This window comes from Pristiophorus japonicus, chromosome 14 (assembly GCF_044704955.1).
Source record: "Pristiophorus japonicus isolate sPriJap1 chromosome 14, sPriJap1.hap1, whole genome shotgun sequence".
NCBI classification, from domain to species: Eukaryota; Metazoa; Chordata; class Chondrichthyes; family Pristiophoridae; genus Pristiophorus; species Pristiophorus japonicus.
The window spans coordinates 21,776,704-21,920,882 of record NC_091990.1 but is presented as its reverse complement, the minus strand read 5'-3'; the positions used below and the strand labels follow the sequence as shown (position 1 = coordinate 21,920,882).

Here is a 144,179-nt window from a genome sequence, read left to right as displayed (position 1 = left end):
ATAAGATCACCCCTCATCTTTCTGAACTCCAACGAGTAAAGACCCAGTCTACTCAATCTATCATCATAAGGTAACCCCCTCATCTCCGGAATCAGCCTAGTGAATCGTCTCTGTACCTCCTCCAAAGCTAGTATATCCTTCCTTAAGTAAGGTGACCAAAACTGCACGCAGTACTCCAAGTGCGGCCTCACCAATACCCTGTACAGTTGCAGCAGGACCTCCCTGCTTTTGTACTCCATCCCTCTCACAATGAAGGCCAACATTCCATTCGCCTTCCTGATTACCTGCTGCACCTGCAAACCAACTTTTTGGGATTCATGCACAAGGACCCCCAGGTCCCTCTGCACTGCAGCATGTTGTAATTTCTCCCCATTCAAATAATATTCCCTTTTACTGGTTTTTCTTCCAAGGTGGATGACCTCACATTTTCCGACATTGTATTCCATCTGCCAAACCTTAGCCCATTCGCTTAACCTATCTAAATCTCTTTGCAGCCTCTCTGTGCCCTCTACACTACCTGCTTTCCCATTAATCTTTGTGTCATCTGCAAATTTTGTTACACTGCACTCTGTCCCCTCTTCCAGGTCATCTATGTATATTGTAAACAGTTGTGGTCCCAGCACCGATCCCTGTGGCACACCACTAACCACCGATTTCCAACCCGAAAAGGACCCATTTATCCCGACTCTCTGCTTTCTGTTAGCCAGCCAATTCTCGATCCATGCTAATACATTTCCTCTGACTCCGCGTACCTTTATCTTCTGCAGTAACCTTTTTTTGTGTGGCACCTTATCGAATGCCTTTTGGAAATCTAAATATACCACATCCATCGGTACACCTCTATCCACCATGCTCGTTATATCCTCAAAGAATTCCAGTAAATTAGTTAAACATGATTTCCCCTTCATGAATCCATGTTGCGTCTGCTTGATTGCACTATTCCTATCTAGATGTCCCGCTATTTCTTCCTTAATGATAGCTTCAAGCATTTTCCCCACTACAAATGTTAAACTAACCAGCCTATAGTTACCTGCCATTTGTCTGCCCCCTTTTTTAAACAGAGGCGTTACATTAGCTGCTTTCCAATCCGATGGTATCTTCCCAGAGTCCAGAGAATTTTGGTAGATTATAATGAATGCATCTGCATTTCATCAGGACCAGGGGACTTGTCTACCTTGAGATCCATTAGTCTGTCCAGCACTACCCCCCCAGTGATAGTGATTGTCTCAAGGTCCTCCCTTCCCACATTCCCGTGACCAGCAATTTTTGGCATGGTTTTTGTGTCTTCCACTGTGAAGACCGAAGCAAAATAATTGTTTAAGGTCTCAGCCATTTTCACATTTCCCATTATTAAATCCCCCTTCTCATCTTCTAAGGGACCAACATTTACTTTAGTCACTCTTTTCCGTTTTATATATCGGTGAAAGCTTTTACTATCTTTTTATGTTTTGCGCAAGTTTACTTTCGTAATCTATCTTTCCTTTCTTTATCGCTTTCTTAGTCATTCTTTGCTGTCGTTTAAAATTCTCCCAATCTTCTAGTTTCCCACTAACCTTGGCCACCTTATACGCATTGGTTTTTAATTTGATACTCTCCTTTATTTCCTTGGTTATCCACGGCTGGTTATCCCTTCTCTTACCGCCCTTCTTTTTCACTGGAATATATTTTTGTTGAGCACTATGAAAGAGCTCCTTTAAAAGTCCTCCACTGTTCCTCAACTGTGCCACCGTTTAGTCTGTGTTCCCAGTCTACTTTAGCCAACTCTGCCCTCATCCCACTGTAGTCACCTTTGTTTAAGCATAGTACGCTCGTTTGAGACACTACTTCCTCACACTCAATCTGTATTACAAATTCAACCATACTGTGATCACTCATTCCGAGAGGAGCTTTTACTAGGAGATCGTTTATTATTCCTGTCTCATTACACAGGACCAGATCTAAGATAGCTTGCTCCCTTTTAGGTTCTGTAACCTACTGTTCTAAGAAACAATCCCGTATGCATTCTATGAATTCCTCCTCAAGGCTACCCCGTGCGATTTAATTTGACCAATCGATATGTAGGTTAAAATCCCCCATGATTACTGCCATTCCTTTTTCACATGCCTCCATTATTCCCTTGATTATTGCCCGCCCCACCGTGAAGTTATTATTTGGGGGCCTATAAACTACGCCCACCAGTGACTTTTTCCTCTTACTATCTCTAATCTCCACTCACAATGATTCAACATTTTGTTCATTCGAGCCAATATCGTCTCTCACAACTGCCCTGATATCATCCTTTATTAACAGAGTTACCCCACCTCCTTTCCCTTCTTGTCTATCTTTCCGAATTGTCAGATACCCCTGTATGTTTAATTCCCAGTCTTGGCCACCCTGCAACCACGTTTCTGTAATGGCCACCAAATCATACCCATTTGTAATGATTTGTGCCGTCAACTCATTTACTTTATTTCGAATGCTGCGTGCGTTTAGGTAAAGTGTTTTAATACTAGTTTTTAAACCATGATTTTTAGTTTTGACCCCTCCTGCAGCCCCTTTATATTCATATATATTGTCCCTTCCTATCACCTTGTGGTTTACACTTACCCCAGTCCTACTCTGCTCTGTTGCCTCCTGCCTTTTGCATTCTTTCTTGGGGTCTTGTTCATCTGAGTTCTCACCCACTCTAACTAGCTCAAAGCCCTCTCCTGGGTTCCCATCCCCCTGCCAAGCTAGTTTAAAGCCCTCCCAACCGCACTATCAAAACCACCGGCGAGAACATTGGCCCCGTCTCTGTTGAGGTGTAACCTGTCCGACTTGTACAGGTCCCACCTACCCCAGAAGCGGTCCCAATTGTTCAGGAAACGAAAGCCCTCCCTCCTACACCAATGTCCCAGCCACGTATTTATCTGACTAGCCTTCCTATTTCTACCCTCACAAGTACGTGGCACTGGCAGTAATCCCGAGATTACCACCTTTGAGGTCCTGGCTTTCAATCTTACTCCTAGCTCCCTAAACTCAGCTTTCAGGACCTCACCCCTCTTTCTATCTATGTCATTGGTACCAATGTGGACCACAACCACTGGCTGTTCCCCTTCCCTCTCCAGAATGCCCTGCAGTCGCTCAGTGACATCATTGACCCTTGCACCAGGGAGACAACACACTATCCTGATGTCACTTTTGCTGCCGCAGAAGCGCCTATCTGCTCCCCTAGCTATTGAATCTCCTATCACTATAGCCCTTCCTGTCTTCTTCCTCCCACCTTGTGCAGCTGAGCCACCCACGGTGCTGTGGACTTGGCCCTGGCTGCACTCCCCAGAGGCATCATCGCCCTCGCCAGTAGTCAGAATAGAGTACCGGTTGGAGAGCGGGATCGCCTCAGGGGACTCCTGCACTACCTGCCTTGCCATACTCATGTGTGCGATGGTCACCCATTCCCTATCCTCCTGTACCCTTTTAATCTGTGGCGTGACCAACACCTGAACCGAGCTATCCACGTACCTCTTGTTCTCTCGGATGCTCCTCATTGCCTCCAGTCCTCGCTCAAGCTCCGAGACTCGGCGCTCGAGTTGGAGGAGCTGGAGACACTTCCTGCACATGTGGTCATCCCCGTTGCGGGAAGCATCCAGGAATTCCCACATGGCACAGGTGTTGCATTCTGTTTGAACGAGCTGCCCTGCCATCCCACTAGTTACCCTTAAATTACCCAGCAAAAACACTGACTTCCACTACACACACTAAACAGCTGTTTAGTAATTTATCCTCTTATCTATTAGAACACAAAATCAAAGAGATATACTCACCAGCCGATCAGTCAACCACTTACCAGCTTGGCTATGACGTCACTTTTTGATTTCTTGTCTCTCCTCCCCGCACTGCTCGCTCACCGACTGCCGCTGGGCCTTTGTAGGCCGCTGACCCCGGACTGCCGCTGGGCCTTTGTAAGCCGATGACCCCGGACTGCCGCTGGGCCTTTGTAGGCCGCTGACCCCGGACTGCCGCTGGGCCTTTGTAAGCCGCTGACCCCGGACTGCCGCTGGGCCTTTGTAAGCCGCTGACCCCGGACTGCCGCTGGGCCTTTGTAGGCCGCTGACCCCGGACTGCCACTAACGCTGTTCCTCCCCGCACTCTGACGTCACCTCTCGATTTCTCACCTCTCCATCTTTGTCTGCAGCTGGTTGGGCTGGTCTCTGGATCTCCATCTCCTACTCTCGCACTCCTTATCAGCTGCTCTAGTGTCAGCACTGGTAGGAAAAACAAGACAAAACAGCACCTGCCACCCCCGCTTGCCCGAACTCACCCACTTACCAAACTCACAAATACCACTCTATGCTGCTGCACTCTGTGCTCTGCACGAGCTGCCTCTTTTTAAACTGTATCTGTCAGATGACTCACTGCTGGTCAGTTGTTTACAGAACTGGTTTTAATTAGCTGCTAATTGTCTCCTACTGGAGAGTTACCTTGTTTTTCTCTGCAAGAATCCCAACTATTTAACTTTTCCCCTTTAAATTAAACTACTACTTACTTAGAAGCTACTGGCAATTGTCACTAACAATTTACTCCAGCCTCCAAATGGTTTAAAGAGAATAACCCTTAAAACTCACTCACTTACCAAACTCATAAATGCCACTCTATGCTGCTTGGTTTCAAGCAGCGTCTTGAAGGAGGAGAGAGAGGTACAGTAGTGGAGAGGTTGATGCAGGAAATTCTGGAGATTAGAGCCTAGGTAGCTGAAGGTACGACCGCTAATGGTGGAGCGATGAAAATCAAGGATGCGCAAGAGGCCAGAATTGGAGGAATGCCGAGATCTCGGAGGATTGTGGGCAATGTTCCCTTTAATCTATAACGTGCAACTGACAAACGCAAAATGCAAAACTGTGCATACACAGTGTAATGTCATCATCATAAGCAGTCCCTAGAAATCGAGGAAGACTTGCTTCCACTCTAAACGTTCTCAAGTGGCTGCACAGTCCAATGCAGGAATTGCAGTCTCTGTCACAGGTGGGACAATCGTTGGAGGAAAGGGTGGGTGGGGAGCCTGGTTTGCCGCACGCTCCTTCCGCTGTCTGCGCTTGGTTTCTGCATGCTGTCGGCGACAAAATTCGAGGTGCTCATCGCCCTCCCGGATGCTTTTCCTCCACTTTGGGCGGTCTTGTGCCAGGGATTCCCAGGTGTCGGTGGGGATGTTACACTTTATCAAGGAGGCTTTGAGGGTGTCCTTGAAGCATTTCCTCTGCCCACCTGGGGCTCGCTTGCCGTGTAGGAGTTCCAAGTAGAGCGCTTGCTTAGGAAGTCTCGTATTGGGCATGCGGACGATGTGGCCCGCCCAACGGAGCTGGTCGAGTGTGGTCAGTGCTTCGATGCTGGGGATGTTGGCCTGAGCGAGAACACTGATGTTGGTGTGTCTATCCTCCCAGTGAATTTGCAGGATCTTGCGGAGGCAGCGCTGGTGGTACTTCTCCAGCGCTTTGAGCTCTATAATGTATGCACCCATGAGTATGCTCACAGGTTTGTAGAGCTATCGCATTGTGAGTGGGTTAGCCAGTCATGTGATCACAAGACTTAATAAAACCCCAGTCAGTTGGGTCTCTGTCAGCCACAATGAAGTATGCAGTTGTAAGTACAGTGGATAAACTGGAAATGTGTAGTTTGATTGGTAATAAGACAACTAGTTCTTAATAGCAATGTGTTGCGTTGAATTCTTAAGCAAAGAACCCGTGAAACAAATACATTACACGCGGTATTTTGAATGGGTCGAGCAGCCCCTGCAGCACCCCAAAAAATGACAGGGAACATTGGTTGTAGGGCTGGAGGAGGTTACAGAGATAGGGAGGGAGGAGGCCATGGAGGGATTTGAACACAAGGATGAGAATTTTAAGATAGAGGCGCTGCTGGGCCGGGATCCAGTGTAGGTCCGTGAGCACAGTGATGGGTGAACAAGACTCAGTGCGAGTTAGGGCACATTGCAATTAATGTAAAAGGGAGGAACGGCTAGGGCTGCTGACTGACGATTCTGATTTTGCAATAATCATCCTCAATTTTAGAACTGTATTGAGCAGATCTGAAGCAATATATGCCTGGCACAAACAAAAACACATTCTAGCAATCAACAACTTCCTGCTCTGGCTTATTAGACCAGCAGGGAAGGCCTTGAGTTAAATTGCTGCTGCATTATTGAAAGGGAACGCACAGCATTAACATTCATTATTAGTTTAAAAGATGAATTCACATAAACATTTCAATCCCAACCAGATGGCTGTGGGTTAAAGTCCCGGGACTGTCCGTTACTCCAGGGTTGCCAACCCTCCAGGATTGCCCGGGAGTCTCCAGGAATTAAAGAATAAACTCCTGGATATGACTGTGAGTAGCCCAAGGAAGACACAGCATTTGGTCATTGAAATAATGGTGTGGTTTGTTTCAATTTCTTTGAACATTTTCATTTATTCATTATAAATAATATTGGAGACGGGGTGGGGGGGGCTATTTTACTGGGCGGGGCTTGTGGAAGCGGGAGGTCATGTGATGAAACCTCCAGGAATGTCCAACCAAAGGCGGCAATCCGCAAGGGAGCGGGTGGTGAAATATTGGCATCAGCCCCTCCTCGATGATCAAAGAACAGAAATGGCATCTTTGATGGACTGGGCCATCGCAAATTGCTCGCTGTGCTGGCTGACGGAGGCCAGGGGAAAGCGTTACGGAAAAAATAAACCAGTACGCACTGGTCTTGGTAAATGTCAATCATTTGTGCCTCAGGCGTGAATAAACACCATTTCTGGTAGAATTCCGTGAATTAACGTTTGTCTATGAATCGATTTATTGCTGATTTCATCCAGAGTTGTGTTTCACACACTCGACAACAATTTGCATTTATAGAGTGCTTTTAACGTCGTAAAACGTCCCAAGGGGCGTTATCAAACAAAATTTGACACCGAGCCACTTAAGGAGATATTAGGACAAGTGACCAAAGCTTTGGTCACAGAGGTAGGTTTTAAGGAGCGACTGAAGTGGGGAGAGTGAGGAAGAGAGGTGGAGAGGTTTCGGGAGGGAATTGAAGAACACTCTGTTCTCATCATTCACTTCTGGTTAACCGCCAACCTGGTAAGTAGGCCTCTACTATACAGTCCCATCCTGAAATTCAAAATCAATTTTTTGGAACTAAAAAGATTTGAATTATCCAATAAATTGAATGAAAACAATTTAAATAGCACATCAAAGTGATAACTTAGTGCAAAACATTTGGAATTAATAAATAATTTGAGGTAAGCAACTCTGAATTAAGAGAAGTGTGTCGTATGTTATTGTTTTCGCATTTTGGTGATTTTTGTGCAAATCGAGGTGAGGGATATAATCGGCCCCCTGACAGCTCAGAAGTCAAGCCCTTGCCACTCAGTCAAGCAGGCCAGACAGACCCCAGGTGTGGCCCCTAACCTGTGTTGTGTTTCCTGAGATCAACTGGTGTGGCAGTGGGGGCCATAGTGCTTACAGCATGGGTTAGATACAGAGGAAGCTCCCTCTACACTGTCCCATCAAACACTCCCAGGGCACGTACAGCACAGGTTAGATACAGAGTAAAGCTCCCTCCACACTGTCCCATCAAATACTCCCAATTCAGGTACAGCACGGGTTAGATACAGGATAAAGCTCCCTCTACACTGTCCCATCAAACACTCCCAGGGCAGGTACAGCATGGGTTAGATTCAGAGTAAAGCTCCCTCTACACTGTCCCATCAAACACTCCCAGGGCACTTATAGCACAGGTTAGATACAGAGTAAAGCTCCCTCCACACTGTCCCATCAAACACTCCCAATTCAGGTACAGCACGGGTTAGATACAGAGTAAAGCTCCCTCTACACTGTCCCATCAAACACTCCCAGTTCAGGTACAGTACGGTTAGACACAGAGTAAAACTCCCTCTACACTGCCCCATCAAGCATTTCCTGACCAGGTACAGTAGAACTCCCTCTATACTGTCAAATCAAACACTTCCAGGGAAAGTATAGCACATATTAGAACATAAGAATTAGGAGCAGGGATAGGCCATACAGCCTCTCAAGTCTGCTCCACCATTAAATAAGATCATGGCTGATCTTCAAATTCAACTCTCCATATCCCTTGATTCCCTTAGTGTCCAAAAATCTAGCGATCTCACTCAACGACTGAGCATCCACAGCCTTCTGAAGTCCATAAGATTCACAACTCTCTGAGTGAAGACATTTCTCCTCATCGCAGTCCTAAATGGCCGACCCCTTATCCTGAGATTATGAACCCTAGTTCTAGCCTCTTCAGCCAGTGGAATCACTCTCTCAGCATCTTCCCTGTCAAGAATGTTATATGTTTCAGTGACATCACCTCTCATTCTTCTAAACTCGAGAGAATACTACTCAATCTCTCCTCATAGGACAACCCTCCTCATAGGACCTGGTACAGTAGAACCCTCCCTACATTGCCTCACTAATTTACCTCAGTTTGGAGCTCAGACAAGCATCCTGGCTGTTTCCATCACCCACACCAGCCATCCTGTGGCCACTCTCTGAGTCAGATTTCCAACTTAGTGCTAAATTGCTGTGCCTTGTCCCAGAGGAAAGCTACATCATTGTTATTCATTCAGTCTCAGCCTGTCGAACACTACCCCATGAACCAGTGTGTGTGTGGAGAGGAACGTTGTAGTTTTAATGTGTGCAGGCTGCACATTCTTGATTTTCAATTTTTCAGCTCTGGTTTGTATAACTAGTCCATCAGTGGTGCCGCAGGTTAGATTTTAACCTTTCACCTCTGGGGACTTGGAGTCAAATGCAGTCTAGAATGATGGGACAAAAAACGTTCCACATTTGAAAATCCCCAACATGAACTAAATGTGGATCCTCGCAACCCAATTCCTGCTGGCCAGTAGGCACACAGTGCACAACTGCTTCTAAAAAGCACTAAATTGGACAACATACTCAAACAGGGAAAAATTCACACAAGAAAATAAGGGGGAGAAATTGCGCCTCCTGTAAGCGCCCCCGGGGGAGTTTAGCAGCGGCAGTAACCCCCGCTCCAACCGTTAGCGCCCCGCTCCGGTGCGCCGATGATGACAACATCATCACTGTGCGCAGCGACCCGCTTTTGCCCCGGAGCGAAAATTTGGTAACGACCCCTGAAGCAACCACTGGCGATGCCCACGACAACTTCAGGGGGTGCATACCAGGCTGGGGGCCACTCGCAGGTGAAAATTAAAGGGGAGGTGGGAATGTAAAACAAAATGGCCGACTTACCAGTCACGGCCTTTTTCCTCCTCGATCGCGGGGTTCATGCCATGACCTTGCAGCCCGACACTCCACTTGTGTGCCAGGCAGCTGTCACGGCACCTCGCTTCCCGGTGGTTCAGGGATGGACCCGTTTCCTGCCTGCAGAGTTGGCAGCTTGGCCCTCCCCTTTAATGCGCCCCATTGAGGAAGTGGAACGCAATATTTTGCGCTCCACTTGCTCTCGGGGGCAGTAAGCTGAATATAGATCGCGAGGTGGGACTCACGTGCCTGGCGCAGGAACTCCCGCCTCACGGCTGGTACCGACCCCAGGGCGCTAGGCAATTTCAGCCCCTAGGTATTAAGAAATGAACAGACCCACCAGCTGGCTGAGTAATCTGTTAGGATGGTGATTAATGCTCTGAGAAAGAAGACTTTCAATTCCCCAGAATCATGGCACTGAGTTAATTAGCACCAATTCCCGAGCAGAAAAATGATATCATGGTTTGATTGTGGAGCTGAGGACTATGAGAGCTTAGACCAAAGCAGGGTGATGTCATTCAGCTGCTGTAACTATATTCCATCAAATTGTTTGACAACTTTGGGTTAATCAATAATCCAGCAATATACACTTTCCAGCAGGGCTCACCGTACAGCTCAGAAAGCTGTGGAAGCTGGATCATTGAATACATTTAAGACAGAGATAGACAATTTCTTAACCGATAAGGGAATAAGGGGTTATGGGGAGCGGGCAGGGTAGTGAACCTGAGTCCATTATCGGATCAGTCATGATCGTATTAAATGGCGGAGCAGGCTCGAGGGGCCGTTTGGCCTACTCCTGCTCCTATTTCTTATGTAAAGTTGCTGTATAAATGCAAGTTGTTGAGTGAAATTGGTCTTTGGGCAAAGTGGCCTATCATGAATTGGCCGCCTGTTTTACACCCCATTGACTTCAATGGAAAAGAAATTGAGCTGGGTTTAAAAAGTGCTGCTGATTCGTTATTGTCTGTTTTCCTCTATTGCCGGAGCCCAATTTCACTCCCACTTATCTTGGTTAAGGTTAGCATGGGCAATGCAACCTTGTGGCAGGTTGACAATCGTAACTTACTAATGTCCTGAATGGTGTTTTACAAGCCCAGCTAGGATCCCTTTAACTGCGTTTAATCAATAAATGTTGAAATTTACTTGTGCGTCAGTCATTCCTTCTATTCTCGTTTTACCTCATGTTCTAAGACAAGAGTAAGGAAGCCCACTGGAAATGCTGTAGGGCCCCACAAAAGAGCATTGGCAGGAAGTCGTGATGCAAGCCCTTCCAGTTAATGTAGGAGACACAGAATGAGATCAATCAGCCATTGATAATTCATGATTACTCATCCCATGTTCAATTTGAGATGCCAAAGTTTCAGCTCCCATAGCCTTACGGCATAGACTGACATGGCAAAATGTTGGTCAGGTGGGTAGATCAATAATCACAGTAACCATGGAAAAAAAGAATTCAACAAGCGATGGAATGATTTTTTAATTACCGTATATACTCGCGTATCATGCGACTTTTGAAGACCTAAATTGTAACCTAAATTTGGGGGGTAGCATGATACGCGAGATACAAAATTTGCGGGTGTGAAGTGCTGGCCAAGATTAGGCTGTTAGGCTGTTAAGCAGACCGTATCCATTTACGGTAAGTCAAATAGTACATATGTATATCAAATAAAGATGATTTTGATAAAACTGCTGTTTTACTTGTTGATACACACGTAATGTTTACGCTTTCCAAATCAGCTGAGAGGCTAACTACCAAAGGAAAACAGAAACGATTCTTAATGAAACTATTACCGGTATATTTATTTTTTTAAATGCTTTAACAATCAAATCTCCATCTATCTCAGCCCATGCTTCTTTTACCCACAAACACAGTAGAGGCAAATCCGGAGCCTTCATATTCCCTCCCTTCGTAAATGATTTCTCTCCTTCCATCATCCAGTCATTCCATTTCTTTCTTATATTGTCTTTAAATGGCTTATTAATGGATATGTCAAGTGGCTGAACGCCGCTAGTCAAGCCAGCTGGAATGATTGCTATATCGGTGTTCGATTCGCGAACAGCTTTCACAACCGAATCCACTCGATGTGACCTAAACATATCCCACACAAGTAAACATTTTTGGCGTCGTAAACCACCTACTCTTGATTCCCAAACTCTCTTCATCCAAATCTTGCAGCCATTATCGTTCATCCATCCTTTTTCGTTTCATGATTCGGTTGTTAAGGTCTGTATTCGATCGTTGTTATGTGTTAGGGTACTTGTTATGTGTTGGGTACTTGTTAAACTTGTTTGAAAGCCTAGCCTAGTGTCATCTGGTATCTCAAAAAAGTGACTCGCATGATACATGAGATATATGATAAAATCATGTTTTGGGGACGAAAATTTAGGGGTCGCATGATACGTGAGATCGTAGGATACGCGAGTATATACGGTAGGTCAAAAGTGTCGCAAATACTTGAAGGGTATAAATACTGTATTAGTAATCGTATTGCTTTAATGTTTTTTTGATATTCATTTCGGGATGTGGGCGTCACTGACAAGGCCGGCGTTTACTGCCCTTGAGAAGGTGGTGGTGCTGATGAAGGATCAGTGATTTATGTAGCGATGGTGTGTAACTTGGAGGGGAACTTGGACCTACTGCCCTCATCCTTCTAGGCAGTGAAGGTCATGGGTTTGGGCGGTGCTGTCGAAGAAGCCTCGGCTTGTTGGAAATTCCTAATTAGAGCAAAACTTTACTCGTAACTGAATTCAAAAACGTACTATCCTCTATCACTGTGGAAAAATACCCAACCAAACTTCTCCCTGGGAGATGTTGACTTGGTGCTTGATTATGTAGCTGGTGTGTGATCTTCCGTGTCTCATCCAAGCTGCTGCTCTGCGCGTGTGAGTTTATTGGAAGGCTATTGAACCGGGGTTGGGGGGGGGGGGGGGCGAGCAGCGAGCAGCAGCAAGACAACCAAGTCTGATTCTGTCTTCATCTGTCTTTCACATAAAGGAGTCACTGGATAGTGATCTGGGGTGAAGACCCTGGCTGATGTTCCCATGCCAACCAACCCCCACAGCCCAGAGATCCCATTTGTAATACTGCTACCATCGCCCTGTCTCAAATGAACAAACCCAGCCCAAACCAGGCATTGAACCTGGGATCCTCCTGATCTATATGAATCAGTGCCACACAGTGGAACTTGTAGAACTTAAAAAGCCGCTCCTATTCCTGAAGGAACCCAGAGAATCATCATGCTAAAAGTAATATATGAATTAATAAAGGTTCATAAATGCAAATTCAAATATTTATGAAATCAGATTGATAAATTCAAAAAATATAATTCCTAAATTCAAGTAATTTGAAGGTGGAAGTTATCCTTATTGGATTTATTAGTGACTATCTTATATTTATGGACCCTAGTTTTGATCTTCCCCACAAGGGGAAACTGCTGTGTTCCTAACACAGATGAGACTGCACACAGGGAGGTTAAAGTAACAGTGACCTCAGTCTTTACTAAGACACTCCAGAATGAGGAACAGGCCTTAGGGGCCGGCTTATATACAGTGCTCCCAAGGGATGCTGGGATCCCTTGGGACTTCAGGGGATGCACTCCCTCGTGGCGGAACATGGGAGTGCATGCTTTGCAGATACACAACATCACTCCCCCCCCCCCAAATTCAAAGTGAAAACTATTTGCAAGGTGAGGCAGTCGGAAGCCTTTCTTTCCCTGGTGGACCGCCTCGGTACAAAGGTCTGTTCTGGTGTGTTGGCTGTGCCCTCGCTGGGCTGGCGTGTTGTTGGCCCTGCAGGGCTGCTGGGTGAGCCTGGCCTTGCTGGTCTGTTGGGCTAGATGGGTTCGATTTCCTGGTCCGGGGTGTCATTGATCCTTTGGGTGTGTGTTGTGGGCCCGAAAAAGGTGGTGTCTGCTGTGGGTTGTTCAGGGCACTCTGTGAACTGCAGCCTCGTTTGGTCCAGGTGCTTTCTGCAAATGTGTCCATTGTCTAGTTTGACTACAAACACCCTACTCCCTTCTTTAGCTATCACCGTGCCCGCGATCCACTTGGGACCATGTCCATAGTTTAGCACATACACAGGGTCATTCAGATCAATTTCCCATGACACAGTGGCGACCATCGTTTACATTTTGTTGCCACCGCCTGCTCTCTACCTGATCATGCAGGTTGGGGTGAACCAGCGAGAGTCTGGTTTTAAGTGTTCTTTTCATGAGTAGCTCAGCCAGGGGCACCCCTGTGAGCGAGTGGGGTCTTCGTGCGGTAGCTGAGCAGTACTCGGGACAGGCAGGTTTGCAGTGAGCCTTCTGTGACTCGTTTAAGGCTCTGTTTGATTGTTTGTACTGCCCGCTCTGCCTGCCCATTGGAGGCTGGTTTAAACGGAGCCGAGGTGACATGTTTGATCCCATTGCGGGTCATGAATTCTTTAAATTCGGCACTGGTGAAACATGGCCCGTTGTCACTGACCAGTATGTCAGGCAGGCCGTGGGTGGCAAACATGGCCCTCAGGCTTTCAATGTGGCGGTGGCGGTGCTTCCCAACATTATTTCACATTCAATCCATTTTGAAAAAGCATCCACCACCACCAGGAACATTTTACCGAGAAACAGGCCCGCATAGTCGACATGGGTCCTCGACCATGGTCTGGAGGGCCAGGACCACAAACTTAGTGGTGCCTCTCTGGGCGCGTTGTTCAACTGAGCACACACGCTGCATTGCCGTACACAGGACTCTAATTCAGAGTCGATACCGGGCCACCACACGTGGGATCTGGCTATCGGTATCATCATTACTAAACCCGGGTGTGTGCTACGGAGATCCGAGATGAACGTCTCCCTGCCCTTTTTGGGTAGCACTCCACGGTTACCCCACAACAGGCAGTCTGCCTGAATGGACAGCTCGTCCTTTCGCGCTGAAACGGCTTGATTAGCTCTTGCATTTCAATGAGGATGCTGGCCCAGCTCCCATGCAGTACACAGTTTTTTCCTTGGGACAGCAGAGGATCTTGGCTGGTCCAAGTCCTAATCTGGTGGGCCGTGACAGGTGATTTATCATTTTCAAACGCTTCCATGACCATCAACAAGTCTGCGGGCTGCGCCACCATCAACAAGTTTGCAGGCTGCGCCATTTCCACCCCCGTGGTGGGCAATGGTAGCCGACTGAGAGCATCCGCTCAGATTTTGGTGCCTGGCCTGTGGCGGATGGTATAGTTATACGCTGATAGCATGAGTGCCCACCTTTGTATGCGGGATGAGGCATTAGTATTTAGCCCCTTGTTTTCAGAGAACAGGGATATGAGGGGCTTGTGATCAGTTTCCAGCTCAAATTTTAGGCCAAACAGGTACTGATGCATTTTCTTTACCCCGAACACACACACTAATGCCTCTTTATCAATCATGCTGTAGGCCCTCTCGGCCTTAGACAAGTTGCAACTTCTCCGCAACGTTAGCTTGTTGTAATACACACCCGACTCTGTACGATGACGCATCACATACTACCACAAGTCTTTTACACGGGTTATACAATACAAGCAGCTTGTTGGAGCATAAAATGTTTCTGGCTTTCTCAAAAGCAATTACTTGTTTTTTTTCCCCATATCCAGTTCTCACCTTTACGCAATAACACATGTAGGGGCTCTAAGAGGGTGCTTAACCCCGGTAGGAAGTTACCAAAATAGTTGAGGAGTCCCAGGAACGAGCACAGCTCCGTGATGTTCTGTGGCCAGGGCGCATTCCTGATAGCCTCTGTCTTGGCGTCTGTGGGCCGAATGCCGTCCGCCACGATCTTTCTCCCCAAAAGCTCCACTTCTGTTGCCATGAAGACGCATTTCGACTTCTTCAGCCACAGCCCTACGCGATACAGTCGCTGGAGGACCTCCTCCAGGTTTTGTAGGTGTTCGATGGTGTCCCGACCCGTGACCAATATGTCGTCTTGAAAAACCACTGTGCGTGGTAGGCTCTCCTTGTTTCTCTGGAAGATCGCTGCAGCCGACCGAATTCCAAATGGGCATCTGTTCTAGATGAACAGTTCCTTGTGCGTGTTGATGCAGGGAGGCCCTTCGAAGACTCCTCCAGCTCCTGCGTCATGTAGGCCAAAGTCAGGTCGAGCTTGGTGAACGACTTGCCTCCTGCCAGCGTCGCAAATAGTTCATCTGCCTTAGGTAGCGGGTATTGGTCCTGTAGCGAGAAACGATTAATAGTTACTTTATAATCGCCGCAAATCCTGACCGTGCCATCACTTTTGAGTACTGGAACAATCGGGCTGGCCCACACGCTGAATTCCACTGGGGAGATGATGCCCTTGCGTTGCAGCCTGTCCAGCTCGATTTCCGCTCTCTCCCTCATCATGTGAGGTACCGCTCGCGTCTTGTGGTGAATTGGTCGTGCCTCTGGGACCAAGTGGATCCGCACCTTTGCCCCGGAAAAGTTTCCAATGCCTGGCTCAAAGAGGGAAGGAAATTTGTTAAGAACCTGGGTATCTGTGGCCTCATCGACGTGATAGCGCTCGGATGTCATCCCAGTTCCAGTGAATTTTGCCCAGCCAGCTCCTTCCAAGCAGTGTGGGGCCATCGCCCGGGACAATCCAGAGTGGCAATTCGTGCACCATGCCCTCGTCAGTGACTTTGACCATGGCGCTACCCAGGACAGTGATGAGCTCTTTGGTGTACGTTCTCAGTTTCATGTGGATGGGGCTCAGGGCTGGTCTGAGTGCCTTGCTGCACCACAGTCTCTCAAACATCTTTTTACTCATGATGGATTGGCTAGCGCCAGTGTCCAGTTCCATGGCTACGGGTAAGCCATTCAATTTTACGTTTAGCATTATAGGTGGACATTTCGTCGAAAATGTGTGCACCCTGTGTACTTCAGCATCTGCCTCCTCTCTCTGAGGCTCGAAATTGCTCTGACCCACCATGGACCGATCTTCCTCTGCCATGTGGTGGTTAGCAGGTTTTGCAGAGCTTGCAGCTTGTCTGCAAGCTCGTTGGAGGTGCCCCATTGTTCCACTGCTCTTGCAAACATACCCTTTGAAGCGGCATGAATAGGCTGAATGGAAGCCTCCACAACGCCAACAAGGTGTGAATTACCTTGCATTCATCATTTGTTGTGGACTCTGAGTCATGTGGGTCACCTGAGGGCTGCTGGCAGTTGTAGACTCGTGGTTTCTGCTCGCAAACACAGTTCCAGTTAATTTATGAACATTGCTAACACTCGTGTGCTGAGAGATTTGTTTGGTGTTATCACTGCTGGACATAAACGCCTGTGCTATCGCAATGGCCTTACTGAGGGACGGTGTCACTACAGTCAAAAGTTTTCGTAGGATGGTCTCGTGGCCAATGCCTAGTACAAAAAAGTCTCTGAGCATCTGCTCCAGGTAGCCATCAAACTCACATTGTCCTGCAAGTTGCCTTAGCTCGGTGACGTAGCTCGCCACTTCCTTACCTTCAGATCGCTGGCACGTATAGAACCGATACCTCGCCATAAGCACGCTCTCCCTCGGATTAAGATGCTCCCGAACCAGTGTACACAGCTCCTCATACGACTTATCTGTGGGTTTCACCGGAGCCAGAAGATTCTTCATGTGGCTGTAGGTTGGGGCCCTGCAGACCGTGAGGAGGACCACTCTCCTTTTTGCAGCGCTTCCTTCTCCATCCAGCTCGTTGGCTACAAAGTACTGGTCTAGCCATTCGACCTAGGCTTCCCAGTCCTCACCCTCCAAGAACTTCTCCAGGATCCCCACAGTTTGCTGCATCTTTGCGTTGGATTCATATACTCGTCGCCAGTTGTTGTGTTCCTAACACAGATGAGACTGCACACAGGGAGGTTAAAGTAACAGTGACCTCAGTCTTTATTAAGACACTCCAGAATGAGGAACAGGCCTTAGGGGCTGGCTTATGTACAGTGCTCCCAAGGGATGCTGGGAACCCTTGGGACTTCAGGGGATACGCTCCCTGGTGGCGGAACATGGGAGTGCATGCTTTACAGATATACAACAGAAACATCTTCTCTACGTCTACCTTATCCAACCTCTCAGCCTTCTCTTTTCTAGAGCAAAGAGCCCCAGCCTGTTCAGTCTTTCCTGATAGGTATAACCTCTCCGTTCTGGTATCATTTTTGTCAATCATTTTTGCACCTTCTCCTGTGCCTCTATATCCTTTTTATAACTTATGAAAATTCCGACATCCTGGGCCCATACGAAGTTTCTACAGACCCGGGAAGGCATCGGAGTCGGTTTTCAGCCTACATTGCACATGCACTGAAAACCGGCTTTTCCGAGGAGCTTGACAGATCGTAGCCAGATTGGGAGCGAGAACATTCGTATGGGCAAGATTGGGCTATTTACCCATATCTTGCCCAGCAAATGTCCTCAAAAATCTTGCGCCTGAAAAAGCTGGCGCATGGCCTACTGTTACAGGTGTAAGAGTTTTAAAACATACAAAAACAATTGTAAAATAAAATTATAAACACATAGCTTATAGTCTAAAAACCCTCCCCACTACGGTAAGTTTATTTTTAACCATAATTTTTAAAACTTTTTTTAAAATTGGAAAAATATTTTATTTTTATAAGACGTAGGGCTAGAACCTCCACTTTTGTGCTTATCGCCCAAAAATGGGCGTTATTTCCGGCGTGGGTGGTAAAAAAGGGTTTTCAGATCGCCGGCTTCTCGCCCATTCTCAAAACACCTCGTTTACATTTTTGAAAATGGGCGTTACCACAAGCGGTATCAAATGGGCGGTAGCGTTAAATTTTTTTGACCTTCTGCCGTAAAGTGTGGCCGTCCTTAGCAACAGCATGGCAATGCTCGATTCCCGCAATTCAGGAGGTCAAGGGTCATCATGACATGCACAGAAGAGGAGACAGAGAGAGAGGGAGCTCAGAGGCACTGAAAGCGTGTGTGGCTGTGGTGTATGTGCTTGTCTGGCTGGTGTGGGAGGAACGACGGAGATTCACCAGGAGCAAAAAGCCTACTAAGCACCCAGAACATATTTGGCACCGAGTTTTTATCCAACAAATAAGATATAACATGGAAGGGATGGAGGAGGCCCTGGAGCTGGTAGGCAGGAACAGTGGTGGCAGAGGGCTCCCAGTGGTCCCCGAGCACGGCACTCCACCCCTAGGTTCCGCACCACCACTGAATGACAGATGAGAGCAAGAACCAAGATCCTGCTTCTGCATCAGAGAATGTTGCCCCCTCGGCAACCCCCGCTCCCGTGCAACGACCGCATCTGCCTTCATCCCCCCCAATGAGGCACCGCCTGAGGAGCTCCTTGGCCAGGTGCCGTGGAGCGAGGAGGGGAAGGGGTAGAGGTGGGGAGAAAAAAGCGAGGGGGGAAGGAAAGTGAGGTGCATGTGCACAGGTAATGGCTGTGTTATATCTCCATTTGGGTGTATGCAATTTGTTGCAATGTATGGGGGCTGGGGACCACGCTCCTGCTTTGCCTTTGTATTCTTTGTTGCTGGACATGTTGACCGTGTGATTTATGTCAATAGTGGAAAAAGTGGGATGTGGGCGGGGGTTGGGTGTTATTGGCTGTGTTACTTATAATTTCAGACCAATGTTGGTATTAAACTTTTGTTATTGAACATAATCTTGTTGGGCATTGTCTCAGATAGCTAGACTGTTACACACTGGTGATTCCTTACCGTGAAAGGGTTAAATACAACTTTACATCAATCAACATAAACTTTAACTGGCACCAAGCTGATGGGCACCATTGATGTCTGAGCTGCACACACACAGCAGTGTGTCAACGTTGTCACTCACATCAGCGCTCTTTCAGGCAAATTTTTCCGATATCAGCTCCTCACGTAAGAGTGGGATTTAACAAATGTCAGCCATACCGCTGGCGTCCGTCCCGGTTAGTTCCACTTTTTGTGAGCGGTTTTTTGAGTGGGCGATATTCTGGGCGATATGTGTGCGAGGTGGTGAAATTAACGGTGAGCGATCTCCATGGTCACTAGTTTGGGTAAATATGCTCTTTACAACAAAAAACAGTCGTCAGGCGTTATTATTGAATCTCAGCGTTAAGTCCATGAGGAAAGTAACGCTGGGCGATAATATGGGCGTTGAAATCGCCCATTCTGCTGATTCCGCCCCAAAAAAGTGGGCGGGCAGTAATATTTTTTCTCGGCACTGAAAACTCGTACATACGCGAGTCTCAGTGCTATTAATGGGAACCTGTGAACTACCTACCTGATTGTCTGAGCAGTCACATATGACTGCATCTTGTGTGTCGGGACCCTCTGGGCGGGAGCGCGCTTCGCAGCGCGGGAGGAGAAAACCTCCCCATCGGAAATCAGGGCGCCTCCTAGACCACCAGGTAAATTCGTAAAAAATCTCCAGCGAGGAGGCAACTGCCCGCGGGAAGACCCCCAGAGGAATTTCTGGGCCAATATGTAGACCAGAACTGTGCACAGTACTCTTCATTCCGAAAATGTTCATTTTTTTTGTATTTACACCGGGTAGAGATCAGAATATATGAAAGTGGGAAGTGAATTATACCTAATTTGTTGTTCGTTAACCAGATCAATATTTTTTGGGATGAAAATCTTACATTTGGAAAATAATACCTATTATTGTGTAGTTAACAGAAGACTCTGATTGAATAATTTAAAAATTGTGGTTTTTAAATAAATCTGAACGGTTAATACCCACTTATTAAGTATATTGACTGAACTGATTTCATGTTAGATACATCAACCCCAATTTAAGTCTGTACTGCAGACTGCTCAGATACCATGGGGCAGATTTTCGGATCGTTGCCGCCCCTGTTCGTGTCCCGGAGAAGCGGTCATGGCCGTGGACATTTGATGTCGGTTTTGTGGGGGCGCTGAGCAGTACCGCCCGGGAGTGACTCACGGGTCTGCAACGCCCCCAGTTGTGACACCATTGTGAAATTTGTTTGGAACGGCACCGGTAGCGCACCCTAGTGGGACCGCCTGGGAAAGCGGGCGGGCTGAGCTGCTCTGATGGTGGTGAGGGAAGGAATGACTACCTAAGTGTGATTATTTTATTTTGTTTTATTTTTGCATTTTATCTTTATGTGAAGTGAGCAAGGTATTGGGAATGTTTTTTGAGTTTTTTTGCCGATTTTTTTTTGCAGGGAAGCCTCTCTTAGGGCGCTCCGAGCCGGCTCTTTAGCAACGGGTTTTCTGTTGCTCAGCTGGCTTAGCACCCTAAGAGAGATGTGGAACGCCTCCCTTAGCACTCCGCTCCACACTCCGAGTCCAGCTGATAAATTTTGTGGCTACAGACACAAACCATTTCCCAGCACAAAATTTACTGCCCCATCGCCATTATCGCCCGAAAAAGCTTCCAACTGAAAATGCAGCCTTAGGTGTTCAGAGCAGTCTTTTACATTCTGTATAGTAAGCTTATTGTTCTACCTCCACCTGTCCTGTAATTTGTGAAATAAAGCAGTACGAACAATTCCCACGGCCCAGGCGAGACAGCTGAAAGGTAATTCTGCCATCAAATACTGTCAAAAAAGAAAAGAATAAAATAACTTACATTTCTATAGCGCCTTTCACAACCTCACGACCGTTGAGTAGATTCAAGGCTGAGATAAATAGATTTTTTGAGTCTAGGGGAATCAAGGACTATGGAGATCAGGTGGGAAAGTGGAGTTGAGGTCAATGATCAGCCAGGATCTTATTGAATGGCGGAACAAGTTCGAGGGGCCATATGGCCTACTCCTGCTCCAATTCTTACATTCTTATGTTCTTACATTAGGATGTCCCAACGCACTTCACAGTCAATGAAGTACTCTTTGAAGTGTAGTCACTGTTGTAATGTCGGAAACGTGGCAGCCAATATGCGCATAGCAAGCTCTCACAAACAGCAATGAGAAAATTACCCGATAATCTGTTTTATTGGTGATGTTGATTGAGGGATAAATATTGGCCAAGACATCGGGGGAGAACTCCTGTCAAGGGTAGGTATAGTCAATGGTAAATATCGGCAATGATTAATGTTTTCAATATAAATGTTACTAATTATTAGTACTGCCAATGGTACATGCTATCAATGTCAACAATGTATGCTGTTCATGTTTAGTAAGTCAGCAGTACATACTGTTGAAGGTAAGTATTGTTAATGGTAAATGCTATCACTGGGTACGTTAAACAGTAAATGCTATCAATGATAATTTATTGCAAACAGCAAATGTTATCAACCATAAGTACTCTCAATGATAAATGCAGTTACTGATAAGTACTGCCACATGTAAATTACATTAATAAGTACCGCTAACTGCAAACAAAACCCGTGCTAAGTAGTGGCAATGGTAAATGCTATCAATTATGAGAATTGTTAATGGTAAGTATTAGCAAAGATAGGTACTTACACCAGCAAATTCTATCATTGAGAACAAAAGCAAAATACTGCAGATGCTGGAATCTGAAATAAAAACAGAAAATGCTGGAAACACTCAGCAGGTCAGGCAGCATCTGTGGAGAGAGAAACAGAGTTAATGTTTCAGGTCTGTGACCCTTCGTCAGAACTGGAAAAAGTTAGAGATGTAACAGGCTTTTAAGGAAGTGTAGGGGCAGGGAGGAAAGAACTAAAGGGAAGGATGGAAGGCAGGAGAGATTAAGAGACAAATGGGTTGATGGTGCAAGGAAAAAGGAGATGGTAATGGGACAAATGTTTCTGTTTTTTTCTCTCTTTCTCACAGCAGCTGGTGATGATTCTGCTATTCACACCCTATCTAGACTCATGTTCTGTTTCTTAACTTTAGCTTAATGACGGCTGAAAGTTTGAGTAACAATTACTGCAACCGGTAACAACATTTTGGAGCTTTTTATTTTAGGTATTCATCCTGGACCATTGTGGGTTCAAGTGCCACTCGGGGACTTGAGCACAAAAAAAATTTAGGCTGACACTCCAGTGCAGGGCTTAGGGAGTTGCTGCAGTGTCGGAGGTGCTGTCTTTCGGATGAGACGTTAAACTGAGGCCCCGTTTGCTCTCTCTGAAGTGGACGTAAAAGATCCCATGGTACTATTTCAAAGAACAGCAGGGGTTATCCCTGGTGTCCTGGCCAAAATCTATCACTCTATCAACATAACAAGCACAGAATATCTGGTCATTATCACATTGTTGTTTGTGGGAGCTTGCTTGTGTGCAAATTGGCTGGCACGCTTCCTACATTACAACAGCGACTACACTCCAAAAGTACTTCATTGGTTGTGAGGTGCTTTGAGACATCCGGTGGTCATGAAAGGCGCCATGTAAATCCAAGTCTTTCTTTCTTTCTAGACAGTCTTAGACATGCTTCCAGACGAGCGTAAGACCACCGGGAAATTCTGACGCGGTGAAAGCTTCTCAGGAGCAGCTTCGGCGTTCCCTAATTGCATACGTTTGCTTGGCATTATATTGGAGGAAGGGAAGGGGCAAGAGGGAACAGAGGAAAGAAGAATGAGGCAGCATTTCAGGAGGATGTACCCCATCATACATTGCACCCCTCCCCCACAAAAAAAATATACAGACAACACAGGGCCTGTGGCAATCTTAGTGAGGTGCTGCCTATGAGCAAAGTGCGCTAACTCGGTTTAAAAGGACATATTTACAATTCTGGTGGAAATATCAAGCAGGGGAAATCCTCCTGCTATGTTTATGGTATCATTAACACACAGTAACTGGAGGAAATCATTCCCCCAAGGTTTTCTTTTTGAGAGGGAGGACGGAGGGACAAGGAGAGAGTCAGCTAGTTGAGGTATGATCTGCATCCCCACTTCAAAATGTTGACGTAGAATTCCTTGCAGGCCAGGATTAGTAATAGACAGAGTGATAATCTCATCCTGCATCAGATTGTAAGTATTGATCAGAGTCTATTGAGCGAGCTGATGTCTAATTAGCTTGTAATTGCCCAGTGAGAAACATTCAGTCTGTAAAGGCACTACACTGTTAAAGCAAAGCGGGCAGACAGTGCCTGAGAGGATGCAGTCAGATTATCATTAGTGCAGGGTTCCTGCTCAATTCACTGACTCAAGAGTAATAAGGCGACAGCTCCTGCTTTCAATCACATCTGATCATTCTGGAGCCATGCTGAGAAAACCTTGCTTCGCTTTTTTTTTAGACCCCACTTAAAATAGACTGTGTTTCTCAAGAAGTGCAAGTTGATGTTTCGAATTCACGTCTGTTCCAGATACCTTCCCGGGTTTAATGGTAACAGTCATTTTCTGTGATTGACTTATCCATTGGCCCAGATTTTGTTGTCATAGTAACGGTGAGGCTAATGCCACTTTCCATTATTTATGCGCAAACGGTACAACAACTTCAGGTGAGGGGCAGATGCGCAGTTAAACTCAAATATCCCAAAGTTACTGTCCAAATTGCGCTGCTTTGCCGTTACATTCGCGAAAATGGCATCTCGATGTCTGCCTCATCATTGAATTGCATTGAATGACATGAAGTTGCTGTATTTGCCTGGTAGACATGAACTAAACTTGTTCCAGAAAGCTGTCTTGTTCATTCTAGTCTAAGTACTCTTAATGGCATGATAAGTGTTAATTACTGCCAAATAATCTCTCTGACACTGCAAATTTATTATTACAAGTATGGATCTCATTCCATCAGGTTGTAATTGTTGTTGGAGATTTAAAAAATATCAAATTTATGATTAAAAATGTTACTTTTCCTTTGTCTCTTTTTCTCACTCACTTAATCCAATCTTTCCCTCTCTTTATTTCTCTTTCTGTAATTGATTTGGCATTGAATTCACCCACTCTAATTGAAATTTCCTTCTCAGTCCCTGCACTGTAATTACACAATCTTTCAATCTGATTGGCTAAGGAGAGACCTAGTTGCTTTCCCTGTTCACTCAGGTCCCAAATGCTCTATTTCCCTCGCTGCGGCGTTATCAATTCAAATTTAAAAATCTAAACGTGCACGGGTAAGTCTAACTAACGACAGATGTTGTTAGATATCCTGCGCCAGCAGAAGTTGACCAAAAATTGCTGGTCACGGGAATGTGGGAAGGGAGGACCTTGAGACAATCACTATCACTAGGGGGGTAGTGCTGGACAGGCTAATGGGACTCAAGGTAGACAAGTCCCCTGGTCCTGATGAAATGCATCCCAGGGTATTAAAAGAGATGGCAGAAGTTATAGCAGATGCATTCGTTATAATCTACCAACATTCTCTGGACTCTGGGGAGGTACCATCAGATTGGAAAGCAGTAATGTAACGCCTCTGTTTAAAAAAGGGGGCAAACAAAAGGCAGGTAACTATAGGCCGGTTAGTTTAACATCTGTCGTGGGGAAAATGCTTGAAGCTATCATTAAGGAAGAAATAGCGGGACATTTAGATAGGAATAGTGCAATCATGCAGACGCAACATGGATTCATGAAGGGGAAATCATGTGTAACTAATTTACTGAAATTCTTTGAGGATATAACGAGCATGGTGGATAGAGGTGTACCGATGGATGTGGTGTATTTAGATTTCCAAAAGGCATTCAATAAGGTGCCACACAAAAGGTTACTGCAGAAGATAAAGGTACGCGGAGTCAGAGGAAATGTATTAGCATGGATAGAGAATTGGCTGGCTAACAGAAAGCAGAGAGTCGGGATAAATGGGTCCTTTTCAGGTTGGAAATCAGTGGTTAGTGGTGTGCCACAGGGATCGGTGCTGGGACCACAACTGTTTACAATATACATAGATGACCTGGAAGAGGGGACAGAGTGGAGTGTAACAAAATTTGCAGATGACACAAAGATTAGTGGGAAAGCGGGTTGTGTAGAGGACACAGAGAGGTTGCAAAGAGATTTAGATAGGTTAAGCGAATGGGCTAAGGTTTGGCAGATGGAATACAATGTCGGAAAATGTGAAGTCATCCACCTTGGAAAAAAAAACATTAAAAGGGAATATTATTTGAATGGGGAGAAATTACAACATGTTGCGGTGCAGAGGGACCTGGGGGTCCTTGTGCATGAAACTCTTTTTGGAGTTCATCTGCAAAACAAAAAAACATTAAACGGTGCCACCCGACCTGGGTGACACTCCAGACATTTACAAGGCCCTTTTTTTTTGGTTTTTTTTTTTGTGTTTTTCTTTTTTTGGTTTTTTTTTTGGGCACTAAAATCACAATTTTCCCCAGTGCCCCCTATAAAAGGGAAGGGGGACACTAAAAGCACCGGCAATTAAAACAAATTAAACTTAAAAACGTAAAATCAAATTAAAATTTGGTTGCCGGGCGTGATGATGCACTCCAGTCCCTCCGGTGCCCACCTCTCGCGGAAGGCCGCGAGCGTACCGGTGGACACCGCGTGCTCCATCTCCAAGGACACCCTGGACCGGATGTAAGAGCGGAAGAGAGGCAGGCAGTCAGGTTGAACGACCCCCTCGACCGCCCGCTGCCTGGACCGGCTGATGGCGCCCTTGGCCGTGCCCAGGAGCAGTCCTACGAGGAGGCCTTCGGACCTACCCGCTCCCCTCCGCACAGGGTGCCCAAAGATCAGGAGAGTGGGACTGAAGTGCAGCCAGAATTTCAGGAGCTGCCCCTTCAAATAATGGAACAGGGGCTGCAACCTTGTGCATTCAATAAAAACATGGAACACGGATTCCTCCAGACCGCAGAAATTGCATGCGGCCTGGGAGTCCGTGAACCGGCTTAAAAATTTATTGCACGGCACTGCTCCGTGCACCACCCTCCAGGCCAAGTCCCCGATGAATAGTGGGAGGACCCCTGCGTAGAGTGCCCTCCATCGGGGACCCCCGCCTCCTCCGGACGGCAAGATGGTACGCCATGGCGTGTCCGGACGGCCGGCGAGGATGGCAAAGTTGAGAGTGTGCAGGAGCAGCCCGTACAGGAAACCCCTCCGCGCGGAACTGAAAGGCACGGAGGGGATTTCCCCGAGGCGGCTCAAGTTGTGAGGCGCCGGCCCCCGAGGGAGGTTCCGGGGTTTGGCGCCGATGAGGAATTCCGTTCGGACGGGGGTCAGTTCGGACGGGATCTCCCCACGTGCCTGAGCCTCCTCGATGCACCTAACGGAGTCAGGGCCCAGAGCTGTTTTTAGCGACTCGATGGCATCGGCCGTGTGGCGGACGTTGGCAGAGTTTCGGCGCCGCGCCAGCGTGTCTGGCGCCATCCAGCCCGCTCCTCCGCCATCGAGCAGGTCCCTGACCCTGGTCACCTCACCAGCCACAGCCCTCTCTTCCGACCGCCACATAAAACCTCGGTTGTGGAGGTACGGATTCCCGAGCAGCGGTTCCTGCAGGACGGCCGCCACTCCAGCCGGCGGAGAGCTGCGCTTGGTGGAGACTTTGTTCCAGACCCTGATGGGTTCCCTGTAAAAGACAGGCAGCTCCCGGAGGGCGGTCCTGGCACCCCCCAAGTTCACAAACAGGAGCTGCGTGTCATAATTGAGGTCGCGCTTCTGGCGGAAGAAATACCTCGCCAGAGCGCACCACCTAGGAGGGGGCTCGACGTAAAGGTATCTCTGCAGGGTCTGAAGACGGAAAGTCGCGAGCTGGGCGCTGACGCACACCAACGACTGACCGCCCTCCTCAAGCGGGAGACTCAGGACCGCGGCAGAGACCCAGTGCTTCCTGTTGTTCCAGAAGAAGTCCACCAGCTTCTTCTGTATCTTGGCGACAAACGCAGGGGGAGGGGTCAAAGTGACCAGCCGGTACCACAACATTGCGGCCTCCAGCTGGTTTATGACTAGCGCTCGACCCCTGTAGGACAGCACTCGGAGCAGTCCTGTCCAGCGCCCTAGGCGAGCGGCGACCTTGGCCTCCAGCCCCTGCCAGTTCGCCGGCCAGGCTCCCTCGTCGGGGCTAAGGTAGACTCCCAGATAGAGGAGATGGGTCGTGCTCCAGGCAAAAGGCCTGAGCTCCCCGGCAGGGAGACCACCCGCCACAGACCCACCAGGAGTCCGGAACATTTCTCCCAGTTGATCCTGGCGGAGGACGCGGCCGAGTAAATCTCCTGGCACTCACGCATCCTCCGCAGGTCAGCGGGATCCTCTACCGCGAGGAGCACGTCATCGGCGTAAGCCGAGAGGACGACCTCCACGCCCGGCCCTTGCAGAGCCAGTCCCGTCAACCTCGTCCGCAAGAGGCGCAGGAAAGGCTCCACGCAAACGGCGTATAACTGGCCGGACATGGGGCATCCCTGGTGCACCCCTCTCCTAAAGCAAAGGGGCGCCGTCAAGGACCCGTTAATCTTAATCAGACACTCCGCGGCGGCGTACAAAAGTCGGATCCGGGCGACGAAATGCGTCCCGAACCCGAAAGCGCGCAGAGTTCCGAGCAGATAGTCGTGATCCACCCTGTCGAACGCCTTCTCTTGGTCGAGGGATAGGAAGGCGACCGACAGACCAGCCTCCTGGGAACAATGGATGAGGTCCCGGACCAGATGGATGTTATCGTGGATTGTCCGGCCCGGGGCCGTGTAGGACTGGTCGGGGTGGATCATGTGGTCCAGCACGGCACCAAGGCGAGCAGACATTGCCCTGGCGAAGATTTTGTAGTCCGTGCTGAGGAGGGAGACCGGGCGCCAGTTCTTAAGGAGGCGGAGATCGCCCTTCTTAGGCAGCAGGACGATGACTGCCCTGCGCCAAGAGAGGGGCATCTCCCTGGTCGCCAGACTTTCCCCCAGGACCCGCGCGTAGTCGCTCCCCAGGACGTCCCAGAACGCCCTGTGGAACTCCACGGTCAGCCCGTCCAGCCCCGGGGATTTTCCCCTCGAGAGCCGGGCGAGGGCACCGGTCAGCTCCGCCAGGCTTAGCGGAGCTTCCAGATTTTCGGCGCCCTCCGGGCTGACCTTCGGCAGGTCCTCCCACAAAACTCTACGCGCTTCCTCGCTGGACGGATCCGGAGAGAACAGAGCCACGTAATATTCACGGGCCCTGTTGTTGACTTCCTCCGGATCCGAGACGAGAGAGCCGTCGTCGGCCAGCAGCGTCAAGCGCTGCTTACGGACACTCTGCCTTTTTTCCAGCGAGTAGAAGAAGGGGGAGCCGCGGTCCAGATCCCGCAGGAACCGGATCCGCGACCTCACGAACGCGCCTCGGGACCCGACGAGCTGCAGGTCCTTCAGCGCGGCCTTCTTCGCTTCGTACACCGTCCGCAGGGCCGGGTCCTGGACGACTTGACCGAGACGGGCTTCCAGGTCGAGCACCTCTTTTTCTAGGCGCCCGACTCTGGCCGCCCGCCTCTTGGTCGACCCCCTTGCGTACTCTTGACAGAAGACGCGGACGTGAGCCTTGCCCACGTCCCACCATAGCCTCAAGGAGGGGAAGCCCCCCTGCTTCCTTCTCCAGTCGGACCAGAATCGACGGAACGAGTCCTGGAACCGCACGTCCTCCAGCAGCCGGTTGTTAAAGTGCCAGTACGCGGACCCCGTCCTCGCGCGGAGCGAAGCGAGCTCCGCCCACACCAGGTGGTGGTCCGAACACGGCACCGGCCGCATGGAGGCCGCCGGGACGCAGGAAACGTACGCCCGAGACACGTAAAGGCGGTCGACTCTGGACCATCCTACTCCAGGCCTCACCCAAGTAAAGGCGCTGGAGTCGGGGTGGAGATTTCGCCAGACGTCCACCAAGTCGAAGGACCCGACCAGGTCCCTCAACTTCTCCATCGCCGTAATGCACTGCAGGGCACCGGAGCGGTCCCTCGCCTCGAGGGTGCAGTTAAAATCCCCCCCGAGGACAATGCAGTCGCCGACGTCGACGGAGCCAAGAAGAGCGGACACCTCTTCAAAGAAGCGCGTTTGCTGTGGGCTGGGCTGAGGGGCGTACACGTTCACGAGATGGAGCGGCACGTCCCCCAGGCGAACTGTTACGTGCAGCAAGCGGCCTGGCACGGGCTCCTCGACCCCCAAGATCTCCGGCTGAAAATGCGGGCCCAGCAAGATGGCCACCCCACTAGAAATGGCGGTGAGGTGGCTCATGCGGACCTCTCCTTGCCATTCCAGGAGCCACGTGGCTTCGTCTCCCGGAACGGTGTGGGTTTCTTGCAGGAAGCACACCGCATATTTCCCCTCCCGCAGGAGCGAAAAATTGTCAAATCTACGGCGTGCCCCTCTGCCGCCGTTGATGTTGAGGCTGGCTATGGTTATCTTCATGACTAGAGCATAGTACAACCTCTACCTAACCTATTGTGGGGGGGGAGTGGAGTCGTTTGTTGACCTCCACTCCTTCAGCAGCCCAGCGAGGAACTTTTTGAGCCGGCGCAGCTCAAGGCCTTGAGCCTTTGATAAGGGCCCGCCCGCGGCCATGGTTTTAGCGGCGGCGCGAACGGACGCGACGAGCAGCCCCGGCTCGGACCATCTTTCCAGGGCCAGACGGGCTTGGTCGCGGCGACCCCGGCACTGGACCAAAAAGTCCCGGAGTTCCTCTGCGGGAATGAGGAGGGTCTCAGTGGCGGCCGCGAGCAGATCCACCGCCTCACTGGCGATGGACTCGAGATCTTCACCCGCGTCCTCCACCGAGTCCCCGTCCCCCTCCGGGAGGTCGCCGCTAGCAGCCGGCCCGTCGACCGCACGAGGTACGGCAAACGACCCGGCCGCTCCATCTGGCCCTGGCTCTGCCCCGATCCCACCCCCAGGATCGTCGGCAGAGGAGTCCCCACTGGGCTCTTTTAAAATTGGTGCTGGGTCGGGAAGCGACAGCGGAAGGGGTTCCTCCTCCGCCCCAGGAGCCGGGGAACACGGAGAGACCTGGTTTAGAAAATTCTCCAGGTCCACCAAGTCCCTCAGCTCCAAAGTAGGGGGCGAGGGTTGTTGTTCTTCCCCCTCCCCGCCGCCTCCTCCCAGCCCAGCGTGTACCGGATTCATTAAACTTGTTCATATTTTCAGTTTCTACCGAGTCGAGCAAATCCTGGGGGAAGTTGGGTATTTGCTGGGCGGGTTCAGGTTCGGCCTTTTCGGCCCCGCCCGCCTCGGTCCCCGGGACGCTCGACCCGGCGGCTACGCATTCTTCCACTGGCCCCACGACAGGCAGATCTTCCACGCCCTCCCCAGGAGGCAGCGGCTGGGCAGCCTCGACGGCCTCACCCTCCCCGGGGAAAGACTCCTCGCGCCTGCAGCGCAATTTGGGGGCGCTGGTGGGGGACGCGGGACACGCGGCGGGCACCGCCTCCTCCGCGGAGGGATGTTGTTCCCCCTCTGCCTCATTGGGGCGGTGCCTCTTTTTGTTCCTGGGGGTGCGCGAAGGCAGGGAGACCTCCATGTCTGCCGAGGCCTCCCGCTCCGCCCCCCCCTTTTCCTTTTCTTGCCCGCGCCCCTCTGCGGTATTGGTCAAGGGCTCAGGCACGGGCTCAGGGCACCCCGCGCTCGCCGGTGACGGGGTTGGGCTGAGCGCGGTGGTCATATTTTCTGGCGCACTGAGGGGATCCGCCTCTGGATGATTTGCCTTCTTCCGCGCCTTCTTTCCGGTCGGACGCAATCCCTCCCCCCTGCCAGAGGCCGTGAAAGCATCGGCCCCCGGCGATGCTCGCGCACCTACGGCTCCCGGCACGCGGACGCATCTAGGGGGAGGGGTGGCGGCGGCGCCAGCCTTGGCCGCCTTCGGTGGTTTGGCGGCCTTGGAGGCGGAGCAGTTCTTGCGAACGTGCCCCACCTCCCTGCAGGCATGGCACCGCACGCCGTCCGACGTCCAAAAGACGCGGTAGGCAGTCCCCTCGTGCACCACATTAAAAGACCCCTCCATCGTCTCCTCCCGCGCCAGCCGGACAAAGAGCTGGCGGCGGAAGGAGAACACGTGGCGCAGGCTGTTCTCCCGGAGGCCAAGCGGTATGGGGTGGATCCCCGACCTTACCTCCCCCATTTGGTGTAGGTGAGGGAGGAGGAGCTCAGCGGGAACAAAGGGCGGGACGTTCGATATGATGACCCTCTGCGCGGTGGCCTCGAGAGGGTCCACCGGCAGGAACGTCCCGCCCACCGTGAGCCCCTTTTCGAGGGCCAGGGACACCGCCCGCTCCGTCCCCAGGAAGAACACAGCCTTCCCAGACATCTTGGAGGCTGCGACAATGGCCGAGGGGCCGACTACCCCAGCCATCGCCCGCACGCACTCCTCGATGGTCATTGTGGGGTGAGTGTAGCTCTTGACCCCGTGTTTTTTAGTAATAAGTCGAAAGGATGGCAGGGCAGCAGGTGGCGCAGGAGGTGCCGTGGAAGCGGTTGCCACCTGCGCATATGTTCTTGCTGGCCCTGCCACCGGCGTGCATGGGGTCGCCATCACGGGGTCCCTTTAAGGGCTACACCCACCCCAAAGTCACAGGCCTTAATGGTCTTGATTGGCCTCGTTTGATTTGACTGAGCAGAGGAGCTCTTAACGAGGCACCTCTCCCCTAGTTGGCAATTGGGGAGGGGCCTTGCTCCCTCTGCTCAGTTGTCTTAATTGTTTTATCTTTTTTTTTAATTTAGGAGGAAGGGGTCTCAGAGAGAGAGGGGAGAAACAGAGAATAACAGAGAAAGAGAGAGGGGGGTGGGGGGAACTGCGAGGTCAGGTCTCCCCTCGCAGCTGTGGGTGGGTGCAATCCCCAGATGGCAAAAACACAAACACAGTCTTTGGGATGGTCTTCAGGTGAGGGGAGAAGATGTCTTCACCTGGGGCAGCTCGAGCCAACCAAGCACACACTCCCAACGATGTTTAATTAGGTGATGAAATTCTTGAGCCTGGTAGCTCCAGCTATCCCAGGCTAGGCAATTGGGGGGGGGGGTTCAATTGTGTGTGGGGCCTAGTTGTAGCAAGGCCCCCACACACACACACACCCCCCGCGATGTTCCGGCCCTCAGTGGTCTTCTTTCCTCCCCCCACCGATATAACAAAGTCTTTTGGGAAATGCACCCACACCCACCTGTAGAAATGGTAGAGTCTCCCTCCTTCCACACTGGATGTTTGTTGTTGGTTTTTCCCCCTCTCTCCAACTCCTTGCAGAACTGGTAAAAAGTTGTTTAAAAGTTTTCTTTTTCCTCCTCTCCCTCTGGGTGAAAGTTGGTGGTGAAGCCCCTTCCTTCCTTCTCTTCCTGGGCTGGTCTCAGGGCTCACTCCAGGCCTTCCAAACAGGAGCTAAGGTTGATAGCTGCTCCTCTCACTGCAGCTCAGCTCCAACTGAGCAGGACACGCCTCCACTGCTCCACAATTGGTCCTTGTGCATGAAAAAAAATTCTTTTAGAGTCTACCTGCAAAACATAAACATTAAACTGTGCCACCCAACCTGGGTGACACACCAGACATTTACAAGGCCCTTTTTTCCTTTTTTTTTTGTGTTTTTCTTTTTTTTTGGGCACTAAAATCACAATTTTTCCGGTGCCCCCTATAAAAGGGAAGGGGACACTAAAAACACCGGCAATTAAAACAAATTAAACTTTATCCTTGTGCATGAATCCCAAAAAGTTAGTTTGCAGGTGCAGCAGGTAATCAGGAAGGCGAATGGAATGTTGGCCTTCATTGCGAGAGGGATGGAGTACAAAAGCAGGGAGGTCCTGCTGCAACTGTACAGGGTATTGGTGAGGCTGCACCTGGGGTACTGCGTGCAGTTTTGGTCACCTTACTTAAGGAAGGATATACTAGCTTTGGAGGGGTTACAGAGACGACTCACTAGGCTGATTCCGGAGATGAGGGGGTTACCTTATGATGATAGATTGAGTAGACTGGGTCTTTACTCGTTGGAGTTCAGAAAGATGAGGGGTGATCTTATAGAAACATTTAAAATAATGAAAGGGAAAGACAAGATAGAGGCAGAGAGGTTGTTTCCACTAATCGGGGAGACTAGAACTAGGGGGCACAGCCTCAAAATACAGGGGAGCCAATTTAAAACCGAGTTGAGAAGAAATTTCTTCTCCCAGAGGGTTGTGAATCTGTGGAATTCTCTGCCCAAGGAAGCAGATGAGGCTAGCTCATTGAATGTATTCAAATCACAGATGGATAGATTTTTAACCAATAAGGGAATTAAGGATTATGGGGAGCGGGCGGGTAAGTGGAACTGAGTCCACGGCCAGATCCGATATTGTTGAATGGTGGAGCAGGCTCGAGGGGCTCGATGGCCTACTCCTGTTCCTAATTCTTATGTTCTTATTGTTTCTCTCCCCTTCCTTGTTTAGCAACTGTATTAAGTGGCTTGGCAAAGAGTTGTACCCAAAATATGAGCCTGTCTTTTCTTTTAACAGATGCCAACTGTGTAATGCCAGCACTCAAAGTTCTTTGTATTTTATCCCTCTCCCTGTCAGTCTCTCTCTTTCTGTCACTTCCCTTCTCTCGCTCTCTCTCTTACAACATTGACTACACTCCAAAGCAACTTCATTGGCTGTAAAGCGCTTTGAGACGCCTGGTGGTCATGAAAGGCGCTATATAAATGCAAGCCTTTTTCTTTCTCTCTCTGTCTCTCACTTAGTGTCCCTGTTTTATCTTTCAAACTCTTTCCCTCTGCCTCTCGCTGACTCTTTCTCTAGCTGGCACTGTCTCTTTCTCTCTTTCTACATCTCTCTTTTTTCTCTTTGGGAGCACCTAACCTATTCTGCATTCTGTTGGCGCAGTTAAGACAGGGAAGTAACTGCACAGGGAGTTGTAGCCATGGATTTGTGTGCTTGTGTTGTGCCACATTGCAGCAGCTGCATTAGTACTGCTCTATTTGATTTTCAGCCTCTAGAACCTTATGTAAAACAACATCAGAAAGTCTACACATTTCAGAAAGACTGAAGGAGCTGAGAGCCAGGCTGCTTTATCCTGTTGCTGGCATTGCCTCTCATGGACAGATGTCCTCATTTTGTTTTTCACTCACACATATGCAGTAGCTGAACTAACCCGGCATACTGTGACATCACACGCCACTATTACTGAAAGGAGAACAAAGAAAGGAAGGAAGCAAGCAAGCAAGAAAGAAATAAATTGCATTTATATAGTGTCTCAGCATGTCCCAAAGTGCTTTACAGCCAATGAAGTACTTTTGAACTGTAGTTACTGTTGTAATGTAGGAAACATGGCAGCCAATTTGCACACAGCAAGATCCCTCAAACAGCAATGAAATAAATGACCAGATAATTTGTTTAAGTGTGTTTTCAACTGTAAAACATTTGGCTGGGGGTGGGGGGGGGGGGGCGCGGTGTGGAATTGAGGTCCGGAAACCTGGAAGACTGGGTTTTCCCCGGCCCGACTGAATTTAACAGCAGGACCTGATTAACATTTCCTGATCGTGGCTGTAGCCAGCCGGATTGGGTGGCTGGCTCGCTCATGAGCGATTCGGCCTTCGTCGACAGGCCGCAGCTGGGGAGCGGAGAGAAGGGAGCGAGGAATCGGAGGTGGGTGGGGCTGGAGATCGGAGGCTTGGGGGATCAGAGGCTGGAGGGGGATGTGAGATCGGAGGCCAGTGGGTGTGAGAACCGAGACCAAGGGGTGGGAGATCGGAAGCCTCGGAGGTGAGATCGGAGGCCTTGTGGGGGAGGTCGGGGGGAGATCGGAAGGGTTGTGGGGTGTCCGATCACGGGGTGGGGAGGTTGTTGGTGAGGCAGGAACTCTAGATCCTGCAGGTAAGTGAGAAGGCACTTACCTCCTGAATCGAGCAGTCCTCACCTCCCTTTATCCGCCGGGTTTCCTGAGGCCCAGGAAACCAGGCTGACCAGAGTTAAATTTGAAATTGTGGATAAATATGAGGCGCACAGCCTCATTATAATATTTAAATTGCCAACACATCTCCTGGGAGCGGGTTGATTGCCTACCCCTTGTCCCGCCTCCATTAAAACTGGAAATAGCGGGTTGGAGTTGGGATTCAGATTTTTAACTCTTTAACTTCACACTCAACCCAAATCCCCCCCTTTGTGTCAGATCTTAGCCGAAGGCAGGGAAGGAACATAACTGCAGATCTCCCAACTCACCCTTGCTCCTGATGACCATTTACTAATACACATACACTAGTTAAAGCTGCTTTTACATTGTGTAAGACCTGTTCTCGCTGTGCCGACCTCTGTTACACAACTAGGGTGACCCAGAGTCGCTGCTGGCCTCGGTGAACCCTGGCTGATTTACATTCCGACACAAGTCAGCTGTGCAAACCTTGCACATCAAAGGCCAATGCACCGGCACAGATCTTAGTGCAATGTAAAAGCCCCTCAAGTAATAAACAGGATAAATTAACGGCTTTGTGACAGCCCAAAGGCTGCGGAGCCTAAATCATCCCCTGAGCCCCAGGCCAATTTGCCTACCCTTGCATGTCTAAGTCTTTGCCTGTTGAAATCCTCCTCCAATACCGTTGCACCAAAAGGGGCATTTTGCTGCAAGTCAGAGAGTTCAGTCTGCTGGCTAGGTCTCCGTACTCTCGGGTCTTTACTTGGAACATTGAAGCTGTTCTGACTGTATTCAGCAGCCAGGCTCCATTGTCTCACTGAGAGAAGGCCTGAGCAGAGAGCAGCAGGTGCAGGGGACGACACGGAGGGGAAGGGGGCGGGGGGAGATTCTGAGTAATTACGCTGACAGTTTGCGAGCAGTTATTCCCCCCAGGGCAGGTCAGACCTTGTACATTGTGCACCAACGCTGGAATTAATAAGGCCTCACAGACATGTTACACTCAACAGTACTTCCTGTTGTATTTCTGGGCAATTCACAACAATGGAGAAATTCTTGTATGATTGAGGGGATAAAGGTTACTCCATCGATCTCTAGTTAAATTGTGATATTATAGCTTGTGTTTGCGAACACCATGGCCTGAGGTGAACGGGTTTGAATGGATTTCCTTTCTTTCTGGACAGTTATAAGGCCTGCAACCTGCAGCCAAGGCCTGGATTTATTGGTTCATTTGAGACTCAGGTGAGAATCATTGCATTTTTAAAATTCAGTCCGTCTTTCTTCCTTTCAATCCTCCTTCCACATCCAACAGTCGCTCATCTGGAAGTTTCTGGAAATTGAAAAGGGTATGTTTGATTTGCATCTGTATGAGAAAGGCCCGCAGTCGTACAACAGCAACAACTTGCATTTATATAGCGCCTTTAACACAAAAAGATACCCCAAGGTGCTTCACAGGAGCGTTATCAAACAGAATGTGACACTGAGCCACGTAAGGCGATATTAGGACAGGTGAGCAAAAGCTTGGTCAAAGAGGTAGGTTTTAGGGAGCATCTTAAAGGAGGAGAGAAAGGTAGAGAGGCAGAGAGGTTTAGGGAGGGAATTCCGGAGCTTCGGGCCTTGGCGGCTGAAGGCACGGTCGCCAATGGTGATGCAATGAAAATTAGGGACGCAAAGAGGCCAGCATTAAAGGAGTGTAGAAGGTTGTAGAGCTGGACGAGGTTACAGCGAATGGGAGGAGGTGAGACCATGGAGGAATTTGAACACAAGAATGAGAATTTTAAAATAGAGGTGTTGCGAGCCCGGAGCCAATGTAGTTCAGTGAGCACAGGGGTGATGGGTGAATGGGATTTTGGTGCGAATTAGGGACACTGGCAGCCGAGGTTTGGATGAGCACACGTTTACGGAGGGGTGCAAAGTGAGAGGCCAGCCAGGAGAGTCAAGTCTAGAGTTAACAAACGTCATGGATGAGGGGTTCAGCAGCAGATGAGTTGAGACAGGGGTAAAGATGGACGATGTTACAGAGGGGAGAGCCAGGCCTGTCAGGAGTGAAGTTAGGAAACGCTTCTGCATGCAAAGGGTGGTAGAAGTTTGGAACTCTGTTCCGCAAAAGACAGTCGATGCTGGGTCAGACAGTAACTTTAAATCTGAGATTGATAGATTTCTGTTAACCAAAGGTATTGAAGGGATATGGGGAAAAGGCCCATATGGAGTTAGGTCACAGATCAGCCATGATCTCATTGAATGGCGAATAAGGCTCAAGGGGTTAAATGGCCTACTCCTGTTCCTATGCTGCAAGGTAGAAGTAGGTGATCTTGGTAATGGATGTGGGGTCAGAAGCTCAGCTCAGGGTCAAATACCCTTGCCTAAGAAAAATCTCTCAATCTCAGTTTTAAAATTATCAATTGACCCCCAACCTCAACAGCTTTTTGAGGGAGAGAGTTTCCAGATTTCCACTACCCTTTGGGTGAAGAAGTGCTTGCCGACATCACCTCTTCATGGCCTAGCTCTAATTTTAAGGTTCTGTTGGGACGAGACTACAGGGAGCTCGGCTGCAGGCAAGGTGGTGAGAAGACTGGTTCTGATTAAATCAATGTCATTTATTGATGGCTAAATTATTCATGCCTGAGGTTGAATAACATGGGAATGAGATAATCAGGAGGCTGACTGAAGGCCTGAACCCTTTCCCTGCCACTAACCCCCCCCCCCCCTCCCCCGCCACATTATTATATATTTACACCGTACCGGGTTAGTATCACTGAATATGTTGCAGTTGAATGGAAGTGTTCATTAGCAAAGCCTGACAGGATGCAGTCTCAGCTTGCACAAATGCATAAAATGGAGCAAAATAAATTGTTTAAAAATAATAACATCATAAGAGCAATAAAAAGAAATCAGTCTATAAATTATTGTTTGCGATGTTAGCATGTGAATACATTAAAATCTCAATGTGAAATTCCTTGGTCTGCCGTTTTAATGACGGTTTCAGCCCATCTAAAATAAAAAGGTTAACTGCTTTCTTGAACTAACAGATACAATGGGGTGCAAGTTATGCAACAGTTATATAAAGCTCTGATTAGACCCCATTTAGTGTAATACGTTCAGTTCTGGGCACTACGCCCCAGGAAGGTTACAGTGGCCTTGGAGGGGGTGCAGTGCAGACTCACCGGAATAAAACCAGGGGTAAAAGGGTTAAATTATGAGAACATGTTGGATAGACTAGGTTTGTATTCCTTTGGGCATAGAAGTTTAAGAGGTGATCTAATTCAGGTGTTTAAGATGATTAAAGGAGTTGATAGGGTAGGTAGAGAGAAACTATTTCTCCCCATCACCTTGCCCACAGCCAAGTTCCCAGTAGTCCCATCCCAGCATTAGGACATAACCTTAACATTAGAGCCAGGGGTGATGTCAGGAAGCACTTCTTCACACAAAGGGTAGTGGTTATCTGGAACTCTCTCCCCCAAAAAGCTGTTGAGGCTGGGACTCAATTGAAAATGTTTTTTGTTAGGCAAGAGTATTAAGGATTACAGGACCAAAGCACGTAGATGGAGTTAGGATACAGATCAGCCATGATCTAATTGAATAGTGGATCAGGTACAAAGGGCTCATCAGCCTCCTCATGTTTTTATGTTCCTGTGAAATAATTTCACATGGCATGTTAATATTAATATTCCACAACAAAGTTTCAGCCCAATAATATTCAGAATTCTTGAATTGAGTAATAGAGTGTTCAATGTTCTCCCCTCCTGCAGACACTCATTCACGTTGGGATATGGTTCCACGGGAATCAGTCACACTCAGTTGCCTTGCTCAATTGGCTATTGCTCGTATATGAGTGTAGTCAGTCAGCAGCCACTTCTCCATGAGAGCATCACCACGGAGCCTGATCGACAGCACCTCCCAAACCTGCGACCTCCACCACATAGAACGGCAAGGGCAGTAGGTGACTAGGAACATCATCACCTCCAGGTTCCCCTCCAAGTCAGTGGGCAAGAAGGCGGCAGATGGAATATAATGTGGGCAATGTGAGGTTAGTCACTTTGGTAAGAAGAAGAGTAAAACAGAATATATTTTACATGGTGAGACACAATTAAATGTTGGTGTTCAGAGGGATTTGGGTGTCCTTGTACACTAAACACAGAAAGTTAACGCAGTTACAACAAGCAATTAGGAAGGCAAATGGTATGTTAGCCTTTATGCAAGGGGGTCGGAGTACAAGACTAAGGAAGTCTCCTGCAAGTGTAGAGGGCTTTAGTGAGACCACACCTGGAGTATTGTGCTCAGTTTTGGTCTCCGTATGTGAGGAAGGATATCCTTGCCATAGAAGGGTCACTAGATTCATTCCTGGGATGAGAGGGTTGTCCTATGAGGAGAGATTGAGTAGAATGGGTCTATACTCTCTAGAGTTAGCAAAGCCTGAGAGGTGATCTCATTGAAACATATAAGTTTCTTAGAGGGCTTGACAGGGTAGATGCTGAGAGGCTGCTTCTCCTGGCTGGAGAGTCTAGAACTAAGGGTCATAGGGCCCGAACTTGGTGAAAGCCAAGTCCCGCCCAAAGGACCGCCGAGAGACCAGGCGGTATTTTGCCAGGAAGATTCCCCTAAAAGATATGCCAGTACCGCCCAGCAGCAAAATAACGACGTACGCATGAATGTGGACGCAGCGGGCGGGAGCTCCCAACCTCGGCAGCAAATGCAATCCTCGCCAAAGTGCCACCAAGGACTGAGTCAGGCCCAGGGAGGGGGGAGAGCATAAAAATAAACATTTTCACCAAAAACCTCTGGAACATCTCCAGGGAACCCCATACACATAAGTCGCTGAAAAAAAAAAAGTGGACTAACCTTTTTTTTGCAGGTCTTCATACTTACTGTTGAGGTTAGACCTGCCTTCACGCAGTGGTCCTTCCCCCTGCTGCCTTCGTCTCCCGCCCGTGCCAATATGGCAGCTCAGCGGGCGGGAGGTCACTTGCGCGCGGGCAGCCGTCAGCGGGCAGTTCCCAGTGGTCCTCCCCTCCCGCCGGCGGGAGACCTAGTGGAAATTGGCACCGAGGGGAGACCGCCCAAAAAACTCAGCGGCAGCCAGCGGCAGTGGGCGGTAAAGCCACAAAGTTCGGGCCCATAGTCTCAAAATAAGGGGTCAACCATTTAGGACTGAGATGAGGAGACATTTCTTCACTCAAAAGGTTGTGAATCTTTGGAATTCTGCACCCCAGAGGGCTGTGGATGCTCAGTCGTTGAGTATATTCAAGACTGAGATCGATAGATTCTTGGGAATTAAGGGATGTGGGGATAATGCGGGAAGGTGGAGTTGAGGTACAAGATCAACCATGATCTTATTGAATGGCGGAGCAGGCTCGAAGGGCCGAGTGACCCCTCGAGCCTGCATTTCTTATGTTCTTATGTTAAAAATGACAGGCAACACCTGGCTTGTGGTTTACAAGCCTGTAAGTTGTGGCCTACACCTGCTCCTATTTCTTATGTTCTTATGGTCTTATTAAATCACACACCATCCTGACTAAGCCATATATTGCAGTTCATTCATTGTCGCTGGGTCAAAATTCTGGAACTCCCTACCTAACAGCACGATGGAGGGGTGCCTTCACCACATGAACTGCAGCGGGTCAAGAAAAAGGCCGACCACCACCTTCTCAGGGCAACTAAGGTTGGGCAATAAATGCCAGCTTTGCCAGCGACACCCACATCCCCAAAAATGTCACATCCAATGGCCAAAACCTGCACTTTGCAGCAGAGATCAGTGGATAGTGGTTAAGAGTGGGAAGTCATAGAAACATAGAAACATAGAAAATAGGTGCAGGAGTAGGCCATTCGGCCCTTCTAGCCTGCACCGCCATTCAATGAGTTCATGGCTGAACATGCAACTTCAGTACCCCATTCCTCTTTTCGCGCCATACCCCTTGATCCCCCTAGAAGTAAGGACTTCATCAAACTCCTTTTTGAATATATTTAGTGAATTGGCCTCAACAACTTTCTGTGGTAGAGAATTCCACAGGTTCACCACTCTCTGGGTGAAGAAGTTCCTCCTCATCTCGGTCCTAAATGGCTTACCCCTTATCCTTAGACTGTGACCCCTGGTTCTGGACTTCCCCAACATTGTGAACATTCTTCCTGCATCTAACCTGTCTAAACCCATCAGAATTTTAAACGTTTCTATGAGGTCCCCTCTCATTCTTCTGAACTCCAGTGAATACAAGCCCAGTTGATCCAGTCTTTCTTGATAGGTCAGTCCCGCCATCCCGGGAATCAGTCTGGTGAACCTTCGCTGCACTCCCTCAATAGCAAGAATGTCCTTCCTCAGGTTAGGAGACCAAAACTGTACACAATACTCCAGGTGTGGCCTCACCAAGGCCCTGTACATCTGTAGCAACACCTCCCTGCCCCTGTACTCAAATCCCCTCGCTATGAAGGCCAACATGCCATTTACTTTCTTAACCGCTTGCTGTACCTGCATGCCAACCTTCAATGACTGATGTACCATGACACCCAGGTCTCGTTGTACCTCCCCTTTTCCTAATCTGTCACCATTCAGATAATAGTCTGTCTCTCTGTTTTTACCACCAAAGTGGATAACCTCACATTTATCCACATTATACTTCATCTGCCATGCATTTGCCCACTCACCTAACCTATCCAAGTCGCTCTGCAGCCTCATAGAATCCTCTTCACAGCTCACACTGCCACCCAACTTAGTGTCATCCGTAAATTTGGAGATACTACATTTAATCCCCTCGTCTAAATCATTAATGTACAGTGTAAACAGCTGGGGCCCCAGCACAGAACCTTGTGGTACCCCACTAGTCACTGCCTGCCATTCTGAAAAGTCCCCATTTACTCCTATTCTTTGCTTCCTGTCTGACAACCAGTTCTCAATCCATGTCAGCACACTACCCCCAATCCCATGTGCTTTAACTTTGCACATTAATCTCTTGTGTGGGACCTTGTCGAAAGCCTTCTGAAAGTCCAAATATACCACATCAACTGGTTCTCCCTTGTCCACTCTACTGGAAACATCCTCAAAAAATTCCAGAAGATTTGTCAAGCATGATTTCCCTTTCACAAATCCATGCTGACTTGGACCTATCATGTCACCTCTTTCCAAATGTGCTGCTATGACATCCTTAATAATTGATTCCATCATTTTACCCACTACCAATGTCAGGCTGACCGGTCTATAATTCCCTGTTTTCTCTCTCCCTCCTTTTTTAAAAAGTGCGGTTACATTGGGTACCCTCCACTCCATAGGAACTGATCCAGAGTCAATGGAATGTTGGAAAATGACTGTCAATGCATCTGCTATTTCCAAGGCCACCTCCTTAAGTACTCTGGGATGCAGTCCATCAGGCCCTGGGGATTTATCGGCCTTCAATCCCATCAATTTCCCCAACACAATTTCCCGACTAATAAGGGTTTCCCTCAGTTCCTCCTCCTTGCTAGACCCTCTGACCCCTTTTATATCCGGAAGGTTGTTTGTGTCCTCCTTAGTGAATACCGAACCAAAGTACTTGTTCAATTGGACCGCCATTTCTTTGTTCCCCGTTATGACTTCCCCTGATTCTGACTACAGGGGACCTACGTTTGTCTTTACTAACCTTTTTCTTTTTACATATCTGTAGAAACTTTTGCAATCCGTCTTAATGTTCCCTGCAAGCTTCTTCTCGTACTCCATTTTCCCTGCCCTAATCAAACCCTTTGTCCTCCTCTGCTGAGTTCTAAATTTCTCCCAGTCCCCGGGTTCGCTGCTATTTCTGGCCAATTTGTATGCCACTTCCTTGGCTTTAATACTATCCCTGATTTCCCTTGATAGCCACAGTTGAGCCACCTTCCCTTTTTTATTTTTACGCCAGACAGGAATGTACAATTGTTGTAGTTCATCCATGCGGTCTCTAAATGTCTGCCATTGCCCATCCACAGTCAACCCCTTAAGTATCATTCGCCAATCTATCCTAGCCAATTCACGCCTCATACCTTCAAAGTTAGCCTTCTTTAAGTTCTGGCCCATGGTCTCTGAATTAACTGTTTCATTCTCCATCCTAATGCAGAATTCCACCATATTATGGTCACTCTTCCCCAAGGCGCCTTGCACAACGAGATTGCTAATTAATCCTCTCTCATTACACAACACCCAGTCTAAGATGGCCTCCCCCCTAGTTGGTTCCTTGACATATTGGTCTAGAAAACCATCCCTTATGCACTCCAGGAAATCCTCCTCCACCGTATTGCTTCCAGTTTGGTTAGCCCAATCTATGTGCATATTAAAGTCACCCATTATAACTGCTGCACCTTTATTGCATGCACCCCTAATGTCCTGTTTGATGCCCTCCCCAACATCACTACTACTGTTTGGAGGTCTGTACACAACTCCCACTAATGTTTTTTGCCCTTTGGTGTTCTGCAGCTCTAGCCATATAGATTCCACATCATCCAAGCTAATGTCCTTCCTAACTATTGCATTAATCTCCTCCTTAACCAGCAATGCTACCCCACCTCCTTTTCCTTTTATTCTATCCTTCCTGAATGTTGAATACCCATGGATGTTGAGTTCCCAGCCCTGATCATCCTGGAGCCACGTCTCTGTAATCCCAATCACATCATATTTGTTAACATCTATTTGCACAGTTAATTCATCCACCTTATTACGGATACTCCTTGCATTAAGACACAAAGCCTTCAGGCTTGTTTTTTTAACACCCTTTGTTCTTTTAGAATTTTGCTGTACAGTGGCCCTTTTTGTTCTTTGCCTTGGGTTTCTCTGCCCTCCACTTTTCCTCATCTCTTTTCTGTCTTTTGCTTTTGTCTCCTTTCTGTTTCCCTCTGTCTCCCTCCATTGGTTCCCATCCTCCTGCCATATTAGTTTAACTCCTCCCCAACAGCACTAGCAAACACTCCCCCTAGGACATTGGTTCCGGTCCTGCCCAGGTGCAGACCGTCCGGTTTATACTGGTCCCACCTCCCCCAGAACCGGTTCCAATGCCCCAGGAATTTGAATCCCTCCTGCTGCACCACTGCTCAAGCCACGTATTCATCTGCGCTATCCTGTGATTCCTACTCTGACTAGCACGTGGCACTGATAGCAATCCCGAGATTACTACTTTTGAGGTCCTACTTTTTAATTTAGCTCCTAGCTCCTTAAATTCGTTTCGTAGGACCTCATCCCTTTTTTTACCTATGTCGTTGGTACCAATGTGCACCACGACAACTGGCTGTTCTCCCTCCCTTTTCAGAATGTCCCGCACCCGCTCCGAGACATCCTTGACCCTTGCACCAGGGAGGCAACATACCATCCTGGAGTCTCGGTTGCGGCCGCAGAAACACCTATCTATTCCCCTTACAATTGAATCCCCTATCACTATCGCTCTCCCACTCTTTTTCCTGCCCTTCTGTGCAGCAGAGCCAGCCACGGTGCCATGAACTTGGCTGCTGCTGCCCTCCCCTGATGAGTCATCCCCCCCCAACAGTACCAAAAGCAGTGTATCTGTTTTGCAGGGGGATGACCACAGGGGACCCCTGCACTACCTTCCTTGCACTGCTCTTCCTGCTGGTCTTCCATTCCCTATCTGGCTGTGGACCCTTCACCTGCGATAAGACCAACTTGCTACACGTGCTACTCACGTCATTCTCAGCATCGTGGATGCTCCAGAGTGAATCCACCCTCAGCTCCAACTCCGCAACTTTTATTGAGTCCGTCAGGAGCTGGAGGCGGATACACTTCCCGCACACGTAGTCGTCAGGGACACTGGTGTCGTCCCTGAGTTCCCACTTGGTACAGGAGGAGCATAACACGTGACCGAGCTGTCCTGCCATGACTTAACCCTTTGATAAGCAACAACAATGCTAAAGTTTACTCACTGTTATAGAAGAGAAAAAAGAAAAACTACTCACCAATCACCAGCCAATCACTTACCCCCTTGGCTGTGACGTCACCTTTCTGTTTCTTTCTACTTCTTTTTTGCCTTCTCCCTGTAGCTGCACCGGCTCGCCTTTTATAGGCCTCTCCACGCACCTCCGACGCTGCTCCCGACTCAGCGACGCACCTCCACACGCTGCTCCCGACTGCCGACGTTAATCCTTCCTAGCCCAGGAGAGCTGAGGCCAAGTGCTGCACCCTTTCAGTGCCTGGTCAAGACCAGCTAACTGAACACAGACCGAAACATTCCTTGTCCATACAGCTCAGTGCCACACCAGGCAATCAATGAGTCATTGCGTTAGCTAGTGGGGTATAATTGCAAGAGTCAGGCCAAGGTTTTCCAATTGTAGCCCATTAATTGCTAGTAATGCAGGTGGAAAGTCAAGGCCGCCATGTGTGGATGTGAGAACATTTGGGGGACCATTGCTTGTGTGCGGACTGGGAAAGTCGCACATCATTTTTGGTCAGGACATTTTCAAGTGAAAGGTTGTTAGAATATGGACCGGTTTACCACAGGGGGCTATTGAAGTTAAGTCAAATACAGTACTTAAGGAGAATTAAATAAAGTATGAAAAGAAAAATGTTAAAAAGTATGGGGATGTAATGTATTTGCTTCATGGGTTCTTTGCTTAAGCATTCATAGCAACACATTGCTATTAAGATCTAGTCGGTTTATTAACAAAAGTTTAACAGTCACACTACACATTATCAGTTCATCCACGAGGCTCACAATCGCATGCCTCATCGTGGATCCCCTAAACCCAACTGACTGGGGTTTTATTGAGTCTCACATGACTGAACATCACATGACTGGCTAAGCCACTCATAATTCAACAGCTCTACAACTATTTTAGATAGAACTTTAAATCAAGTACGCCCTTTTGGTAAGGGCACTAGAACCCACAAATTTCCAAATCAACTGGGAACCTTGCCAACTCAAATTATAACTTTGTTCCCGGGGGTGATGATGCACTCAAGTCCCTCCGGTGCCCACCTCTCGAGGAAGGCCCGTGAGCGTACCAGTGGACACCGCGTGCTCGATCTCTCAGGACACCCTGGATCGAACATAACCGCGGAAGAGAGGCAGGCAGTCGGGCTGAACGACCCTCTCGACTGCCCGCTGCCTGGACCGGTTAATGGCCACCTTGGCCATGCCCAGGAGCAGTCCTATGAGGCCTTCCGACCTGCCCGCTCCCTCGCAACAGCTTTACAAACCTGTGAGCATACATTGCAGGGGGAAAAGAGAAGGGGAGTAGGATTAGAGTAGAGAGATCTAGTGGGGGACCTAGCACCAGCATTGGGCCGGTTGGGTCAGAAGGGTTCCTTTTGCACAGAAGTTTCTTATCGTCCTGATTTTAGCTCTCAGCAGAAGTGGTGCGGGCAGGGCCGAGGCGGACAGGAAATCCTCCAGCCCTCCGCAGACTGAGGCCCGGGAGACTTGGACAACTTTATCCTAACTTACCTGGCAGGAAACTGACAGGGTCGGGTACAACGCTGATTTTGCAGCCCACCCAATTTTACCCTCCATTGAAGTCGGTGGAGATTAATATCGGGCAGGGTGTAAAACCAGCGTTCCACCCGATCCCGTGGCCAGACGACTCTGGTTAAAATTACCCCCGACTCCTAGGCCTTATCTACATGTCATCAGTCTTCTATCCGAACCCAGGGTGGCGTAGGCCTCGGGTTAAAATTGCAGTCGGCATGTTTAAAGCTGCCTTCTGGAAGGTGTCCCACTCAGTTGCTCGAAAGAGCGAGTTAAAATTGCAACTCGTGGGAAGGCAGTGGGATTACAGCAGGTAAAAGCCCATTTTAACTACCTGCTCGCCCGGTTTTCGTTGGTTGGACAGGATTTAAATCGGCCCATAGAACTCTATAAATTCTCCAATGTAACGCAGTGGTTTTAGCCTCATGTGGCATTCCTCTGGCCACAAACTAGCAGGCACTTCCTGGACCCATTCAAAATACAGTAACAAATTCTGACAGGATGGAAAATAGGCAGAGCTGTCACAAAGCACCAGAGGGTGTAAGTTATACCTTTCAGCATTTCAAGATACAGTTTGGATGTTTCCAGAAAGCTGTTTCTCTTTCTTTCTTTAACATTGCCGATGATAGGATCTCCTCTAATGTTACACACAATTGACACAATGATGCACTTTGACACAACTGAAGTGTGCCTAAAGAAGTGTGACATGATGCAATTTGGAAGGAAGAATGAGGAGAGGCAATAGAAACTAAATGGTATCATTTTAAAGGGGGTGCGGTAACAGAGAAAACTAAGGGTTCACATATAGAAATCTTTGAAGGTGGCCGGACAAGTCAGTAAAGCTGTTTATAAAAGCATACGGGAGATTAGTTTTATAAATAGAGGCATAGAGTACAAAAGTAAGGAAGTTATACTAAACCTTTATAAAGTGCTGGTTGGACCTCAGCTGGAATATTGTGTCCATACTTTAGGAAGGATGTCAAGGCCTTGGAGGGGGTGCAGAGGAGTTACTAGAATGGTACCAGGGATAAGGGCCTTCAATTATGTGGAGAGACTAGAGAATGGCCTTCTTCTGTGTTGTAAGATTCAATGACTCTATGTTGTCAATTGCAGATTTTGTGTGAGGCTGTTTGTAATACCCGACTGTCTCCCAGCTAGCCCAGGAAAGAAAAAAGAAAAAAATACATTTATATAGCGCCTTTCACAACCACCGGACGTCTCAAAGCGCTTTATCGAGAATGAAGTACTTTTGGAGTGTCGTCACTGTTGTAATGTGGGAAAAGCGACAGCAACTCCCACAAACAGCAATATGATAATGATCAGATAAAACTGTTTTGTTATATTGATTGAGGAATAAATATTGGCCAGGACACCGGGGATAACTCCCCTGCTCTTCTTCGAAATAGTGCCATGGGATCTTTTACGTCCACCTGAGAGAGAGCAAACTGGAGCTCGGTTTAATGTCTCATCTGAAAGATGGCACCTCCAACAGCATTGCACTGGAGTGGCAGCCTAGATTTATGTGCCCAAGTCCCTGGAGTGGGATTGGAACCCACAACCTTCTGAATCAGAGGTGAGTATGCTACCCACTGGAACTTTACTGTTCTGTATAGCTCAGTACGACTCTGGGCAGTGCATATACATACTGGGGTCAAGCAATAGTTCACAGAAATGTGCCCTATTAATCAAGGATCATCCATCAACAACAAAAACTTGCATTTATATAGTGCCTTTAATGTAGCAAAATGTCCCAAGGTGCTTCACAGGAACGTAATCAAACACTATTTGACATGGAGCCACATAAGAGATATTAGGACAGATAACCAAATGCTTAGTCAAAGAAGCAGGTTTTAAAAAAGGAAGAAAGGTAGTGGAACGGAGCAGTTTAGGGAGGGAATTCCAGAGCTTAGGGCCTAGACAACTGAATCCTTTATATAGTAAGAGTTCAAAGCAGAAACATTTATGGAGGCAATTGAAACTTCTGATTATTTTCAAGGTCTCCTTTCTTATCAGTGATCAGTGTTGCCCGGAGATCTCAGTGTTGCCGTAATCGTGACCATCTTTAAAAAGGGGGGCAAGTCCGACTGCGGCAACTACAGAGGAATCTCCCTGTTGTCGGCCACTGGGAACGTCATCGCAAGAATCCGCCTCAACCGTCTTCTTCCTGTGGCCGAAGAGCTCCAGAGTCACAATGCGGATTCCGTTCACTACAGGGTACAACGGACATGGTCTTCACGGCGCAACAACTGTAAGAGAAATGCAGGAAACAGCACCAACCCTTGTACATGGCCTTCTTTGACCTCACAAAGGCCTTTGACACTGTTAACCGCGAGGGACAATGGAGTGTCGTTCTCCGTTTCGGCTGCCCCCAAAAGTTTGGCGCCATCCTCCGCCTGCTCCACGACAACATGCAAGCCGTGATCCTGACCAACGGATCCACCACAGACCCAATCCATGTCTGGACCGGGGTCAAGCAGGGCTGCGTCATCACGCCAACCCTTTTCTCGATCTTCCTCGCTGCAATGCTCCATCTCACGCTCAACAAGCTCCCCGCTGGAGTGGAATTAAACTGTAGAACCAATGAGAACCTGTTCAACCTTTGTCGCCTCCAGGCTACATCCAAGGTCGTCCCATCCTCTGTCGTCGAACTACAGTATGCGGACGACGCTTGCGTCTGCGCACATTCAGAGGCTGAACTCCAAGCCACCGTCAACACCTTCACCGAGGCGTACGAAAGCATGGACCTTACACGAAACATCCGTAAGACAAAGGTCCTCCACCAACCTGACCCCGCCACACAGCACTGCCCCCCAGTCATCAAGATCCACGGCGTGGCCTTGGACAACGTGGACATATTCCATACCTCGGGAGCCTTCTAATAGCAAGGGCAGACATTGACGACCAAGTCCAACACCGCCTCCAGTGTGCCAGCGCAGCCTTCGGTCGCCTGAAGAAGAGTGTTCGAAGACCAGGCCCTCAAATCTGCCACCAAGCTTATGGTCGACAGGGCTGTAGTGATACCCGCCCTCCTGTATAGCTCAGAGACGTGGACCATATACAGTAGACACCTCAAATCGCTGGAGAAATACCACCAACGATTTCTCGCTCGAGGTGCGTGGTGAGGCCTACAAAAGGCCCAGCGGCTGCGAGAGGCGGCGGCAGATCGGAGGCGGGAGCTCGAGGTGCGTGGAGAGGCATATAAAGGCCCAGCTTGTGCAGCTCCAGCCGGGAGAAAAAGCAAAAAAGAAGTAGAAAGGAATCAAAAGGTGACGTCACAGCCAAAGGGGTAAGTGATTGGCTGGTGATTGGTGAGGAGCTTTTCTTTTTCTTTTTTATATCAATAAGTAACCTGTTAACATTGTTGTCGCCAAATTAAGTGCAGCTAAAGGTTAAGTCATGGCAGGAGAGCTCGGTCACGTGATATGCTCCTCCTGTACCATGTGGGAACTCAGGGACACTTCCGGTGTCCCTGACGACTACGTGTGCGGGAAGTGTATCCGCCTCCAGCTCCTGACGGTCCGCGTTGTGGAATTGGAGCTGAGGGTGGATTTACTCTGGAGCATCCACGATGCTGAGAATGACGTGAGTAGCACGTGTAGCGAGTTGGTCTTACCGCAGGTGAAGGGTTCACAGCCAGCTAGGGAATGGAAGACCAGCAGGAAGAGCAGTGCAAGGATACACTGCTTTGAGTACTGTTGAGGGGGATGACTCATCAGGGGAAGGCAACAGCAGCCAAGTTCATGGCACCGTGGCTGGCTCTGTGCACAGGAGGGCAGGAAAAAGAGTGGGAGAGCGATAGTGATGGGGGATTCAATTGTAAGGGGAATAGATAGGCGTTTCTGCGGCCGCAACCAAGACTCCAGGATGGTATGTTGCCTCCCTGGTGCAGGGGTCAAGGATGTCTCGGAGCTGGTGTAGGACATTCTGAAAAGGGAGGGAGAACAGCCAGTTGTCGTGGTGCACATTGGAACCAACGACATAGGTAAAAAAAGGGATGAGCATCCTACGAGACGAATTTAAGGAGCTAGGAGCTAAATTAAAAAGTAGGACCTCAAATGTAGTAATCTCGGGATTGCTACCAGTGCCACGTGCTAGTCAGAGTAGGAATCGCAGGATAGCGCAGATGAATACGTGGCTTGAGCAGTGGTGCAGTAGGGAGGGATTCAAATTCCTGGGGCATTGGAACCGGTTCTGGGGGAGGTGGGACCAGTACAAACCGGACGGTCTGCACCTGGGCAGGACTGGAACCAATGTCCTAGGGGGAATGTTTGCTCATGCTGTTGTAGCGGAGTTAAACTAATATGGCAGGGGAATGGGAACCAATGCAGGGAGACAGAGGGAAACAAAATGGAGACATAAGCAAAACACAGAAAGGAGATGAGTAAAAGTGGAGGGCAGAGAAACCCAAGGCAAAAAACAAAAAGGGCCAATGTACAGCAAAATTGTAAAGGGTCAAAGTGTAATAAAAAGGCAAGCCTGAAAGCTCGGTGCCTCAATGCGAGGAGTATTCGGAACCCAGGAGAGGGCTCTGAGCTAGTTACAGTGGGTGAGAGCGCAGATGAACAAGACCCCAAGAAAGAATGCAAAAGGCAGGAGGCAACAGAGCAGAGTAGCACTGGGGTAAGTGTAAACCACAAGGTGATAGGAAGGGACAATATGTATGAATATAAAGGGGCTGCAGGAGGGGTCAAAACTAAAAATCATGGTTTAAAAACTAGTATTAAAACACTTTACCTGAATGCACGCAGCATTCGAAATAAAGTAAATGAGTTGACGGCACAAATCATTACAAATGGGTATGACTTGGTGGCCATTACAGAAACGTAGTTGCAGGGTGGCCAAGACTGGGAATTAAACATACAGGAGTATCTGACAATTCGGAAAGATAGACAAGAAGGGAAAGGAGGTGGAGTAGCTCTATTAATATAGGATGATATCAGGGCAGTTGTGAGAGATGATATTGGCTCTAATGAACAAAATGTTGAATCATTGTGGGTGGAGATTAGAGATAGTAAGGGGAAAAAGTCATTGGTGGGCATAGTTTATAAGCCCCCAAATAATAACTTCACGGTGGGACGGACAATAATCAAGGGAATAATGGAGGCATGTGAAAAAGGAATGGCAGTAATCATGGGGGATTTTAACCTACATATCGATTGGTCAAATCAAATCGCACGGGGTAGCCTTGAGGAGGAATTCATAGAATGCATACGGGATTGTTTCTTAGAACAGTAGGTTACAGAACCTACAAGGGAGCAAGCTATCTTAGATCTGGTCCTGTGTAATGAGACAGAAATAATAAACGATCTCCTAGTAAAAGATCCTCTCGGAATGAGTGATCACAGTATGGTTGAATTTGTAATACAGATTGAGGGTGAGGAAGTACTGTCTCAAACGAGCATACTATGCTTAAACAAAGGGGACTACAGTGGGATGAGGGCAGAGTTAGCTAAAGTAGACTAAACGGTGGCATAATTAGAAACATAGAAAATAGGTGCAGGAGTAGGCCATTCGGCCCTTCGAGCCTGCACCACCATTCAATGAGTTCATGGCTGAACATGCAAATTCAGTACCCCAGTCCTGCTTTCTCACCATACACCTTGATCCCCCTAGTAGTAAGGACTACATCTAACTCCTTTTTGAATATATTTAGTGAATTGGCCTCAACAACTTTCTGTGGTAGAGAATTCCACAGGTTCACCACTCTCTGGGTGAAGAAGTTTCTCCTCATCTCGGTCCTAAATGGCTTATCCTTAGACTGTGACCCCTGGTTCTGGACTTCCCCAACATTGGGAACATTCTTCCTGCACCTAACCTGTCTAAACCCGTCAGAATTTTAAACGTTTCTATGAGATCCCCTCTCATTCATCTGAACTCCAGTGAATACAAGCCCAGTTGATCCAGTCTTTCTTGATATGTCAGTCCCGCCATCCCGGGAATCAGTTTGGTGAACCTTCGCTGCACTCCCTCAATAGCAAGAATGTCCTTCCTCAAGTGAGGAGACCAAAACTGTACACAATTCTCCAGCTGTGGCCTCACCAAGGACCTGTACAACTGTAGCAACACCTCCCTGCCCCTGTACTCAAATCCCCTTGCTATGAAGGCCAACACGCCATTTGCTTTCTTAACCGCCTGCTGTACCTGCATGCCACCCTTCAATGACTGATGTACCATGACACCCAGGTCTCGTTGCTAATCTGTCATCATTCAGATAATAGTCTGTCTCTCTGTTTTTACCACCAAAGTGGATAACCTCACATTTATCCACATTATACTTCATCTGCCATGCATTTGCCCACTCACCTAACCTATCCAAGTCGCTCTGCAGCCTCATAGCATCCTCCTCGCAGCTCACACTGCCACCCAACTTAGTGTCATCGCAAATTTGGAGATACTTCATTTAATCCCCTCGTCTAAATCATTAATGTACAATGTAAACAGCTGGGGCCCCAGCACAGAACCTTGTGGTACCCCACTAGTCACTGCCTGCCATTCTGAAAAGTACCCATTTACTCCTACTCTTTGCTTCCTGTCTGACAACCAGTTCTCAATCCATGTCAGCACACTACCCCCAATCCCATGTGCTTTAACTTTGCACGTTAATCTCTTGTGTGGGACCTTGTCGAAAGACTTCTGAAAGTCCAAATATACCACATCAACTGGTTCTCCCTTGTCCACTCTACTGAAAACATCCTCAAAAAATTCCAGAAGATTTGTCAAGCATGATTTCCCTTCCACAAATCCATGCTGACGTGGACCTATCATGTCACCTCTTTCCAAATGTGCTGCTATGACATCCTTAATAATTGATTCCATCATTTTACCCACTACTGATGTCAGACTGATGTCAGACTGACGATAATTCCATGTTTTCTCTCTCCCTCCTTTTTTATAAAGAGGGGTTACATTGGCTACCCTCCACTCCATAGGAACTGATCCAGAGTCTATGGAATGTTGGAAAATGACTGTCAATGCATCTGCTATTTCCAAGGCCACCTCCTTAAGTATTCTGGGATGCAGTCCATCAGGCCCTGGGCATTTATCGGCCTTCAATCCCATCAATTGCCCCAACACAATTTCCCGACTAATAAGGATTTCCCTCAGTTCCTCCTTCATACTAGACCCTCTAACCTCTTTTATATCCGGAAGGTTGTTTGTGTCCTCCTTAGGGAATACCAAACCAAAGTACTTGTTCATTTGGTCTGCCATTTCTTTGTTCCGCGTTATGACTTCCCCTGATTCTGACTGCAGGGGTCCTACGTTTGTCTTCTAACCTTTTTCTCTTTACATATCTATAGAAACTTTTGCAGTCCATCTTAACTTTCCCTGCAAGCTTCTTCTCGTACTCTATTTTCCCTGCCCTAATCAAACCCTTTGTCCTCCTCTGCTGAGTTCTAAATTTCTCCCAGTCCCTGGGTTCACTGCTATTTCTGGCCAATTTGTATGCCACTTCCTTGGCTTTAATACTATCCCTGATTTCCCTTGATAGCCACAGTTGAGCCACCTTCCCTTTTTTATTTTTACGCCAGACAGGGATGTACAATTGTCGTAGTTCATCCATGCGGTCTCTAAATGTCTGCCATTGCCCATCCACAGTCAACCCCTTAAGTATCATTCGCCAATCTATCCAAGCCAATTCACACCTCATACCTTCAAAGTTACTCTTCTTTAAGTTCTGGACCATGGTCTCTGAATTAACTGTTTCATTCTCCATCCTAATGCAGAATTCCACCATATTATGGTCACTCTTTCCCAAGGGGCCTCGCACAACGAGATTGCTAATTAATCCTCTCTCATTACACAACACACAGTCTAAGATGGCCTCCCCCCAAGTTGGTTCCTCGACATATTGTCTAGAAAACCATCCATTATGCACTCCAGGAAATCCTCCTCCACCGTATTGCTTCCAGTTTGGTTAGCCCAATCTATATGCATATTAAAGTCACCCATTATAACTGCTGCACCTTTATTGCATGCACCCCTAATTTCCTGTTTGATGCCCTCCCCAACATCACTACTACTGTTTGGAGGTCTGTACACAACTCCCACTAATGTTTTTTGCCCTTTGGTGTTCTGCAGCTCTACCCATATAGATTCCACATCATCCAAGCTAATGTCCTTCCTAACTATTGCATTAATCTCCTCTTTAACCAGCAATGCTACCCCACCTCCTTTTCCTTTTATTCTATCCTTCCTGAATGTTGAATACCCATGGATGTTGAGTTCCCAGCCCTGATCATCCTGGAGCCACGTCTCTGTAATCCCAATCACATCATATTTGTTAACATCGATTTGCACAGTTAATTCATCCACCTTATTACGGATACTCCTTGCATTAAGTCACAAAGCCTTCAGGCTTGTTTTTTTAACACCCTTTGTCCTTTTAGAATTATGATGTAGTGTGGCCCTTTTTCTTTCTTGCCTTTGTTTACTCGGCCTTCCACTATTGCTTTTTACCTTTTTACCATCTGTTTCTGACTCCATATTACTTCGCCCTATCTTGCTGCATAGGTTCCCATCCCCTTGCCATATTAGTTTAAACACTCCCGAACTGCATTAGCAAATGTTACCCCAGGACATCAGTTCCAGTCCTACCCAAGTGCAGACCGTCCCTTTTGAACAGGTCCCACTTCCCCCAGAACTAGTTCCAATGTCCCAGGAATTTGAATCCCTCCCTCTTGCACCACTGCTCAAGCCACGTATTTATTCTAACTATCCTGCTCCCTCTACTCTGATTAGCACGTGGCACTGGTAGCAATCCAGAGATTAATACTTTTGAGGTCCTACTTTTTAATTTAACTCCTAGCTCCCTAAATTCAGCTTGTAGGACCTCTTCCCGCTTCTTACCTATATCGTTGGTACCTACATGTACGACAACTGGCTGTACACCCTCCCTCTCCAGAATGCTCTGCAGCCACTCCGAGACATCCTTGACCCTTGCACCAGGGAGTCAACATACCATCCTGGAATCTCGGTTGCCGCCACAGAAACTCCTATCTATTCCCCTTACAATAGAGTCCCCTATCACTGTAGCTCTCCCACTCTTTTTCCCACCCTTCTGTGCAGCAGAGCCACCCACGGTGCCATGAACCTGGCTGCTGGTGCCTTCCTCTGGTAAGACATCTCTCCCAACAGTATCCAAAACGGTATATCTGTTTTGGAGGGAGATGACCGCAGAGACTCCTGCACCACCTTTCCGCTCTTGCCTTTTCTCTTGGTCACCCATTCACTATCTGTCCTAACCCTTACCTGCGGTGTGACCAACTCACTAAATGTGCTATCCACAACATTCTCAGCATCGCGCATCCACGAGTGTGTCCATCCGCAGCTCCAGTGCCGTCATGCGATCTGTCAGGAACTGCAGCTGGACACACTTCCCGCACACATAGTAGTCAGGGACACTGGAAGCGTCCCTGACTTCCCACATAGCGCAGGAGGAGCATGACATGGGTCCGAGCTCTCCTGCCATGACTTAACCCTTAAATTAATTTACTTACTAAAATTTACTTAATTGAGGAACAGTGGAGGACTTTTAAGGAGCTCTTTCATAGTGCTCAACAAAAATATATTCCAATGAAAAAGAAGGGCGGTAAGAGAAGGGATAACCAGCCGTGGATAATCAAGGAAATAAAGGAGAGTATCAAATTAAAAACCAATGCGTATAAGGTGGCCAAGGTTAGTGGGAAACTAGAAGATTGGGAAAATTTTAAACGACAGCAAAGAATGACTAAGAAAGCAATAAAGAAAGTAAAGATAGATTATGAAAGTAAACTTGCGCAAAACATAAAAACAGATAGTAAAAGCTTTTACCAATATATAAAACGGAAAAGAGTGACTAAAGTAAATGTTGGTCCTTTACAAGATGAAAAGGGGGATTTAGTAATGGGAAATGTGAAAATGGCTGAGACCTTAAACAATTATTTTGCTTCGGTCTTCACAGTGCCAAAAATTGCTGATCACGGGAATGTGGGAAGGGGGGACCTTGAGACAATCACTATCACTAGGGAGGTAGTGCTGGACAGGCTAATGGGACTCAAGGTAGACAAGTCCCCTGGTCCTGATGAAATGCATCCCAGGGTATTAAAAGTGATGGTGGAAGTTACAGCAGTTGCATTCGTTATAATCTACCAAAGTTCTCTGGACTCTGGGGAGGTACCAGTGGATTGGAAAGCAGCTAATATAACGCCTCTGTTTAAAAAAGGGGGCAGACAAAAGGCAGGTAACTATAGGCCGGTTAGTTTAACATCTGTAGTGGGGAAAATGCTTGAAACTATTAAGGAAGAAATAGCGGGACATCTAGATAGGAATAGTGCAATCAAGCAGACGCAACATGGATTCATGAAGGTGAAATCATGTTTAACTAATTTACTGGAATTCTTTGAGGATATAACGAGCATGGTGGATTGAGGTGTACCGATGGATGTGGTGTATTTAGATTTCCAAAAGGCATTCGATAAGGTGCCACACAAAAGGTTACTGCAGAAGATAGAGGTACGCGGGGTCAGAGGAAATGTATTAGCATGGATAGAGAATTGGCTGGCGAACAGAAAGCAGAGAGTCGGGATAAATGGGTCCTTTTCAGGTTGGAAATCGGTGGTTAGTGGTGTGCCACAGGGATCGGTGTTGGGACCACAACTGTTTACAATATACATAGATGACCTGGAAGAGGGGACAGAGTGTAGTGTAACAAAATTTGCAGATGACACAAAGATTATGGGAAAGCGGGTTGTGTAGAGGACAGAGAGAGGCTGCAAAAAGATTTGGACAGGTTAAGCGAATGGGCTAAGGTTTGGCAGATGGAATACAATGTCGGAAAATGTGAAGTCATCCACCTTGGAAAAAAAAACATTAAAAGGGAATATTATTTGAATGGGGAGAAATTACAACATGCTGAGGTGCAGAGGGACCTGGGGGTCCTTGTGCATGAATCCCAAAAAGTTAGTTTGCAGGTGCAGCAGGTAATCAGGAAGGCGAATGGAATGTTGGCCTTCATTGCGAGAGGGATGGAGTACATAGAAACATAGAAACATAGAAACATAGAAAATAGGTGCAGGAGCAGGCCATTCAGCCCTTCTAGCCTGCACCGCCATTCAACGAGTTCATGGCTGAACATGAGACTTCAGTACCCACTTCCTGCTTTCACGCCATACCCCTTGATCCCCCGAGTACTAAGGACTTCATCTAACTCCCTTTTGAATATATTTAGTGAATTGGCCTCAACTACTTCCTGTGGTAGAGAATTCCACAGGTTCACCACTCTCTGGGTGAAGAAGTTTCTCCTTATCTCGGTCCTAAATGGCTTACCCCTTATCCTTAGACTGTGACCCCTGGTTCTGGACTTCCCCAACATTGGGAACATTCTTCCTGCATCCAACCTGTCCAAACCCGTCAGAATTTTAAACGTTTCTATGAGGTCCCCTCTCACTCTTCTGAACTCCAGTGAATACAAGCCCAGTTGATTCAGTCTTTCTTGATAGGTCAGTCCCACCATCCCGGGAATCAGTCTGGTGAATCTTCGCTGCACTCCCTCAACAGCAAGTATGTCCTTCCTCAAGTTAGGAGACCAAAACTGTACACAATACTCCAGGTGTGGCCTCACCAAGGCCCTGTACAACTGTAGCAACACCTCCCTGCCCCTGTACTCAAATCCCCTCGCTATGAAGGCCAACATGCCATTTGCTTTCTTAACCGCCTGCTGTACCTGCATGCCAACCTTCAATGACTGATGTACCATGACACCCAGGTCTCGTTGCACCTTCCCTTTTCCTAATCTGTCACCATTCAGATAATAGTCTGTCTCTCTGTTTTTACCACCAAAGTGGATAACCTCACATTTATCCACATTATACTTCATCTGCCACGCATTTGCCCACTCACCTAACCTATCCAAGTCACTCTGTAGCCTCATAGCATCCTCCTCGCAGCTCACACTGCCACCCAACTTAGTGTCATCCGCAAATTTGGAGATACTACATTTAATCCCTTCGCCTAAATCATTAATGTATAATGTAAACAGCTGGGGCCCCAGCACAGAACCCTGCGGTACCCCACTAGTCACTGCCTGCCATTCCGAAAAGTACCCATTTACTCCTACTCTTTGCTTCCTGTCTGACAACCAGTTCTCAATCCACGTCAGCACACTACCCCCAATCCCATGTGCTTTAACTTTGCACATTAATCTCCTGTGTGGGACCTTGTCGAAAGCCTTCTGAAAGTCCAAATATACCACATCAACTGGTACTCCTTTGTCCACTTTATTGGAAACATCCTCAAAAAATTCCAGAAGATTTGTCAAGCATGATCTCCCTTTTACAAATCCATGCTGACTTGGACCTATCATGTCACCATTTTCCAAATGCGCTGCTATGACATCCTTAATAATTGATTCCATCATTTTACCCACTACTGAGGTCAGGCTGACCGGTCTATAATTCCCTGCTTTCTCTCTCCCTCCTTTTTTAAAAAGTGGGGTTACATTGGCTACCCTCCACTCGATAGGAACTGATCCAGAGTCAATGGAATGTTGGAAAATGACTGTCAATGCATCCGCTATTTCCAAGGCCACCTCCTTAAGTACTCTGGGATGCAGTCCATCAGGCCCTGGGGATTTATCGGCCTTCAATCCCATCAATTTCCCAACACAATTTCCCGACTAATAAAGATTTCCCTCAGTTCCTCCTCTTTAATAGACCCTCTGACCACTTTTATATCCGGAAGGTTGTTTGTGTCCTCCTTAGTGAATACTGAACCAAAGTACTTGTTCAATTGGTCTGCCATTTCTTTGTTCCCCGTTATGACTTCCCCTGATTCTGACTGCAGGGGACCTACGTTTGTTTTTACTAACCTCTTTCTCTTTACATACCTATAGAAACTTTTGCAATCCGCCTTAATGTTCCCTGCAAGCTTCTTCTCGTACTCCATTTTCCCTGCCCTAATCAAACCCTTTGTCCTCCTCTGCTGAGTTCTAAATTTCTCCCAGTCCTCAGGTTCGCTGCTATTTCTGGCCAATTTGTATGCCACTTCCTTGGCTTTAATACTATCCCTGATTTCCCTAGATAGCCACGGTTGAGCCACCTTCCCTTTTTTATTTTTACGCCAGACAGGAATGTACAATTGTTGTAATTCATCCATGCGTTCTCTAAATGTCTGCCATTGCCCATCCACAGTCAACCCCTTAAGTATCATTAGCCAATCTATCTTAGCCAATTCATGCCTCATACCTTCAAAGTTACCCTTCTTTAAGTTCTGGACCATGGTCTCTGAATTAACTGTTTCATTCTCCATCCTAATGCAGAATTCCACCATATTATGGTCACTCTTCCCCAAGGGGCCTCGCACAATGAGATTGCTAATTAATCCTCTCTCATTACACAACACCCAGTCTAAGATGGCCTCCCCCCTAGTTGGTTCCTCGACATATTGGTCTAGAAAACCATCCCTTATGCATTCCAGGAAATCCTCCTCCACCGTATTGCTTCCAGTTTGGCTAGCCCAATCTATGTGCATATTAAAGTCACCCATTATAACTGCTGCACCTTTATTGCATGCACTCCTAATTTCCTGTTTGATGCCCTCCCCAACATCACTACTACTGTTTGGAGGTCTGTACACAACTCCCACTAACGATTTTTGCCCTTTAGTGTTCTGCAGCTCCACCCATATAGATTCCACATCATCCAAGCTAATGTCTTTCCTAACTATTGCATTAATCTCCTCTTTAACCAGTAATGCTACCCCACCTCCTTTTCCTTTTATTCTATCCTTCCTGAATGTTGAATACCCCTGGATGTTGAGTTCCCAGCCCTGATCATCCTGGAGCCACGTCTCCGTAATCCCAATCACATCATATTTGTTAACATCTATTTGCACAATTAATTCATCCACCTTATTGCGGATACTCCTTGCATTAAGACACAAAGCCTTCAGGCTTGTTTTTTTAACACCCTTTGTCCTTTTAGAATTTTGCTGTACAGTGGCCCTTTTTGTTCTTTGCCTTGGGTTTCTCTGCCCTCCACTTTTCCTCATCTCCTTTCTGTCTTTTGCTTTTGCTTCCTTTTTGTCTCCCTCTGTCTCCCTGTATAGGTTCCCATCCCCCTGCAATATTAGTTTAACTCCTCCCCAACAGCACTAGCAAACACTCCCCCTAGGACATTGGTTCCGGACCTGCCCAGGTGCAGACCGTCCGGTTTGTACTGGTCCCACCTCCCCCAGAACCGGTTCCAATGCCCCAAGAATTTGAATCCCTCCCTGCTGCACCACTGCTCAAGCCATGTATTCATCTGCGCTATCCTGCGATTCCTACTCTGACTAGCACGTGGCACTGGTAGCAATCCCGAGATTACTACTTTTGAGGTCCTACTTTTTAATTTAGCTCCTAGCTCCTTAAATTCTTTTCGTAGGACCTCATCCCTTTTTTTACCTATGTCGTTGGTACCAATGTGCACCACGACAACTGGCTGTTCTCCCTCCCATTTCAGAATGTCCTGCACCCGCTCCGAGACATCCTTGACCCTTGCACCAGGGAGGCAACATACCATCCTGGAGTCTCGGTTGCGTCCGCAGAAACGCCTATCTATTCCCCTCACCATCGAATCCCCTATCACTATCGCGCTCTCACTCTTTTTCCTGCCCTCCTTTGCAGCAGAGCCACCTACGGTGCCATGAACTTGGCTGCTGCTGCCCTCCCCTGATGAGTCATCCTCCCCAACAGTACTCAAAGCAGTGTATCTGTTTTGCAGGGGGATGACCACAGGGGACTCCTGCACTATCTTTCTTGCACTGCTCTTCCTGTTGGTCTTCCATTCCATATCTGGCTGTGGACCCTTCTCCTGCGGTAAGACCAACTCACTACACGTGATACTCACGTCATTCTCAGCATCGTGGATGCTCCAGAGTGAATCCACCTTCAGCTCCAATTCTGCAAAAGCAGGGAGGTCCTGCTGCAACAGTACAGGGTATTGGTGAGGCCGCACCTGGAGTACTGCGTGCAGTTTTGGTCACCTTACTTAAGGAAGGATATACTAGCCTTGGAGTGGGTACAGAGACGATTCACTAGGCTGATTCCGGAGATGAGGGGGTTACCTTATGATGATAGATTGAGTAGACTGGGTCTTTACTCGTTGGAGTTCAGAAAGATGAGGGGTGATCTTATAGAAACATTTAAAATAATGAAAGGGATAGACAAGATAGAGGCAGAGAGGTTGTTTCCACTGGTCGGGGAGACTAGAACTAGGGGGCACAGCTTCAAAATACGGGGGAGCCAATTTAAAACCGAGTTGAGAAGGAATTTCTTCTCCCAGAGGGTTGTGAATCTGTGGAATTCTCTGCCCAAGGAAGCAGTTGAGGCTGGCTCATTGAATGTTTTCAAGTCAAAGATAGATAGATTTTAATCAATACGGGAATTAAGGGTTATGGGGAGCGGGCAGGTAAGTGGAGCTGAGTCCACGGCCAGATCAGCCATGATCTTTTTGAATGGCGGAGCAGGCTCGAGGGGCTAGATGGCACGATAGACACACCAACGTCACTGTTCTCGATCAGCATCAAAGCACTGACCACACTTGAGCAGCTCCTGTTCCTAATTCTTATGTTCTTATGTTTATGTTCTCCGCAAGATCCTGCAAATCCCTTGGGAGGATAGATGCACCAACGTCAGTGTTCTCGATCAGCATCGAAGCACTGACCACACTTGAGCAGCTCCGTTGGGCGGGCCACATTGTCCGCATGCTGATCGAGAACACTGACGTTGGTGCGTCTATCCTCCCAAGGGATTTGCAGGATCTTGCGGAGAACATAAACATAAGACTTCCAAAGAAGGCGTTCTACTCGGAACTCCTACACGGCAAGCGAGCCCCAGGTGGGCAGAGGAAATATTTCAAGGACACCCTCAAAGCCTCCTTGATAAAGTGCAACATCCCCATCGATACCTGGGAAACCCTGGCCCAAGACTGCCCTAAGTGGAGGAAAAGCATGCAGAAAACTAAGCACAGGCAGCGGAAGGAGCATGCGGAAAACCAGACTCCCCACCCACCCTTTCCTTCAACGACTGTCTGTCCCACCTGTGACAGAGACTGTAATTCCCGTATTGGATTGTACAGTCACCTGAGAACTCACTTTTAGAATGCAAGCAAGTCTTCCTCGATTTCGACAGACTGTCTATGATGATGATAAGAGTTCAAAGCAGAAACATTTATGGAGGCAATTGAAACTTCTGATTATTTTGAAGGTCTCCTTATCTTTATTATCGGTGTTTTTGTTTATATATACATATATAGCAGATGCACTGCACTCATAAATAAATCAAAGAGTGTCTGTGGTTGTAGTGGTGCTTAAACAGCACTGACTGAAAACTGTGAGACTGCCGGCACCCATCAGCACACGCAGAGCTTTCATGAAGCAGCCGAGGGAGTAAATTAGGCATTTAAGAGTTCCAAAATCCAGTTTGGACATTTACTGTGTTGTAGGAGGTAGGCACCTTTAGAATATACCAGAATACTAGGCATTAGGCACCTGCTAGATATATCTAAACGCATATAAGTTTAAAGTGGACACACACATAAAATGGCTGCCCAGGCATGATGGGAAATCAGGTAGTCAAGCTGTGAACTGTTGAACGTTCAATGACCAAGCAATAACCCTGTGAGGCCCACTGTAGGAATGCCTGGGATGCGGGAAGACAGAGATAAGAAGGAAACCATCTCCTGTGAACAAGGTCATAAACCAATTAATTCCCCAGGAAGAAAGATAAGAGGGAAACCATCTCCTGTAAACAAGGTTATAAACCAATTATTTCTCCCAGATGAAAGAACTAGGGAGAGAACCTATAAAGTCATCGATCAGCCCAAGCTGACAATAACCGAACATATGGTTCCCTGGATACTAGGGGAATTCTATTGGGTTAAAAGAACCTATATGTAATCTATAATCGTTGTGATTGGCTTGTGTCCAGCTGTGATGGGCTGTGTAGCTGTAGTAAACTGTTTTGTAACTGTTGTGAAACATATAAAGGTGCATGTAACCCTTTGTTCGGTGGAGAGAAACCTGGATACGGTCCTGAGTTTTTCCTCCCCGCTGAGCGTAATAAAAGCCGCATCAGCATTGGAACCGACTCTGAGTGTTGAGTGATTCTTCTGAGAAAACACTAACGCTAACAATGGCGTAGTCGGCAGGATTTCCCGGAGTCGCTGGACTCCCTTGGAAAAAACCCGGGTGAGTATAAAAAACAATTTTTAAGTATAAAGGGTGCGGAAGGTGGAAGCTGGTTGATCGACATGAGGAGACAGTCTAATATCTCAAACGCCTAGCCTGAGCCTGAATTAAGAGGACTTTTGTCCCACGTGACGGCCAGGAACCAAGTAGGCGTAGGGAACACATTTAGACCGTGGGATCGTGATACCGAGAGACATCTTCCGGACCCAGTAGTGTAATTTGAAATACCCCGGGGTAGAACCAAGCGGTGTACAGCGGCTAACGGAATCCAAACCTGTGAACAGGGTCAGACCAACGGGCTGAGTGGTGGTAGGTAGTCGTTAAGGATACGTAGAGCACTGCGGGAATTGCTTAAATGCGTTTTTAAGAATTGTATAAGTTTGTGTAACAGCAGAACTTGTGACCTGGCAGTAGCCAAGAGACAGTTCACTACAAGTCGCGCTAGAAAGAAAGCGGACCTCTGAGAGTAGATTCCTAACGGTACTAGTCCTGCCCAGGAATGGCCATGAAAACAAGTAAACTCAAGTGGGGACCAGAAGGGTCGCTTACCCGCCACCTGGCGGAAAAACAAAAGAAGCTAATTGAAAAAATGATTAAAGCAAGGTGGAATCCTCAGGAATTAGTTATGTGAGGAATTATTTAGATAAAACTAGGAAGAGGAATGCAAGTGTCTGTTTATTTTAGAAACAGAGTGAAAGTCTTTTTTTAACCCTTTGTAATGTTGTCCTGTATGTGGGAAGTTTTAAGACATTTAAGTTAGAAACGCAGGTGTGGATTTATTCGGATGATAAGTTACAGAGCTAGGAAAATAAACAAATAAAGGATAGGTTTGTTGAGCAAAATATTTATTTGACACGCTCACTTACTTGCCGAAAGAAAACATGCAATGATTGATTGGGTTGAAAGACATAAATTTAGTCTCGGAATGAGATAAAGAATGCTTTAAAAAAAAAGAGCTTCTAAAAAAAAAAGTTTTAAATAAAGATTGAAATTACAAAGTTTGAATTGGGATTTTGAGATATTCAGAGAAGGCACAGGAAATACTGAGGTGGATTTAAAAAAAAAGAAAAAGATTAAATTAAATCTGATCAGGTCAAACTCCTGGGCAAGTGGCAAGCTATCTGCGAAGGTGTAAAAGGAACTTTTGGAAAATGTTAAAAAACAGCAAGCTTTAGTAACGACTTTGAAACTGGAGCATTTTGAGATAACGAAAGGCAGCCCTCAAACTCTCAAAGCTGGACTCCATTCCAGTTATGAAAAAAAAGAAAAAGATAAAGACGCCACTTTGAAAGTAAACAAATGATTTTAAATTAACAACTTTATGGAGTTACGAACCCTCCGTGTAAAATACAAAACCTAATTTGAAGAAAGAAAAAAAAGATGTAACGGACTAAATGGAAAAAGACATAACTTACTAAATACTAGTTGATGTTTGCTGTGAAAAATATATTGGTTTAATTAGAAGGAAAAAAAAAATTGGAATAAGTAAAAAACACTCTACATGGATTCGAATTTTCAATTATGAAAAAGTTTCAATGCAGTTTGAAAAGATTTCCAAAATGGACAGTGTTTATCAAAAATGTCCTGAACAGTCTAAACAAGCAGGAGGGTTTTGAAGATAACGAGGAGAAAGAGAGAAATAAAAAAAAAACAGAATTGAATTTCAGTAAACAAAATTGCTATTGTATGTGTGGTCTTGTTTTAAAACAATTTAAAAAAAAAATTATTTGGCAAGTACTTGAATTAGAAGTTAAGAAAACATTGGAGTTTACTTTAATGATTTATGCTGTTTTTAACGGATTCCTAATTTCGAAGCCAGTTTTGAAGGCACAAAGACTTTTTTTTCAGATGATTACGTGAAGTCACGTAATGACATCAGGTCTTCTTACAAACCTGGAAAGGAGTTAACCCTTTCCATTGACAGCCGTTTTATACTGAACATTATTAATTTGGATTTCTTAATAGGAAAAAAAAGACTCACCTAACAGAGGAAACAAAAATAAAAACAGAACTAGCTTATGTAATAATACTTGCCTGATACAATAAAGAAATAGATATTCAATAAAACAAATTAAAGAGTTAAAAGCTAAGATAAACAGGCTGGAAGAGATAACGGGACTAGATGGATAGTGCAGTGCGCAGCCATAGCACCATCACCTCTGGCAATAGAGCCAATGTACCCCACGGTGGGTAGGTGTAGTCCACAAACCCAACCTAACGGTAAAGCAGACAGCGATGTTTGGAGGAATAGCTTTGGCCTTGGTCATAGGAGTTTGGGTAATATTTAAGTGGGTAAAGACACGGGCGCACGCCCTACAGATTCAGCTCGAAATGGTTCGATTATAACCTTGTGCTTCTGATTTTGCAGGGTGACAGGGACACTCGTAGAGCAAAAAACCTAACCCCTGGTGACGACCAGGCCGTCTGTTTAAAATTACAGATAATACTTACCGGAATGGGAATACGAAAGGCGCTACTCGTAATATGGATAGCCCTGCGACATGCACGTACCCTGGGCAACACCGACGGACAGCAGAGCACGCTGGAAATAAACAACTACCTGAACTATGGAGTCTTGTTTAATTTAACGGACGGAATGTGCATCCCAGCAGCCAAGGACTGGAGCAAGGACAGGACTTATTTTAAAGCATGGTTACAAGTGAATCCTAATAAGAATCCTAATAAGAATAAGAGTATGTGTACAGTGCTCCACGGGTATAAGGAGCAGATGCATTAAACAGAGGGGTGTCAAAGGGCCTGATGAATGTACTTTCGGCATAATTTGCGCGCCTCCGGGACAATCCCAGCAATCAGTCATCCGCAAGAAGGGAATGGGGCTGTGTGGGTATTACGAGGAGGCAGGGGCGGCTGCAATATCATTGTATGTATGTTTCTCACCCCCTCCGACACCGCGCCCCATAAGAATCACTACATTGCCCGAGGAACTGCCTTGTCCCATAACTACGAAGGGACCAGAGAATGGGATTGTAATGTACAACGAGGGGGAACTGTTGTATGATAATGTTAAACATGAAATTGTGCCTGTTCTGATCAATATTTCAGGCATCCAGATGCCGGAATACGGTACAGAACAGTCAAGGAAGATGTACAATGTATTAAGTAAAGTTGTAATGCAATGGGTGCCAGTAGGTTCCGGGGACAGGGGTTAGCCCCCAGGATGAAGAGGGAAATAGTTAATGATGTTGCTACCGTTTTCAATACAGGGACCTCCGTAGTGAACTCGATAGACATACAAGGATTAAATGAGAGGGTGGAACAGCTTAGAGGGGTGATGAAGAGGTTATTGGAGAGGGTGGAGCAAAACCAGGAAGACCAAGCCAACCTAGGAAAGGAGGGTGCCAAAATCCAGCTGGATGGCATCTCAGTCCTGGAAGCTCACGCCAGAACCATCAATCACCTCATTGATAGAGAACAGGAAGATACAGGGAAAGCAAAGACAGGGGCAACTCTGTCACGCTTATGGTCTGTGGATGGTGGGACAGATCCGCCACAATCTCGACCAGATCCAACGCGGGGAAGTACCCGATTGGATAGACAGTTCACATTTAGCTCAGTTGGCTAACCAAAGGGGGACACTGGATAATTGTACTCTGAAGGGACTGACCAGAGTATACCCAGCAATTCCAGATTGCCAGATGGGTAGGACTACCGGGATAGGGATAGTCCTGATGATCCCTATAGCCACGCCGGACTCAGGGCCGTTCCCCCGATACCAACGAGAGAATATCGGAATAATACGGGAAAATGTCTCCATACGCTACTACCTGACCACCACCTCTGCCGTTCGTCGAAACAACATACTTACCGGGATTTCCCTAGCAGATTGCAAGCAAAAGGGGGAAATCACAGTATGCCCTCACCCAGTGGGCAGAGGGGAGCGAGACGAGTGCGGGTTTAACCGAACCGACGGGTGTGTACTAGAAATAGTGCCCGCACACATGCACTTCGCGAGGGCAGGCTACGGAGGGAAGGGAAGATACTGCGTCTCTACTACTGAGCGTTCATTCCAGTATAATGACCTGCAGTGCCCTATACCACAGCCAAACTTTTGCTTTACACCACTACGACCTGTCGCGATCGGGCAAGCGCATATAACCCAGGTTAGGCGCCGGAAGTCCGAAGTTATTGAGGTAAGCGATCAGCTCCATGATCATTTACAGGCTTATGATGAACCAGATCAGGTCCTTATCCCACATCTAACCGAAGTATTACGAGAGTTGAGGCTCAGAGTGGATCAATCCGTAAAGCTCTACCACCAACTACAAACTAAAATCAAAGTACTGGAAGAAGATACCGAGGTAGACTTACAAAGTCAGAGTTGGTGGAGAAAGGTCTGGGACTGGGGAATAAATGTGAACATCCACCCATGGATTCGAATAATTTCACATATACTGGTCGGGATACAATTGATCTTAGCAATAACATGGGGCGTAATGGCCTGCCAGGCATGCAGACACCACGCACAACGAAGACGGACAAATCACCGTTCCCCGGATACTAAACAAGCCTGTTTTATAAGGGGGCAGGAGGATTTGGCCTTTGTCAATTCGATTTAAGCAACCGGGACTCCTGAAACCGCGTGACTGGCCAGCACGTTGAGGCAGGGAGTACCGGGCCGTGCACAAAATCTAATAAAGGTCGAATGGTCGGTTAAAAGGGGACTAGGACTAGTCCCTTTACCGAAAGGGGGAGTTGTTGTAGGAGGTAGGCACCTTTAGAATATACCAGAATACTAGGCATTAGGCACCTGCTAGATATATCTAAACGCATATAAGTTTAAAGTGGACACACACATAAAATGGCTGCCCAGGCATGATGGGAAATCAGGTAGTCAAGCTGTGAACTGTTGAACGTTCAATGACCAAGCAATAACCCTGTGAGGCCCACTGTAGGAATGCCTGGGATGCGGGAAGACAGAGATAAGAAGGAAACCATCTCCTGTGAACAAGGTCATAAACCAATTAATTCCCCAGGAAGAAAGATAAGAGGGAAACCATCTCCTGTAAACAAGGTTATAAACCAATTATTTCTCCCAGATGAAAGAACTAGGGAGAGAACCTATAAAGTCATCGATCAGCCCAAGCTGACAATAACCGAACATATGGTTCCCTGGATACTAGGGGAATTCTATTGGGTTAAAAGAACCTATATGTAATCTATAATCGTTGTGATTGGCTTGTGTCCAGCCGTGATGGGCTGTGTAGCTGTAGTAAACTGTTTTGTAACTGTTGTGAAACATATAAAGGTGCATGTAACCCTTTGTTCGGTGGAGAGAAACCTGGATACGGTCCTGAGTTTTTCCTCCCCGCTGAGTGTAATAAAAGCCGCATCAGCATTGGAACCGACTCTGAGTGTTGAGTGATTCTTCTGAGAAAACACTAACGCTAACAACTGGAACACACACAGTTTCTCTCTGCTTCTTTGATGTGCATCCCTGTATTTAGTTCCCTGATAGCTCAGCAAAGCAGATGTACAGCCAAGAAAACGCGTGACAATAACGGAAATTTAAATCGTATGTTTCCACTTGTGGAAAAGACTAAAAGTAGGGACCATCAATTTAAGATAGTTACCAATAAATCCAACAGGGAATTCAGGAGAAACTTCTTTACTCAGAGAGTAGTTAGCATATGGAACATGCTACCACAGGGAGTAGTTGAGGCAAATAGCAGAGACAATTTTAAGGGAAAGCTAGATAAACAGAACTAGAAGGGTCATCGACCTGAAACATTAACTCTGCTTCCTCTCCACAGATGCTACCTGACCTGCTGAGATTTCCAGCATTTTCTGTTTTTATTCCAAATTCCTGCATCCGCAGTATTTTGCTTTTGTATTAGGAATAGAAGGATGTGCTGATGGGGTTGGATGAAGAGCGGTGGGAGGAGACTCTTGTGAAGCATAAATGGTGGCATTTATGAGTTGGGCCGAATAGCCTTTTTCTGTGGTTCACTGGGTAGCACATTCACCTCTGAGTCAGAAGGTTGTGGGTTCAAGTCCCGCTCCAGGAACTTGAGCACGTAAATCTAAGCTGACACTCCAGTGCATTGCTGAGAGAGTGCTGCACTGTCAGGGGTGCCATCTTTCGGATGAGATGTTAAACCGAGGCCTCTCAGATGTAAAAGATTCCATGGCACTATTTCGAAGAAGAGATGGGGAATTATCCCCAGTGTCCTGGACAATATTTATCCCTCAATCAACATAACAAAAAGAGCTTATCAGGTTATTATCACATTGCTGTTTGTGGGACCTTGCTGCGCGCAAGTTGGCTGCTGCGTTTTCCACATTACAACAGTGACTACACTCCAAAAGTACTTCATTGGTTGTCAAGCAATTTGAGATGTTCAGTGGTCATGAAAGGCACTATATAAATGCAAGTCTTTCTTTCTTTCTTTCTTTCTTAGATTCTATGTAATTATGCCTTATGGAGTAATTGCCTGAAGCTCTGTTGCTCTAACTCTGACCTCTGCCCTGTGCTGGCAGCAGGGCCTCATGAGATTATAGTAATGCAACAGCCTCAAGTGAGGGAGGATTAAACAGGGAAGTGGCTGATTCCATCTGAATATGATCAGGTTAGCCATTCGCAGTGGCGCAAGCTCCTGAATCACTGGCACTTGCACCCTGTAAGGGGGTGATCTCTGATATACAAGTGGCTTCAAGCTAGCTGCACCTAAAATTCCTGGCTTCATAAGAACATAAGAAATAAGAGCTGGAGTAGGCCATTTGGCCCCTCGAGCCTGTTCCACCATTCAATATCATAGCTGATCTGATCCTGGCCTCAACTCCACTTCCCTGCCCGCTCCCCCTAACCCTTGACTCCCTTATCATTCAACAGCCAGCCCTAGTTGGGATTCCAGCGGTGGCTCAGTGGGTAGCGCTCTCACCTTTGACTCGGAAAGTTATGGGTTTAAGTCCCTTTCCAGAGACTTCAGCCCAAAATTCTAGGCTGACACTCCCATTGCAGTATGGTGGGTTGCTGCACTGTCGGAGATGCCGTCTTTCGGATGAGAGGTTAAACCAAGAATCTGTCTGCCCTCTCAACTGCATGTAAAAGATCACGCGGCACTATTTCGAAGAAAAGCAGGAGCATTGTCCCCAGTCTCGGTATCCTGGGCCAATATTTACCCCTCAATCAACATCGCTAAAACAGATTATCTAGTCATTATCATATTGCTGTTTGTGGGAGCTTGCTGTGCGCAAATTGGCTGCCGTGTTTCCTACATTACAACACTGACTACAAAAGTACTTCATTAGCTGTAAAGCGCTTTGGAATGTCCTGATGTCATGAAAGGCACTATAGAAATACAAGTTCTTTACCTTCTTGTCAAGTTACTGTTTCTGTAAAAATGTAGGAATGTCCAAAATTCTGGAAGCAGTGCGTAATTGTAAAATCCAGGCACAAATCTGTTGTTGTGATGAAGATTTTACAGAAGCATTTTGCGTAGTCCATATTATATATAGATCAATAGATAGCCAGGAGTGAGTTACAGGCTGGAATCTAATCAAGGGGTTTGGGTGGTTTATAGATAACGGAGAGTGATTTACAGCCTGGAATCTAATTGTGACAAGACAGGATTTCTGTTTTTATTTAAATGACTTTAGTTAGGATAGATCTGATTTAAAGGATGCTTCAGCTAGCTGTATCTTTAAAGGAATCCCTGATATGGTGATCGGAGACCAATACATGAAGCTGACCAGCACCATCCACATATTAAACGAGTCAGGTAGCTTTCTTTGTTGGTGCTGTTGCCTGTATTCAGAAATAAATTAAGTGAAAGATTGTTTGGAAATGAGAACAGATTCCCTGAGATGTTAACAAGCTCTGGATAAAGAGACAACATGTGAAGACCTGCTCAGTAATCATTCTATGTATTTGTACATTCCTTGTCTCCTTGATCTTGAAACTGAGAGCTCAGCCCCGGGGGACCGCTGGTCTGAAATATATACAACAAAAATAACTTGCATTTATATAGCACCTTTAATGTAGTAAAATGTCCCAAGGTGCTTCACAGGAGCGTTATCAAATAATATGTGACATGAAGCCACATGAGAGATTAGGACAGATGACCAAAATCTTAGTCAAAGAGGTAGGTTTTTAAAAAAAGGAAGAAAGGTAGAGAGGTGGAGAGGTTTAGGGAGGGAATCCCAGAGCTTAGAGCCTAGGCAGCTAAAGGCACGGCCGCCAATGGTTGAGTGATTAAAATCGGGGATACACGAGGCCAGATTTGGAGCAGTGTAGAGGGTTGTAGGGATGGAGGAAGTTAAAGAGATAGGGAAAGGGCGAGACCATGGCAAGAAAGACTAACGTTTATATAGCGCCTTTCACATCCTTAGGACATCCCAAAGTGCTTTACAGCCAATTCAGTACTTATTTTTTGAATTTTAGTCACTGGTTGTAATGTAGGAAACATGGCAGCCAATTTGCATGCAGCAAGCTCCCACAAACTGCAATGTGAGTGACCAGATAATCTGTTTTATGAAAATTGATTGAGGAATAAATATTGGGCCAGGACATCGGGAAGAACTCCCCTGCTCTTCTTTGAAATAGTGGCATGGGATTTTTTACATCGACCTGAGAGAGCAGACGGGGCCTCAGTTTAACGTTTCACCCAAAAGATGGTACCTCCGACACTGCAGCACTCCCTCAGTACTGCACTGCAAGGTCAGCCTCGACTGTTGTGCTCAATTCTCTGGAGTGGGGCTTGAACCCACAACCTGCTGACTCAGATGCAAGAGTGCTGCTGACTGAGCTACAGCTCAGGGAACCACAGGGACTTGAAAACAAGGATGATAACTTTAAATTCGAGGCGTTACTGGACCGGAAGACAACTTAGGTCAGCGAGTACAGGGCTGATGGGTGAATGGGACCTGATGGGAGTTAGGATATGGGCAGTTTTTGATGAGCTCATGTTCGCGGAGGGTGCAAGGTAAGAGGTCAGCCAGGAGAGAATTAGAATAGTCAAGTTTAGAAGTAACAAAGGCATGGATGAGTATTTCAGCAGCAGATAAGCTGAGGCAGGCAGTCAGAAAAACACAGGAGATTTGTCTCAAATTCAGAAGATTTATCAAACAGATTATCAGTATGTGTAAGAAATATGTTCTAGAAAAGGATACTTTAACCACTTGTAGAGTGATGCTATCCTTAATTATTGCACTTTATTTTCTTGCTGTGTTTTTCTTAAGGTGTCAACCTTATATAGAGTAGCAGATACCCGAGTGTGAGTTACAGGCTGGAATTTAATCGAGGGATTCAGATGGTTTTTACATAGAATAATGGATACCTGGTACTCTGGTAATGAGATGCTAGCTGGAATCTAATCAAAGGGATTAAATGCCTTATGTATAGAATGAAAGATTACTTTACGAAGAGGTTGAAATTGGACCTGGACTGTCGGTTGAATTGGTAACAAATGGTTATATTTAGGGTTTTTTGCTGCAATTTATGTGACAAGGAAACAGAAAATTTCAAAGTGGAGTTAGCAATCTGCACTGACTGTGCTTAGGGTCGTAAATATGTGTGTGCTTTTCCAAAGTGCTCCCTGAGCTATTCTTTTGCAGATTCCACAAAGGGACTAAGGTCAGAGCACAGACAGATTGGCTTGTTCAAACCCCTCCTTCCCGTTGTTTATTATTGGCTAGAGCTAGGGGAGGGCGGGGGCTGTTGTACACATCATTCATTTGAAAATGAATAGAAATCATTTTATTCCACTCCAGCTGGTTCAATCCAGATAATAGTGGAAAGCTCAAGGGACCTTACCCAGCAGAGAAGGAAGAAATTTGCTCAGACATCACCTCAGGATACTAGTGTGATTAGCAGCAATTAATTCCAAATGAAAAATGCATGTTCAGAAATTCTTTGGTGAAAGGAGAGAGAGGAAAGGCCAGATCTTGCTGAAATCGGGCATCTCATGGCGTACGCCATTACTTCGGCCCCAAGTTTCCACACGATAAAAAACGGGCGCCCCTCCGAGCTGGGCGCCCGTTTTTCGCGCCGAAAAAAAAATGCGCGATTCTGGAGTGCCCTGCATCTCCATCTCTGCTTGGTGCGGCGCCCAGGGGGGGCGGAGCCTACCACTTGCACCGATTTTGTAAGCGGGAGGGGGCGGGTACCATTTAAATTAGTTTTTTTCCTGCCGGCAACCCTGCGCGGCGCGTTGGAGCGTTCGCGCACGCGCAGTGTGAAGGAAACATTGGCACTCGGCCATTTTTGTAGTTCTTTGTTGCTGTTTAATTTTTGAACATTTTTTAATAAAAGCACATTGCCATCAGCACATCAGCACTGAGGCTTCTTGCAGCAGTGAGAAGGCTCCCCCCCCCCTGCCGTCGGGAAATGGCTGCTGAACTTGTGAGGCTTCCTGCAGCCTTCTCACTGTCTCCTCCCCCCCCCCCCGCGGGAACGAACGGCTGCCTCAACTTGTGAGGCTTCCTGCAGAATTCTCCGTGCCTGAAGCACTTTCACACAGGTAGGAAGATGGTTTATTTAATCTTTTCTTTGCTTATAAATTTTTATTCAGGTTGGATATATTTGTATAGTATTTGTATAAGTATAAATAAGGATTTATTATAGAATTTAATGACTTCCCTTCCCCCCCCCTCCCCCACCTTGTTCTGGACGCCTAATTTGTAACCTGCGCCTGATTTATTAATGTGTAGACAAGGTTTTTTCAGTTCCACAAAAATCTTCACTTGCTCCATTCTAAGTTAGTTTGGAGTACGTTTTCACTGTGGAAACTTTGAAATCAGGCGTCAGTGGCCGGACACGCCCCCTTTTGAAGAAAAAATTCTGTTCTAACTGACTCGAACTGCAGAAAAAAAAATGTGGAGAATTGCGATTTCTAAGATAGTCCGTTCTCCACCAGTTGCTCCTAAAAATCAGGCGCAAATCATGTGGAAACTTGGGCCCTTAGACTCTTTCCTGCATCTTCAGCTCAACATTTCTTTGCGCCGCAACTTGCGGGAAATGCAAGCTGATAACGGCGTAATGAGGGCAACGGGGCATCTGGGACCTCGGTGAACAACAGGACCAACAGTCGATCTCCTTAACCAATGAGATTTAAGGATTGAGAAAGAAACAGAGGAATGACGGAGAGGGAAATCGGACGAATTAGAATCAAATCAGGTACAGAAAGAGAAATAAAGAGAAGGAACGAAAGATTGGATTAAGGGAGAGAGAACAAGTGACAGAAAGGAAAAGCAAGAAAAAAAATTACATTTAAATTTAAATCTCCAACAACAATTTATTGCATATAAAGATGAGATTAAACACTTTAAATTGTTCCCTTTCTTGAACAGAGCTTGATTAGCATTGCATTAAACAATAATCATGTTGTTTAAAGGGTACTTACGCTTTTCATTACCCGACTTCACTTTCTGCGGTGATTTTAATGGTCAATTAATGTGCAAATCCTAAAAATAATGGGGAGATGCCATTTGTGCAAAGCAAATGGTTGGAGCGACATAAATTGACCAGCAAGTTCTGGAGATTTGCAATTCATAGTGAATCTCTTAATCCCCTGAACTTGCTGGCCGATTTGCGCATTAATAACGCGCCATTAAATTTCCAGCAATATCTGGCCCATGAGGAGTTTCGATAAACAGATAAAACCTTGACCAAAATGATGTCTCAGCTCGTCCAGAAGATTCTAGCACTAATACATGCTTTGCACCATCTGTGCTGTATATTATTTCTCAGCGGCAGCTTCCAAGTGCCTCTCTCTGGCATTTTTCTTGTCACTGTTCTATGCACTGATGTTAAAACCAGTGTTTTCTTTCTCTGGCCCCGTTGCAGGTTTGGTTAGTAAGTGGATAGAGAACACAACTGGTATTAGACAAAGCCCCAGTAAATCGTATAGGTGCATTTAAGGGAAAGCTAGATCAGTACATGAGTGAGAAAGTAATAAAAAGATATGCAGATAGGGTTAGATGAAGTAAATAAGAGTGGGAGGAAGCTCGTGTGCAGCATAGACACTGGCATAGACCTGCTGGGCCGAATGGCCTGTTTCTGTGCTGTAAAATTCTATGTAATCATTGATCTACATTGGCTCCCGGTTAAGCAGTGCCTCGATTTCAAAATTCTCATCCTTGTTTACAAATCCCTCCATGGCCTCGCTCCTCTGTAATCTCTTTCAGCCTCACAATCCCACGAGATATCTGCACTCCTCAAATTCTGCCTTCTTGAGCATCCCTGATTATAACAGCTGAACCATTGGTGGTCGTGCCTTCAGCTGCCTAGGCCCTAAGCTCTGGAACTCCCTCCCTAAACCTCTCCGTCTCTCTACCTCGCCTTCCTCCTTTAAGACGCTCCTTAAAACCTACCTCTTTGACCCATGTTTTTGGTCATCTGCCGTAATTTCTTCTTATGTGGCTCGGTATCAAATTTATTTGTTTTGTCATAACACTGCTGTGAAGCGCCTTGGGACATTTTACTATGTTAAAGGCACTATATAAATAAAAGTTGTTGTTGTTGTTGTAATTCAATGATGCTATCCGACTGACTGTCATACATGTATTAAATGCACCCTGCACATGAGGGCCCTTAAACACTCTGTAATTTGGCAACATTTTCCATGGGTTTTGACATTTTGCTACAGCTCTTGTTCCAGATTGGTGGAAATCTTTATCATGCACCGTGTTATTTTGAAATGGATGAACAGACACAGATTTAAGGTAATTGGCAAAAGAGCCAGAGGGGAGATGAGCAGATTTTTTTTAACGCAGCAAGTCAATTATAATCTGGAATTAACTGCTTGAAAGGGTGCTGGACGCAGATTCAATATTAACTTTAAAAAGGGAATTGGATAAATACTTGAAGGGGAGAAAATTGCAGTGCTACAGGGAACAAGCAGGGGAGTGGGACTAATTCTCTTTAGAGCAGAGAAGACTAAGAGGAGATTTGATAGAGGTGTTTAAAATCATGAACGGTTTAGACAGAGTAAATGAAGAGAAAATGTTTCCAATGGCTGAAGGGTCGATAATGAGAAGGCATAGATTTAAGGTGATTGGCAAAAGAACCAGAGATGACACGAGGAAAAACATTTTTACGTAACAAGTAGTTAGGATTTGGAATGTACTGCCTGTCAGGGTGGTGATTACAGATTCAATAGTAGTCTTCAAAAGGGAATTGGATAAATACTTGAAGGACAAAAAATTGCAGGGATATGGGGAATGGAGGAGTGGAACTTCTGGAAGCACTATACTCTTTGTGCAGTAGAGAGGTAACCTTCATCAATCTATTCGATCCTGACTCTCTCTACATATTGTTAAGGAAAGCTCAAGTTCTTTATAGGCCACTTCTCACGAATACTGACATTGCTGGTTCATTATGGCATGACAAATATTATTGTGAACAAGACCCCTATAAATGAGATGTTTCCTTCAAAACGCTAGATGCCAACTTGTTTATCATCCTGACCTATTGTCCCACTTCCTATCTCAAGACTGTCTTGGATATCTCGTTTCACAATTGGGCCACAGAAGTAAGACAACAGGCACAAATCACACATTCTGCACTTTGGGAAGAAGCCTGGGCATGAACAACTTTAACCATTTCATTATTTCCAACTACAGTACAAATCTACAAGCCATTTATTAGTAAAAGGAAAGAAAAAAACCTTAATCATATGGATTAAACCAAATCCTAACCCTATGTATAGATGTATACACAACTAGGATACCTTACAGCCCTGATAGCATTGCTGGCGATAATATCTGCTTACATTTGCTGGTGATGAGCCTTCACCCGCAGGGTAGTGTTCCCTGCCTTTGGCGGATGATCATCACCTCGTTTATATTACAGTAATGATTCTGAGGCCAGGACTCTAATATAAATAAGCTGTGAATCAAACATCCAAAATATCAGACACTCCTTACTGTAATATAACAAACTTTGTTTAAACAACAAAAGGACCTTTCAAATTAGTCTTTAATTTTGTTATGCTAAGCCTTAATTTCAGATGGTTATTTACGAGGTACAGATTTTAATTTAAAGCAGATTTATTGAGCTCAGGCGCCTTTGCTCATATAGTCTAGTTTTTACAAGGATCGGTAATTAAATTTTCTCACACTCAATTTGATAAATCAAGATGGACACATAGACTCCAGTCTGGTCACAGCTGCCTCTGAGCTGTTAAGATTGATTGATACAAGTGTTGGTCTATACAGACTGTCATGGCTGGATAGGCAAATACCCAGCCATTTGTTTTAGCAGATTCACTGTTACTACAACTCTTCTATTTAATGGAGACAAATGCTCCCACTTCAACCATCTATCACCGTGGCTCTGTTTAGGCATTGCTCTTTATCCTGGAAGGGGAGTCTAGTTAATGTCTGCTCATCTTTAATCTCCTTTCATATCCTTTTGGAAAATCAGTTTGAGCTTGGGATCATCATGCAGCGACAACCTCATTGTGTCTGCTCAATATGGCTTATAGTGCAGTCTGCAACATCGAAATGATGCATCTCTACGTGCAACGTCTTGAGATGTTCCAATATCTTCAACAGCACTGCACGTCTTCACGTGCGACCTCTACCACCTAGAAGGACAAGGGCAGCAGGTGCATGGGAACACCCTTGCAAGTTCACTTCCAAGTCACACAGCAACCTGACTTGAAAATATATAGCCATTCCTTCCTCGTAGCTGGGTCAAAATCCTGGAACTTCCAAGCTAACAGCACTATGGGAGCACCTTCACCACATGGACTGCAGCCGCTGAAGAAGGTGGCTCACCACCACCTTCTCAAGGGCAATTAGGGATGAGCAATAAATGCTGGCCTTGTCAGCAACGTCCACATCCCAGGATTGATTAAAAAAATAGCAGTTTTATTCCTTTTCTCAATATCGCTGTGGTTTCCTTCCTCCTTCCTCCTGAGCTCGATTTATCTTCCTGCACAATCTTCCTCCTCCCTACAGCCCCACTGTGTTGAAGACTCATCGTGCCTACTGTAACTGACTCTTTCTCAAGACATCAAAACTGTAGCATCCCTCACCTCCCTTCAATCTTCCCTCCCTTCCATAATCTACAGGCTTTGAAAATCCAAGATTGGTGTCAGATAAACAATACTTCCTTTTATTATAAAAGCAAAATATTGCGGATGCTGGAAATCTGAAATAAAAACAGAAAATGCTGGAAACACTCAGCAAGTCAGGCAGCATCTGTGGAGAGAGAAACATCAACCTTCTTACTTTCTTTTATTACCTTGTCTTCACTCCAAGCCTTTTCAATACTGGTGGGCCTCGGGCTTTCCTTCCTCCGACAATCTGCAAGCTTTTAAAATTCAAACTCGTCAAGTTTCCAAGTATTTTCTTTTCAACCTTGCACCTAAGCTTCTTATTATTAATAATACTTATGATAATAATAAAGAAATATCTTAACTGGTGGGTTAGACCATAGTTGAACTCAAAACCAATACTAGCAGAAGCCTGTTATTCTGCCCTGTGAGCCCCAAAGTGAAGCGTGCTCTTTCCCACTAATAATCACATTTTGTCCCAGGTTGGATCGGCGTCAGTACTGTCCAGCAGTTGGGGCAGTAGAATCACAGAATGATACAGCACAGAAGGAGGCCATTCGGCCCATTGTGTCTGTGCCGGCTCTTTGGTAGAGCTATCAAATTAGTTCCACTCCCCTGCTCTTTCCTCATAGCCCTGTAAATGTATTCCCTATGAGTATTTACCCAATTTTCTTTTGAATGTTACTACTGAATCTGTCCCCACCACCCTTTCAGGCAGCACTGAGCCAATCTGACAGTAGGACCCTCTCTCATGAATGCTTACATTGCTGCTATAGTGGCTTGTAAATGCCCTCTTTGCTGGCTTTAAAGTGCTTGGAGAAAGGATACAGGCAACCATGATGCAGGAACTGAGTGAGATAAGTTGTGGCTGGGAGGGTGGGGGAGCGAGAGGGGAGGGTGGTGTGAGGGAAGGTGCACCCCTGCTCCTCCGGGCCTCACAAAAATAGTTGTGAAGACATACCTTTAGCTGGGGGTCCTTTCTTCCATCGTCCTCTCTTCCATCACAGCTGGCCAAAGTTCTGCTCTCTGACAGATCAGTGGTCATGTTGAGGGAATGCCCAGCAGCAGAGGCCTGAATATCGCAGCCTCAGAGCTGACAGATCGGCTTTCAAGACACCACATTTGGGCAATCAAGCTTCCCTATGTAATATACAGTAGATCGGTCAGGACGGATAGAGATGCATACATGGCTGATTCAGACAAAGAGTTACTGGAGTGCACACCAAATGGACCTCCAGTCCCAGCACAATCGCAGAGGGTCAGCAGTAAAACCCTGTAACCGGCCAGCAAACTTACCCATTCTAATCAAGTGTCTCTGAGAAGAGGTAGTCAGGTAGGCGTCACACACCAAGCACAAAGGAGAAGCACCATGGCAGATCACACTGACAGAACACACAGGGGTCGTTTTAGACTCCCTTCGGCTGGCTTTAACAGGGTGCCAAAAGCCTCCATCTGGTCGGTTGCCTCACCATCCCGTTACCACCGATGAGGCGGCCAGTGCCATTTTGAAAGTGGCTTACTGCCGGGTATCCAAAGCGCCTACCTGTTTCAGGCTATAGGTCCCCTTTTAATGTAAAATCGGGGCCCAAAAAAGACTTCAAAAAAAGACTTGCATTTATATACCGCCTTTCATGACCACCGGACGTCTCAAAGTGCTTTACAGCTTTTGGAGTGTAGTCACTGTTGTAATGTGGGAAACACGACAGACAACTTCACGCACAGCAAGTTCCCACAAACAGCAATGTAATAATGACCAGATAATCTGTTTTAGTGATGCCCAATGAGGGATAAATATTAGCCAGGATGTAAATAGGATCCTGATTGCCATTTTAGGTCGGAACTGGTCGGAGTCTGTGCACCGCAGGCTTCAGTCAGTTCTGTGGATGATGGAAGAGAGGAGGCCCAGCTAACGGTAAGTCTTGAATTATTTTTGTGAGGCTCGAAGGAGCAGGGGTGCACCTTCCACCGCACACCACCCCCCCTCCCTCTCACCCCCCCCCCACACAACTTATCTCATTGGCGACAGCTCCGGCCCAATCTTCAGGCCTCAATCCCCAAAGTTGCTTTCGGACTCCTGTTTAGCATCCTAAGGCTTGTCTGATGAATTTAAATGAGGCTGGAGCCTCAAAATCGTGGTAGCCTCTACACCACTGGACCGGGCCATCGGTCATCACACTTCCCCACCAGTCGACCACCCAACAGTTAAAATCCACCGTACAATGATTAGAATAAATGCATTGCACTTAAATTATGTTGGGTCTTTGTGTGCCATTGGTTAGAATAAAGGATAGGAATCGATTATATATGAGGACATGTGAAGGAAAGGGTAGGGAAACGTGGTTTGGGCAATGTTACTTTAAACATGTGTAGGAGGAATTGCACTGGAAAGGACCTCTGATCAATTCAGACATCTGGAACCCTGCCTCAAGAACCCAATGGTCTGCTCGATAATGCTTCTGGTTTTGGCATGATCATTTTTTACCTGCATTCTGTTTCAGTCCATGGTTGCTCCAAGAGTGAGCATGATAGTCTTGGTCTCCCAGGCACCATCCTTCCACTCTGCAAATAAGGACGGCACAGGGCACAGTCTTAAATCAAGAGGACCAGGGTACTACAGGACCCCTGGACTAGGGAGCGGAATTTGGACAGGATTCCCACTTCTGATCAATATCCAGTGATCCCATTCTAGAAAGTATGCATCTGTGGATATTTTGGGTTCAGTTTGAACAACCCTGCCCTATTCCTCTCGTCCTCCGCCCCCAAAAAGCTCACCACACAAATGACTGGGCCTCGTGGAACTCTAATCCCCAACAAGCAATCAACCTCTTCAGAGGGAGAGGAGAGACAAGACACAAGTAACATCAGCATGTTGAGCAGAGCCTGTCTGGTGTTACAAGTCAGTACGAGATGGGAGGGCATCTTATTGTTATCAAGTCAATCTGACAGCTACATTTCTGATATTTTATAACAAGAATGGTTGAAGGGATTAATATAATCATTTAAATGTCAAGACTATTCACATGCTAATGCATTCACTGATCCATGTTAAACTAATCCCCATGTTTGTTAAAGCCCCACAGCAGCCTTATGTTCAAATGTTCAGCTGGCAAATTTATTCCTGCTCCTAGATTTTGCAAGAAAAAGAAAATAACGTGAAACTTTTTTAAAGTTAGGAAGTGGCTGTTCTCCACATCATGACAGTTGTTTATCAATCCAGGGAGATACAATTCAGTTTGACTGATGGAGGAAACAACATTTGGGCATCACTTGGATGGGGAAGAGGGAAAGAATTTGGACTGGGGCACATTAACTATCTGCAAATAATAGACTTAAAGAAGCATTTTACATTGATCCTACTTCATGCCAGCTCAACTCCACCACTAGAACCCAAATGTACTTCAAACCTGTTGGAGGGGTTGTGGGAAATTTGGTCAGTGTCAGCTGTGGCTCGGTGGGTAGCACTCTCGCCTCTGAGTCAGAAGGTTGTGGGTTCAAGCCCCACTCCAGGAACTTGAGCACATAAACCTAGGCTGACACTCTCAGAGCAGTAATGAGGGACGTGCCGTTTTTCAGATGAGATGTTAAACCGAGATCCCGTCTGCTCTCTCAGGTGGATATAACAGATCCCATGGCACTATTTCAAAGAAGAGCAGGGGTGTTATGGCCAATATTTATCCCCAAATCAACATAACAAAAACAGATTATCTGGTCATTATCAGATTATTGCTGTTTGTGGGAGCTTGCTGTGTGCAAGTTGGCTCCGCGCTTCCCACATAACAACAGTGACTACATTCCAAAAGTACTTTATTGGCTGTAAAGCACTTTCTGAGACATATGGTGGTTGTGAAAGGCGCTATGTAAATGCAAGTCTTTCTTTCATTTTATCATGATTTTTAAAAGGAAGTAAAATTAGAAGTTTATGCTTGACCCAGACTCTGGGCAGTTGACAGTCAAAATTCGCCTGGATCAGTGCTTTGGACAGTTCATCGAGCTTCCTCTGTATTGGCCCTGAGGGGATATCATGACTTTCTCATGACAGGCAGCCCTACCAATGTGTCTAACTGATCATACACATCAACCGTCCATGCAGATCGTGCCCAGTCAGCATTCCAAACATCTCTGCTTGTAAGTCATAATCAACAAGGATTTAACTGTTGGCATCATTGAAGGTCACTATGGGCATAAACGTAAGGAACAGGAGCAGGAGTAGGCCATTTGGCCCCTCGAGCCTGCTCCACCATTTAATAAGATCATGGCTGATCTGATCTTGGGCTCAGCTCCACTTCTCTGCCCGCTCCCCTTATCCTTTATCGCTTAAAAATCTGTCTATCTCCACCTTAAATATATTCAATGACCCAGCCTCTACAGTTCTCTGGGGCAGAGAAATCTACAGATTTACGACTGTCCGAGAGAAGAAATTCCTCATCTCAGTTCTAAATGGACAACCCCTTATTCTGAAACAATGCCCCCTAGTTCTAGATTCCCCCACGAGGGGAAACATTCTCTCTGCATCTACCTTGTCGAGCCCCCTCCGTATCTTCATAAGTCAACCACTTTATCTCAGAAATCAACCTAGTGAACCTTCTCTGAACATCCTCCAATGCAAGTATATCCCTCCTTAAATAAGGAGACCAAAACTGTACCTGGTACTCCAGATGTGGCCTCACCAATACCCTGTACGGTTGTAGCAGGACGTCCCTGCTTTTATATTCCATCCCCTTTGCAATAAAGGCCAACATTTGACTTCCTGATTACTTGCTGTACCTGCATACTAACTTTTTGTGTTTCATGTATAAGGATCCCCAGGTCCCTCTGTACTACAGCATTTTGTAATTTCTCTCCATTTAAATTATAATTTGCTTTTTTATTTTTCCTGCCAAAGTGGATAACCTCACACTTTCCCACATTATACTCCATCTGCCAAATGTTTTCCCACTCACTTAGCCTGACTATATCCCTTTGCAGATTTTGTGTCCTCCTGACAACTTGCTTTCCCACCCATCTTTGTATCATCAGCAAACTTGGCTGCATTACACTCAGTCCCTTCATCCAAGTCATTAATATAGATTATAAATAGTTGAGGCCCCAGCACCGATCCCTGTGGTACATTAAGTATCGCATTAACAGCTGTACAGCACAGAAACAGGCCATTCGGCCCACCAGGTCCATGCTGGTGTTTATGCTCCACACGAGCCTCCTCCCACCCTTCTTCATCTAACCCCATCGACATATACCTCTAGACTTGAATATTCCAATGAAGTCCTAGCCGGCTTCCCCCTTCCACCCACCGTAAACTTGAAGTCATCCAAAACTCTGCTGCCTGTATCCTAAGTCGCATCAAGTCCCGTTCATCCATCACCCTCTGTGCTCGCTGACCTACATTGGCTCTCAGTTAAGCAACACCTCGATTTTAAAATTCTCATCCTTGTTTTCAAATCCCTCCATGATCTCGCCCCTCCCTATCTCGGTAACCTCCTCCAGCCCTACAACCCTCTGAAATCTCTGCGCTCCTCCAATTTTGGCCTCTTGCGCATCCCCGATTTTAATCATTCCATGATTGGATTTATTGGTGACTATCTGTTTCTCTCTCCACAGATGCTGCCGGACCCGCTGAGTATTTCCAGCATTTCCTGTTTATATTTCAGATTTCCAGCGTATGCACTGCAGTATTTTGCCTTTTATATGTATGGCCCTTTGTTCTGGTCTCCTTTGCAAGTTGAAACACCTTCTCTACACCTACCTTATCAAACCCTTTCATAATCTTAAAAACCTCTATTAGGTCACCCTTGAGTCTTGTCTTTTCTAGAGAAAAGAGCCCCAGCCTGTTCAATTTTTCCTGATAGATATAAGAACATAAGAAATAGGAGCAGGAGTAGGCCATTTGGCCCCTCGAGCCAGCTCCACCATTTAATAAGATCATGGCTGATTTGATCATGGACTCAGTTCCACTTACCTGCCCACTCCCCATAACCCTTTATTCCCTTATCACTCAAAAATCTGTCTATCTCCGCCTTAAATATATTCAATGACCCAGCCTCCACAGCTCTCTGAGGCAAAGAATTCCATAGATTTACAACCCTCTGAGAAGAAATTCCTCCTCATCTCAGTTTATTCTGAGACTATGTCCCCTAGTTTTAGTTTCCCCTATTAGTGGAAATATCCACTCTGCATCCACCTTGTCGAGCCCCCTCATTATCTTATACGTTTCGATACGATCATCTCTCATTTTCAGTTTTTATTTTATGTTAAACTGAGGCCCTCTCAGGTGACCGTAAAAGATCCTTTATACAAAGGTAGAAACAGGGCCCGCAGCTCCGCTCCTTTTAAGGCCACGACCTGCCGCAAATGTTCCCTCGCAGGTCGAGGCTTGGTGCAGGAGAGCAACGTCAGTAAAGAGGGCAACTGGATTGGCCGTCACCATAATCCAGGTCGGTGATTGGAGCGTGGGCACGAGCTGTCATGTATGCACCCTTCATACAACCACACTGTACACTGTATATATGTCCTGGAAATGCACACCTTGACCACAGGGGGTGAACTTGTGGGAGACACTCCTCACCTGGGCACTCAGGTATTTAAAGGGAGGTCCCATGCAGGGTCATCACTTCTTGGTCCTGGGAATAAAGAAAGGTCACGCAGTGACTGTTTCTGCAGTACACGCCTCGTGTGATTCAGTAGCAAGGTGCAGGGACACCACATTTGGCGACGAGAAACGGGAATCACCGAACCACGGGAATGTCCACCGGTAGCACAGAGAAACATTACTGTGTGGGTGAGGACTGGGACGACTTTGTTGAGAGACTCCAGCAGAGTTTCATCACGAAGGACTGGCTGGTAATGGCTGACAAGCGGAGGGCGCATCTACTGACCAGCTGAGGACCAAAGACGTATGCGCTGATGAAAGACCTGCTCGCACCCGAGAAGCCGGCGGACAAGTCCTTCGAAGAGCTCAGCCAGCTGATCAGTGAGCATCTCAAACCGGCGAGTAGCATACACATGGCCCGGCACCGGGATGATCTCTTTGGTGTACGTCTGTAGCTGCGTGTCAATGCGTTCCAGTTTTGGCCTGCTAGCTCTGTGTGGCCATAGTCTCTCAAATTGTTGGGCGCTCATAAGGGACTGGCTGGCTCCTGTGTCCAGCTCCATGCGCACAAGAGGCTATTTATCTACAACAGGTGTCCGTTTGGCATTCGTTCGGTGGCCGCTATCTTTAAGAGGAACATCGAAAGCTTGCTTAAATCCATTCCTGGAACGATCGTATTCCAAGACATCCTAATAATGGGTCGAGACACCGAGGAACACCTCCAAAACCTGGGGGAGGTGCTACGCCGATTGGACCGGGTAGGCTTGCGGTTGAAAAAGCCCAGTGTGTGTTTTGGCCCCAGAGGTCGAGTTTTTGGGCAAGAGGGTTGCCGCAGACGGGATCCGGCCCACCGAAGCTAAAACGGAGGCGATCCGTCGGGCGCCCAGGCCCGGCAACACATCGGAGTTGCGATCATTCCTGGGACTTTTGAACTATTTAGGGAACTTTCTGCCAAACTTAAGCACATTGTTGGAGCCGTTACATGTGCTCTTGCGTAAAGGTTGTGAATGATTTTGGGGGGACGGTCAAGAACGGGCTTTCAATAGGGCGCGGAATCTGCTTTGTCCTAACAAGCTGTTGACCTTGTACGACCCCTGTAAAAAACTGGTTTTAACGTGTGATGCATCATCCTATGGGGTTGGGTGCGTGTTGCAGCAGAGTAATGATGACGGCCGACTCCAACCGGTGGTTTATGCCTCCAACCGGTGGTTTATGCCTCCAACCGGTGGCTTATGCCTCCAGGTCGCTCTCCCAGGCAGAGCACGGATACGGCATGGTCGAAAAGGAAGCACTCGCTTGTGTTTACGGGACGAAAAAGATGCACCAGGACCTTTTCGGTAGGCAGTTCGAGCTAGTAACGGACCACAAGCCGTTAACATCCCTGTTGTCCGACAGCAAGGCTGTCAATGCCAATGCGTCAGCTCGCATACAGCGATGGGCTCTCACGCTGGCTGCGTATGACTGCACCATACGGCACCGGCCAGGCACCGAGAATTGCGCTGACGCGCTCAGCAGGCTTCCACTGGCCACCACTGAGGGGGCATCGGAGCAAAGCGCTGAGATGGTCATGGCCATTGAGGCTTTTGACAACGCAGACTCCCCTATAACACCCGCCAGATCAAAATCTGGACCAACAGAGACCCCCTCCTGTCCATGATAAAGAAATGTGTTCTGACTGGGGATTGGGCGCCCGCACACGGGGTGTGCCCCGAGGAGGTCAGACCGTTTCACAGACGGATGAACGAGCTCTCCATCCAAGCCGACTGCCTGCTAGGGGGCAGCCGGGTAGTCATGTCCCAGAAAGGAAGGGAAGCTTTCATCAGGGAACTCCACAGCGAGCACCCTGGCCTCATGCTAATGAAGGCCATTGCCCGGTCACATGTATGGTGGCCGGGAATTGACTCAGACCTGGAACACTGGGTTCGCAGGTGCACGATGTGTGCCCAGCTGGGCAATGGCCCCAGGGAGGCCCCACGCAGTCTGTGGCCCTGGCCATGGTCACGTGTTCACGTAGACTACGCGGGCCCGTTCATGGGAAAAATGTTCCTGATCGTTGTCGATGCATACTCAAAATGGATCGAGTGAATCATATTAAACTCGTACACGACATCCATCACAGTGGACAGTCTGCGTACGGTTTTCGCGACCCACGGCTTGCCAGACATTCTGGTCAGCGACAATGGCCCGTGCTTCACCAGCCATGAATTCCAGGAGTTTATATCGGGTAATGGCATCAAACACGTCCGGACAGCGCTGTTCAAGCCGACTTCCAATGGCCAGGCGGAACGTGCGGTCCAAGTCATAAAACAGGGCATGCTCCGTATCCAAGGACCCTCCCTTCAGTACCGCCTATCGCGCCTCCTGCTGGCCTACAGGTCCCGCCCACATTCGCTCATGGGAGTCCCGCCAGCGGAACTACTCATGAAACGCACGCATAAAACGCGGCTGTCCCTCGTTCATCTAGTCCTGTCAGACATTGTTGAGGGCAAGCGCCAGTCCCAAACCAAGTGCCATGATCGAAACGCAAGGAAGAGGTGTATAGAAATTGATGACCCAGTATTTGTTCTTAACCATGCTTTGGGACCCAAGTGGCTTGAGGTCACTGTAATTGCCAAAGAGGGGAATAGGGTCATAGTGGTCAGACTCACCAATGGGCAGATATGCCGCAAACACTTGGACCAAGTAAAGAAAAGGTTCAGCATAGACACTGAGGAACCTGAGGAAGAGCATGAGATGTTATCCACACCACTGCCAGTGGACGAACAACAAGAACATTCACCAAAATGCACAGTCCCTGCGGCCAGCCCGGAATCACCTCAGGTGAAAGAGATGCATGCCAAGGCTCAGCCACCAGAGCCCCAATAGCGATCCACGAGAGAGCATCGACCACCTGAAAGACTTAATCTTTGACACAAAAAGACGTGAGGGGTGGAGGTGATGTCATGTGTGCAATCTTCATACAACTGTAACCTTCATGTAACTAACCTTCATGCAACCACACTGTACACTGTATATATGTCCTGGAAATGCACACCTTGACCACAGGGGGTGAACTTGTGGGAGACACTCCTCACCTGGGCACTCAGATATTTAAAGGGAGGTCCCACGCAGGGTCATCGCTTCTTGGTCCTGGGAATAAAGAAAGGTCACGCAGTGAATGCCTCGTGTGATTCAGTAGCAAGGTGTAGGGACACCACAGGAGCGGCGAGAGATTGCAGAATGACATGATCGGGGCCCAGGAGAGATGTGAGTTCAGGGCCTAGAAGAGGCGTGGGCCCAGGGGCAGCACGGGCCAGCCCACACTGCGATATGTGTGCGCGCTCGGTCTGTGCAGCAGAGCCGGTCTCCAGTCGTCTTGGTTAATTCTTGCTACTGGACCAAGACCTAGCTCTGTCAAGCCCACGTGGTGGCTGGTGTGCAACAGCCACCACACGTTAAAAAAATCCATGTACAGGCATCTTCCACCCTTCAATATGAAGTTCGGGACCTGGAATATTAGGTCCTTCATTAAAACACCTGTGAACTCATTGAACTCATCCCTTTTTGGCGTGGAAGCAAGTCATCCTCGATTCGAGGAACTGCCTAAGAAGAAGAACATAATCTCTCAGTTCTGATGTCATTCAAGTAAATTTTCTTTTGCATCTTCTCTAGTGCATAGGTTATTATTTAGGGCTGTTCTTGAGCTGTCAGTTGTTTTTATTTTGGAGGTGGGGAGGTGGGGGTGTGGCTGGGGCTGGGTCAGCTTTTGCTAGCTTTCTATGAATAAATTACATCTTCATGCTAACTTAACTAGGAGTAATTCCCGAAGATTTACTCTGTCCTTCCTACAGCAACAACAACTTGCATTTATATAGTGCCTTTAATGTAGTAAAACATTTCAAAGTGCTTCAGAAGAGTATTATCAGACAAAATTTGACACTGATCCACATAAGGACATATTGGGCTAAAACGTGGTCAAAGAGGTTGGTTTTAAGAAGTGTCTTCAAGGAGGAGAGGTAGAGATGCGGAGAGGTTTAGGGAGGGAATTCCTGAGCGGGCTTAGGCACAGCCGCCAATGGTGGAGCGATGAAAATCAGGGATGTGCATGAGGCCAGAATTGGAGGAGCACGGAGATCTAGGAGGGTTATAGGGTTGGAGAAGTTTACAGAGGCATGGCCATGGAAGGATTTGAACACAAGGCAAGGCTGAGCATTTTTAAATCGAGGCCTTGCAGAACCGGAACCCTACGTAAGTTAGCGAGCACAGGGGTGATGGGAGAATACTGTTACAGGTTTGTTGATGGGTAGTCATCTGAATTGTAACTCATATATAATTTGGGTTTTCCTTAACACTCGTTACCTTCCCATTCTCCTAATGAGCAGAAAGTAACTGTAAGATTATCTCCTCAGTCATGTAGTGATTGTGTTATGTTATGTACTCTAGTTCAGCTCAGTAAACTGATCGAATTTATTTTTTTAATTACAATTATGATAGATGTTCCATTGAATTACTGACAAACCTCTCTCCGTTTGTTGGGCATTTTGACAGTGATGCATTACACATGGTGTCAGCCATGGCTCAGTAGTGACACTCCCATCTCTGAGTCAGAGGTTGTAGGTTCAAGTCTTGCTCTCGAGACTTGAGTATAAAATCTAGGCTGACACTCTTAAGTGAGACTGAAAGAAAAGAGAGGTTAACCTTTTGTCAGAACAGGAAACTGGGAGATAGCAAACCCCTTTATAGTGCTGAACAAAGAAATAAATTATTACATTTATATAGCACCTTTCACGCCCTTGGTATTCATCCCAAAGTGCTGTACTGAGGGAGTACTGTACTGTCGGAGGTGCTATCTTTCAGATGAATGTTAAACTGAGGGTCATCGACCTGAAACTTTTTTTTATTCGTTTCAGGAAGTGGGTGTCACTGGCAAGGCCAGCATTTATTGCCCATCCCTAATTGTCCTTGAGAAGGTGAACTGTTTCTCTCCACAGATGCTGCCTGACCTGCTGAGTATTCCCAGCATTTGGGGTTTTTTTTTCTGTTAAACTGAGGACGTCCTCTCGGGTGAATGTAAAAGAGCCCATGGCACTATTTTGATGAAGAGCAGGGGAGTTCTCCCTAGGGCAATATTTATCCCTCAACCAACACCACCAAAACAGATCATCTGGTCATTATCACATTGCTGTTTATGGGACCTTGCTGTGTGCAAATTGGCTGCTGCGTTTTCCTGCAAAAGTACTTATTGGGCTGTAAAGCACTTTGGGATGTCATGAGGTCATGAAAGGTGCTATATAAATGCAATTCTTTATTTTTTGGTCAGTACTATAAAAGGGGCTTATTATGTACCAGTTTCCTGTTCTGACAAAAAGGTTAATCTCTTCTTTTTTCAGATGCTGCTCAGTATTTTGAGTTTGTTTTTTCAGGTTTCCAGAATTTGGAGTTTCTGTATTTACTTTTCATGCATTTAAAAAAAAATGTGATGATGTATTTACAATTCACAGCATTGCATATAGTGTTTCCCCTTCCCCCTCCTCCTCTAGGGTAGTTATACAAGGACCATGTGCCCTCCCATATCTCTCGCCGAGATGGCCATTCTTCATGCATGAGCCTAGACAATGAGTGTCAGTGGTCTATTTAGCTGTGGGGGGCATCGCTACTGAAGTGTTCAACAAATGGAAATTAGTTTTTATCAGACCCTTTGGCTTTGTAGCTGCCCCTCACCTCACCTTCATCTGACGGCCTCACTCCAACCTGGAATCTCAACTGACCACACGCGCGCGCTCAGTAACCCGCAATGTAAATACCGTGACGACCAATCGAACGGTGTCAGCAGGCAGCGGAGAGACCGGTGACCAATAGGAACGCCTCGCGGAGCGGGAGGGCAAGGCGGCCAATCAGCCGCAGCCAGTTACACGGCGGCAGCCAATCGGGGCCCAGCGCGTCCTGCAGTGGCAAATCAATGAATGCGACGGAGGAGGGAAGGGGGAATGAAGAGGGAGGCTGTTGAAAAACGAACCAATCAGGTCGACGCGCTGCTCCCCTCGTGATTGCCGAGGCGAGATGGGTTGCTGCCAATGGGAGGGCGGCGTGTGCGTCACGTGGTGTGTTTTTGGCGGTTTTTATTCGGTGGAGCGGGAAAGGGGGGGGTTGATAGCAGGTTTGTGCGGAGCGCGGGAGACAAAGAGAGCCAGAGACATAGCGTGAGGGTAAGGGCAGGGAGCGAGCGAGCGAGCGAGCGCGTCCAGTAGATGGGATTAAATCAATCCAGCTGCAGGAGGGGAGGAGGATTCAAGTTTATTTTTTTAAAAAATGACATTTATTTTTTTTTTAAAGTGTTTATTATAATTTCGCGCCAATGCAACAGATCAGTCTGGGAGCGGGCGGGCTAATTGGGGTTAATGCATGTCTGCTGCGAATAATGCAATATTTAAGAGCATTCTTTGTTGTAAGGTTAATATGCAAAAGAAAGCTAGCACTTATTTTTTTTTAGCGAGGTGGTTGTAATTGATGCATGTTGCCGAAGGGCTTTTTTTTGTTGGAAATCCTAACTCTCCAGGGGCGTTCATTGTTATTGAAATCGACACAAAGAAGGGAAATGCAAAGGGGGTGTGGCGGGCGCCTGTTTGTTATGAGCAGGCTGTCGGATCAAAGTGTATATGATTTTTAATACATTTTGTACGATTTGAGCTGTGGGGATGAGTGAAAACTATCCGTCTTTCAGGCTAGAAATTCATGCAGAACTATGCAATTTTTGTTCCATTGGGAAGGGGCAAACTGGGGTTTGATAATGTATGTTATTTGGGTATAACCATCAAAGGGACAACCTAGGGAGTGGCATATTCTAACCAGACAAGGGGAGCTGAAATATTTCTAGGTGTCTATTGTAACATTATATCAATTGTATAATTTTTAACGCTCTATATTGCAACATCCTTTGCACCTGTTTGAATTGTTGCAGGCAGCTTTGGCTTTTTTTTTGTGTTGTAATATTTTTTGGTACTCGTGTGCTTGTGTTATTGGTGAGGTTTTTTCCCCCCGTGTGATCTTCAGCTCCAATGTGCTTTTGTCCATCAAGGAATAGTGACTCTTTGTTCTGAAATAACGTTTCTAGATTGCTATTCCTGTCTCTGAACAAAGAGGGCTTTTATGAAACGCTCCAAACGTAAAAGTGCAAGCCAAGCGCTTTATAGAATTTGTATGAAAACAGATTTTTTATACTCTTTCTATACCTGTAGTTTTAATGTGGGGGAAATTTGAACAAAAGCCCCTATTTATACAGTTGGTGTGAGTGCACTGCTTTTGTCGTTTTGGGTGGAATGCAATCAATATGGTCGCATTTATTTGCTAATTCTTAGAACATTTCTTCGTTTTTTTTTACAAAAAGCTGCATTCAAATCCAGTTAATTGGAACAGGTCATGGTCTTTTTTTTAAGGTTGGGGTGTTGCCTGCTCTTGTTCAGTTTGCTGGTCTTGAAGCATTAGGGTTATCTAGTTGCACCAGCTATCAGAAGCTGTACAATATTGATTTTAAACGTAGACACGATGTTTGACTGGATAATGCTTCTAAAGAGAAGGCATATTGATTGATGCACTTGCACCATAACCTGGCACCAGGACAACTGGATTTTATTTTTATGCTACCAGATTCAGCTGAATAGAATAACATGTTTTCACATCTGGCGGACTGGTACTACCACCATTTTCTTATTTTTGGCTTCAGGTGGCGCTCTAGTACTGTTGCTGTCTGCAATTTAATAGGTTTTAGTACTGAGACTCTAGGATATCCTGTCTCTATGTACTGTTTGAGTTTAAAAACCCCATTTTTTGGGGGGCCCAACAGGGTTTATGTACGGGGTTTGAGCTGATCCATCCGCAGGCTCGAAATAAGTGGGAAGAGAAACTCTTGCAGTTTTGAGATTGTCAGCACTTCAGAACTGCTACTGAAATAATGTTTTTTTTTGTGAGTCTTGAGGGTGTAGTTTGAATTTTTTTGTGCAAACTGGTGGGTTTTAACGGCTCTAGTAATTTGTGTATGCGGAAGATGAAATGTCGAGTTATTCGGTTGCATTTAGAACCAGCTGCACTTTTTCTCAAGTATCGAAAGTGGATAATGTCCAATATTTTTTGGCATCCTTTCTAAACCGGAGAGAATTGCATCTTGTCGGATGATGGAGTGGCGTGGTGGGTTTAATTGGCCCGGGGGCGGGTGGCCGTTGGTCACGAGCTGAGAGCACAGGAGGAGGCCATTTGGCCCAGCGTGCCTCTATTGGCTCTTCGACACAGCTATTCAATTAGTCCAATTTCCTGCTCTTGGTCAAGAAAGACATATCGTAACCCTCATTGATATTATTAATTTATTAATGAGAAACTCATTTCAATTCTCCTACTCATTCTTCACTAGAACAAAATGCTTTTTCTAATTGCTCCTTGGGTCGCGACGAGGAAGATGACTACTTATTAACTCGTGTTTTTTTTAGGGGGAAGGTTCCCCCCCCCCGAATATAAATCATGACTATCTGCGGGCGGGGGGGGGGGGGGGAACCTCCAACCAGGTCCGAATTTATACTTTTTTGCAAGTGTAAAATATTCCCTGTACAACACAATTATAATGTGATGTTAGTGTAGCTTAATTTAAAGTATGGCATGTCCTGCCTAATTGCCCTGCAATTTTTTCCCACTTTCAGATCTCTCAATCTGTGTTTTTTTAATTCTTTCATCACTCCTGGTTCTCTTTGCCATGACCTTGAGTCTGTGACCTCTGGTTACTGACCATCCTGTCATGGAAATTGTTCCTTGCTAAAATACCCATCATGATTTTGAACACCTCCTTAATGTTCTCTCTAAGGAACTATAGTCTCTCCACTGGCTGAGGGAGGGGATTGAGCCACCTCTACGTGTTGGTGGTGACCAGGAGACGGTGTCAATTCCCATCAACCCAACCTATCCTCTACAACTATTTTGGTATAAACCCCATCCAGCACCCTTTTTGTAGTTTAAAAAAAAACACTAACTTACTAGAGGAATCCATCCTTGGTAACTAGTTGGTGGCATCTTCAGACCCCAGTCCTACCCTATATTTACTTTTTCCTACCCCCATATCTATCTTTTCCTGTCTTTCTCTCTTCTTTCCCCCCCCCCCCCCCCCCAAAAAAAAACAGGCACACTTGTATTAAAACCTAGAGCCATACTGGGTCCTAACTAGCAGTTGCACGGTTAAGTAATGAACCTAAGGCAGTATTGCCTCTGGTTATTGGTTATGATGTTGCTATGCCATGTGCTATGAACTGCCCTCTTTATGAATGAATACTTGTTCACTTGCAATGAGTTTACAGTCTCCATCTCGTGGCTGTTGTATGCAGTTACTCTGTCCTGAGCAACCTGATGGGCTAGATGGACCATCTAGCACTTTCTGCATACACATCATCTTAGCTTTTCTGTCATTGAGTCCCTTGGGTGTGTGTACACAGCCTTGAGGGTCACCTATAGGGCCCAAGTTTCCACATGATTCGCGCCTGATTTTTAGGAGCAACTGGTGGAGAATGGACTATTTTAGAAATCGCAATTCTCCACATTTTTTTTTCTGCAGTTCTAGTCAGGTAGAACAGTTCTAGTTTAGAAGATAATTTTTTCTTCAAAAGGGGGCATGTCCGGCCACTGACGCCTGATTTGAAAGTTTCCACAGTGAAAATGTACTCCAAACTAAAGTAGAATGGAGCCAGTGAAGATTTTTGTAGAACTGAAAAAATCTGTTCAACACATTAAAAAATCAGGCGCAGGTTACAAATTAGGCGTCCAGAACGAGGTGGGGGGCGGGGAGAGGGGGGTGGAAGGGAACTCATTAAATTCGACAATAAATCCTTATTTATACGACGAGGAGGAGGGGGATGGAAGAGGAGGGGTCGGGGGAGGAGCGGGTGTCGGAACGGGGGGAAGCGGGGGGGGGGCGGGAGGAGAGTGCGGGGGTCGGTTCGGGTCTGGTCGGCGGGGGGGAAAGCGCGTGTCGGGGGGGGTGGGGGGGGAGCAGGAGCTGGCCGTGGGAGGAGCCTCATTCACGCAGCCCCAGTGATGCCATTCAGCCAGGGCTAGGGGCTGTGTGCTTCGGGCCCCTCCCACACAGTTCGTCGCCTGGAGCTACTGCACTTGCGTGCCGACTGTAGCACGCATGTGCAGAGGTCCCGGCACTGTTTTCAGCGCCGGGACCTGGCTCAGCCCCCCCACAGCTCGTGCTGGCTGTGCCGAGTGCCACAGGACCTGTAAGTAGGTGGAGAATACTGAGGATTTTTTAGGCGTGAAAAACGGGCGCCCAGCTCGGAGGGGAAACTTGAGCCCAATGTGTGTAAATCCACATTCTCACTAACTTTTTCATGTTAAACTAGCTAATGGGTGTGGTGTGCTAATTTAGAATTTTACACCAGTGTACTAATGTGGTCCTTTTTCAAACCTCAAAGCCCACGAAATGCAAATAGTGAGTTGACTGCACTTGAGGTCAAATTCCTGAAGATTACACCAGCTGTACATCAGATAGCCTTACAATAGTAGGTCTTGCTTGAAAGTACATGTTCAGGAGGTGGCTAATGGAATCTGAATTATAAAAATAACAGCATAATTTTGAATTTTAATGGAATGTATTCTTGCACCTCAGTGCAGTTACAGTAGTGACAGGGCATTGATCTTTAATAGCAGTGCCAGGTTCCACTTGTCCGTGCAGAGGGAGAAACGGTTAATGTTTCGGATCTGAGACCCTTCGTGGTCTAAGACCTGAAACATTAACAAATTGGGTTTTGTTTTAGGAATTTACGTAATCATGCATGTCTTGCAGCCATTTACTATTGAATTTAACTGCTGTTGGTGCAGTAATCCGAAGGTAAATGTGATCAGTGTGAGATGCCAGACTTGGATTTCCATTTATAAATTCAGTAGCAGTGGTAAATTGTGCAGCCTGTTTTAATGAACACCATCAATGTGCAAATCATTCAGTCTGCAATCACACATGCTAAGTGATTAAATGCTGCCAGATGCTACAGTTGCTGGTATAGTAAATGGCCAAGGGAGTTGATTTTCAGCTTTGAGCTGAAAAACAAAACCGCTTGCAAGTAAGATCTACTAATCTTACTAATGACTATCTTGTTTGGCTTCCTCCAGGCTGCATCTGGTCTCTTTTGCAAATCCTCCGTTGCCTACTGACTGTGTGTCTGATTCTCCATAACAATGGTATTTTATTCTTCCAAATAATTGCATCCTCTGATTAGGAAGCTCAGAATTTTTGGCAAAGGAAACAACTTGGCTTCATTCAACTCTCATATTTGCTCAGTGGCATAACCAGATTTCTGTGGATAACCACAGTTGGAAATACTGTTTCTACTCTTTTTTTAATGTTAATCCCATCTTGGGATCAAGCCATTAATTTTTTTAAGGATGTTTCCTCTTTTGATGCTGCAAAGCAGCTATTGTGGAAAACATTCATACTTTCACTTACCTGCCTTGAGCTTGTTGAGCAATAGTGCTGTTTATTTTTTTGCTAAACATTTTAGAACTGGAAAAGACCACTAGGCTTGACTCCAACATTTGTTTTCTACTGAGACTTCAACACTCACATCTGTTGCTTCTGACTCTCACTCCTAACCACAACTAATTGATATGACAAGTGGATCTGAACTATACTGTTGCAACTTGCCTGCTCTGGAGGTGAAACTTTCCCCAAGGCCAGATGCAACTTTATTGAGACATTTCAATGCTGTGCATTTATTTGAGTTGGATTAAAGGCAGTGGCATGAGCATAAAACTAAGGATTCCAGGTGAAGTATGGAAAGTACTCGAATAGTTGCTGTTTCTTGCAATTGAACAAAAGGAAACCTAGCACTAGCACTGTGACTGGAATTCCTGCTCATTTCTCTGGGTACAGGTTAGTTGTATGTGATGCAATGACAAATGCAGAACCTAGTGCTAAATTGGACTGTATCTTCAATCGTACAGAACTGCACACAACCTTTAATCTTCCTCTAGCAATTGTTTGCTTTTTTAAAAAAAATCAACATAGCTTGACAGGCTTTCCTTTTTAAATATTACCCCAGGTGCAAATCCAAATATATTGCAATTCCACCCTACCCACTCTCCTAAGTGTTTTTAATCAAATTTCCTAGTATTGATTTTAATGTTGCATGTTGGTTTTTGCTCCTTGTTCCAGACCAACATACTTCTAAAGCTGGGTATTTCCAATGGTAAAAATTCATGTAACATTACATCTGGGTTTCTCCTCTATAAACAGAAAATGCTAGAAACGCTCGGCAGGTCAGCTGCTGGTTATTGAAGTGTGCATGTACTACTTAACCAGCAGATTGCTCTGCTGCAGTGATTTTCCCTAACCGCATGAATATCGGCCTGAATTAAGTTTTTAAAGTTTAAATTTGTCTTGCCCAAGTAACCCCTCAACAGAAGTGTTTTGAATACCCCCTTTGGTGCTGGCTGGCCCTGTGTCCTGGCTGATTACTGGTTCCCATGTCCTAATTTTGTGGTCGCAAATGTAACCGAGGCTTCTTGTCCTTAAGCTGTAATATCTTGCTGTGTTTCTGGCCTATATGTTTTTTTGAGCAATAAGGATGACACTGACTCCTGATTGAGGTGCTCCCACTTTTCCAGTGTGGCAGAAGGTGGCCACCTGCCCCAATATTTTCCTCGTCTGCTGGCCTAAAGTGAGGTAAAACTTGCTTATAGGTCTAAGAAGTTTGACAATCCTTGTACAGATCCTCCACACTGAAGGGGCCAGCCACCTTGGGTGTTTGTGTGTCAGCCAGGTAGAACTCCTGGGCTAATGGCTTGACCTCTTAATGTGTACTTATATGCTCACACCTGGTGGAACTTTCTGGCCACCCCATAGGGTGTGTCACATGTGAAGTGCAAGGAGGACAGAATGGCTCCAATTTTCTGAGCCTGGTGGTCCTTGAATGTTGGACAGAAGAAAATCAGTCTCGCATTTCTAGTCCTTTTTTGGCTTTACAATGAAGTGTAGAGGCAATACTGGGCATTTTTGTGTCTATTCAGGAAAAACTACCTTCCCCCAATAGTCTTGTTAATATGTGGACAAGCTAGAAAAAAAACACCCTAGGGCCATCTTTAATTTGCATTTAGTTTGATTTTTGTTTCTCATCTTGTGACTAGTTTGTAGGACCAACATCTGTAGTAGACTTGTGTTGATGGAGATGACTTACAGACCTAGCTACAGGCACTCCTAAAGTTTCAATATTTGTAGTTGAATATAGGTGGGCTTTATGTTGAAAAATGTGCTACAGGTAATATGCTTCCAAAAGCAGAGTGCTCTGATTTAAGGCTCTTTCTACTGTCTGCTGCGACAATGCATTCTTAAGACTTCAAAACTGTGGACCTCATTACTCCTGCCTGACAATTTTAGGCTTTTTAAGCTCACTCTTTCATCACCACTACTTCCTAATTTACTAAAAATTAAATTGCAGTTGCTTGAAATCTGAAATGTCCAGAGTTTTTTCTGTACATGTACTGATTGAGGGTCCACACCCAAAAGTTAACCTGCCTTTTCTCTTTAGATACTGACAGACCTGACCTGTATCTAGCATTTATTTTTCTTGATTTATTTCCTTGTGGTACTCTAGCCTTGGTAATGCCCTGCTGTGTGCCTTGATCCTTCACCTGAGGTTTCTCAATGCTTTAGCTCTTGAATATAAGTGGTATTCTAAAACGTCAAAGACTAATCTTTTGCCCTGTTCTGACCATAGGATCTGCTGCACACATTGGACAGCTTTCAACACTTGAAGTTAGCAGCTCGACTTGTCTTGTTTCATCATGGCAACAGCTGGTGAGTAGAACAGATGTAGAATGAACTGAATTTGTAACCTGGCAGCTAAGTGGGAGAACTCTAGCCTTCAAAAGCTTTCAAAGACTAATGCTTCATTGGAAATTCATCAGTAATATTTTGTACATGCTGTGCACTTCTGAATAATTAGACTAAACAGATCTTGTCTGTACACAATATTGTAGTTCACCTTTTTTTGCATTTTATAGAACCATACCTTTGTTTGTTTTGAGACTGAGGTGTCTTACCAGTAGAATAAATTGGACCTTATTCCACCAGTTGCAGTACTGTGTGGGGTTTATACCTGTGGTTATAATGTGCTGTATCTCTAGGTTCCAATCAAGAGGGAAATGCAGGACTAGATGACCTGATGCATGGTGAGGTTAATCTTGCTGAGTCCAACACTTTCACGTGCTGCTATTCCCACCACTGCACAACAATGGTTAACTGTCACTAGCACAATGGTGTTTTGTCAACTCCTAATAAACAGAATGTCTTCAGATATACTGGATCCAATGGTTAGTCAGTGGGCACACTATGTTTAACTGGTTTTATGCATTATTCAGTTTGGAACATTCTTATTGCCAGCTGATGGAACAGCAGTCCACCTGGTTGTATCATTAAAATTATAATTTTTTAGTTTTCTTGTCACCTGTTTGACAAAATTAATGGATTGTCATGAGACAGTTTTTTGCTTAATTGCAGTCACTTTGAAATTGTGCATCAAACTTGTGTTTCAATTAGAACATTACAGTACTGAATAAGTGTGTTTTTCTCAGAGATCAAAGTGAAAGAATTGGACAAGCGATCTTCAGGCCAGGCTTTTGAGTTGATCCTGAGCCCACCTGCAGCTGAAGCCATTCCAGAGTTTCCTCTCTCCCCCCCGAAGAAAAAGGACCTGTCGTTGGAAGAAATCCAGCGCAAACATGAAGCTGCAGAGATCAGGCGAAAGGTACACCACACTGAATAATGTTCCTGTACTTGAGCTAAAACTGATTACATGCTGGGTCTGACACAACCATTTTTAGGCTCCTGGACTGCAGGTACTGCAGGTGCTGCAGGACTAGATTCGAGCATCACTTTTTTTAGATCTGCTACACATTGCATTTACCCACTGAATTGTCTTGGGATGCTCCAGGAAGTATTTCAATTTTCCATGCTACCTTTATCTTTTATCCTTGTTACTTTTCACCTGACATTGTTTTATTAACCAGCACTCTGCATCTTTCCAGATTCACAAATTTCCAGTGCTATTGAATCAGTAGCTACATTTTTTCTTTATAGTGTACTGGTGCTTCACATGACTGTCTTTCTAGCCTCGCATCTTCTCCCTCAACCATTCTTTCTTTCTCTACCTCCCCCCTATATCAGATCTGTAAAGGGGTTGTTGCATCTTCAGTTTCCAGTACTGATAATATTTGCTTAACTGCATCCTCTGGACAACTAGTTTTAAAAGATGTGTAACTGTATACTTGGGTGTTTCTCACTCAAGTGTACACTATATTGCATATGTCTATGTTGCGTATTGAAATCCTAATGTTTGAGATTGAATGAATAATCTCTGCCTAGGGGAGTCAATGCAATGGGTTTCATGTAATGGTCCATGTGCTGTACATACTGGGTCTACTTGGCACTATAGAAAAAATATCCACTGGGCTATGATAAGCTATACAATCAGGAATTCCTGTTGGTTATAGGACTATGGGAGCAGTTTGGATGTTGTGCATAGCATATTGTATGCAACCATTTACATTTTAATCATGCATAAACTGATCTTTTAGGCACCTTGATTTGCAGTGTGGTCTTTTGTAGTTGAGTATATTTTGTTTATCCTATGTTCAGTCACATGAAGCTGAAGTGCTGAAGCAGCTGGCTGAAAAACGAGAGCATGAAAAGGAAGTGCTTCAAAAAGCTATTGAAGAAAACAATAATTTCAGGAAAATGGCAGAAGAGAAACTGACCACCAAGATGGAAGCCAACAAAGAGAACCGTGAAGCCCAACTAGCGGCCAAACTGGAGCGCTTACGAGAGAAGGTAATCATAGGATGGATACGGCCATTTGGCCCATCAAGCCTGTGCCAGCTCTGCAAGAACACTTCAGTTAGTCCCACTCCCCTGCCCTTTCCCCATAGCCCTGCAAATTTATTTTCCTTCAAGTACTTGTCCAATTCCCTTCTTGAAAGCCACAATTGAATCTTTCCTTCGCCCCTTCCCCCTCTCCTCACACACACCACCCTTTCAGGCAATGCATTCCAGACGCTAACAACTCGCTGCGTATTTCCACAAGTTGCCTTTTGGCTATCATCTTGAATCTGTGCCCTCCTGGTTTTTGACCCTTCTGTCAGTGGGACCAGTTTCTCGACCCCATGATTTTGAACACCTATCAAATCGCCCCTCAACCTTCTATGCTCTAAGAACAACCCCAGCTTCTCTTGTTTATCCACGTAGCTGAAATCCCTCATCCCTGGAATCATTCTCGTAAATCTTTTCTGCCTCCCCTCAGGCCTTCACATCCATCCTAAAGTGCGGTGCCCAGAATCGGACGCAATACTCCAGTTGAGGCCGAACCAATGTTTTTATAAAAGTTCATTATAACTTCCTTGCTTTAGTACACTCTGCCTCTATGAAGCCCAGGATCCCATATGCTTTTTTTTGACTGCTTTCTCAACCTGCCCTGTCACCTTCAACGATTTATGCACGTACTGCCCCCGGGTCTAAGTTCATGCACCCACTTTAGGATCGTGCCCTTCCTCGTTCTAATGTATCACTTTGCACTTTTCTGTCTCAAGTTCCATCTACCATGTGTCTGCCCATTTCATCAGCCTGTCTTGAAATCTATCACTATCCTCCTCACTGTTCATTATACTTCCAAGTTTTGTCATCTGCAAATACTGATAATGTGCCCTGTACCCCCAAGTCACTAATATATATCAAACGCAGTGTTCCAAGTACCAACCCCTGGGGAACACCACTATATCGTCTGAAACAACTGTTCACCACTACTGTTTCCTGTCACTTAACCACATTTGTATTCATGCTGCCACTGTCCCTTTCATTCCATGGGCTTCAATTTTATAGGCAAACCTATTAAGTGTTTATGAAACGCTATTTGGAAGTCCATTTACACCTCATCAACCCTGTTACCTCATCGAAAACTCAAATCAAGTTAATTAAACACTATTTGCCTTTAACACATCTGTGCTGGCTTTCCTTAATTAATCCACACCAAGTCATTTAACTTTGTCCCTGATTATCATTTTAGTACGTCAGTCTTTCTAGTACCACCTCTATCAATTCTTATCTCATCCATTATCTCCCCTTTCACTGTCTTTGGCAGCATCTTCCTTGAAGACAGATGCAAATTACTCATTCGTAACTCAGCCATGCCCTCTTTCCATGTGTAAGTCTCCATTTTGGTCCCTAATTGGCCCCACCACTCTCACACTGTTACTTATACACCCAAGACTTTTGAATTCCTTTTTTGTTAGCTGCCAATCTATTCTTGTACTCTTTATCCTCTTTTTTTTTTCTCTCCCACTTCCCCTCTTATCTATTAATGGCTAATGCATGTCCTTTGGCAATAGTTGCTGCTTCCTAATAGATTGACATTTATTACTTCAGACGGCGCTGTCGGTTAAGGTCTCCCACTCCTTTCTGAAACCAATTTACTGCTTTGCTCCATGATGCTGGTGGTCCACTAGGGCTTTCATGAGTGAGCTTAAGTGAAGGATCAGGCTATTCCTCACTGCGCTGTTATCACGAGACTCTCTCTCTCTCCTGTCCTTGAACTAGTAGTTTCAGCATTCATTAGATACCAATTGGAAAGTGGAACCTTGCCGTTCTACGGTGTGCATAGCAAGTCTGCTAAACTGACTTGAGATGATTAAACTTGACACAGACCAAGACTTGAACCTGGAATTATTGCTAACAGCAAACCTAATCTGGCTGGCTTTAATGTTTTTTTTAAATCTCTGCACAACTTGCAAATAAGTCACCATGGGGAAACTCCCTGGCTGTGCTGCTTCAGTCTTGCATGTTCATACAAACAACTGACCAGATTGAGAGCTCGCAGGGATACTGGGAGATTATAATGCATTCCTAATCATGTTGGTTCATTTAACAATTCTGCCCGCTCTTTTTATTAAAAAAAAACCACTAACGTGGTGGGGCTTGAACCTGTAACAGTGACTCTTGAGTGCTACCAACTGAAGCTAACACTTGTTTTCTGGAAAAAGTGTAAAATCATTTATTGGCCCTTGGGTTTTGTAATTTTAAAATATTTTCTTGCCCTTTAGGAAAAGCGGATGGAAGAAGTGAGGAAGAGTAAAGAGATTAAAGAAACTGAAGACTAATTCCTGACCTTGTGTCCTCTCTTTTTGTTTGGAATGTGAGGGTTTTTTCAGACATCCAAAGATGTGTTTTTTTTTATGGCCAGTGTGTTAATTGAAACTTACATTTGTAATAATGCTATTAAGTGTGCAACTGAGCGCCAAAAAGCTGATCAGAGGACAAGGAGGGAAGGCTTGTATTTTGTATGCTTTCCGGCTTTTGTAAGCATTCTTATGGGTTTTTTCCTGATGTAGATACTTTGAGCTCCTGCATCTTTTTTTCTACTAGTAGTGAATTGAATGGGATTGTTGATTCAGGTTAGAGTCCCTTGTGAAATGTGTAATTTCCAGCATGCTTTACTGATGTTACACGTCTAGTCTACAAGTGTGTAACTGTATAAACCTGCCTAACCTGTTGCACCTGCCTTGACTTCAATAAAACTGCACAATTGCTATTGGTTTCTGGGTTTTTTTTCTCTCCAGGAGCAGAACCTTCAGTGGTTCACGTTTTCTTGATTGTACCCAAAGCTGCTGCCATTCTCATTGCAGGATTAGCTGTGCTGTGCAGTGTTCATTATGTTTATATGGCATTCATTGTCTAATTTAATGACTGTTGATCCAGTTTTTCCCCATAACATTTTTATTAAATGGCAACAGGGACATGTAGTCAGGCATTACATGATGTACATCTACAATCAGAAGTTGCTGGGTCTCTTGGGACTGAGGGTGGCCCTCCACTTCAACTGGATCATGGGATTGGCAAATCCTGCTTCCACTGCAGTTGCAGCCACAAATGGAAATGGGGGTGAGCAATAGCTTCCTGCATTGTGCCTGCTGATCAGCAACCTGCGATCAGTAAAAATTCCATGATAACCCCCCCTGCAAGCTTAGAAGCCAGAAGAGAGCCAAGCTGCTCCCAAGCACACAGCACCAGTCTGAGCATTCATGAGATGCAATCACTTGGAATTAGTTTTCTGCTACAGATCATTTTTCCATCTGCTTTGGGTTAGTTTGAAGCTGCAACACCATCCAATGGTGCTGCTGCAGCAACCAGGTGCTCTTGCATAGCTGTGCTCTCAGACTAGACCCTCATAACACCTTATTTAAATTCCACAGATTGCATGTACTTGAGCTGGCCTTTAAGGGTGGGAGTGAGTGACACTGGGGTCTGATATATTTGGTTCACAGTGACTCAGATTCCTGGGGAACAGAGAAAAGGAATGTGGGTTATATGCTAACAAGTTTGCAGCAGTATTGTGCTTGTGTTTGCTTTAGCAGCAGTGAATGAGGAGACCCAGAAGGAAAGTACTAACTTTGAGCTTTACCATTGCAACTCCTTCAGTATTGTGATGCTTTGAAGGGCGGCTTCAAAATTGCTCAATGACATTAAGTTGAAGGGACGCTCTCAATGGTGGGCTTGTTCCTGTTGTGTGCAGCCCTAGTGGGTGTCATTAGGGGTGCATGCATCACTCCACAAATGGAACCATTTTAGATTTTAGCAAATCATTTTGTAACAATAGGTGTAAGGTTTAAAAATTATACCTGTTGCAAAATGATTTGCTAAAATCTAAATGGTTCCATCTGTGGAGTGATGCATGCACCCCTAATAACAGCAAATGCCCAAAATCTGAAATGAAAGCAGAAAATGCTGGTAACCCGTCGGGCAGCATCTGGGGCGAGAAGCAGACTTGCTGTTTCTGACCTGTAACTAGGTGTAAGGTTGTTGGCAAAGTGTACCATTTTGCTGCATCATGCACATTAATCCTTCAAATGGTGATCTCTCGCTCCTTGAGTCAGAAGGTTATGCATTCAAGCCCCACTCAAGATTTGTGTGTAATCTAGGCTGACACCAGTGTTTCAATGATCACCTCTTCTTCTAAACTTGAGTATAGATTCAATCTTTTCTCAGGGACAAATCCTGCCCCCCCCTCCCCCTCAGGAATCCATCCAGTGAGCCTTCATTGCACCACCTCCAAGGCAAGTATATCCTTCCTCCAGATAAGGAGACCAAAACTGCACAGTACTCCAGGTGTGGTCTCATCAAAGCCATTTTGCAAAACAATTGTGGCAAGACTTACTTATTCTTGTACTCCCAACAAAGGCCAACATGCCATTTGATTTTCTAATTGCTTGCTATACCTGCATGCTGTTTGTTGTATGAGGACAGCTAAATCTCGCTGCACACCAACATTTAATTGTTTCTCACCATTTAAAAAAAAAAAACACTTCTATTCTTCCAAAGTGAATAACCTCCCATTTCTCCATGCTCCATCTGCCACCTTATTGCCCATTCATGTAACCTGTCTATATCCCTTTGCAGGCACTGTGTCCTCACAGCTTATTTTCCCACCTAGCTTTGTATCGTCAGCAAACTTGAACACATTACACTCAGTCCCTTCATCTAAGTCATTAATAAAGATTGTAAATGGCTGAAGCCCAAGCATTGATCGTTGTGGCACCCCACTAGTTACAGCCCACCAACCTGAAAATGACTTGTTTATCCCTACTGTTTTCGGTTAACCAATCCTCTATTCATGCTAATATATATATTGCCCCATAAGTCCTTGCGTACCAACCTTTTTAATGTGGCACCTTACAGAATGCATTTTGGAAATCAAATATATACTGTGTCCCTTTTTTTTTCACCCTGCTAGCTACATTCTCCAACAACTCTAAAATTTAACAATTTCCCTTTTCATAAAACCATGTTGACTGCCTAATTTTCTAAGTACCCTGTTTTCTCCCTCTTTAGTGGGGTTACATTTGCTACCTTCCAATCTGCTGGGACTGTTCTAGAATCTAGGGAGTTTTGGCAAATCTCAACCAATACATTCACTATCTCTGCAACCAACTCTTAAATCCCTGTAGGCCATCAGGTCCCTGGGCTTTGTTGGCTTTTAGTCCCATTAGTTTCTCAAGTTAATGGGATATTAGTCCTTGTTCTCGGCCCCTTGTTTCCCCACTTTTTGGTATTCATTTTTGACAATACAAAATATTTGAGTGCTATTTCTTTCTTCCACAATTTCTTGTCTCCGCCTCTAGGGAACCAATACTTATTGCCACTTTTTACTTTTCCATGTAGAAGCTATTACAATCTGCTTTTATACTTGCTAATTTACATTCATTCCATTTACTCCCTTAACAATTTTTTGGTCATCTTTTTTGGTTTTTAAAGCTCAATCCTCAGCATACTAATTCTTCGCAGTATAAGCCTCATTTAATCTAATGCTATCCTTGCCTTTAGTTAGTCACGGATGGATCACTTTTCCCGTGGAGCTTTTATTTCTCTTTGTTTAGAATTTTGGAATATCTATTTAAATGTTTGCCACTGCTTATCTATCGTCATCCCTTTTAATCTAATTTCCCAATCTACCATTGCCAACTTTCCCCTTGTACCTATGTAATTGGCTTTTCTATGTAATTCTCACCAAGAAATTGAGATGGAAAATGAGCAAGACCCATCGAGTTTGGCTTCTACCATCCTGGTAGCCGCATGACATAATACTGGAGTTGTTGATTAATCATAGCAATCAATTTAAGTCGACAACAGACCCAAACCTGACAAGGAAAACCCAAATGGTGGAGAGCTTTGGGAACCATGGGTCCAAAGACATATGTTCCCCTCAAGCATGTTACACTCATGTCATGTCTCAAATTAATCATGCAGTATTCCCAAAATGTTATTTTCTGAAAGACAACTTAGCATGAATTCAGACAAATGCAAATTAGTTAACGACTTCCATCATCTCCCTAGGGAGTTTGTTCCATAGGTAGACTAATATGCCCATTGAAATATTGTTTCCACAGATTACTTTTGAATTTACTCCCTTACAAGCGCAAGACCTGTCTTCTGGTTTTTACTGTTCTAGACGAGGTGAAAGTTTTGTCATGGTTGATTATCTTGTCCCTTTGGAATCCTAAAAACGATCAATTAGGCAGCATTGTGTTTTCAACAGCGGTTACTGTTGTAACTCTTGACATGCTAATGACTAGTCCTAAACCCTAAATTGCAGTGCCAATGGTGATACAGGGCCAGCGGTGGTATCAATAATTGCGACGTGAGCGGTGATGCAGGTCAACTGGGTTGTGAATCATCAATCCGTATCAAAGCAATTGTCCTCAAACTGACCCTTTGAATGAGCCTATTTACAGTATGGCCTTAAAATGGAGGGGGTAGTGGGTGGAACAGACCCAGTTAAACACAGCTGCACCTCAACAGCAGAATAATATACATTGTGCATTATATGGTACGGCCCTCGCCATTGTACGGTACTATGTATTTGTAACACCAAAGTTCTGATTGGTCCCCTTGGATGACCAGACCAGGTTTCTGATAGCTTTATTGCTTGGGAACAGGCTCCTTAAGGAGATTATGGAAGCAGTTAGTATTGATTCATACAAATGCAAATTATTTAATCACTGCCATTATAAATCAAGGCATCATCGTCCCCACTTACCATGAGTAACCCTACGGGGTATCCATTGGATAGCGGATGAGAAACCTGTTGAACAATGTGATGCAATGCAGCTCACTGCTTTTACTGTGCGGTTTATTGTGTTTTTTTAACCACTTTGATGATGCTTTTATTTTAATGTAAAGAAAAAGGTCAATTTCCCTCGCAAAGCACGTGACCCTCAACAACTGGCAGCCAATGGGAATATATGCCAGTGCTAGGGTGTGTGGTCATTTTATTTCAAATGATTTTATTTAAAAAAATATAACCTATTGAATAAACATATATTGTTTTTATATTGTGTCAGCTGTGGCTCAGTTGGTAGGTAGCACTCTTGCCTTTGAGTCAGAAGGTCATGGGTTCAAGCTTCACACCAGAGAATTGAGCACAACAATCTAGGCTGACAATCCCGTGCAGTACTGAGGGAGTGCTGCACTGTCGGAGGTGCTGTCTATTGGATGAGATGCTAAACCGAGGGCCCCGTTAGCACTCTCAGGCGGACGTAAAAGATCCCGCGGCACTATTTTGAATAAGAGCCGGGGAGTTTTCCCCTGGCGTCCTGGGGCCAATATTTATCCCTCAGTCTATCATCACTAAAAACTGATTATCTGGTCATTATCACATTACTGTTTGTGGGGTGGGCTTGCTGTGCGCAAATTGGCTGCCAGGCTCTTAACATTACACCGGGGACCACTTCAAAATAAAAGTGCTTCATTGACTGTAAAGCCCGGTGGGACGTGAAAGGCGTTATATGAATGCAAGTTCATTCTTTTTTTATTATAAAATGCAACTGCGACCTCAAACTTAAAAAAAAATTTAAGCGTTAAAATAATAGCGGGCTGCGCGCGGACAGCGGTTGGCCGTTGGTCACGCGGTTGATTTGAATGTAAAGGGGCGGGGCTGGCGGCTGGCGCGCTTTGGCGGGGCGACAGTCGCTGTTGGGCAGAGGTAAATCAAGCTGATGTGTTAGGGCGGCTCCCACAGCCATTACCGTATAGACAGACGCGAGGCTTCTTCATGATGGTTGGGTTTTTTTTTTGGGGGGGGGGGAATGATGGAGGAGGGAATGAGTTTATTTTAGATTAACTTTAGCCACCCCCCAACCATCCTTTCCTTCAAGGCTGGGAGCCGCCTGGTGTTTTAAAGGGGTACAAAAAAAATGGTGCTTGCGAACACACATGTGGCTGGTTCGAGCTTCGTTCCCTCCTCCGCAGTCTGATGCCGTTCAGTAGCCCGGGCTAATATTGGGTTCCCATTCCTGCTCACCCTTCAGTTTAACCTCCCCCCCCCCCCCTTCCCTTCTCGTGAAAAAAAGAGTTGCTTGGAATGGCGAACCGATGTGATGCCTCGTGCGGTCGAATAGCAGGGCAACTATCTAGGGCGGGTGGGAGGAAGGAGGGGGGTCGACGACGTGAGTTGACAGACTATTGGCAAACCCCCTCCCAAATGGTCTGAACTAATTCAAAACTGTTTCTCATGGGTTGCTATATTTGTCACACTTCGTAATATTTTATTTTAAGGCAATGTTAGGTAATTGGGTAATCTAGAACCTATTTATTTTTAAATGTTGTTTTCTTTCATTGTAATAATTTGACTGTTGGTCATAATTCCACCTTGGTAAGTGTGGATCAAACTTGAAAGAATTATTGTTGCAGCAAGGTCCATCAATTTCCCATTGAGAGGGACCTTGCTAAAGAGATTCAGTTATATTGCTGCAATTTATCTGCCAGAAAATGTACTGTAAAAGCATTTAGTTTGAAAGGATTAACTACTGTGAATCTGTTTAACACAGTAGCTGCGTTGACTGCTAGAATCACAATGTACAATATCAGAGGGTATATATAATATGGTAACTTTGCCCCATGTTTCACCTGTTTATTGAAAAACTTTATTTTAAAGTGGAAAGTTTTTTTTCTCAAAAATACCATGAAGACAACTTGGAACAAAAAAATACTTCCTCCAGATGACTATGTTGTTTGAAAGTGCTTCTTGAATACATTTGCCAGGTTCTGTAATGTGATGTGTTTGCGTTAATTGATCCTTGTTAAATATTGTTAGTTATCTTTTAATTGTTCTCTTTTCCCAGTGATCAAGAATGTGTCCTTAAAATATTGTCAATTCCTCCAGCATGTGACCTTGTTGCCTTGTCTCTCCATTAACTGTGGTGTTGGAGAAATGAAGCTAGGCTTGAAGTGGGTGGAGATGCCCCACTACTATTTGCTAAGAAACCCATCTTTTAAAAAAAAAAAAAAGTTATAAGAAATAGGAGCAGAAGTAGATCATGGCTGATCTGATCTTGGCCTCAACTCCACATCCCTGCCCTCTCCCTGTGACCCTTGAGTCCCTTATCTCTCAAAAATCCATCTTTCTCCATCTTTTAAATATATTCAATGACTCAACCTCCACAGATTTCTGGGGTAGAGCATTCCAAAGACTCACGACCCTCAGAGAATAAATTCCTCATTTCCGTTTTAAATGGGCGACCCCTTATTCTGAGACTATGCCTCCAGTTCTAGATTCCTCCACGCGAGGAAACATACCTTGCATCTACCCTGTCAAGCCCCCTCAGAATCTTACACACTTCAATAAGATCACCTCTCATTCTTCTAAACTCCAATGACTATAGTCTCAACCTTTCTTCATATGACAACCACTTCATCTCCAGAGTGAACCTTTTCTGAGCTGCCTCCAATGCAAGTGTATCCTTCCTTAAATAAGGAGACCAATACTGTACAAAGTACTCCAGGTGGGGTCTCACTAACACTCTGTACAGTTGTAGCAAGACTTTCTTACTTTTATACTCCATCCCCTTTGCAATAAAGGCCAACATTCCATTTGCTTTACCTGCATGCTAACTTTTTGAGTTTTATGTACAAGGATTCCCAGATCCCTCTGACTGGAGCATTTTGTAAGCGCTCCCCATTTAAATAATTTGCTTTTTTATTTTTCTTACCAAAGTGCATATCTTCACATTTTCCCACATTATATTCCATCTGCCAAATTTTTGCCCACTCACTTGGCCTATCTATATCCCCTTGCAGATTCTTTGCATCCTCACAACATGCTTTCCCACCTCTCTCTTAGTATCATCAGCAAATTTGGCTACATTGCCCTCAGTCACTTCATCCAAGTCATTAATATAGATTGTAAATAATTGAGACCCCAGCACTAATCCCTGTGTTAATTGCCAACCTGTGTTTTCTGTTAGCCAATCCTATAGCAATGCTAATATCTTACCCTCAACCCTGTGAGCTGTTCTCTTCTGCAGTAACCTTTTTATGTGGCACCTTATCGAATGCCTTCTGGAAATCTAAATACATGACATCTACTGGTTCTCTTTTATCCATCTTATTTTAAGCCCACCATCCACTTCTCCTGCTGGGCTGAGTGGAATTTTTTTTAGAGTCTTGGATGCCCATAAATTGAAACATTCAATGATATACTCTTCCTATGCTTCCACTTCCGACAGGACTATTAGCATTTGAAAGAGAAAAGACAGATTAAAGACAAAAAAAACTGCAAAATGTGTAAATCTGAAACAAAATCAGAAAATGCTGGAAAAATGCAGCAGATCAAACAACATCTGCAGGGGGAAGATGGCAAGTTAATACTCTAGCTCAGGCAGCATTTGTAGAGTCAGAAAATACATTAACTTTTCAGAGCTGCTGTGTAATTCCAGCATTTTCAGTTTTGTTGAGACGAGACAGAATGTAAAGCGAAGACCCTATGTCTCCTTATTTTCTATTTGCTTTTTATCCAGATGCTATTGCAAGTGCTTTGAGACACTGCAACATGATAAAGCATTATGAGTACGAGCATTTCAGTAAAAAGTGATGTCACAAAGTAATTCACTTTTTTTGTCTTTTTCCAGTTGAAAATTTACTGGCAATACTAAATTGATGTGCCTTAGCCAGTGATACAACTGTCTACTTTGATCATTGTGACTAAGAGCTATTGAGAAATATCCAAGATTCATTGGGTGGGTGAGGGAGAAGGAGGAAAAACTGGAGTCCTGGGTCACTTAGGATTACCACAGTTGAAATTATTTTTTAAAATTTATGAATTAGATATAGAAATTTATATTCACAATCACAAAGAAGCACCAGTGCATTGTACTAGAAAGTAATTACCCAGAACACACAAACTTTCTTCTTGATTTTATCCCAATTTCCTTTTTCTCCTATTACAGATGGTAGCAAGGAGAATCTTTTTAAATTAAAACTTGTCACCCATTGTTTGTGGCATGTGTTCTCAGGATATGGTCATATTACTTGCTGAATGAATTTGGTGCAATAAAACAACCAGGCCAAGCTACATAGAAAATAGGTGCAGGAGTAGGCCATTTGGCCCTTCGAGCCTGCACCGCCATTCAATGAGTTCATGGCTGAACATGCAACTTCACTACCCCATTCCTGCTTTCTTGCCATACCCCTTGATCCCCCTAGTAGTAAGGACTACATCTAACTCCTTTTTGAATATATTTAGTGAATTGGCCTCAACAACTTTCTGTGGTAGAGAATTCCACAGGTTCACCACTCTCTGGGTGAAGAAGTTTCTCCTCATCTCGGTCCTAAATGGCTTATCCTTAGACTGTGACCCCTGGTTCTGGACTTCCCTAACATTGGGAACATTCTTCCTGCATCTAACCTGTCTTAAACCCGTCAGAATTTTAAACGTTTCTATGAGATCCCCTCTCATTCATCTGAACTCCAGTGAATACAAGCCCAGTTGATCCAGTCTTTCTTGATATGTCAGTCCCGCCATCCCGGGAATCAGTCTGGTGAACCTTCGCTGCACTCTCTCAATAGCAAGAATGTCCTTCCTCAAGTTAGGAGACCAAAAACTGTACACAATACTCCAGGTGTGGCCTCACCAAGGCCCTGTACAACTGTGTAGCAACACCTCCCTGCCCCTGTACTCAAATCCCCTCGCTATGAAGGCCAAAATGCCATTTGCTTTCTTAACTGCCTGCTGTACCTGCATGCCAACCTTCAATGACTGATGTACCATGACACCCAGGTCTCGTTGCACCTCCCCTTTTCCTAATCTGTCACCATTCAGATAATAGTCTGTCTCTCTCTGTTTTTACCGCCAAAGTGGATAACCTCACATTTATCCACATTATACTTCATCTGCCATGCATTTGCCCACTCACCTAACCTATCCAAGTCACTCTGCAGCCTCATAGCATCCTCCTCGCAGCTCACACTGCCACCCAACTTAGTGTCATCTGCAAATTTGGAGATACTACATTTAATCCCCTTTTCTAAATCATTAATGTACAATGTAAGCAGCTGGGGCCCCAGCACAGAACCTTGCAGTACCCCACTAGTCACTGCCTGTTTTCAATAGTTTGTTGTCTCAGAGCTTTAGCATAAGAATTTGGGATTTCTCTTTAAACTGTAATTTGCTGGCTTGAACTTCTAAAATAACAAAGTTTTGGAATGACTTCTTTAAAATTTGCTATTATTTGCTCATTTTACAGGTTCTTCTGTTTACATTGAACATTTTTCCTGTCAAGTTTAGTTTCTGTACCGACCATCTTGTTGAACATGGCTTGTACTGGTAAGTGTGACCTTGATCCTGAACATTGGGATGCCTAATGGACTTTTTGGCATTCTCTTTTGGCTGAGTAGAAGAGCAAGAGCAGAAAGAAATATAGATTTATTTAATTTCCCAGTTACGCATAAGGAATGGTAACAGTGACAGCGTTTGATCTGATCCATGTATATGGGACTTTGTTTTCATCACAATTTTGCTATTGCTTAAAAGACATTAAATGTGACCTGATATTTTTATTCCCCCCCCCCCCCCCCTTAATTTATAGTGGAAATTATTTTAGGCTCTTTTTGCAAGTTGAGGAAAATAAGTCAATCTTGAACAGAACAAACTGAAAGTACTTAACACATAATCTGATATGATATTATGATGAATGTGGAAGGTGATCTATTTAAATGGTTTGGATTTTGTGGAGATCAAGAAGTGAACAAGGAGGGCCTTTGAGAAATAGCCTCGCTATGATGAGTTTATCAGTAAAGTAGGGATGGAGGCAGGCAGTGTTGCAGAAGTGAAAGTAAATGGTCTTGGTAATGGATAGGATATGTGGTTTGAAGCTGTAATATTGAATGCAGCCTGAGCGAGCAAACAGGAAGGGGTGTAATCAATCACGAGAGTGTGGCGATTTCGATGGGGGTTAAAAATAATTGTTTTGATCTTCCTGAAGTTCAATTGAAGGAAATTCTGGCTCATCCATGACTTAATATTAGACAATCTGGCAGCATAGAGAGTATACATGTGAAAGCTGACTGGCCTGGGTTTTGCGATGGTAATGACGGTGAAATTGTGTTCGCCGTGTATGGTATGCCAAATTTCTCCATTATAGAAAATGGCGAGATAAAAAAAAATAAAAAATATATTTAATTTTTTTTAAGTTTAAAAAAATATATATATATTTCTACCTCAGCCTCGTGTGTATGTCCCAATCTTTATCTTGCTCTCTGTTTTAAAAAAAAAAATAAGTAAAAGTGAATTGATCAGTGCTTTTTATTTCCTGGTTTGCTGTCTGTGAATTCTTCAATGTGATTGAACAGCTTCACTGCTGCTCTATACTAGGGATCCCCTTTTGACAGTGCTACAATCAATTTAACTACGAGAACGCTCAAGTTTTCGCCACAGATCACGAGATCTTCGTTGACAGCTTTCTTTGAGGTCAGTGGCGATCACCGTTGCTTCGCCGCTGACCGCAAATTCCGAGCTTATGTTTATTGATGTGACTGACGGGCAGTATGGAGATGAGGGAGAGGAGAGGGCTAAAGATAAAACCTTGGAGAATTCCAGAGGTGGTCGTCTGAGCTGGAGAAGCCACTGCTGGATATGTGCTACCTGCATTGGGATAAGCAGGAATGGAATCCCTTGCGAACAGTCTACTAAGGTGGAGGAGAGCCAGTGAACAAAGCTGGAATGGATGACTCTCCAGTTCTACAGAGGTGAAGGAAGCATAATATGTTGTGGTTGCAGTCACATGGGATCATTAGTGACTAAGTTAATAATTCCGTTCTTTTTCCACTTCTTCACAATCTGAGTTGAAGCACTGCAGCTGTTGTGTGGACTGGACTGCAGGGAAGAGGTCATGCCTGATTATCTGTGTTCGTGTTAGTGTTTGTCAGAAGAATCACTCAACACTCAGAGTCGGTTCCAACGCCAGTGCGGCCTTTATTTACGCCAGCGGGGAGGAAATCACAAGACTGAGTCCAGGCTTCTCTCCGCTGAACAAAGGGTTTCATGGATCTTTATATGTTTTACAACAGTTACATACAACAGTTTACTACAGTTACATTAGACCAATAGCGTTAGTCTCTAAACGTAAACTGGCTCATGTGTTGCCAAGAGATGTGTTGCTAAGGGGTGTGTTGCTAGGGATGACTCATGTGTCTTGTAACATGGCCTGGGCCTCTCTTATCTTACTGTCCTTGGATGCTGGCATTGGGTAGCCTCCTTATCTCCATCCTGCTACAGAGCTGTATTGTTACTAGAACATTTGGTCCTGAGGTCTAGCTGATTAGAGACACCTGCAGAGTTTGCTTGCTGGTCCTGTGTGTGGGAAACAACAAGTATCAGTCTCCAGGAATGCGGTCTATTTCAGCTAACATAAATCCTTTGAGGCTTCACTGGTAGCCATTTTATGGTACAAGTTACATATTTAATTCTAACCTTATCCTACAGGTGCCGTTGCCCTAGGGTGCCTAATACCTACAACAATTCCCTCCTTTCGGTAAGGGGACTAGTCCTAGTCCCCCTTTAACCGACCGCCCTACTTATGTTAGATTTTGTGCACGGCCCAGTAATCCCTTCCTCAACGTGCTGGCCAGTCACGCGGTTTCAGGAGTCCCGGTTGCTTAGATCAAATTAACTAAGGTCAAATCCTCCTTCTCCTTTATTAGATAGGCTTGTTTATTATTTGGGGACCGGTCATGGGTCCCTCTTCGTTGTGCATGGTGCCTGCATGCCTGGCACGCCATTATGCCCCATGTTATTGCTAAGATTGTATCCTGACCAGTATGTGTGAAATTATACGAATCCAAGGATGAATGTTCACATTTATACCCCAGTCCCAGACCTTTCTCCACCAACTCTGACTTTGTAAGTCTATTTCGATATCTTCTTCCAGTACTTTGATTTTAGTTTGCAGTTGGTGGTAGAGCTTTACGGATTGACCCACCATGGGCCTCAATAGGGACCTGATCTGGCTCCTCATAATCCTGCAAATGATCATGGAGCTGATCGGTTACATCAATAGCTTCAGGCTTCCGGCGCCTAACCTGGGTGATATGTGCTTGCCCGATCGTGACAGGTCGTAGTGGCGTAAAGCAAAAGCTTGGCTGTGGTATAGGGCACTGCAGGTCATTATACTGGTATGAACGCTCTGTGGTAGAGATACAGTATCTTCCTTTTCCTCCATAACCTGACCTCGCGAAGTGCCTATGTGCGGACACTATTTCTTAGTACACACCCGTCAGTTCGGTTAAACCCGCACTCATCTAGCTCCCCTCGGCCTACCGGGTGAGGTCATACTGTGATCTCCCCCCTTTACTTGCAATCTGTTAGGGAAATCCCTGTAAGTATGTTGTTTCGATGAACGGCGGAGGTGGTGGTCAGATAGTAACGCATGGAGACATTTTCCCGTATTACTCCGATATTCTCTAGTTGGTATAGGGGGAAAGGCCCTGAGTCCGGCGTGGCTATAGGGATCATCAGGACTATCCCTATCCCAGTATTCCTACCCATCTGGCAATCTAGAATTGCTGGGTATACTCGGGTCAGTCCCTTCAGAGTACAATTATCTAGTGTCTCCCTCTGGTTAGCCAACTGAGCCAGTTGTGAACTGTCTATCCAATCGGGTACTTTCCCGCGTTGGATCTGGTCGAGATTGTGGCAGATCTGTCCTACCATCCACAAACCATAAGCGTGACAGAGTTGCCCCTGTCTTTGCTTTCCTGTATCTTTTTCTCTATCAATGAGGTGATTGATGGTTTTGGCGTGAGCTTCCAGGACTGAGATGCCATCCAACTGGATTTCGGCACCCTCCTTTCCTAGGTTGGCTTGGTCTTCCTGGTTTTGCTCCACCCTCTCTAATAACCCCTTTATCACCCCTCTAAGCTGTTCCACCCTCTCATTTAATCCTTGTATGTCTATCGGGTTTACTACGGAGGTCCCTGTATTGAAAATGGTAGCAATATCGTTAATTAGTTCCCTCTTTGTCCTGGGGGCTGACCCCTGTCCTCAGAATCTACTGGCACCCATTGCATCGGCAGCCTGCTGCATTACAACTTTACTTAATACATTGTACATTTTCCTTGACTGTTCTGTACAGTATTCCGGCATCTGAATGCTTGAAATATTGATCAGAACAGGCACAACTTCATGTTTAACATTATCATACAATAATTCCCCTTCGTTGTATATTACAATCCCATTTTCTGGTCCCTTAGTAGTCATGGGACAAGGCAGTTCCTCGGGCAATGTAGTGGTTCTTATGGGACGCGGTGTCGGAGGGGGTGAGAAGCATACATACAATGATATTGCAGCCGCCCCCACCTCCTCGTAGTACCCACACAGCCCCACTCCCTTTTTGCGGATGACTGATTGCTGGGATTGTCCCGGAGGCGCGCAAATTATGCCGAAAGTACATTCATCGGGCCCTTTGACATCCCTCCGTTTAATGCAGCTGCTCCTTATACCCGTGGAGCACTGTACACATACTCTTATTCTTATTAGGATTCTTATTAGGATTCACTTGTAACCATGCATTAAAATAAGTCCTGTCCTTGCTCCAGTCCTTGGCTGCTGGGATGCACATTCCATCCGTTAAATTAAACAAGACTCCATAGTTCATGTAGTTGTTTATTTCCTGAGTGCGCTGCAATCCGTCGGTGTCGTCCAGGGTACGTGCCTGTCACAGGGCTATCCATATTACGAGGCGTGCCGTTCGTATTCCCATTCTGGTAGGTATTATCTGTAATTTTAAACAGACGGCCTGGTCGTCACCAGGGGTTAGGTTTTGCTCTACGAGTATCCCTGTCACCCTGCGAAATCAGAAGCACAAGGTTATAATCGAACCATTTCGAGTTGAATCTGTGGGGCGTGCGCCCGTGTCTTTACCCACTTAATTATTACTCAAACTCCTATTGTGACCAAGGCCAAAGCTATTCCTCCGAACATCGTTGTCTGCTTTACCGTTAGGTTGGGTTTGTGGACTACACCTACCCACCGTGGGGTACATTGGCTCTATTGCCATAGGGGATGGTGCTATGGCTGCGCACTGCACTATCCGTCTAGTCCCGTTATCTCTTCCAGCCTGTTTATCTTAGCTTTTAACTCTTCAATTTGTTTTATTGAGTATCTATTTCTTTATTGTATCAGGCAAGTATTATTACATAAGCTAGTTCTGTTTTTCATGTTTCCTCTGTTAGGTGAGTCTTTTTTTTCTTTTAAGAAATCCAAACTAATAATGTTCAGTATCTTAAGCGGCTGTCAATGGAAAGGGTTAACTCCTTTCCAGGTTTGTAAGAAGACCTGATGTCATTACGTGACTTCACGTAATCATCTGGAAAAAAAAGTCTTTGTGCCTTCAAAACGTACTTAGAAATTAGGAATCCGTTAAACAGCATAAATAATAAAAAAATCTTCTCATCAGGGAAGACGGCATTTTAGAGTAAACTCCAATGTTTTCTTAACTTCTAATTCAAGTACTTGCCAAAGAAAATTTTTTTTTTTTAATTGATATAAAACGCGACCACACATACAATAGCAATTTTGTTTACTGAAATTAAATTTTTTTTTAATTTCTCTCTCAGCACAAAATCTAAACTTCTGGGACAGTTCCATTTTCTATAAGAATTTAAGAATTCAGTAAGATTCTCTAATTCCCAGGTTTTTTTTTTCTGTGCTGAGTTCGCATAGCTTAGATCTTCAAAACCCTCCTGCTTGTTTAGACTGTTCGGGACTTTTCTTGATAAACACTGTCCATTTTGAAAATCTTTTCAAACTGCATTGAAACTTTCTCATAATTTAAAATCATTATCAATGTTGAGTGTTTTTTCCCTCTTCCAAATTTTTTCTCTTTTTCTAATTAAACCAATATCTTTTTTTTTCACAGCAAACATCAACTAGTATTTAGTAAGTTATTGTCTTTTTCCATCACAAACACATTTTGTTTACTTTCAAAGTGGCGTCTTTATTTTCTGTGCCTTCTCTGAATATCTCAAAATCCCAATTCAAACTTTGTAATTTCAATCTTTATTTAAAACCTTTTTTTTTGCTAGAAGCTCTTTTAAAAGGCATTCTTTATCTCATTCCGAGACTAAATTTATGTCTTTCCACCCAATGTAATTAATCATTGCATGTTTTCTTTCGACAAGTAAATTCTTTTTTTTTAAACCATCGGGACCATGTATTTTTTATCTTTTGCTCAACAAACCTATCCTTTGTACATTTCCGAGCTCCGTAACTTATCATCCGAATAAATCCACACCTGCGTTTCTAACTTAAATGTCTTAAAACTTCCCACATACAGGACAACACTACAAAGGGTTAAAAAAAGACTTCCACTCTGTTTCTAAAGTAAACAGACACTTGCATTCCTCTTCCAACCAGGCTTTCGGAACATGAAAACATAAAAAATTCATTCCGCAGTCAAAAATCACACAGGCACTTCTCATTTAAAACAGACGTTCACAAAAGTCTCTCTTCTTTCCTATTGTTTTGGCCGGCTCTATTCCTCTTCCATACTTCACCTAAGACAATCACCGTCAGTTTTTTTTTTATTGATTAATTTCCTATGTTAATTTACACGGGCTTGCAGTATCAAGACCACAGCCTTTTTTTTTCTTAGTTTCTTTTGCTTTTCCGCCAGATGGCGGGTAATGGACCCTTCTGATCCCCACTCGAGTTTACTTGCATTCATGGCCATTCCTGGGTAGGACTAGATCCGTTAGGTATCTACTCTGAGCTCCGCTTTCTGCCTAGCGTTACTTGTAGTAGACCGTCTCCTAGCTACTGTCAGGTCACAAGTTCTGCTGTTACACAGACTTATACAATTCTTAAAACGCGTTTAAGCAATTCCCGCAGTGCTTACATTAACCTTAACGACTACCTACCACTGCTCTTGCCCGTTGGTCCGACCCTGTTCACAGGTTTGGATTCCGTTAGCCGTTGTACACCGCTTGGTTCTACCCCGGGGTATATCTCAAATTACACTACTGGGTCCGGAAGATGTCTTTCAGTATCACGATCCCACGGTCCAAGTGTGTTCCCGGCACCTACTTAATTCCTGGCCGTCACGTGGGACTAAAGTCCTCTTAATTCAGGCTCCGGCTAGGTGTTTGCGATATTGGACCGTCCTCTAGTGTCAATCAACCAGCATCCACCTTCCGCACCCTTTATAATTAAAAATCGTTTTTTATACTCACCCGGGTTTTTCCAAGGGCGTCCAGCGACCCCGAAATCCTGTTTGTGACGCCACTGTTAGTGTTAGTGTTTGTCAGAAGAATCACTCAACACTCAGAGTCGGTTCCAACGCCAGTGCGGCCTTTATTTATGCCAGCGGGGAGGAAATCACAAAACTGAGTCCAGGCTTCTCTCCGCTGAACAAAGGGTTTCATGGATCTTTATATGTTTTACAACAGTTTACTACAGTTACATACAACAGTTTACTACAGTTACATTAGACCAGTAGCGTTAGTCTCTAAACGTAAACTGGCTCATGTGTTGCCAAGAGATGTGTTGCTAAGGGGTGTGTTGCTAGGGATGACTCATGTGTCTTGTAACATGGCCTGGGCCTCTCTTATCTTACTGTCCTTGGATGCTGGCATTGGGTAGCCTCCTTATCTCCATCCTGCTACAGAGCCATATTGTTACTAGAACATTTGGTCCTGAGGCCTAGCTGATTAGAGACACCTACAGAGCTTGCTTGCTGGTCCTGTGTGTGGGAAACAACAAGTATCAGTCTCCAGGAATGCGGTCTATTTCAGCTAACATAAATCCCTTGAGGCTTCACTGGTAGCCATTTTATGGTACAAGTTACATATTTAATTCTAACCTTATCCTACAGGTGCCGTTGCCCTAGGGTGCCTAATACCTACAACAATCTGTATCTGACAAAATGTCGCCAACCATATCTGCAGATATTGCTGAACCTACTTGGGAAGCTGTCTTCAGATTCAAAATCAGCAGAAAGCCTGATGTAGACCTATGCCATCTACTAGAATATCTGCAGTCATTGTGCAGTGTATGCAAGCACAGCCAGTGATAGTTGCAGTCACTGCTGCTCCCTGCTGCAATGCTGACCTATGGGGATGGTGCTACGGAGTGCGACTACCCTTAACTCCATGATTTTGTTCATCTGCCTATCTGCTTATATGATATCAAGTCATTGATGAACAAGACTGTCTTGCAGCAAGATGTTACAAGATTAAACATCCACTTTGGCTATTGCTAGAAACTTTGCACCCTGGTCCCTTATTTGCTGCTTGCTAACGCTGAACCTGATGGTTTGTGATCCAGTGCTGTGTTCAATCCTAAGCCGAGCTTCCAACCCCATAACTATTCCATCAATCCCTGAGTCAGTCTACTTTTGTAATACTACTAATCTCATTCTCTACCTCAGTGTTGAAGCCCTCACCTGTACCTTAGTCTTCTTGAGGCTCAACTTCTCAAATGCTCTACTCGCCAGCCTCCTGAACTCTTAACTGCATAAATACTGCTTGTATTAAGTTCTGTTCACCTATCATCCCAAGCTTTGTCAACCTCTATTGGCTACAGAACACTGAATTCCAAATCCCTTCATGGTCTCACTCTACCCTACTTAGTTTTGGCCTTGGATCAGTGGTAGAACTCTTTCCTCTGAAGTCAGAAGGTTCAAGCACATAATCTAGGTTGATCTTTCAGTGCAGTACTGAAGGAGTGCTGCATTGTCCGAGGTGCTGTCTTTCGGATAAGATGTTCAGGTGTATATAAAAGATCCTATGGCACAATTCAAAGAGCAGGGGAGTTCACTCCATGTCCTCATTTATCCCTTAACCAAAAACACACTAATTTGCCATTCATCAGATAATCTGGTCATTTATCTCATGGTTATTTGTGGAACTTTGCTGTGCAAATTAGCTACCACATTTTTCCACCAAATAATGTTTGGGGCCCTAGATGGGGGTGGGGGGTAGGTAAGTTTAAAAGGGCAAGTGTTGTATCTCCTGCATTTTCACGGGAAGGTGCTGTGGGGGTGGGTGGGGGAGGTTGTTTAGGGAGTGATTTGAAGAGTGAACCAGGTTGTCGCAGTGGGAACTGCCCCTCGGAATGCTGAACGGGGAGGGGGAAGATGTGTTTGGTGGTGGCATCATGCTGGAGGGTTGAAATTTTACATTTGGAGCATAAACTATTTTGAATGTCTTGGGAACATTGGCTTATTCCTGTCGAGGAAGACTCCTCGAGCCTGTTTTAGTCAGATTATGGCTGATCTGTACCTCTACTCCATTTCCTCACCTTAATTCCATATACCTTTAATAAGGGCATAAGAAATAGGAGCAGGAGTAGGTCATTTGGCCCTTGAGCCTGCTCTGCCAGTCAGTAAGATCATGGTCAGTCTGATCTTGGCCTCAACTCAATTTCCCTGCCCGCTCCCCATAATCCTTGACTCCTTTATCGTTCTGTCTATCTCCACCTTGAATACATTCAATGACCCAGCTTCTGGGGTAGAGAATTCCAAAGATTCACGATCCTCTGAGAGAAGAAATTCCTCCTTATTTCTGTTTTAAATGGGTGGGCCCTTACTCTGAAACTATGCCCCCTAGTTCTAGATTCCCCCTATTCTCTGCATCTACCCTGTCAAGCCCCCTCAGAATCTTGTATGTTTCAATAAGATCACCTCTCCGTCTTCTAAACTCCAATGAGTATAGGACCAACCTGCTCAACCTTTCTTCATATGACAGCCCCTTCATTTCAGGAATCAACCTCATGAACCTTCTCTGAACTACCTCCAATGCAAGAATATCCTTCCTTAAATAAGGAGGCCAAAACTGTATGCAATACACCAGGTGTGGTCGTGCCAACACCCTGTACAATTGTAGCAGGACTTCCCTACTTTTATACTCCATCCCCTTGCAATAAAGGCCAACATTCCATTTACCTTTCTAATTCCTTGCTGTACCTGCATGCTAACTCTGTGTTTCATGGACAAGGACCCCCCAGATCTATCACCGCATTTTGTAATCTATCCCCATTTAAATAATCTTAAAATAGATAACCTCACATTTTCCCACATATTCCATCTGCCAAATTTTTGCCCACTCACTTAGCTTATCTATATCTCTTTATAGATTATTTGCATCCTCCTCACAACTTGCTTTCTCACCTATCTTTGTATCATCAGCAAATTTGACTACATTAAACTCGGCCTCTTCATCTAAGTCATTAATATAGATTGTAAATAGTGAGGCCCTAGCACTGAGCCCTGTGGCACCCCACTAGTTTCAGTTTGCCAACTTGAAAATGACCCATTTATCCCGACTCCGCTTTCTGTTAGGTAGCCTATCCTCTATCCATACTAATATATTACCCTAACCTAACAAAAATCTTAATTGATTTCAGTCTTGAAAATTTCAATTGACCTAGCAGCCACATCTTTTTGGGTGATCGTTCCAATTTCCACTTCACTACCTATTGTGTGAAAAAAGTGCTTCCTGGATAGCTTAACTCTAATTTTAAGATTGAACATCCTTGTTCTGAATTCCCCATCAGAAAATAGTTTCTCTGCATTTAAAATTGTAAAGGGATTCAAAAGGGTGATCACCTCTCAAGCTTCTAAACTCGAGGGAATGCAACCAGACTTTAAGCCTGGTATCATTCTGGTGAATCTGCACTGTACCCTTTCCAAAGCCAATACATCTTTCTCAAGGTTCAGTGCCTTTGTTATAAATGTAACATTTAAATCATATAGCATTATACAATCGTTCATTTTATTAACTTTTAAGTTATATCTGAAAACCCTGACCGCAATCTTGTTATTTGACCTGCAAAATTAATGCATTTAGGAACTATGTACATGGAATGGACTTGGGCTAACTGCTGCCAAGCCATATTAAAAAAAAAAAAATGTACCTCTTATTTCAGATATTAAGATAAAAGAACTCGACAAGCGTTCTTCAGGCCAGGCTTTCGAGATCATTCTGAGCCCCACAGCTGAAGCAATTCCAGAATTTCCTCTTTCTCCCAAGAAAGATCGGTCAATTGAAGATATTCAAATGAAAATGGAAGCTGCAGAGAACAGACGAAAGGTACTTTAATGGAATATGAGCCAGTCTGAACTAAATGGTACCTAATGCAGCGGCTGTGGCCTGTCTGACAAAGTAACAGTGCTGCCGAAAATGGTTGATGTTTTTGTTCTGTGTTTCAGTACTATGTAATAGTTTCCTACTTTAGGTATTGAGCACTCCCATGTTTTATACTATTGGTATTGAGTGCTTAAAATCAAAACTGGAAAAACATTACAATCACTTAACAACTCATCTTGAGAACAAAAATAATCATCATGTATATCAAAGACTTGCTGCACTAGTTTCCCACATTATCCATCCTTGCAGAATTCTGGCAAGTAGATTGTTCTGGGTTTGTGGAACTGAACTGAGATTTCCTAAAATCACTAGGTCCTTTGCAGTCATTGTTTTGGACTGGATTTAAACAAGTTTGAGGTAAAATTATGTCCTAATTTGCTGTGCTACACTATACAGTCTGTGGAAGGGATAGGAGTTTGTTTTTAACCTAATTAATGTATAATTTGCACAGTAGGTAAATGCTCAGCATCCCGTTCCATGTAGTAATTTATTAGAGATAAAAAGAAAAATCTAAGCTTGAAATCTGGAACTAGAAGCAATGTGTTACAAAGGCATAGCATCCTAAGGAAGTAAATAGACAAATATTTTTGATGAGACCTTTTTTGAATTGTGAAGGACTCCACCCAAAATGTTAACCTATCTGTTTCCTGACTTGTATTTCCAGCATTTTCTGCCCTTATTAATATTTTTCACATGCTTAGTGCTTTAAAAGTGATTTTTCTTCTAGTTGTGGTATAATAGTTATTAATTGCTTTAAAGAGATGTTCATCTGCTAAAAGAATTCTGGTGATGTAGAAATGTACCTGTTTCTAATGTTTTTTTTTATTAAGACACAAATTTTCTTTTCTTTGCAAAATACTTTGTGCCAGGATGTGACTTGCATCTCTGAATTAGTAGAATGATCCTTGTGGCCTCAATGTTCAGCTGAACAATTGGTCTCTGTTCCTCCCCTAGTCACATGAAGCAGAAGTGCTGAAGCAGTTGGCTGAAAAACAGGAGCATGTAAAAGAAGTGCTTCAGCGAGCTATTGAAGAAAATACCAAATTCAGCAAAATGGCAGAAGAAAGACTGATCTCCAAGATGGAACTCATTAAGGAGAACCGTGAGGCACAGTTAGCTGTCAAGCTCGAGCGTCTTCGTGAGAAGGCAAGTTAACTTTAACACCATTTCCAGTAGAGGTGGAATCCAGAATGGCTTATTTCCCAGGGTCACCACTGGAACTTTTATCTTCCAATTTGTTACTCTTCCTCCTTTTGGGATGTAGGGGCATGGTTCCATGGATACTGGCAGGCGGCCCTCTTGTACTTTGCCTAAGTAGCCAGTTTTCATGTGAGTCTAGACAATGAAGACTGGCAGCTTATTGAACCATGGAGGGTTTTTGGAACCGAGTCTGTTTCTGTCCACATTTGCCATTTCCAGTACAATGAGATCCTGGGTCACACCTTGGACTTTACTAGTCTGTATGGCTTTCACACCATATAGTTCACTAACCCACTGAGCCATTAAGGGAGGCCGTTGGAACTTTCGAATGCAGCCACAAGATAAGTCATACTTGAGTGTAGTTACTCATAGCAGAAAATGATATTAGAGATCCTGAAACTGTTTTTGGAATATGACAGCACCTTGCTAAGAAGCCCACAAATAACATGTAATGCAGTAAAATTCTGTATATCCATTTGGAGTAGTGTGTGCAATGTTGGTCAGCATATCATAGGTACATTGAGGTTTGAGAGTGCAACATGGGGCAACCAAGGTGATAATGGGTTTTGGAAATCCTAGAGAAAAGTTTGCCTTCCTCGTCTTGGAAAAGATGACCAAACTGAAGTTTATCACATTGATCAGATGCATTACTTGTATTACAGGTTTCAAAAGCTAGGAAATTTTTTGTTTTTCAGTAAAAACTGTTTCTCTCAAAAGTAAATTATATTTGGGATAAGGTACATGTCAAGGCCATAGAACCCAATCATATCAAAGGCTTCTTTCAGAAAGGAGTAAGTAAACTGTACTGGGAAGGTGTACTTGAGATCAATCAAAGGGAAATTTGTTTGACCAAATATCAATACATGGGTATCAGATTTCAGCCTACTTAAAAAGAAAACAAATAGATGATCAGAAATATATTTCAATTATTTGATCACTTAGTCTTTTTTTTTAAGTGAATGCTGCGGGGTTACATCTGCTTATGCTCATCAACGTAGCGGTGATTGAAAATTTTTTGGTGATGATTGAATCAGAAGTTTCAGCTATTGCAAGAATAAATGGCAGCTGTGTCTCCATTCAGACTACCTGTACTCATTTCGGTAGAGGGTGTTTTATTGGTTTGAAGTCTGATCTAAAATGTGGGCAGCTACATGTTTTTCAAGTTAGTTGCTAGTTACTAGAGGGGATTTCAATTACTCAGTAAATGTGCTCTGGAAATCATATATCATGTGGTTGTATTCGAACTTGATAATGTCCAACATTGAATCTCGTCACAAGCATATAAACAGCCTGGAATTTCAAGTCTAGCTCAATCTTTGTCCATATTCCCTATCAAATCTTGTTCATTCTAGGGTTTCCTCAACATCTGCCCCGATAGTTTCCTCTCTGACAATTCAATAAAATGCAATGTGTTGATAAGGTATCCAAGACAGTGAGTGCATGTATAACCAATCTTGTTGACAAAGTAGCTTAATCGCTAGCTGACTGACTTGATATGTTGACGCAATACAAATATAAGCCAACTGTCTTTTTGATGGACTGTCATTTTCTAAAAGGGAGGATGGGCAGTTTTCTTGGTACTCCCAGGCTTGGGGGGACCTGCTCACAGGCATCTGCTCATACTGCTTTGAAACCGGATGTCTTGCAAAGAAGGGGTCCGAGTTGACTCCTTGTATCTCTGTATATGGATTCCCTTTTCACCATCTCCCTTGCCTAAATAGTGAAGTGCCTGGTCTCTTCAAGGCTGAGATTGGGAACTTAGTGTAGTAAGGATTGTGAAGATGAAGCTGTGTTGAGCAATGCAGTGGCAGAGTGTACTGGACTTCACTGCAGTAGCCCAAGAAGGTATTTATCAAATTATCACCTCTCAAACTAAGGTAATGTCATATGGGGAATTTCCTTACATTACAGGTTCTTTGTGCTTTTCTTTTCCATTTCCTTTCCTGCAGACATTGGCCCTTTGTCCTACACTACACGACTGTCTTGATTTGTTGATGTTGGCAGTAACACTGATCAGTGAGTGATTGATGACGAATCCTGTAAATTGGTATTTGAGGTCATTTGAAGAGGCTTCTAAGTCAGCAGAAGTAATTACATTACCAGCCCAGTATAGCACGTGCTGAATGTTGCTGGCTCCCAGTGGGTAAAGGAACAGGAAATTAAAATAGAAATCTTCTGGTTAGTTTTTTTAAAATGTTGCCTAGGTTGAAGAGTGTCCGCACTGGAAGCTCTCCCCTCAACTATGCTATAATGACTAGTTTATCATCTGGAGAATTATAATGCTTTATACAGCACATTAACAAAACAAACCATCTCATAGCACTTCACGATGAGTTACTTTTTGACAGCAGTTACTGGTATTAGGTAGGCAAACGTTAAAGCCAATGAAACTACTTAATGCAACTACATAACCCCATAAAGCTTTATGTTGAATTAGTCCAAAGCTAATTTTAACATATTTACGCATGGTTGTATAGAAACTATTCTCTGCATTAGTACACGTGTTAAACGATTCTCCATAGTAAAACACTCTTTTTGTATCATTTAGGACAAACACCTGGAGGAGGTGAGAAAGAACAGAGAGAGCAAAGAAACCGAAGAATTAGTTTAACCTTGTTTTTGAAATTGAGGGTTTTCAAAGAAAATGATAATAAAACCCTCTTACAGTGCTATAAAATATATGTAACCAGGAATAAGAATACATTTTGAATTGGGGGGGCAAGGACACTTGTGATTTCAAATTGTCAATTTTCTATCTTTTTTTCTATTTTTGCATTGCTGGTACTAAAATTTTAAAAAGATATATAGTTTTCATCCTGTTTCTCCAATAACAGCTGTACATGCTAAATGTTACATTTTTAGTCTCAATGTGTAGTTGTCCAAGCATGCCTAAACTTTCTTTTAAATAAAACTGAATAATTGCTGTCTCTCAAGTCTGCACTGTTTTTGTCTTGAACCCAGTCATTCTTAATTCTAATATGGAGGTGGTGAAACAGTAGTCCATGGCATTTCATCTCGATTCATGGGCAAATCAAGACCTGTTTAAATGGCTCCGACTGTTCTTTATAGTTGTTAGCAACCCAAGAATGTCCCGATCTGAAGAACATAAGCTTATGTTTGAGGTAATTGACGTATTATAATCAGCGTTCTGTCTTAGAGTTGAGTTTAAATTGAAACATTGGGTCATGTAGATATTAAAAGGGTGACATTTGTATGAAAGTAGAAATGTTCTGAGGCCTAAGGTTTCACATGATTCAATAACTTGAGTAGTTTTAACATGTGAACCCCACGATGGGTTGCTGGTTCTAAGTCTGTATATATCCTATTGTTCTGGCTTCAACACTAAAGACCGCCTCCAGGTAGCCTACTAAAATTCCCCTTTTGTTTTTTTATTGTGCCCCCCCCCCCCCCCCCCCTCCAAATATGAATCAAGAGGATATAGTGTCTGGCTTCATTCAAGGAGTACTGAACATGCAGGCAGCAGCATTTGTCAATCAGATTAAACCTGGTTTGATGAGTCCTCCTGACAAGTAAAAAGCAAAATACAACAGATGTTAGAAATCTGAAACAAAAACAGAAGACTATGGAAACAGTCAGCAGGTCAGGCAGCATCTACAGAGAGATTAAACATGTGTGGACCCCTCAACATTAAAATAGGTGTATTCAGGCAATCCGAAAAAGGGGAAAAATATACATTAAAAAGAAAAGGCATCATGAGTAGAATGATGTAACTTCAGTTAAGTAAAGGGCAGAAACATTGAGGGCTAGAACCTCCACTTTTTTTTGCATGCTTTACGCCCATTTTACCACTGAAATGACGTATAACTCCTATATAGCGGCCATTTTGACACAAAATGGAAACTGGCGGGCATTTTTCAGAAACTTATCGGCGAGCGTTACTTTCCCCGTGTGCTTAACACTGATTTTTTAAAAAAAAATATTACTGCCCGCCCACTTTCTTGGGGCGGAATCAGCAGAATGGGCATTACTTTCTGCACAGATTTAATGCCGAGATTCAATATTAACGCCCGGCCACTTTTTTTTGTCATAAAGAGCATATTTACCAAAACTAGCGGCCATGAGATCGCCCAGCGTCAATTTAACCACCTCGCACACATCACCCACAGTATCGCTCGCCCAAAAAAACGCCCAGAAAATGCGGAACTAACTGGAACAAATCACAGCGTTCTAGATCACATGTCGCGTCCTTTAAAAGACTGCTGTGCTTCAACCTCGGTGGAGTTTAGATGTGCTCTGCAGGTCGTTGGAGTTGATGTGAACATCTGTAAAAACATCTTGACCATACTGTGACCGATTGGAATTGAATAGGTGTCTTCGTCAAGATACTCCTTGTTTGTGACCAATCTGTGGAAAACAGAACTACTGCAATGGGGCCCTGTCCTTTCTTACCCTCTCTTGATGAGCAAATACATGCAGCAGACTCGACATCGCTGAAGGAACGCTCCACTGCATTATGTGCCCAATGTAAGATGTGAATGACAGATGAGGAGGACCAGACGTTACACCTCTCGCAAGTACAAGGAGAAGCATTCTTACCTCAACTTGCCTGACACCACCTGCCTTCGGAGACTGCGCTTCCACAAAGAGGTTATCACTGAGGAATGCCAGCTGATGAGGGCAGATCTGCAGCCTGCCAGCACCATCAGTGCTGCACTGTCCGTTGAGGTCAAAGTCACCATGGCACTGTCATTCTACGCCTCGGATTCTTTTCAGGCCACAGCTGGAGACATTTTCGGACTTTCTCAGCATGCCACACATCGCTGCATTAGACAGGTCACTGAAGCCCTGTACGCACGCAGGAGGGACTTGATCAGCTTCCCTATGGCCAGGGAGGCACAGAATGAGAGGGCTCCTCTTCCTCTCTCTGGTGAGGTGGACTGTCAGACTCATCAGGCAATTCTTGTCCCCTCCTGATAGCCAAGTTGTGCAGCATGGAGCACACCACCACGAATTGAGCTACCTGCTCAGGGTGGTATTGGAGCTCGCCTCCTGAGTGGTCCAGGCATCTAAAGTGCTGCTTCAGCACTCCAATGGTTTTCTCCACGATATTGCGAGTTGCTCTGTGGCTCTCGTTGTATCGCCCTTCGGCCTCGGTGTGGGTGTCACGCAGAGAGGTCATCAGCCAGGTGGCGAGGTCATATCCTTTGTCACCAAGCATCCAGCATTGACCTTGTGGCTGATTATCTGACTAGTTTAACACAGTGCTCTCACACAGGATATGAGCATCATGGATGCTGCCCAGAAATTGAGCATTCACTGCCAGTATAATTTGCTGGTGGTCAACAACCAGTTGGACATTCAGGGAGTGGAATCCCTTGCGGTTCCTGAAAACCTCTGCATCCTGAAAAGGTGCCCGCATCGCGATGTGCGTACAGTCTATTGCTCCCTGCACCTTGGGGAAGTTTGCTATTCTCAAAAGATCCAAGGCCCTCCGGGTTTGTGCCTCCCTGATCACAGGGAAGCTTATAAAATCCATCCTGAGAGCGTAAAGGGCTTCAGTCACCTGTTGAATGGCGCAGTGTGTGGTGTGCTGAGAGATACCACAGATGTCGCCAGTTGAAGCCTGAAAGGAACCCGACGTGTAGAACGAAAGTGCCGCGGTGACCTTGATCTCAACGGGCAGTGCGGTTCTGATGGTGCTGGTATGCTGCAGATCCCCCCTTGATGATATCTCATCGATGACCTCCTTCCGGAAGCGCAGCCTCTTATGACACGCTATCAGACAAGTTGAGGTAAGATTGCTTTTCCTTGTACGTTCATTGTTTGTACGTTCGCCTTCTCTGCCTCCGCATTACTCTGCCACCTCTTCGATTGTCCCTTTCAGACGGCAATGTGTGAGCAGTTACAAGTTATGGCAGAGAAGCTGCAGGCCCCATCACTAACACTAATATGATCACTGTTGATATAAATGTCCTTTTCTACTCCTAAACTGCCCAATCAAATAAAATTAATGCAAATATAATTATAATTATTAAATATAAGTATAAATGTGATTGGATCTATCTGTAAAAGACCCTTAAATAACTCACAAATGAAGCCCTCTTGTTTTAGCAGCCTCCTTCCTTCCTCCGACATTCAAAATGGTGTCCGTAGTGCTGAGTTCTGTGAGGAAGGCCCGGCTAAAGCAACTATTCTCCAGCGATGTTCTCAGCGAGCGATCACCCCGGCGATGTGCTGCAAGTTCCACCCAGTGATGTGTGGGCGATCACCTCAGCGATCCTCGGCGTAGTGAGCCAATATTCCAGCCTAAGTTTCCCCTTTGCAGTCAAAATGGGCGATAGCAGGCCGTTTTGGGCGATTAATGGGCACTAGCCCAACAATGTGAAGTGGAAAGTCTAGCCCCTTGATTCTATGGTTGCCAAGTAGCAGCATAATGCCCGGCAGTTTCCCCTTCTCCTATGCCCAAGGGACACTGTGGCCAACTGTAGCATTCTTACTGCTGTTCCAGCGACCTCAGTGCAAACTAGAAATCAAATGTGTGACTGCATTCAGCAGTGAATTTACCAATTGGTTCTACTGGGAACCCTTCCTGGCCCACTTTTTAGTGTTGTAATTTATAATGGGCTCATTATTGTCTCCTCTGTGCATGCGAGGTCCCATACAGGTGCCTTCTATGATTTACTCTGGTGGTTTATTCACAATGACTGATGGTAAAAGATCCAATTTTTCCTGAATGTGTGTTCTTGGTGCAGATTCTGGGTTAGTTGGAGCTTGTGTCAGTCAGCAAATCACACGAGGACAGGATCTAGCTTGGGTGTCAATCTCTCCCTGGTTAACTAGACTATTGCAGTTCAGGGTCCCATGTGATAAATGACCATTTGGGAAAGGTACAGGAGGGCACCCAATGTAAGAATTAACACCTTTTTAGGAGATGGGAACAAATGGGTCCGTTTGAAGATTCCACTTAAAGTGTAGTTTTCTGCATGAACAGAAGGTGGCGGCACTTCACTGAAGAAAATCAATTTTAAGAACACTTCAAAGATTTTTGGAATGTAATATTTCTTCAATGCTCTAAATATCTCACATTTATTAGGCCAAGTTATAACAGCCTGGGCGAATATTTCCACGCTCCTTAAGAGGGCATCATCAACAGCAAAGGGAATTTCCCCCCTTTTGTCAATAGTTTATCATTCACATTTTAGAAAATCGATTCATTGTCATTGTGTTTGACTGACTTCACTATGACAAAAATGATGCGCGAGAACAATCTGGATATCCATAGTCTGATAAAGGATGGTTCTAGGTGAAACAGCGATTTACTTGTACTTATTTCAATTTAGTATACTGTATTCGCTGCTCACGATGTGCTCTCCTTACATTGGGGAGACCAAACGCAGATTGGATGACCGCTTTGCTGACCACCTCTGTTCAGTCTGAAAGTGTGACCCCGCACTTCCCGTCACCTGTCACTTTAATTTTCCGCTCCATTCCCACTCTGACACCTCTGTCCTCGGCCTCCTACACTGTTCCAATGAAGCTCAACGCAAGCTCGAGGAACAGCACCTCATCTTTCGTTTAGGCACTTTACAGCCTTCTGGACTCAACATAAAGTTCAACAATTTCAGACCTCTGCCCATATTTTCTCCCTTTACTCTTTTTTTTTAAACCCCACTCCCTGATCTCTTGTATTTTTTTCCCCCCTGTTTCCCATGGCAGTTAGCCATTATTCCACCATTCACACCCTATCTAATCTCATCTTTTTCTAACTTCTGCCATTAGCATCTCGAGTCGGCCCATCATCCCTTTTGTGTCTCAAATCCTGTCTTCCACCCCTATCACAGACCTTCCCTTTTGTTCTTTCCTCCCCTCCCCCTTTCAGTGCCCCTTAAGAATTTGTTAATTTCGAACATTCGGCAGTTCTGACAAAGGGACACAGACCCAAAACGTTAACTCTGTTTCTCTCCACAGAAACTGCCTGACCCACTGAGACTTCCATCATTTTCTGTTTTTATTTCAAGATTCCAGCATCCGCAGTATTTTGCTTTTGCAAAGAATGGTAGGTTCCTCTTTAAAGGAGCTTTATGATTTAACTTTTGGCTTTTCTAACCAAAAGTAACATTTTATGTTTCATAGCCTCCATCCTCCACAATACTTCTGCAGTTGTGCTTGGCCATCAAGGTTGGGCTCCACTGTACCAATAGAAGAGGAAGGAAAGCCAGGCCAAGATCGTTTGGTTCATTGAAGGTTATCCCTCTAGTGCTTGAAATCTTCCATTCTACCATCCAACTGCGCTGTGAATGTCCCTAAGGTTGTTATCTCAATAACCCCACCCCAACAGACTATTTGAGACGTTATCTTTTTCAATAAATGTTTTTCCAACCTTAGCAGTTCCAAATTTTCATCAATTTAAACTCTTGTCTGCTATTCCTGTTTTCCTAACTCAACTTGGAGCAATATTCGGTTTCCTAATCTATACCTTTACTGTATTGTTGGAGCTTCTTTAATCATTTCTCTCAGTTCATCCCCATTTCACTGGGGATCAGTTGAGTTGCTCTGCAGCCTTTCCAGTACATGCACATTTTTTGTGTACGTGGTTATCTAAACATTTATACTTTACGCTGGCTCTGCGTCGCAGCACTCTTTCAGCTTTTTTAATTGCTTTGCCACATTGTCTAAATATTGAAAGTACACTCACTATCCGCTTTGCCTCTGCCAATCCAGTCCCATTCATTATATACTTAGAATGGACATTTATTCAACTAAGCACAGTACTTTACATTTATCAGTGTTCAATTTAAATTACCGTTTGCCTCTTCAGTTGGCATAAGCAATGCAATTCCTTTTGTAAATCTTTTGGTGTATCATCTATCTCTTCTATTTTCTCCATGTTAGTGACATCAGCAAATTTGACAAGCTTATATTTCAATGCCCAGGTTATTTATATCAATTAGGAACAAGAGTCCAAATCCTGACCCTTGTGGACTCACTCAAGATCTCCTAACCCCAGTCTGACATTGCATTCATGCAAGAACTGTTTCCTTTTTCATCATAGGCAGTCCCTCAAAATCGAGGAAGACTTGCTTCCACTACTAAAGTGAGTTCTTTGGTGGCTGAACAGTCCAATGCGAGAGCCACAGACCCTGTCACAGGTGGGACAGACATTCGTCGGGGGAAGGAGGGTTGGGACTGATTTGCCGCACGCTTGCAGCGTTGAGATTCGAAGAGCTCAATGCCCTCCCGGATGCACTTTCTCCACCTAGGGTGGTCTTCGGCCAGGGTCTCACAGGTGTCAGTGGTGATGTCGCACTTCACCAGGGAGGCTTTGAGGGTGTCCTTGTAACGTTTCCGCTGTCTACCTTTGGCTCGTTTGCCATGAAGGAGCTCTGCATAGAGCAATTGCTTAGGGAGTCTCGTGTCTGGCATGTGAACTAAGTGGCCTGCCCAGCGAAGCTGATTGGGTGTGGTTAGTGCTTCAATGCTGGGGATGTTGGCCTGGTCGAGGACACTGATGTTGGTGCGTCTGTTCTCCCAGAGGATTTGTAGGATCTTGTGGAGACATCGTTGGTGATATATCTCCAGCGACTTGAGGTGTCTTCTGTACATCGTCCATGCCTCTGATCCATACAGGAGGGCGGGTATTATTACAGCCCTGTAGACCATGAGCTTGGTGGTAGATTTGAGGGCCTGGTCTTCGAACACTCTTTTCCTCAGGCGACCGAAGGCTGTACTAGCGCACTGGAGACAATGTTGAATCTCCGCATCAATGTCTGCCTTTGGTTGACAAGAGGCTCCCGAGGTATGGGAACAAAGGCTTCCTTTTAATAACCAATTTCTTAATACCATCCCCCTCCTCCCACCCAGTTCTATTCTAGATTGCTGTTGCTTTTAATTTAGTGTAATTAAAGGCTTCTATGTAAAACGTTGTCAAATGTTTTCTGCAAGTCCAAACAAATTACTGTAAGGATTTCTATTTTAATTCCCTCAAATTAAGAAAGTGCTTCAGGCAGGATCTTCCCCATTGAAATTGTGCTGAATGTTTCTTAAGTTGTTACTATAAAGACATTCCATTCTAATCTTTAGAACAGGTTCCATTATTTTACGTACTATTGGTAGACTGATAGGCTTGTAATTGTCTTGAATATTACAGTATCTGATGTTGCCTCTGATAAATGGCCTTTGCCTATAAATGATTCCTTCCAATCGCTTTTAGAACTATAGAATAGGTATCATTTGGCTCATGAACTTATCAAGAATCTCTACCAAACTGACTTCACAGTCCTCTAGGGTATTGGGTGTACTACAATAATCACAAAGCGTGTGCTGTCTTTGGTGAATATGGTGATATGCGCAATGAGTAAGACCATACCAGACAAACAGCAACTTTGTAAATCATTATTTTTCTTTTAAATAAATCATAGAATCTTACAGCACAGAAGGAGGCCATTTGCCCCATCTTGCCTGTGCCAGCTCCCCAAATAGGCCCGCCCCCCTGCTCTTTCCCCATAACCCTGCAAATGTTTCCTTTTCAAGTATTTATCCAATTTCCTTTTGAAAGTTACCGTTGAATCTGCTTGCGCCGCCCTTTCAGGCAGTGTATCCCAGATCTTAACAACTCGCGTAAAAACAATTCTCCTCTCTCACCTTGGTTCTTTTGCCATCTCTCTTAAATCTGTGCCTCTGGTTATCTATATCTTCTATATTTCACTATAAGACTACTTGTCCGACATCCAGTTCTGGATGAACAGAAATTTTCTCCTATTGAACGATGGGAAGAACAAACCATTGTTTTCGGTCCCTGCCACAAACTCTGTTACCTAGTCACTGACTCCATTCCTCTCCTGACTCCTGTCTGAGGCTAAACCAGACTATCGCAACCTTGGTGTCATATTTGGCTCTGAAATGAGCTTTCGACCACATACCCACAGCATAACTAAGACCACCTATTTCCACCTCCGTAACATCACCTGTCTCCGCCCTTGCCTCAGTTCATCTGCTACCGAAGCCCTCATACATGGATTTTCTACCTCTATACTTGACTATTCCAACGCACTTCTGGCTGGCCTCCCATATTCTACCCTACGTAAACTAGAGGTGATCCAAAACTCGGCTGCCCGTGTCCTAACTCGCACCAAGTCCCACTCCCCATAACCCCTGTGCTCGCTGACCTACATTGGCTCCTGGCTAAGCAACGCCTCGATTTCAAAATTCTCATCCTTATTTTAAAATCCCTCCATGACCTTCCTATCTCTGTAATCTCTTCCAGCCCCACAACCTCCCCCCTCCCACTCCTCTCCCGAGATGTCTACACTCCTCTAATTCTGCCCTCCTGAGCATCCCTGACTGTAATCGCTCAACCATTGGTGGCCATGCCTTCTGTTGCCTAGGCCCCAAGCTCTGGAATTCTCTGCCTAAACCTCTCCACCTCTCTACCTTCTTCAAGACGCTCCTTAAAACATACCTGTCACCTGCGCTAATTTCTACTTATGCGGTTTGGTGTCATTTTTATCGCATAATGCTTCTGTGACGTGCCTTGGGATGTTTCAGTACATTAAGGGCGCTATATAAATACAAATTGTTGTTGTTCACTATACATTAATGTAGTGCTACACTAAATGCAATAACTAACCGGGTACTGATTCCAAAATGACTACATAGCAGTTATTGGAACAAATCTGGCCAATAGGACTTTAAAAAAAATTGCTATTCTGATATGGTCCAGACATCAAATAACTAAAGTTTGATTCTAATTAAGCAAAAGGCTGCTTTAAATATTTCATATCTAGGGCCTTTAGTAGTTCTGGGCATGCATTGTGGGTGAATGATTGAAATGAATAAATGATTACACATAAATTGGGCAATATTTTTCAATAAGATGTTCCCTTTAGTGCAGCGTATGATTCCCAAAGAGAAGAGTAATTGGAAAAGTAATATTTAGAAAGCCATTATTCTGTGCTAATACAGCAAGCGTATTGTTTCCCTTGGGTAAAAGCAGTTGGTATCAGCTGGAACGCTGCCATCAAGTGCTGAATAGAAAGCAGCTCATTTCTCGTGATGGTCAAGTTTTTAATACCACTTCAAGAAGCAAATGTCATGTACATATTACAGAGTGATGGAAATCGTTAATTGCATCATCAATCTCGAGGTATACCTTCAAAGAAAAAAAAATCATTATGTGCTCCACTTATTTTTGAGCAATAAAAACAGAAAATGCTGGAAATGCTCAGCAGATCAGGCAGCATCTGTGGAGCGAGAAACAAAGTTAAAGTTTCAGGTCGGTGAATTGTTCTGATAAAAGGTCAGCAGCCTGAAATGTTAACTCTCTTTTCTCTCTCCACAGATTCCGCCTGACCTGTGCATTTCCAGCATTTTCTGTTATTTCAGATTTCCAGCATCCGCAGTATTTTCCTTTTGCTTACCCTATTTTTGTGTGATGTATTTCCAGATGGTTGGTGAAATCCAGTCTCTTTTAGATTGATGGGAAGACCTTGATGGGCTAGGAACTACTGAGAATTGCTACAATTGAAAACTGTCCTATTCCCAGCTGATCCTGTTCTTTGTTGGCTGTAAAGCACTTTGGAATGACCAGAGGACGGGAAAGGTGCTATATAAATGCAAGTCTTTCTTTCTTTCCTGTACATGTGTTATTCAGTATCTCAATGCTCAGCACAGAAGAGCTGAGCATCTTTGGGGCCCAGAAGAGGCGAGAGCACAGGCCAGCCCACACTGTGACATGTGTGCGCGCACTAGGCCCGTGCAGCAGAGCTGGTCTCCAGTTAGTCTTGGGTAATCCTTGCCACTGTACCAAGACCTAGCTCTGTCAAGCCCGTGTGGTGGCTGTTGTGCAACGGCCACCACACGTTTTTTAAAAATTCCAAATTTTTTAAAAATCTTCCACCCTTCACGATGTAGTTCGGGATCTGGAATATTAGGACCTTCATTGAAACACCTGTGAACTCGTCCCTTTTTGGTGTGGAAGCAATTCATGCCTATGATGATGATGATGCTCAGCACAGGTACCAAATTGGGCCACCATATCGGAGCTAGAACCTGTAAGATACAGTGTTGCTGCTCTCACCCTGTACCTGTGATTACCCAGTTAGCGAGTGAAACTTTCTGGGGCTCAAAGGAAACTGCTACATTGATTTGATAATAAACGGAGCCTTAATCTCATTAAAATCTCAGCCAAAAACGAGCAGCGTTCCCTCAGTACTGCACTGAAGTGTCAGCCTAGAATAATTGTTCAAGTCTCTGGAATGGGACCTGAACCCACGACCTTTGTGGCTCAGAGGTGAGAGGTGCTACTATTCCATCCATTGATATCACCAACAGCAATTTCTATGTTAAAATGTGCTAACTATTTTGTGAAAAATAGATGAACAGAACCACAAGTACAGTATATGACCCGAGCTACAGTGAGGTTGTATACTACAGAGTGTTCTCAGTGTACTGGCCAATATCTACCCTTCAACTGACATCACCAGAAAAAAGTTAATCTATCGTTCATCTCATTGCTGTGCGTGGGACCTTGCTGTGTGCAAATTGATTGCTGACTCTTTCATTTTAGGCTAATTGCCAATTAAAAGTCAACCCTGTGCTTAAAGGGGCACAACAATATAATCTGTAAATTAACCAAATTAAAAGAACCTTAATAAATCAAATTAAAATTTGGTTTCTGGGGATGATGATGCACTCCAGTCCCTCCAGTGCCCACTGGTCGCGGAAAGCCGCGTGCTCTGTCTCCAGGGACACCCGGGCTGAACGCCCCCCTCGACCGCCCGCTGCCTGCGCCTGTTGATGGCCACCTTGGCCAGCCCTAGGAGCAGTCCGACGAGGAGATCCTCTGACTTTCCCCTCCCCCCAACCCCCCCCCCCCGCCTCACCGGGTGCCCAAAGGTCAGGAGCGTGGGACTGGAGTGCAGCCAGAAATCAAGGAGCAACCGCCTCAAATAATGGAAGAGGGGCTGCAACCTCGTACTCTTCCAAGCTGCAGAAAATGCAGGTGGTCTGGGAGTCCGTGAACTGACTTAAAACCTTATCGCACAGCACTGCCCCGTGCAACACCCTCCATACCAAGTCCCCAATAAATAAAAGGAGAACTCCTGCGTAGAGGGCACTCCATTGGGGATCCCCGCTTCCACCAGACGGCAAGATGGTGCGCCAAGGTGTGTCCGGACGGCAGACGTGGATGACAAAGTGGAGAGTATGCAAGAGCAGCCCATGCAGAATGGAAAGGCACGGAAGGAATTTCCTGGATCAAGTTGTGAGTTGCCAGCTCCCGAGGAAGGTTTCGGGGCCTGCCGCTAATGAGGAATTCTGTCCAGATGGGGGTCTGTTCAGACGGGATTGCCCCACATGCTTGTGCCTCCTTGACACACCCAGTGGACTCGGGGCCCAGTGCTACTTTTAGTGACTCGATGGCTTTGGCCACAAGCCGGACGTTGGCCAGGACAGGTGCTGTTCCAGCTCCTCTGGTGCCATCCAACCCGCTTCTCATCCATGTAGATCCCTGACTCTGGTCACCTTGCCAGACACAGCCCCGCCCTCCGTCAGCCACATTAAACTGCGGTGGTGGAGATGCAGATTCTTGAGCAGCGGCTCCTGAAGGACACTTCTGACGGGGGAGAACTGCATCTGCAGGCGACCTTGTTCCAGACCCTGATCAGTTCCTGGTAGAAGACAGGCAGCTTGCCCAAGAAGGCTTGGACACCCCCCAGGTTTACGAACAGGAGCTGCGTGTCGTAATTGAGGCCGTGCAGCTGGCAGAAGAAATACGCCGCCAGCGCACACCATCTGGGAGATTGAATGTCAGCAGGCTATTCAACTATGAGGCCATTGCAGCTGAGACCCATCCTCTCCCCACTTTACATGCAAACACGCACACTTCCTGGCTGAAATCACTGGCTAGCAATAGAGCCGGAGATTCTTCTCCCTAGCCTGCTGTCCTGAAACAAATTGTACTCCCACCCTCTACTTCTCGTGTGGCTAAGATCAGGTAATTCGGCAGAGTCTGGGGATCAAACCAGGTCTGTATGGCTCAGTACTAGGCTGTTGGGGTGCCTTTTATGTACCAAGCTCACAGAGTATGTGGTGATGTAGAAGAGATGATGCAGAAGTTACAGGACGGACTAGAGCAGTACATGTTTTTTTTATGAAGAGTAGCGGATGACCATTGAATAATTCTGTACATACTGTTATTGTACGGTAACATCCATCATCCCTACCGACCCACAAACTATGTTTCTCCCCTCCCATTGCCCCACCATAGGTGTAATGTATGCATCTATGAGTATGCTCACAGGTTTGTAGAGTTGTTGCATTGTGAGTGGCTTAGCCAGTCATGTGAGGTTCACAAGACTCAATAAAACCCCAGTCAGTTGGGTCTAGGTCATCCACGATGAGGTATGCAGTTATGAGCTTAATGGATGAACTGATAATGTGTAGTTTGTTAATAAACCAACTAGCTGTTAATAGCAATGTGTTGCAATGAATTCTTAAGCAAGAACCCATGAAGCAAATATATTACAATAGGTAGCAATACCATTAGCCGCGTCATTGGCAATCTCTCCCTAAACCCCTCCATTTCCATCTCCTCCTTTAAGACCTCCCTGTAAAGCCCATCTCATTGACAATACTTTGGATCAGCCGTCTTATTCTCCTTTGGATCAGTGTCCATTTTGCTCAGCCCACTGTGAAATACTTTGGTTTCTTTTCCCACATTATAGATAATTCCGTGGTGTTGCCGTGGTATGCAATAAAGAGAGTGAATGCACTGCCGTTGTTATTGCAGCAAACCAATTTACCCTGAAATATTGCTTTTAGCAATAAAATTCAGCATATTAGGCAGCCGACATTTCTAATTGAGGAGCTGGAATGGAAAGCCCAGTGATGTGATTCCATATTGCATATGTTACTAGCATCACACTGCCATCTGGTGCTGATGCAGTATTTAGGCAATAAGTCCAGGTTCATTTATAGCTAGTGAGTAACCGAGGTGAAGCAAGGCTCATAGTACAGGACACATCATGAGTTACTTACAGGTGAGCAAGGCCATTTTAATTCATCCATCCAGAAAACTCTACACTCCCCTCCCCGCATTGCACCATCTAATTGTTTCTTCAATGATTCCAGGGTTTCAGCCTCCACCACTGCCTGGAAGTTAGTTCTAAGTACTGAACATAGAATGGTTACAGCACAGCAGAAGGCCATTCGGCCTGTCCAGCCTGTGCTGTGTCTCTACAAGAGCACTTCAGCTAGTCCCACTCCCCTGCTCGTTCCCCGTAGCCCTGCAATTTTTTTCCTTCAGGTATTTATCCCATTCCCTTTTGAAAGCCATGATTGAGTCTGCCTCCACCACCCTTTCAGGCAGTGCATTCCAGATCCTAACCACTCGCTGCGTAAAAAAGTTTTTCCTCGTGTCGCCTTTGGTTCTTTTGCCAATCACCTTGAATCCATGTCCTCTGGTTCTCGACCCTTTCGCCATTGGGAACAGATTCTTTCCACTTACTCTGTCTAGACATAGAAACAGGAGGAGGCCTTTCAGCCCATCTGGCCCGTTCCACCATACAATCAGATCAATCACACCTGGAATACTGCGTGCAGTTTTGGGTTTCATATTTACGAAAGGATATACTTGCTTTGGAGGCAGTTCAGAGAAGATTCACTAGGTTGATCCGGGGATGAGGGGGTTGACTTATGAGGAAAGGTTGAGTAGGTTGGGCCTCTACTCATTGGAATTCAGAAGAATGAGAGGTGATCTTATCGAAACATATAAGATTATGAGGGGGCTTGACAAGGTGAATGCAGAGGAGATGTTTCCACTGATGGGGGAGACTAGAACTAGAATAATCTTAGAATAATGATCTTAGAATAAGGGGCCGCCCATTTAAAACAGAGATGAGGAGAAATTTCTTCTCTCCGAGGATTGTAAATCTATGGAATTCGCTGCCTCAGAGAGCTGTGGAAGCTGGGACATTGAATAAATTTAAGACAGAAATAGACAGTTTCTTAAATGATAAGGGGGGTTATGGGGAACAGGTGGTGAAGAGGAGCTGAGTCCAGGATCAGGTCAGCCATTGTCATGTAGGAATGCCTGTTCACTGTGTGATGTCTGTAACACTGTTATGCCACATTGAATGTACCTTTGTACTGTACACACCTTACTGGTACACCAGAGGGTACTGTTGCTGGAGACCTAAGGGTTGCCTGCAACGGGCAGGTAACCCAGTTTAAAAGGGAACTCACAGCTTGTTGTCGTCACTCAGAAGCTGCTAAGAAAGGACTGCAGGTCTGCACAGTTTAAGTACCATACCCTGCATCATGGAGTCATTACTAAAGGTGCCTACATATACTACAACTGGCGACGGGAATACAAGATCACGAACTACACGCTCAACATGTCTAACCTCAGCAACTTTCAGCAATTTACAGAGGGGGAAGATTGGGACGCTTTTGTGGAAAGATCGGAACACTTCTTTATAGCCAACGACCTGGACGGGGACACACCGCCTAGCCCGGGAGAAGACAACCACCAAGAGCTATGAGGAACTTGTAACAATCATACAGGAACAACTAAAACCGAAAGAAAGCATCCTCACAGCCAGGCACCGGTTCTACACTTACCAGCGACCTGAGGGCCAAGGAATTGCCAAGTATGCTGCACACTTAAGAAGACTAGCTGCACCGTGTGAGTTTGGCGACCAACTTAATGAAGCACTAAGGGACATGTTTTCATTGGAATCGGCCACGAAGGCCTCCTACACAAATTGCTCTCAGCTGACATCACGGTCACCCTGCAGAAAGCAATTCAAGTGAGCCAGGCCGACATGGTTTCGGCCGGCGACTCCAGGCGAATACTGACCCAGGACTCTAAACCGGCGAGTGTAGTGCACCGCATGGACACTTCTAAAGGCAGAAATGCTGCCCCGAGTCCTGTAACCCTGAGTCCGCCACATGGGGCAAACCGGATGGCCCTGTGCTGGCGCTGTAGAGGAAACCATAGGGCCCACCAGTGCCGCTACAAAGACTATGCATGCAAAGGCTGCAAAGAAAAAGGGCATCTTCAGAGAATGTGCAGAAAAGGCTGTACTCACTGTGTCTCTGATGAGTTGGCTAATCACCGGGGCTCCGACACACATGAAGATGAAACTGCTCAAATCCTGGGAGAAGAGTATAGAATCTTTACCTGCTCCACCGTAAGTTCTCCGTGGACGATGGAAGTGGACATCGAAGGGGTCCCAGTCTCCATGGAGATCGACACAGGGGCGAGCCAGTCTGTGATGAGCTAAAAGACCTTTGAAAAAGTTTGGAGGAATCCTGCTACTCGACCAAAACTGTCTCCTGTCCAGGCAAAGCTGCTCACCTATACCAAAGGTAAAATCCAAATCGTTGGCAGTGTAGACGTCCAGGTCTCCCAGGGCGGTGTGTTGCACAAAGTCCCCCTGTGGATTGTAGCCGGCGACGGTCCCATGCTGCTGGGCAGGAATTGGATGAACTTGGTCCACATCAGGCGAAATGGTGCTGTGGAAGAAAAGAGCACCACAGCCTACCTGCAGCAAGACCACAAAATGACTGCAGCACCAAAGCATGTGGAAGAAATACCCTTACCGAACACAAATCTACCGATTTTGAAATTTTCAGTTGAGCATCAACCTCAGTAACATTTTGTAGGTGAGAGTTCCAGATCTCCACTACCCTTTATGTGAAGAAGTGCTTCATGTCATCACCCCTCAATGGCCTAGCTCTAATTTTAAGGTTATGCCCCTTGTTTTGGACTCTCCCACCGGAGGAAATAGTTTCTCCCTATCTACTCCATCAACTCCTTTAATCATCTTAAACACCTCAATTAGATCACCTCTTAATGTTTTATACTCAAAGGAGCATAAGCTGAGTCTATGCAACCTGGATCACTCTCTGTATGAGGAAGAACTAACTGATATCAGCCCTAGAATTACCGTTTTCGAGTTTGAACCTCTGTGCCCTAGTCCTATTCTCACAGGTTAATTTAAAGCAGTATACCAGATTCACTTCTCCATTATATTTACTGTTTTATATTTCTCAGATGCTTCCTTTTGAGGATGAATAGCCCAAGGGCTAGAC

The 144,179-nt window shown here is 45.4% G+C and overlaps 2 protein-coding genes and 1 long non-coding RNA gene across 6 annotated transcripts; 2 read left to right on the top strand and 1 right to left on the bottom strand.

Annotated features, from left to right (window-relative positions):
• Nucleotides 1–34,069: 34,069 nt before the first annotated feature.
• On the bottom strand, nucleotides 34,070–90,757 carry LOC139279312 (uncharacterized). Of its 2 annotated transcripts, none has more exons than XR_011596438.1 (4): nucleotides 90,664–90,757; nucleotides 87,944–88,087; nucleotides 78,564–78,632; nucleotides 34,070–36,078 (listed from the first exon to the last, which is right to left on the bottom strand). It is a non-coding gene; the product is annotated as an uncharacterized lncRNA (long non-coding RNA). The 2 variants fall into 2 exon arrangements; XR_011596439.1 differs by having other exon boundaries at nucleotides 88,033–88,087.
• Nucleotides 90,758–91,060: 303 nt separating this feature from the next.
• LOC139279773 (stathmin-like) lies at nucleotides 91,061–103,540 on the top strand. Of its 3 annotated transcripts, none has more exons than XM_070898978.1 (6): nucleotides 91,061–91,143; nucleotides 98,683–98,762; nucleotides 99,092–99,136; nucleotides 99,539–99,711; nucleotides 100,602–100,793; nucleotides 103,055–103,540. In XM_070898978.1, exons 2-6 carry the CDS (start codon nucleotides 98,750–98,752, stop codon nucleotides 103,109–103,111), a joined length of 480 nt encoding a protein of 159 aa, XP_070755079.1. In that variant the 5' UTR covers nucleotides 91,061–91,143; nucleotides 98,683–98,749; the 3' UTR covers nucleotides 103,112–103,540. The 3 variants fall into 3 exon arrangements, with proteins under 3 accessions (XP_070755079.1, XP_070755081.1, XP_070755080.1); XM_070898979.1 differs by having other exon boundaries at nucleotides 91,075–91,094; XM_070898980.1 differs by lacking the exon at nucleotides 99,092–99,136.
• Nucleotides 103,541–108,434: 4,894 nt separating this feature from the next.
• Nucleotides 108,435–128,056, top strand: LOC139279311 (stathmin-like). The gene is made up of 5 exons (XM_070898439.1): nucleotides 108,435–108,489; nucleotides 113,027–113,106; nucleotides 123,703–123,866; nucleotides 124,878–125,069; nucleotides 127,672–128,056. Exons 2-5 carry the CDS (start codon nucleotides 113,094–113,096, stop codon nucleotides 127,732–127,734), a joined length of 432 nt encoding a protein of 143 aa, XP_070754540.1. The 5' UTR covers nucleotides 108,435–108,489; nucleotides 113,027–113,093; the 3' UTR covers nucleotides 127,735–128,056.
• The last annotated feature ends 16,123 nt before the right edge of the window (nucleotides 128,057–144,179 follow it).

Bases quoted from the DNA above. Each gene is read 5' to 3' on its own strand.
- LOC139279311 (XM_070898439.1), top strand. The intron at 123,867-124,877 runs GTACTTTAATGG...TTCCTCCCCTAG, and splicing joins CTGCAGAGAACAGACGAAAG to TCACATGAAGCAGAAGTGCT. The intron at 125,070-127,671 runs GCAAGTTAACTT...TGTATCATTTAG, and splicing joins TCGAGCGTCTTCGTGAGAAG to GACAAACACCTGGAGGAGGT.
- LOC139279773 (XM_070898978.1), top strand. The intron at 99,712-100,601 runs GTACACCACACT...TCCTATGTTCAG, and splicing joins CTGCAGAGATCAGGCGAAAG to TCACATGAAGCTGAAGTGCT. The intron at 100,794-103,054 runs GTAATCATAGGA...CTTGCCCTTTAG, and splicing joins TGGAGCGCTTACGAGAGAAG to GAAAAGCGGATGGAAGAAGT.